Source organism: Malania oleifera, chromosome 7, assembly GCF_029873635.1.
Source record: "Malania oleifera isolate guangnan ecotype guangnan chromosome 7, ASM2987363v1, whole genome shotgun sequence".
NCBI classification, from domain to species: Eukaryota; Viridiplantae; Streptophyta; class Magnoliopsida; order Santalales; family Ximeniaceae; genus Malania; species Malania oleifera.
In genome coordinates this window covers 52,921,516-53,053,967 of record NC_080423.1, presented here as the reverse complement: position 1 = coordinate 53,053,967, position 132,452 = coordinate 52,921,516, and the positions used below count along the sequence as shown (strand labels likewise).

At 35.6% G+C, this 132,452-nt stretch overlaps 1 protein-coding gene across 4 annotated transcripts; it reads left to right on the top strand.

Moving 5' to 3' along the window:
- The first annotated feature begins 52,296 nt into the window (after nt 1-52,296).
- On the top strand, nt 52,297-118,820 carry LOC131159513 (uncharacterized). Of its 4 annotated transcripts, none has more exons than XM_058114488.1 (6): nt 52,297-52,551; nt 64,527-64,751; nt 64,830-65,006; nt 65,104-65,328; nt 65,443-65,571; nt 118,418-118,820. In XM_058114488.1, exons 1-6 carry the CDS (start codon nt 52,468-52,470, stop codon nt 118,643-118,645), a joined length of 1,068 nt encoding a protein of 355 aa, XP_057970471.1. In that variant the 5' UTR covers nt 52,297-52,467; the 3' UTR covers nt 118,646-118,820. The 4 variants fall into 4 exon arrangements, with proteins under 4 accessions (XP_057970471.1, XP_057970474.1, XP_057970473.1 ...); XM_058114491.1 differs by having other exon boundaries at nt 52,321-52,551; nt 64,532-64,751; XM_058114490.1 differs by lacking the exon at nt 52,297-52,551 and adding an exon at nt 52,560-52,724 and having other exon boundaries at nt 64,532-64,751.
- Nucleotides 118,821-132,452: the final 13,632 nt, after the last annotated feature.

Genomic DNA, 132,452 nt, shown 5'->3' with positions numbered 1-132,452 from the left:
AAATTGAAAGACAAGTTCATATATACAGGGCTTGATTCAAATTTATATAAACAGGGCTGCACACAAGTTGAAAAAGTTGAGAATTTTCATTAAGTTGCAAAGTATATCTTGATTGAATGTTTTATGATTGATTGGCTTGGTTAATTGGTTTGATTGAATGTTTGTGTGGTTTTGGATTGAATAAAAAGAATTGCATTGTTGTGCATTATTAACAAAAGGTTAAGTTTTCAAATCTTAAAACCTAATTCACCCCCCTTTTGGGACTACACCTTTGTTTTCAATTATGTATAATCATAGCTCTGTATATAAAACTGTATAAGCTGTGTTTCATAATTTCGTAGGCTATATAATCATGCTTGTGTAAAATTGTATAACATATTCTATAATATTCCAATATTTCTCATGCCACACAATTCAATAAAACTCTATACATATGTTATGTAAAATTGTATAATTTTCATGCTCTAATCAAATACTATAATATATTGATAAAATGTCTAATAATACTAGCATAACATGTATTACCCTTACCTAGCTATCTAACTCTAAATACTACTCATAAATTCACACATGCGGCGTTCATAATTTTCAACTCCCTGAAACAACACCCATATAATTCTCAGTCACACAACTGAATTTACCAGAATAATTATTATATTCATATTTTCCCTAACTCCACATATTCAGCTTTCCTAAACTATAATTACCTGAGCTCCTAGATATATACCAGCTGGGGTCCTCAACCCATATCTCCAGGGTCCCAAAAACACCCTAATCCTGAAAACACAATACCCCAGTTTTACTCCACAAAACACTAGTATATTCCCATACAACACAAAATCTAAACTCAGATAAGTTTGGTAATAATGAAAATGCCCAAATAATCAACTTACCATAATTTTGGGATGGTGCCTAAGTTGGCCTATCAAACAATCAACTCTAATAGACTTGAAGAGAATCTTCCCAAGAGTAGCGTGGTGGCTTCCGATCGTCTAACCGACGAAGAACAGAGCCGAAATCATAGAGAGAAGCGGAGAGGGACGGGTTTTAGAGAGAGAATGGGTTTTCTACATGAATTTCTTGCAAAAAATTGAGTTAGACCTTTTTATAAAATTCAAATTCGTTGATAAGACATGTCACCTCGTCGATGAGCTCATAAAGGGAGTTCGTCGACGAACTTCAGGCTCTGCTAAACCCCCTCTCGGTAAGTTCTCGTCGACGAGACATGTGTCCATGTCGATGAGCCCAAGAAGTATGCTCGTGAACGAGCGCCCTGCATTCGTCAATGAGACCCTGTGAATCCCTTTTTAAATTTCCTTTTCTTCTCTTTTCTTTTATTATTTAATTACTATAATTCCTTGGGTTACTACAGGTACCTAGATAAAAAGCCTAGTTCACAAACTAAGGACTCCAAAGATATTAGGATTAGTCATTCCCTTTTTAGAAATTAAGAAAGTTAAATCTATACAAAAATGAAAAGGGATGCCTCCATAACCTACAAGATTCAAGATAGCCAATTCAAATATAAGAAGAAAATTTCTCCTTGTTCAATATATGGAAAGCTATTTAATCCAATTTAATACAAGGATATTGAACTAGTTGAAATGGAAAATCTTAAAGAAGAATTTATGAGCTTATTGACGACTATAACATTGAAACAAATGAATACAAAAATGGTATTGTTCACCACAAATCAAGAAAGCCTGGATTGTACAAGGCTTGTCTTCAAAATCAAGGAAGTCATTTGCTTCAAAAGATAAATCAAACGAGAGAGATTGAGTTGCAAAATTGAAATAACTTGCTAAACATGAGCACATTATGATATTGATGATATTGATATGATATTGGTATTATTCTTGATATTGGTATCCATGAGCACTTACATGAGATTAATTGATATTTGAGCATGGCATGATAAATTTAAAAACATGATTGGTAATCTTGACACCTTCATGGATACATAGTTTCTCCTTCAAAAATGAAATTATAACTTTATTCAACATGAAATACATTTCATTTATAGGGAGTTAGATTTGTTAAGCTGTGAAATCATGATTTATGGAGATTTTGAAAATTCTGATATATAATCATTTGTATTTTTTCATGCTATTTTGGGACTTACTTGATATATACTTTTGTTTATGGTTGCTCTTTGCCTTAGCATTTATATATTTTTATTGATATCTTACTCTTTTTGATTGATGTCAAAAGGGGGAGAAGTTTTGGGCAAAAATTGAGCATGATAATTGATCTTGAATTATGACACAATGTGATATTAAGCTAATCTTGATATAAGAGAATGATATTGAAATTGATTGTAAATTCTGATATGCTTATTGAAATTGATCTTGATATTGCAAATATTATTAAGTTTATGCTTATTGTAAGGAGGAACCTTTTTAAGGCTTACTCATTTTTGCTCCTTGTTTGTCATCATCAAAAAAGGGAAAATTGTTGGCCTTATAAGGCTTAAAATCTTGTTTTGATGATAATAAATAACAAGAACTTAACATATTTGGTTAAATGATGATATTTCAAGACTCAAGTATGTGAATACAAGGTCAAGTGCACACAAGGATTATTGAAAGCTTATACTCCAAAGAAAGAAGATGTCATAAAGCTTATACTATTAAAGCATGGATTCAAAGATGATTTGATGAAGTTTAAAGTGAATTGAAGTTGGAAGTCAAGATAGACTCAAGAGATGGAAAAACATGAAGACTTAAGTGCTTAGAATGTATAAGTCTTAAGAAGTCTCATGTAAGTACTTCAAAAGATTTCAATATGGATACATGAAGCTCTTAGATTAATTTTTTGAACCTAGATACCTTTTAAAATACTTGTAAAATATTTTTATTAGGTCAAAAGTTATTTCAAAAAGGTTAAAATCATTTTTGGAATCAAAAAGCACCAAAACAGGATTTTCCAAATTATGTTCCTTTTTCAATATCCACATTGATGTGCAATGTTCTCTATTAACGGATTTTTATCCTAAAAAATGATCAACATAAAAGTTGTAGGATTTTGTATTGTATTTCTATTGATACCAAGAACGTCTAATTTGGAATTATATATAAAAAGTTATGACCAAAATATTGAAAGATGATTAGAGCTATCAAGCAACTGACCATATCTGTTCAGACGACTGAATAGTGGACAGAATCTTCCAGGTGACTGACTCTTGTCAACCCAATCGATTGGCACCTTGATACCTTTGAATTTTCAGTGTTTTTAATGACCCAGGTGACTGACTCTTTGTACCCAATCGACTGACTCTTTGAAATTCAAATTTTTAAGTAACGGGAAGTTTCCAAAATTGAGTTTTTGAATTCTAAACGTTATGAAAACTTAGGAAACACTCCAAGTCACTTGGGAAATACGAAATACACTTTCTAAAATCTATAAATACCCCCCAAGACAAAGGATTCAATACACCAAGAATTAAAATCAGTAATCAAGCCTTATTGCTTACAATCTTGAAAAAGCTTTCTTGCTCACATACTTGCTGAAATTTCTATTGAGCCTTGCTGAGAATTTCTCATTGATCTTTGTGCACAAATTCTAAATCTTCCAATCTAAGAAAGAACCCGGTGATATTTATCTTGAGCTTCATCATTTTATATTATTATTTGATTGAAGTATATTGTTTTCAATTGTACTAATATGCTCTTAAAGAGAGTGTCTTTGTACACCAAATTTGTTTCTTATTTTGTAGACGGTTCAGGATTATTGAATCATTGTACCAAGCATGGGGTATTGCTTGGAGAGGGGGCTCCACCCTAGTTGAAGAAGGGATTGTAAATGGCTGCTCCTGCCCGTCAAAGGAGTGGTATAGTGGAATCCTTGGGTGTGTTTGCCTAAGGCGAGGACGTAGGTGGGTATAGCCGAACCTCATAAAACTTGCAAGCATCTCACTCTCTTCCCTAGTCTTTAATTTTATACATATATAAATTGTATGGATATTTATTTAAGTGTTGGAAATTAATTTGTTATTGAGATTGTGGAAACTTTAATTAAAGGGAGTACGTTGATTGATCTTTTGCGGGAACCTTAAAGGGAGTACATTGATTAATCGTTTGCAAAAATATTGATTAAAGGAAGTGCATTGATTGATCAATACCAAAGCTCATTAACAAATTAATTGGTTGCATATTTCATGTTACATATTAAACATCAATATTTGAGTTTTGGAAGCTTGGTTGAATTTTCTATTACGTTTCATATTGAAGAAATCAAGCCTTCCTTGTTTGTAAAGGTTATTCATCAATTATATATTTAAGCTCAAATCTAAATCTGAATATTGGAAGCATTGTTGAAATTGTTGTATGGTTTCATATTGTGAAAGCTTATATTGATTAATTAGATTGAGTTGTTAGATGTGCTAAGGAACTTGCAAAGTATTCAAATTAGTATTCTCATTCATAAAGATTCAATCTTGAATTAATTATCCGCTGTATTTGTGATTGTATAATTGTTGAATCCAAAAAGGGTTAAGAAAGAATTAATTAAAGAGGGTATAAAGAAATTTTTAATCCCAATTCACCCCCTCTTGGGAGTACACCTTCCTTTTAAACCCTAATTTTACAAACCCTGAGGCACTTGGACACTGTTCTCTCCTCTCCCAAAGGCTCTTCTTCCATGTCTTCATGTTCTCTCACTCCATTTGAGCCACAAAACCTCCATTAAAACTTCATAATTTGCTTATTTCTCTTGATTTTAAGAAGTTTTAACCGTACATTTTCCCAAAATCATGCCACGAACAAAGCAATACCTCAAGGAAAGACAACTTTGAAGCTATCCAACAATGGCTTGTCTCTTATGCAGTAAGGAGAATATTTAGAGAGCACATCAGATCCACAGATCCTATCCTCGGTAAGGTCTTGGACGTTTCTTTCATTTGCCAACATCCTACAAATGTTTAATGTCTTAAGATGGGAGAGATTCATTACATATCAACCTAAAGGCGTTTATCCTAATTTAGTTAGGTTATTTTTATGCCAATATGGAAAAGGGTGAACACATGTATACGACCACTATCATGGATAAGGCTTTTGCACTTACTCCACAAACAATGGCCACTAGACTTAGGATCCAAGCTGGTGATTTAGAATGTCCACACCTCGGACAATCTTGGATCATGGCACAGGACTTCACCCTTGAAGAGTTCTTACCCTTACTAATGAGTGAAGAACCTATCTATTTTGGTCACCCTCCATTGTATTGGCAACTTAACATTGAATTTTGAATTATACATATCCTCATTACCTATAGCTTTCTACCTAGGGTGGGGTCTCATGACCATTTATCCTATTTAGACTATTTTGTAATGTGGTGTTTGTATAAAGGGAAGCGTCTGGGTTTGCCAAGCCTAATCCTAAGGTGGATGATCTCAAAAGAAGAAGCACAGTGAGTAATTCTTCCTTATGGAGGAATTCTAAACCTAATCTTTGATCATTTTGGAGTTACCCCATCTACGTTGTTCATCAAATGCACACAATATAAAAATTTTTCGTCTACTACGGTTAAAGTAATGGGATATAAGAAGTATCGGGACCATGGGTAGCTACCTAAGGCTAGTAGAGGTCCTAGAGGCGATGTTGGACTTCAAGCTGATGAGCTACCAGATCAGGCTCCACCTTAGGATGTACCACCTGCACCAGCAGTACCTAATACTGATGCTCCTTCCTAGTCTCTCAATTATCATCAACATATGGACTATCAACTGAGTGAGTTTCATGGTGATATGAATATGAAGTATGACGCACTCCAGCCCAATTTGACTTCGTTTGATCAGTGGCTCGCACGCATTAAAATTCATATAGGTGGTTCTTCCACTTGGAAAGGGAAGGCTCCCATGGAGGCAAGCTCAGGAGATGATGATGATGATGATGATGATGATGATGATGATGAGGAGGAGGAGGAGGAGGAGGAGGAGGAGGAGGAGGAGGGTACTTCTTCTGATGGTGGTGATAATTGATGAAGACTAGATGTTGTTCTTATTTTCATTAGCTACAAACAATTGGGTTGTAATATTTTGATACTTGATATTTTTGTTTGTGTTTAAACTTCTCATCATTTTTTTATCTTTCTAGCTACTTTCTCCTATTTTTTTTTTATTTTGGATATTTGAGAATTGCAAGTTGAATATTGGACCTCGTATTTGTAAACTGAATGTTGATTATTGGTCCTATGAGGATTTGCATGTTAATTTTCTAATTTATTCCTTTTTGTTGATGTCAAAAGGGGGGGAAGTTCTAGCAAAGCAAAGCAAAGCAAAATGAAAATGAAAGGGATATGAGTTTTTTATGTTTTATGTTGAATAATGAAATTTTTTATTCATGCTGAATATTTTGAGAAATTTTGAAATTTTGTATTCATGCTGAATATTTTGACTTTTGAAATAAGTATGCTGAATATTCTGAATTTTGAAATGAGTTTATGCTATATGAGTTATGTTGAATATACTGAATGAGTTATGATGAAGATACTGAACATTGATGCATGTATGTTGAATTGTTGTTATACATGTTCATGCGTTAATGCGGAATGTCGATATATCTTATGAATGTACTGAACATTAAATGTTATTTAAGGAACTATTACATTCAGGGGCAGTAATGCATGTTAGCTTCATATATGTCATATTGAAATTCTGACATGAGCTTTGTAAGTGTTAATATTCATGTAATGACTTGTTAAGGGGAATCTTATTGAGGGGCGAGGCCTTATCAAGGCTACCTTATTTTGCTTCTTACTTGTCATCATTAAAAAGGGGGAGATTGTTGGCCTAACAAGGCTTAATCTCATTTTGATGATAATAAATTAAGGTTACTAATTGTGTTTTCAAGTTAAGTTTCAGGAATCAAGTGTTTTACAAAGTACAATGATTCTACTTGAAAATATTGAATGAAGCTTAAAATTAAAGCCACAAGTCATGAGGAATATTAAGCGTATTGAAGAGTTGATGAAAGCTCGGACAATTATTGAAGCTATACGACATGAAGACTTAGGAATTTATTTGTATTTATCTTTTTAAAGTGTCATGTAAGTACTTCTAATTTCAATATTGTGTTTGAAGCTCTTAGAATTTATTCTGAACTTTGAGACCTAATTCAGAATATGAAAAATGTTTTTTTAAGGTACAAAATATTTTTCAAAGTTAATCTAAACAAGTTTTGGATCAAAATGAGAAAAACACTACGTTGCATAATGGTCAGGCGATTGAGGATTAACACTCAGGCGACTAATATGCTATTGCTAGTATTAATAAGAAAATAGAACAGGGTCAAGTGACTGAACTCTCAGGGTCAAGCGACTGAACTGCTATGGCCTATTCTGGAACACTGTTTTGAGTTAGTTTAGGTGACTGACCTCATGGTTCATGCGACTAATGTCTATGTTTTAAACTTGTTAACAACACTGATTTCTTTCTAAATTCGAATGATTTGGTTTCCAAACTTGGGGGAAATGGTAAGAATACTTCCTACTTTATATAAGGATGATTTTTACGCAATTAGGGCAATCCAATACTCATATATACAATTCAAATCTTTGCTATTCTATTGATACAATCTAAAAAACTGCTGTGAGTTTTTGCTAAAAGCCCTAGACAAAATTATGATTTTGGTTTTCTCAATTCTTCATCCTACAATCAAAATACCTTAGAAACCTTTGTGAGCTTCAATTCTATATTCATTTCTTGAAGTATATAGTGCTCTAACTTGTACAATTTCTGCTCTACTAAGAGTGTTCATCTTGTACAAACAACTTGTATTGTTGTGTTTTGCAATTTGACGGTTCAGGGTTTTGAATCATTGCCTAGCGAGAGGGTGTTCTCATTAGAGAGGGGTGTCCACCTATTGAATGGAGTGGGTAAATAAAATCCTCACTACACATTGCTTGAGGCAAGGATGTAGGCGGTAAGCCGAACCTTGTAAAAAATATTGTGTCTGCTCTTATTTCCCTATCTATTTAAATTATGCACTTTATAATTTGTGTGTATGTTTTGAATTTGTTGGGAAAATTCACTAAATGCTGAGATATTGATTGAGTTTGCATCAAGTAATTAAATTGGTTTGTTGGTAATTTGTATGGTTTATGTTATTGACTGAAAATTCAGACAAGTACTGATACTTGGATTCAGTTGTGGTTTGCTGAGGTAAAGTTATTGTAGTTGGTTAATTGTTCAAAACATAAGTAGCTAACTTACCTGATTTATATTACTGAATTTTTGTCTTAAAATACACAGTTTATTGCTAGAATTCAGGATTGACTGTTGAAATTGTTGAGGGTAAAATTCATATCGTATTTTTCAGTTTCATATATATCTAGTATTGTTGATTGGTATAGTACTATCGCTGATTAGTTGATTGGGATTGGGACTGTGGTTGATAAATTTTAAAAGGTTAAAATAATTCAGATTCCGCTAAATTAGTTTTAAAATACCCCATTTACCCCCTTCTTGCGATTACATCGTTATTTTCAAGTCAAGATAACTTGGAAAAGACCTCTCGAATGAATGAGATAATCAGAACAACTTGGAAGTGATTATTTGGATTTTGGAGGCGTAATGCCCTAGTATTTGAAAAATATTTCTGGAAAGAACCACTTGGGCCTAAGGATCAATGCCCCAGTATTTGAAAATATTTTCGCAAGGAATACTCGAACCTAAGGATCGATGGCTCAGTACTTTGAAAAACGTTCTTGCAATAAAAAATTGGATATGAGGACCAATGCCTCATGTCTCAAAGTAGAACTTTGACCATTTGAATTTAGAGAATAAGGGCTTGACTAGGCAAGGATGAAAATGAATATGCAAAGCCTATGTAATAAGACAAGTATGTCATGAATGAATGGGTGGATGATATGATGATATGTATGATGTTGCTACTTATAATGATAGAATATGGGGATATATATGCATGTTGTACAATGATATGTATGCACACATTTTTTTTATGCAATACATAAAATACATGATGATGTATGAACTTTATTTCTCCAACATGTCTGTAATCAACAATCCAAACTTTGATCTTAGCCATATTTTCAAATTCTAAGATGATATGAATGCCCCTGAGTTTTGTTCTTCTGGAACTCAGCATGACATCTACCCCAATTAATTTAGTTGTGAATGCTCATGTCCATCTTTCATTTTCTCAACAAGGTCCTTCTTTGGATTGCATTTTTAATGTTTTAAAATTAATTTAAAATTTAAATGAATAAATATGCAATCTGATAACTCAATCTCATTAAGGATATGAATGGAATGCTCAAACTTGCTTGTTTTTACTTGATTTTCTATGCTTGTTTAACAAGAAACAACCTTACCAACGCTTTGACGCTGATGTAACGTTGTTGTTAGTTTGGAGAATAACATCAATGGGCAAATATTCTTTTGTTTTTCTTTTTTTTTTTAAATCAACCTCCTTTGGCAATAAACATAACATTCTTCATTGCATCACCACTCAAAGATACCTTCTTGCTTTGTATTCCATGACTTATTTCAAACTTTCTGTCTTGAGTTATAACTAGTGTTTCATTAAGTAGTCTGATAAATATTCCAATCTCATGGTGGACTTTAAGACACGGGATGAAATGTAGGCTAATGATTTAGGTTTCAACAAGAATAAATAAACTAAAGCTCAAAAAACCCTTCCCCAAATGATATTTTCTGCCCCAGTTATTGCAAAATTTTTTGCAAAATATTGACCGAACTTGTCATTTGAACAAGTTGCCTACGTACCTTTTCAAGGTCAAGTCATTAGGTAGTTCAGACTTAACATTGAGTCTTACAATTCATTTGAAACAACAATATGCACCGATCTGGTTAGAACTTTTCATTTGGACTGTAATGTAGGCTAGGGGTATAGGTTAAAGTAGAAAATGGTTAATAAGGCTCAAAATTGTCAATTTCATCAAGGGTGACATTGGTCAAAGATCACTTATAAAGTATGCCCCTTTTTTTTTTCATTCTACTTTTTTTCTTTGTTTCTTTTTTCTTTTTACTGCATCTTTTGCTTTTCCTTCTATGAAGGAATCTTAGCTCCCTTTTTTATCTAGACTCCATTTGAAACTAAATTTTTGAAACTGCCCTAGTGTGGGGTGTGATCCTTTGACAGTTTATTCAAGAATTGAATTTTTCAAGCTCAAAATGGCTAGCAAGGGATATTTTTTTTTTTAATTTTCTTTTAGGTAGTAGAAAAACAGTCTGCCATTCTTTTGGTAGTGATCATTGCCTCAAATGACTTGTAAAATACTAGGAGACTCAAACCCAAGTTAAATTTTTGGTGAGTTGACTTTTAATAAAAAGTTGGTTTAACATTCAGACTCAAATGGGTTAACAAAGGGTAAATCAATGTTTGGTTCTTTTTTGGGAATACTAGTTGACCAAAGATGGTCACCCCTCATTTGATCGGAATACAATCATTATACTTCTAAGACACCAATCATAATTTAGATAACAAAGACAAAAGGCTTTGTTCATCGATTTCATCTAGAAAATGTATAGCAAACCTTGATAAGTCATTTCTGTCTACTTCTCCTAAAAACTCTTTATTATTTTGAAATCTATTCCCCACAAAGCTCCTTATAGATTAACAACATCTTCCTTCAAACTATTTCATCTTTCAAGGACACATTGTTGAAGTGGGGTCCTTACTAAGCTCTAATTTTGAGGCTTTTCCTTCATTTTTTTTATTTTTGGCCCCATTGAATAGATCCCTAAAACCAATTACTAGCTCCAAGTGCTTTGTACTAGTAAATCCATTTCTTGTATCACTACACAAAATGAAAGCAAAAATTGAAAAAATTTGGCATAACGTGATGTAATGAAACTAAAATGCATTTTTATTTCATTCAAATTCAAAACAATTTAAACAAAAAGAAATTATGGAGCTATTCCTATTATTATTGATTCCATCACTCTGAGGTACTCAAGCACATGACCAATTTCCTACCATCATTTCTGTATCATGTTTGTTGACCTTATAGGTCACACCCTGGTTTTGATAATGACAAATACAATTGTATTTAATAAATATCTAGTTCATGTGCAGGTTCATGTTAGCATATCTTCAGTGGCACGTGAAAAGCTTAAAGACTTGAAGACAATTTCATACTCTTAATTGTAATAGTTTTTAAATGAAATTTGTCTGTAATAAGGGTTTTCGGTTTGTAATAAGCTCACACACATCACATGCATGATTTAATTTGCAAGCTCAAACCAAACCATAGAAAGACCTTAGGGTGAACCATCGGTCGACCTAAGGTCGACCGACACCGGAGTTTTTCGGTGTTTCCAAATTGGACCCAAGTGACCTTAGGACACTCACTTTTGCACTTGTATGTAATAGGCACTTGAATAGGGTTTGAATGTTGTAAGAAGGGACCGAAATGCACATTTGGTGCACTTTCGGTCGACCGGCCAACTCAGTTCAATTTGGCCCGGTCGATCGAAACCGGTCCGGGTCAACTATTTGACCCAGGCCCGGTCAATCGAGCCCTTATAGGTCATTTGACCTTGGTCGACCGAACCACCTGGGAGTCAACTTTTTGACCTCCCGGTCGACCGACCATATTTGTACTACATCTACCTGGTTGACTGAGGGGTATTGGGAGAATTCCCAATAACTTGGTCGACCGAGTCCTGTAGTTCAAAAAGGCCCTGGTCGATCGAACCTCGGTGTTTTTGAAAATCGCCTTTGCCGGTCGACCGACCACTCAGTTCAAAATGCCCCCGGTCGACCGAGCTACTTGAGTCCCGGTCGACCGAGACACTTTTGGTCGACCGGACCTCTCAGGTTGCTCCTATTTTTACCGCGGTTAATAATTTTTTAAATAGGGTTAAATTATCTTAAGTGTCATTAATCTTTTCCAAAAATCCCTAATAAGTCCCCAACGGTCAAAATTTTTAGTATGTCTATATATACTCCTTCATTTGGTGATTTAAGTACGGATTAGCAAAAAGATTAACAAAATTTCTCTCAAGCCAAAATACTCATTTTTGCCTCTTATTACTCACACTTCTTTTGAAACCTACTCAAGCTTACACTCTTCATTCATCTAAATCATTTGTAAGTGTATTGAGTACTTTTACTTAAAGGTTAGCTCTCCTTATTGTTGCAATATTTGAATCGATTTTTGAGAGCATAACCTAAGTTTTCTTAGGAGGCTTTGCTAATAAGCCTGCCCTAAGAAAGACTTGTTGTGACATCCCAAGTATTGCATTCTCGTTGCAATATCTTAGGAAGTTCGTTTTTGTTTGGAGATTGCAAAAATACTTTCAAACATTACCAAATATCTTGTGGTGCTCATATTGATATACTTGTGAAAAGATATTCGTGTGTGTGATATATCAATCTTTGTGGTATTATTTATACAAGTATATATATATATATATATATATCATTTGCCGAAAACAAAGATTATCCTTTTTGCAATCCAAGCATATACGCATTCTATTGATTGGTAATATTGAGGCTTGTTTGATATTCTGTGTGAACACTCTTGACTGAATATGTTGAAGTACACAGATTATTATTGACACTCTCACGTACTTGCTACACAGATAGAAAACATTGTTGAGAGTTGACATATTTAGACCACACAGAGCTTACATTATTAAATCATCTGTGGTGTTTGTGTTTGTGCGCACTTGTGGTACAAATTTGCTTTACGTGAAAGCACTCTTGTATTGTACCTTTGATTGTATATCTGAGAGATTCCAGGCGTGGCCTGAGGGGGCGGTAATCCAGCCTGGTAAGGATTGGTGTAAAGGTTGAGGTCAGCCCTGTGGTAATTTGACCTGGTTTGTATAGGTGCCGATCCACCCGTTTAAGTGAGCAAGGTATTGTGATAATCCTTGTGCTGGTTAGCCAAGGCGGGGACGTAGGCAGTTGGCCGAACCTCGATAACATATCTCTGTGTCATCCTCTCTTTACTGCTTTCTAGTGCTTATATGATTGTTTAAACTGCCTTATTTAATTTCAGGTATATTTACATTAATTGCATTAGATTGACCCTAGGCTTGTGAACATACTGTTGTTAGAAAGGAATACCTAGGAGGTAAAATTTAAAAATACCAATTCACCCCCCCTCTTGGGATCACGGTAAAGCTAACAATTGGTATCAGAGCCACGTAGCATAGACTAATTGTTATTTTGCACAAAGATCACACATGGCTCATAGCTCCGTGACCCCTTTCCCTAAGGGACCATCTTCCACACGACCTCCCGTTTTCAGCGGTGTTAATTACACCTTCTGGAAACAGAGGATGCGCATCTACCTTCAGAATACTGATTGGAAGGTGTGGAGGATTGTCTCTAAGGGAAACTATGTCCCTATGAGAATTGAGGGTGCAGCTAGGGTTCCTAAGACTGAGGATGAATATGATGATGATGATATGAAAGCTGTTAGTCTTAATGCCACTGCTATGAATATTTTATATTGTAGTCTTAATGTAAATGAATTTAACAGGATTATGGCATGTTCAACTGCAAAAGAAATATGGGATAAGTTAGAGGTCACATATGAGGGTACTAGAGATGTGAAAGACAGAAGGATAGATATGTTGACCAGTGAGTATGAGGCCTTTAGGATGAATGTAGGTGAGTCCATTCAGAGCATGTACACTAGATTCACACACATCATAAACTCACTGCATGCATTAGGAAAGACCTATCCCACGTATGAGATGATCAGGAAAATCCTTAAAGGCTTACCTCCTGTTTGGGAAGCTAAGGCTACGGCCATTGCTGAGGGTAGAGACCTTAAGGCCATGAGCTTAGATGAACTGATAGGTTCCTTGATCACTTATGAACTGTCCACAAATGAAAGACTTAATGAGCATAACAGGGCTAAGAAGGTGACTGCACTAAAAGCATCAAATGACACATCTAGTGAAGATAGTGAGTCTGACACTGATGAGGAAATGGCAATGCTAACCAAAAGATTTAGTAGATTTTTCAGGAAGAACAGGAAGCCGTTCAAAAAATATAGAGACTCCACTAATGAGAAGGGAGAGTTCAGCAAAAGAAAGGAAAAATCAAATGCTCCTACATGCTACAACTGCAACAAAGTGGGGCACATCAAACCCGACTACCCACTACTGAAAACCAGATGCCCCTGAATCATCTGGACTTCTTTTTCCTTCTTTTTGTCAGCCCACTTTTTGGTCGGTCCAGAGTCTGAATTCATGTCTTTTGCTTTGCCTGTTTTGATAGCATTTTCTATCCTTTCTCCATTGGATACCATGTCCATGAAGCTTTGAGGGGGTGGTGCCTAGAAGATGTCCAAAGTAAGGGTCCTTTAGAGTGTTTATGAACAAGGAGATTGCCTCTCTGTCTTTGACTCGAGGATGTACTTGAATTGTGGCCTCCCTCCATTTGTAGGCATATTCCTTGAAAGTCTTAGTGGCCTTTTTCTCCATATTCTATAAAGTCGTCCGATCAGGTGCCATCTACATGATGTAACGGTACTGGGCCATGATTTTTTGGGCCAGGAATGTCTGGGACAAGTCCTTCTAGGTGTGGACGCTGGCTCTATCCATTTGAATATACCACCTGACTGCTACCCCCAGTTAGGTTGTCTTGAAAGCAGTGTATTAAGAGTTTGTCCTCGTCAAAATAAGCCGCCATATTTTGGCAATATAGGTAGAGATGAGTTAACGGGCATTTGGTCTCTTCAAATATTTCAAACTCTGGCACCTTAAATTTGGGTGGCAAAGTCACCCTTGGAACTAGATAGAGATCAACGACATCGACTGACCCAAACAAAGTAGTTCTTTCTGTGGCTCATAGGCGTTCTTATATCACATCACACCTCTGCTCTGTTTTTTTTTTGGGAAGTAAGCCCCAGATCAGAGAACATTACTGGGGGTGTCCCTCCGATAGAGAACCTCTGAGCTGGTATAATAGGTATAAATGGAAGGGTACTAGGCCCTGAGCTATCTGGCATGCAAAGGGGTGGGGCCGTAGCTTGCCCATGAAATGGAGTGAATCCTGGGGGTGTGAATGGGGTCTAACTCTGTTTCTGAATCTGGGATCTAGGCAGCCTTTCCCTTGTGGCAGTCATTAACAATTTCATCAGCTTGCTCATCTAGGTCTGATGTCTTTAACATTGTTGCCCATTTCCTCTTGGCCTTGTTCCAAGACCATGACACGATTCTCCATATGTTCACTCATTTCCATGTCCTTTCTTCGAGTATTATAAGGATGCAGAGAGATTGTCTTGTTCTGCTCAATGTTGGAACCCCGGATTTTAATTTTACCACCTTGGCACACTGGTTTTACAGAAAATTGGAATATGATTAATGACTCATTGGAGATGACTATGCATGCATGGCCATGCGTGAAACTATGCATGAAATACATGAATGCAATGCAACCTAAACAACCACTTTGCCAAAATTATGGGAAAAGCTTCATCAACTAATGAAAGACTTTGAAATTAAACCAACTCTTGATATACCACCCTTTCAATTTAACAACTTGCATAGACATTGGCCTTATCTGACGAGCATTCAATTCCTCCCTCAATCATTCCTTTCTTTGTAGCCACACTCCCCTTTTTTGTTTTAGCCACAAATCTATCTCTTTCCCTTTCTCTAGTAATGATCCATGTACCGAAGATCCTGCGAAGGATCAGGTTATGGTTTGGGTTTTGGTAATTGTTCAGTGCGAGTTTGTAGGCTTTGATGTGCACTTGGGCCTCAAGTGTTTTTTTTTTTTTTTTAAGAATATGGGCAAGCTATTAAAAAAAATCCATGGGCTCCAAGCTATTTTCTAAAAAAATGGGCTTTGGGTTGTTTTGAAATTATTGGCTTGGATTTTTAGGTAATAGAGTTGAAGCCCACTTTTTGGAATCTGGTTTAGGCTTTTGCAAATTAGGCCTAGTCTAGTTGTTTAAGAAATGGAGCTTGGGCCTTAGTCTGTTTAAAAATGGGGCCCAAGTATTTTTCTTTTTTCTTTGAAAAAGAAAGTGGGATTTGGGTTGCGGTTTGTTTAAAAGGGATTAGGCCAACCCTATTTTATAAAATGGTGGGCCGTGGTTTATTTAAAAGGGCTTGGACCGGCCCATTTTTTTTAAAAATGATTAGGTTGAGTGCTTTATTTTTGAAAGAAGGGGTCATGGACTCACTGTTGGGATTTTGGGCTTAATATGGGTTCAGGTCTTAGTCAATTTAGGCAGTGTCCAATCCTACCATTTTTCATTGTTTTCTTTTAAGCAAAACCCTAATTGTGCTTTCCTTCCTACAGCAAAACAATCCCCCTATCCTTGTGATTTGGCTAATTCTCTTTTTAATGGTGATTATGGCCGAATATATGAGGATACACCCCAATCTTTCAATATTTCTCAATTAATTGAATTATTTTCTTTCAAATTTTGTTTCCTTGTGCAAGATTGATCTATCTTCCCTTTTTTGGGTGCAGGGTATCTTGGGAGATAAATTTTGAATCTTTCACGAAATGATTAGGCTTTGCCAGAATCTTGGAAAAGTAATATGTATGTCTAATATGGATGCAACATGTGAGATATGATACCAAACATTTTAAATAAATATATACACAAGATTAGATCAAAGTGGGAAGGATGAGGCTCATATCCCAACCCTAGGTAGGTTTGTCACTTACAGGGTTTTTTCAAGGCTCCATCCTAAGGGAGGGAGTCATGTAGGCAAGTACATAATCCCTATAATTAATAGGCTCCTAGCATGTCCCCTATCCTCACCCAACGGACTTGGACAAAGTTCAAACTAAGTAGAGTAGTTTGCACGCGCCCCAAAGACCTTGTCTCATAAGGCCTAACGGTTATGTGCTCCTTTCTATTCCTAAAGGGTGAAGACCAGGTAGAAGGCTTGTGAAAGTGTGTGTGAATTTATATACTCAACCTATTCCCACCAACCCCACACGTTATACACATGCTATTTCAAATAGATATGAAAGTAAATATTCACAATTAATCAAATATTCAAGCATATATATAAATATTCACCACAATATTCATAAAATAAATATACAGTTAAACATATATAATCAAATATTCACAAGTATATACACAATATTCACAAAATAAGATGGCGTAATTAAAAGACTTATTCAATTCATAGTTGGGATAATTTCTAATTAATTAATGGTCCGACTCTCTAAAGTCCCCAACAGAGTCGCCAAATTGTCGCGACGTCCTGAAAGCAAGGTGCCTCGGTGAGGCAAGGGTAATAAAAATAAGTGTTATTTTCTGGAAAAATTTGGAGTTTGGAGTCACCACTAACCTATTTTTCTTGGTGCAGTTAGATACCTGATTACTACTCAATTAAGAATAGTATCGGTCTACGTATACCAGGATTAGGATTGGGAGTTCGGTTATGCAAGGGGAAGGTGCTAGCACCCCCTTTGCAGCCGTTCTACGAACGGTGCCTAATTAACTAAAAAATTATCCCCAATAATAATACACATACCTATATAACACACACCCTAATAATAATAACAATAATAATAATAATAATAATAATAATAATAATACCCATACCAATATAATACATACCATAATAAAAATATAAATACATATACCTATATAACACATACCATAATAATCATATAAATACACATACCATAATAATTCATACCATAATAATAATATAAATACACATACCTATATAACACATGCCATAATAACATGTAATAATCAAAACCCTAATATCATGCAATAATCAAAACCCTAAAAATACCATGCAACAATCAAAACTCCAAAAGTAACATGCAATAATCAAAACCTTAAAAATAATATGCAATAATCTAAACCCTAAAAATACTATGCAATAATCAAAACCCTTAAATATATATAAACAATAAGGAATAATCAAAACCCTAAAATATATGAACAATAATAACATGAAATAAACAAAACCCTAAAAATATATAAATAATAATAATATGAAATAATCAAAGCCCTAAACAATAGTAACATGAAATAATCTAAACCCTAAAAATAATATAAACAATAATTAAAAAAATAATCTAAACCCTAAAAATAATATAAACAATAATAACATGAAAATAAATCAAAACCTAAAAACATGATAACATCACATGAATATAATAGCAATGACAATATAAAATAGTTGTAACGCCCCGAACCCCTAAATCCGGGTCCATGCGTTATACCTGATAAAATCCCTGATTATCCATAATCAACATATACGCAGCAGAAAATATAACCATAATCTCCATATAACATAATACCAGAGTTTACTAATTCTAACTACCAACCATAATAAATTAATCATCCACCAGTATTCAAATATATACATGTCTCCAAAACATTATCCATTAATACCAGTATGTTTCACAACCATCCACATCTTATAAAACTTAAAACATAAATTATAAAACATAAAATATACATATCAAAGTTAACATTAAAATATACCCTTTTTTCTTATATCTTCCGAAAATATTATAAAATCTCGAGCTCTCAAAGCTCGATCCGGAGAAATCCTGAAAAAAAAAAATGAATTCATATTCGGGTGAGACACATCTCAGTAAGGGAAGAAATAATATATTAAACTCAGCGTGTGGCCATCATGAGATTATACATATCATTTAATAATATTTTCAAATCATTAACATAATACTGAAAGTCATTTTCTGATCCTAAACAAACACATGCAAATGTTTAACCCACGAGATTACCCGAGAATAGGGGTGATTAGCCTCCCATACAAGTAGCACCCCTCTATTCTAATACATTTAGCAACCCGAAGGTCACAATTTAAGTATACCAGGGCACTCACCTTACTCAGTAAGCCCTCAAATATGAAATTGATCTCATACTCACACAGTTCATACAAAAGTTTATTGGCGAAGGCCCTAAGGATAGGGAAATCTACCTGCCCATACAAGTAGGTTCCCTCTGCCCTAATACGTTATGCGACTACTGCCACATCTGTAGCTACTAGTGCACTCGCCTTACTCAGCAAGCCCTCAGGTGAAAGGTACACCTCGCCCAATCATAACATGTTCTATGTATATACATACTTCTAATATCATAATACATCATTCTTTTCTGTCATTATACATTCATGCACATTCATTCATGTTCATAACTTAACTTTGCATTTCGTTTCACTTTAAGTGACTCTTTCCCATTTACATCATTTACCTTTGTCATTTCATTTCATTGTCATTTCATTGCATAACATTTCATTTCATTACTTCGTACTACAACTGGTCTTTATCCATCATCAGTTAGTCTACGTAAGAAATGTGTTAGATCTGCTAACACAGCTCCTTTTAGCTGTCATTAGTTAGTCTACATAGAAGTGTGCTAGATCTGCTAATATGGCTGTCTTTCAGCTGTCTTACATTTACATGGTTGCATTTAACATACACAGGCAACATTGTCCATATCATATTTTATTTTAATTGCTTTACTTACTTAGCCTGCATCTCATACATTTAGCATATATTTGCACAGATTCTCATGCCACACAATTTAGTAATAAAATTCATACACTGCCTGTAAAGTAAGCCAACCAACATTTAATGTTTATATACTGAAAATACCTTTCATTTCTTACTTAATTATTTTGAAAATATTTCCCACTTTCATCAGTTCATTTTTGCATATACATATCTAATAAACAGTCCTAAACTCGAAAGAAATATAATTTAAACAGTTGGCATTTTACCCATACCGAAACATATACACGTACATATAACACAATTTATTTTTTCATTAAATTCATAAAAATTCTAATTTAATATATATTTTTCCCCTTACTTGATTTCTTGAACTACACCAACATGGACTCTTGAAAAATACTTGCGGCGCTCACCTGGATCCTGAATCAAAAATTCCTAACTCTAATAAATTATTCCTGAATAAAATATTATTTAAATATTTCCTAGGGCCATAATTCCTAAATAAATATATATACCCTTAAATTTAACCAAATTGCCAAATTTCCCAAATCCCACTCTCTCTTTGGAGTAGGGCCTAGAAAACTCCAATAAAAAAATTACCTACGTCAAAATGACAACAACGACGATTAGGACTCGGTGGTGGTGTCTGATCGTCGATTTCACAGCAAATTTAACTAGAAATTAAGAAATTAGGGAAAATATACCTTTCCCTAGGAATAGGGTCTAAGTCGTTCCCACAACAAATCTACCCCAGTAGAAATGTTGGTGGCGGAGTTACGAATCCAACGACACCTTTCGTTTCCCAATCAGTTGAATATTTGTCGAGAAACGAGGGAAGAGAGAGAAGCGGAGATGGAGAGGCGTCGGAAAGCCTGAGAGAGTTGTAGAGAGATTGAGAGAGAGACGTGAGAAGATGATCTTCTTTTTTTTTTACTTAACTTAACTTTTATATATATAACTTATACTTTAACTTTTATATATATATATATATATATATATATGTATTAAGCTTACATATATATATATATATATATATATATATATATATCTTTATTCCATTTTTTTCTTTACTATTTTTTTTATTTATTTAATTTAATTTAATAATATTTAATTAATTAATAATAACTTTTTTTTTCATACTATTTCTTTTTGCTTGTTTATTTAATACATTAATTGAATAATGTTTAATTAATTGATTGATTAATAATTTTAATTAATTAATAATTTTTTTTTCGGGTTATTACAATAGTAAACAATAGTATCACCTAAATATGAACATGAATTAAACAAATAATCAACCATAATAAATAAATAAATAAATATATACATATATATATATATATATATGATAACAATATAAAACAATAAACCATAATAAATATAAATATATATACATGATAATAAAAACAATATGAAATAATAAATCACAATATTACCTAAATATACACATGCTCATGATAACAAATAAAAAACCATAATAAATATAAATATATACATGATAACAATATAAACTAATAAACCATGATAAATACAAATATATACATGTTAATAAAAACAATATGAAATAATAAATCATAACATACCTAAATATATACATGGTAAAAATAACAATGAACAATAATATTACACAAATATATATATAATAATAATAATAATAATAATAATAATAATAATAATAATAATAATCATCATCATCATCATAATCATAATCGTAATAATAATAATAATAATAATAATAATAATAAGCAACAATAACACATAAATATAAACATGATAATAATAACCTAACAAAAACAAATATAACAATCATATATAAAAAATAAAAATAAAAAATCTCACCTTTAGAGGAGTTGGAGAGGGTTGTTGTGTGTGTGTATTGTGTGTGTAAAAGAGCGTACTAGTGAGGGATGGTGGCTGCTTAGCCGTGGGGCTGGGCTGGGCTGTACTGGTGAGGGATGGTGGCTATCTGGTTGTGAGACTACAAGATGGGTATGTTTGTGGCAGCTGTTTTGCCCTCCCAACCGTGCTTTGGCTACTACCCAGTAGCTGTGGGTGAGCTATGGTAAGGCTGTGGAGCTGGGTTGTGTGCAGGAGGTGTGTTGGAGGAGAGTGATGCTGTGTGTGGAGTGCCTCCTTGTGTTCTCCTTCCCAGTCGTGAGTTTTCTGCTGTGCCCCTTCTTGTTGTGCAGTTGTGTGTCTCCTCTCTCCCCTTCTTGTGTGCTTGTATTTTTATAGGCCCAAAACCCTAAATGAAAACCCTAAAAATCTTTGAGTGTGCCGCCCCTCCCCTCTTGTGTTTGCATGGGCTTTAATTTGCAATGGCCCATGCATTCCTCTAATTGCTCAATTTCATCTTCCAAAAGAGAAGCCCTAAAAAAAAAAATGGACTTATTTTCTAGAAACGGAAGGACCTGGACTTAATTTAATAAAAACAACCCAATTAAAAAAAGAATAAACGGGACTCAATTTTAAAATATAAAGGACCCAATTTTAAAAATTATGGGACTCAATTTTAAAAATTATGGGAGTAAAAAAAAAATGGGACTCAATTTAAAAAAATAAGGGACTTATTTTAAAATAAAAGGGACTCAAATTTTAAATAAAAATGACTCAATTTTAAAATTAAAGGAACTCAATTTTAAAGACTCAGGACTCAATTGGATTTTTCAGAAAGGATCCTTTAATTCTCGGGATATGTTGACTTTTTGGGTCCTATCGCGTTTTTTATAATGACAAATACAAGGTATTTAATGTTTGTCGAGTTTGTATGCAAGATCTATTAGCAAAATCATATGGTGGTACATGATGACTCAAAGGAAAAATGAAGATCCAAAGTGTTTTAATTTTTGTAATTTATATTCAATCCATCTAGTCTATATTAATTATCTATCGGTTTGTAATAATTAATGCATGTCATGAATGGTAGGAACTATAAGCTCAAGACCATAGATGGACCTTAGGGATCATCTTTCGGTCGACTGATGCCGAATTTTTAGGACTAATTAAAAAGTTCAAAGATCATAGACTAACTTTAGGTCCCAAATTATCACATGAAAAGTCCCCCATAATCTTAGAATTAATTATCATATGAATAGGGGTGACTTTATAAGAAGAATAAGACTTAGTTGCAAAAAGTTGGTGTGCTCGGTCGATCGAACCCCAACAAACAGAGCACTTCGGTCGACCAAACCTCCCCAGGGTCAATGGTTTGACCAGTTGGTCGATCGTCCTAAAAATGAGCGTCAACGCCTTGGTCGACTGAATTGGCACGTGGGAAATCTCAACGCCTTGGTCGACCGAACTCTCAGTTGTAAAATGGCCTGGTCGACCGAACCTCGGAGGCTCTGAAATCACCTCAAGTTTGGTCGACCATCTCCTCAGTTCAAATACACCCTGGTCGACCGAATTGAGCAACCCAGTTAACCGAACCATAAAAATGGTCGACCAACCCTCTCCGGTTGCTTGAATTTTACCGAGGTTAAAATGAGGTTATTTTTTATTAACCATACTTAATATTTTCTAAAATTCATTTATGTCCCCCAACGATTATTTTTTTAGTGTGTCTATATATGGGTTCATTTGCAAAGATTAAGCTAAGATTAGGGAGTTTGATTAAGAAATTTTTCTCTGAACTTTTGAGAGTCCTTTCTTCATACACAACCCATATACTCTTCCATTGATCATTCCTTTGAAAAATAATCTTGAGTGAGAGTATCCTACATCATCCTACATAGCTCACCACAAATCTTGGTAGCTTGTGAGTCTTAGAAAGGGCAACCCTTTTTTTTTAAAAGAAAAATAGAAATTAGATAATGCAATGTTTGAAATGATCAATTTTGGTACTTGGATTTAGATTTGCTTGAATTGAAAAAATCTCAATGCAATTTTATACAATTTTTTGTCATAGTCCATAAAATCAAAATCTATAATCGAATTTCTTACTCTCAAATATTATGAAATCTAGATAACAATAAAGATGTTTTTCAACTTTTTTTTTATTTTATATAAAGCTAGATAATTGAAAAGTGATGTAGCATTTTTTGTAATTATTTTTGAAATACTAAAAATAAAAAATAAAACTATTTCCATACGCACATAATATCAAAACCTTTTTATTATTGTTTATTTTTTATACAAATATTGTAAAATTAAAAAAATTAACTAACTTTTTGTAATTCTTTGGAAAGCTAAGTTGGAAAATGAAAATTTCGTTTACAACTGAAAGGACCCTTAACAATTTCATCAATTAATAAAAAAACATAAAAATCATATATAATGTAATTTTAAATAAAAAGTCCAAAATATAATTAAATATCAGTAAAACTGGAATGAAAAATTCCCATATTTTATGCCTAAAACCTAGGGATTGGAATCAAGTGAACAAGACTAGATTGTAAGAATTTTTAGTAATAAGTGATTTTCATTAGAAATGACAAAATGGGTCAATGTAGAATAGGTGCCTCGTGCGTTTAAATTGAGTTTAATGGTGATCTATTCATAATCAAACCAACCCACACACAATTGTTTACTTGATAGGTTAAATGAGTTTGGGTCTTGTAACCATCAAGTTATTCGTTTAACATACATTACACTTGACTCATGTCTACTATTCAAATCTAGTCCATATTTATTCATATAAATCATGATTCTTATATATGATCCATAAATATCATAGACCATAGCCCCTACCTTACTTTCATCTGTGTTTAGATTTTCATTCATATTTTTTGTATTGTTTTTTGTCCCACATTGGTAGAAAAGTTCTTTAAACTTTTTTTTGTTTGTCCCACATTGGTGAGTAGTGTTTTTTGGACTTGAAGTTGAAGTTATGTAAAGAGCTCAACTCTCCATTTGTAAAACACACCTCAAAATTGTACTTTGTCAAGAAGTAGTGGATTGATCGTTAGCACCCGAGGACATAGGTAATTTTGTACCAAACCTCGTTAAATTCTTATCTTCTTTTTTTTTTACTATCTTTTATTTTTAATTTCTGCATTACTTTATTTTTTTATATATTCAATAACATTAGTTGTAGTATTGGTCTTTGACACAAGTAGGGTGCCTGACACAACAATTGGTATCAGAGCTAGGTTGAATAGCGTCGATACGGAGGTATTCCTCTATTAGGATCCTTGATTCCACATTTGATGACTAAGAAAGAACTTGTCCAAGTGAGTGCTCAGAGACCACTACGACTCAGTCGCTCCCTAGAGGTCGGCTTGGTCAAAGTGAAATTTCATAGGATAAAACTGAGTAGACACAGTTGGTACATGCTATTTATCCTAGGTCTTTTGCTTTGTTGGTTGCTAATGAATATTTAGAAGATGGCAGAAATTGCAATAGAAGAAACTTTGTCCACACGAACTCCAAGCCCAATGGCTTCGACATCATCGTTAAATACAATCACTAATGCTCGGTTTGAGGTGGAGAAATTTGATGGTACCAATAATTTTGGTATGTGGCAATGTGAGGTGATGGGCATCCTGTATCAGCAAGAATTAGATATTGCTTTGGATGATAAACCAATGGATATGGGTGATAGAGATTGGGAAAGGATCAATCATTAGGCATGTGGTACAATTCATCTGTGTCTCACTAAAAATTAGAAATATTGTGTTATGAGGGAGACATCTGCAAAAAAATTATGAAAGACATTGGAAGATACATTTATGACCAAGAGTCTAGAAAATGGGCTCTATTTGAAAAAGAAATTGTTTCGCTTCCAGTATCAACCAGGTATTTCAATTAATGACAACATAAATGCTTTCAATAAAATGTTGGTCGATTTGTTAAATTTGGATGAAAAGGTGAAAGATGAGGATAAAGTCATATTGTTACTAAATTCTCTCCTTGATGATTATGAACATCTGACCACCACTTTATTATATGGGAAGGATAAATTTACTTTTTATGTTGTTTGTATTGCATTGATTAGTTTGAATGCAGAAAGAAGGATCAGAGGGTCCAAAAGAAAACATCAGGAACACTAATAATAAGGGGATGTTCTCAGAATCATAAGCCTAGAAGGAGGAGTAAATCTCATGGGAGACTAGCTAAAGATGAATGCGCCTTTTGTTATGAGAAAGAGCATTGGAAGCCCTAAATTACAGCAAAAGAATAAGGGCAAAACACATTCTAATGCCAATATAGCCAATGATGATGGAAGTAAGTCAGATTTTTCTCTTGTCGGAACATCTTTGTCACATTATTTCGGTGAGTGGATTTTGGATTCTGGTTGTTCCTATCACATGTGTCCCAATAGGGAATGGTTTTCTAATTTTGAAGAATTAGATAGTGGAGTTGTTTTTATGGGAAATGATAATACCAGTAAAACAACTGGAGTAGGATTAATACAGTTAAAATGTCAAGATGGAACTGTTAAAACCTTGACTAAAGTTAGGTATGTTCTAAGCCTAAAGAAAAATTTGATTTCATTGGGTGTCTTGGAATCTAAAGAGTTCACTATCACTTTAAAATATGGAACCTTAATGATTAAATCAGGTGCACTGGTGGTGATGAAAGAAATAAGGAAAAATAACTTGTATTATTTACAAGGTAGTACAATTATTGGCTCAGTAGCTATTGTTTCTGAGAAAAATGAAGGTTCAGATACAACCAAGTTATCGCATATGCGACTGGCACATGCAGGAGAAAAGTCTTTGCAACAATTAGCTAAGCAAGGTTTGTTGAAGGGTGCAAATGTGCGCAAACTTGAATTTTGTGAGCATTGCATTCTGGGAAAATAGACTAGAGTAAAATTTGGCACTAAAATCCACCAGACTGAAGGTATTTTAGACAATATCCATCAAATGTATGGGGGCCCACAAAAATGGCTTCATTGGATGGTATGCATTGTTTTGTCACTTTTGTTGATGATTTTTTCAGGAGAGTTTGGGTATATTCTATGAAACATAAAAATGAAGTGTGTGATATTTTCCTTCAGTGGAAAAAATTAATTAAAACTCAAACTGGCAGAAACATTAAACTGCTTATATCAGATAATGGTGGTGAATACATGAGTGACCCATTTATGAAGATATGTTAGGATGAAGGTATTGCTCGACACTTCAAAGTTAGAGATACACCATAGCAGAATGGGGTGGCGGAGCACATGAATCAGACTTTGTTGGAGAAAACTCGATGCATGTTGTCTAATGTTGGGTTAGACAAAAGGTTTTGGGCTGAGGCTATTAGATGTATGTGTCATCTCATCAATCATCTACCATCATCTATAATAGCGGGAAAAACACCCTATAAGGTATGGTCTGGAAAGTCTGCTAGTGATTATGATTCTTTACATGTATTTGACATTATGGTCTATTATCATGTTAAAGAATTTAAGTTGGATGCAAGAGCCAAGAAAACAATATTCTTGAGGATTAGTGCAGAAGTCAAAGGATACTGTCTTTGGTGTCTAAAGACGAAAAAAAATGATTTTAAGCAAGGATGTAACTTCTGATGAACTTGCGATGATGAAGAAAATAATACGCAAGGAGTCACCAATTGAAGAAAAGACCAGTGGTACTCAACAATAAGTGGAGGTTGAGACAATTTTTGGAAACCCAATGAGAAATGAGACTACACTATGTAACTCTCCAGTTACGGTGGGAAATAGTGTACAAGAAGAGGAGATTTCAATCCGAGAATCGTCATAGCAACAAAAATCAATTGTTTCTCAGAGGCCAAGACGAGAAATTTGAAAACCTGCTTAGTATACTAATATGATGGCCCATGCACTTCTAGTTGTAGATGATGGCGTTCCTTGCACTTTCAAAGAAACAATGAGGAACTCTGAATTAGAAAAGTGGAAAAGAGTGATGAATGAAGAAATGTAGTCTCTTCATCAGAATTAGACTTGGGAGCTAGCCCAGCAGCCCAAAGGTAAGAAAGCAATTGGTTGCAAAGGGGTTTATGTAAAGAAAGAAGGATTTCCAAATGCAAATAATGTTCGCTTCAAAGTTAGAGTGGTAGCTAAGGTGATGCGAAACCCCAAGAATGAAGGTCCAGAGACCCCAAATTAGATTTATCAAAACCCCAAACCCAAAATAAGATTCGACATGGTAGTGGATCCTTGACCTGTTGCTTGACGTGAAGCACAAATCAAGATATTCAAATTAATGGATGAACGCCACAAAGGTAGCACCTTTGATAAGTTCGGTAAAAGTTCATTGAAGAACTTGAAGAGAAATAAACCTCCCTTGGAATTGTATTCAGCCAAAATATTCTTTTTTCAATACAACAAAGAGTTGGGTACTTTTAGAAAATAAAAGAAACCCATGACATTACCCCAGCCAATAAAAATAGGCTATGGCATCAATCTAGCCAATAAAATAGTCCCACATAACCTTAAGCATGTCATGTCATTTAATGAAACATGTGCAAGTCACATGTCATGCTCTTAGCCCATACTTTAATTAAAACAATAAAAATTCCCCAAAACAACCCATATTGGCTTAAGGTTCCAGTTTCACATATCTTTAGACAATTTACCATCTTACGCTCTTCAAGAAAGTCCTTTTCTTTAGTGTCCATGGCCCCCATTGACTCTTACTTAAGAAACTTCTCAATTAGTCCTTGCGTAGCCTCCTTGACCTTTTTGGCTCTAGCTCTTGTGATGGGTCCGCTTGGCATGTGCAAATCATCATGTGCAATCGTAGCTTGTTGGTTAATATCATTCCCCCTCTCCTCAAAAGGATTCGTCCTCAAATCATCACCTACATCAAAAGGAGATAAATCAGAAACGTTGAAAGTTGCATTGACCTTATACTCACCTGGTAGATCCAACTTGTATGCATTGTCGTTGATCTTTTCGAGCACTTGAAAAGGTCCATCACCCCTTGGTGTAGCTTTATTTTCCTTTTAGTAGGAAACCTCTCTTTTCTCATATGCACCCATACCCAATCTCCCGGTTCAAAAGTAATGAACTTGCACCCCTTATTGGCTTGAGATCAATATTGTCGATTCTTCTTTTCAATGTAATGTCATTCTTGTTCATGGATCCTTTTCACCAAGTTAGCCTTGTGTCATCCGTCTAAGCTAGCTATCTCACTCACAAGTAATAGCATCAAATCCAATGGAGTCAAAGGATTAAAACCATAAACAATTTCAAATGGAGAAAAATTAGTAAAAGCATGCACAATTCTATTATAAGCAAACTCAACAAGTGGTATGCATTCTTTCCATGATTTTAATAAAGTAGCTAAAGTCTAATTAACTACTTCGGCTTGATCATCGGTTTGAGGATGACAAGTAGTAGAAAACAATAGCTTAGTTCCTAACATGAAATCCATTGAAATTTCTACCCAAGGTTCACTAGGTACAAGCAAAGGAGTATAGCTTGTTTACATAAAATGCATCTAGATCACACTCTCTCTACATCTCTACGCATATGTGTCCAAACAAAGTATTCATGCAAAATATCTAAAATATTTTGTACCCCAAAATGTCCCATCAAACCCTCGCTATGTGACTCTCGCACAAGCAATTCTCTTAAGGAGCAGTTAGGCACATAAAGTTTATTCTCCCTAAACAAATATACATCATGCCTATAGAATTTAAGAAAGACAACTTTATCACATGCCTCATACACACTAACAAAATCAGAATCTTTAGCATATAAATCCTTTATGTACTCAAAACCCAATAGCTTAGTGCTAAGTGTAGTAATTAAGGCATACCTGCGAGAAAGCGCATCAACCACGACATTCTCTTTCCCCTTATTGTACTGAATGACATGTGGGAAGGTTTTGATGAACTCTACCCATTAGGCATGACAACAATTTAGCTTATCTTGCCCCTTCAAATGCTTTAATGATTCATGATTAGAGTGGATCACGAATTCTTTAGGCCATAAGTAGTGTTGCCACGTCTCCAATGCCCTCACCAAGGCATACAGTTCTTTATGATACGTGGAGTAGTTCAGTGCTGCCCCATTGAGCTTTTCACAAAAATATGCAATGGGACGCTTATCCTGCATCAAAACAGCTCCAATACCAATCCTGGAGGCATCACATTCAATCTCAAAAGTTTTAGTGAAATCAGGTAAAAGCAACAATGGAGCAGAACATAACCTATCTTTAAGCATTTTAAAGGCATGTTCTTGTGCATTACCCCATTTAAACCCCACGTTCTTTTTTATCACTTCAGTTAAAGGTGCAACAATGGTGCTAAAATATCTTACAAACCGCCTATAAAAACTAGCCAACCCAAGAAAACTACATACATTAGTTACAAATTTAGGTGTTGGCCAATCTTTTATTGCTTCCACCTTTTCCTCATCCACTTCTATGCCTTTAGCACTCACCATATAACCCAAAGAAAAATAACATTTTCCATGCAAAAATTACACTTCTTAAGTTCGCAAACAATTTTTCTTTCCTAAGAACATCTAGTACACTTTTCAAATGATCCAAGTGATCATCAAGATTCTTGTTGTACACTAGGATATCCTCAAAGTAGACAACAAAAAATCTGCCTATAAATGCATGCAACACATGATTCATTAAGGGCATGAAAGTACTAGGTGCATTGGTGAGACCAAATGGCATAACTATCCATTCATACAAACTATACTTTATCTTAAATGCAGTTTTCCATTCATCACCCGGTTTCATTCTTATTTGATGGTAGCCACCTTTTAAATCTATTTTAGAAAAAAAAAAAAAAAAAAAGCAAGATTCATACAGTTCATCTAACATGTCATCTAGTCTAAGGATAGGATGGCGAAACTTTACAGTGATTTTATTGATGGCTCTACAATCCATGCGCACATCCTCCATGATCCATCTTTCTTCAGTGCAATAGCACAGGTACCGCACACGAACTCATGCTCTCCTTCTCATGCCCCTTGGCTAACAACTCCTCAACTTGTCTTTTGTTGACTCTACCAGTCCAATCCGGTTTTGATAATGACAAATCACTTGGTAATTGATCTCTGCATTGAGATTGCGAAAATGAACTATATTAAGCATGCATAGAAGGATAACAAGTCATGGAAGCCATAAAGAGTAAAGCATACATATCCGGTCAAGATCCATGGAACTCAAAGAGTACAAGAATGAAGATGCAAGCAACAACTTCAAGAATTTCATAGGAATGGGTACTTAGAACTTATGTATTTACATTTTCATATGATTTAATTTGAGGCTCAACATATACCCTAAAATGACTTTAGGACTCATGCATTTCATGAACATCATTAGGGGACATTCATGGACTTAAAAATATTTTAAAACTCCAGAAAATACTTTTATAAAGAGCCATGAAAGAGAGCAAAGCAGAATTTTAAATTAGAAAAGAAAAAATTCAAGAAACGACCACTTCAGTAGTCTGAACTCAACCTCAGTCGTCTGAAGCATTTCTTTAGAAGCCTGAAGATTAAGTTCAGTCTCCTGAAGAATTAAGGGTGAAAAACAGAACCTAGCAAAAGCACTTCAGTCGCCTGAACTCACCATCCCACGCACTTGAACTCGTCACTTCAGGAGCCTGAACCCCACTTCAGTCGCCTGAACTTGTGGAAAAACTTAAAAATCTAATTTTTAATAAGAGAACTTGCGAGATATTTCTTGATCCAATGGTTGAGATCTATTATAAGGGTAAAGCACCTATATATACATCATCTAAACCCTAGTGCAAAATCTAATATCAACAAGAACAAGAACAACGATAAGACTTAACCACAAGAAGAAGAAAATCAAAGCTTGGCAATACGATTGAGCATACTAGCACAGCTTGGGAGATCACACTACTGAGGTTGTGATTGGGATTTCAAATCTTACGCTACACATCTCAGCTAAACCTACTTTAATCCTCAAAAGGTTTTCTTGTGATTGTTATACAAGCTTATTTGATATTGAGGTTTGGTAAATCATACTTCTTGTTAAGAGTTAGTTGCATAGAGTTCTTCATATATAAACTGATCTACTTGTTGATATTCTTTTTTAAAGAGCTTGTCATTGCAAAATCTATTTTCGAATATTTGATAAGAGGTTGATCTTGTGTGTGCATATAGTAAATCATTTTTGAGAAAATTAACACTTGAGAAGCGTTTTAGTTATTGAATGAATACTTTTGGTTCAAGTGAATTTTCATTCAAAGAGTTAACATTTTTAATATAACAAATTTACTTATTTGAATATCCTAAGTGTTCATAATGATATATTATTGAGAGATATTTTTTGAAATATATTACATTGGGTTTTTTTGTCTTTGGAATACATATCGTATATATATTTGCATATTACCAAGATCAGTGTGTGATTGAATATTTGAAAGAAAGTTGTTGATTTTGATTGGTTTAATATTCAAGGCAAAGTTTTTTGAATAAATTCACATAAGAGATATTTGTGCATTTTCGTAAAGTGAACTAGAACCCTAATATTCTCCAAAGCGTTTAAATATATCATTACTTGGGAGTTTTGATGAAAAGGGAATTTGTGTGTTGAAGCATATCATTCATAAAACGATTGTATCGTTTCATTCATATTGAGCTTAAAGTTTGATCATATGATCATGTATTAGGAATTTAAATTGTACTCACTAGCTTTGTTGGAAGCAACTTTGAGTGTTTTACAGATTTCATTGTATTCACGATTTGGGTTGTGAACCAAGTTTGAGGAGAGAGTTGTATCTCTTGTAAGCAGCGGATTAGGAGGAAGTTGTACCCCTTGTAAGCAGCGGATTATAAGGGAAGCTCCATCCCAATTTAAGGAGTAGGGATTATAGTGGAATCCTTGAGTAGGTTGCTCAAGGCGAGGACGTAGGCCGGGTTGGCTGAACCTCGTAAAAACTGTGTTTGCATTTTCTCTTCCCTTATCTTTTTAATTTCCGCAACGCACTTCATTGCTTACATTGCATGTATGGTTGTTGAATAATCTCACACGAACTTAATAAGTAATTGGTTAAATTTAGACATAGGGACTAAGTGGTGAATCCCCCCTCTTGGGATTACACCTAAATCAACATTTGGTATTAGAGCGGATTTACTTGGACTTAAAAGTTCATTTGTAAAAAGATCACACGTCACACATCGGTGTTACTCCATTCGGTGAGGGACACTTATCCACTGGACCACCAATTTTCTGTGGTGTAAATTACTTTTATTGGAAACGTAGGATAAGCATATACCTGTTGAGCGTAGATTGGAAGGTATGGAAAATAGTGACTAAGGGAAATCATATTCCCGTGAAAGTAATTGATAAGGTTAATGTACCAAAATCTAAAGATGAGTATATAGAGGAAGACTAGAAATCAGTGCAAATAAATGCTACTGCAATGAACTTGTTTTTCTGTGCATTAGATGTAAATGAATTTAATAGGGTAATGACATGTAACTCTGCTAAAGAAATTTGGGAAAAATTAGAAGTTACATATGAAGGCACTAAGGAAGTAAAATATAATAGGATAGACATGTTCACTAGTGAATATGAAGCATTTAAAATGACTGCTGATGAATCTATACAATCCATGTACACTAGATTCACACTCATCATTAATTCTTTAAGTGCACTTGGAAAAACTTACCCTACTTATGAGTTGATCAAGAAAATACTCAAGGGACTACCTCTAATGTGGGAAGTGAAAGCTACAACAATAGAAAAAGGGAGAAATCTCAAGGAGATGTCTATTGACGAACTCATTGGATTGCTCATCACCTATGAGCTTATAATAAATGAGAGGAAAAACAAACAGAATAAGGCAAAGAACCACAGCATTTAAGGCATCATCAAGCTACTCAAGTGAAGGAAGTGATTCCGATACAGATGATGACATGGCCTTGCTAACTAAGAAGTTCGGGAAGTTCTTGAAAAAGAATAAGAAGCTCAACAGAAAATTCCGAAACTCAAAGTCTGAAAGAGGAGAGTCAAGCATGAAGAAAAAGAAGGAAGATCCACCAACATGCTACAACTGTAGAGAGGTTGGAGACATCAAGCCTGAGTGTCCTAAACTAGTGAAAGCCTTAAAGAAAAAGAAAAAGGCGCTAAAAATCGGTTGGGATACACATAGCACAAGCTGTTCAAAATCAAAATCCAGTGATGATGAAATTTCCAATCTGTGTCTAATGGCACATGATGACCTTAAGGTACAATCATCATTTTCATCATCTTCTTATTATTCTATTGATTCTGAAAATGAGAACGACATGCCTTCATATGATGAACTGAAACAAGAATACTTGTACTCTATTAAAATGCTTGAGAAGAAAACTAAGAAAATCTCTGATTTGAAAAGTAAAGTCAAAGAACTTCCAAGTTTAGTTTAACGTCAAAATGAATCTCATGCATCTCTCATGAAAGTCAAGGATTTGAAAATGAAGGAGTTAGAAAAGGATTTGAAAGATAAATCTGAAATTATTTGTAAATTTACTGAAGGAAAAAATAATTTTGAAAAACTCCTAGTAATTCAAAGAAATTCCCTAGAAAATGAAGGTCTTGGTTTTAATGGGAAAGAAAATCTAAAACAAAGACATCTGCACATGAGATATTTTGTAAGAGAGTCAAAATCATATGTTCCAACTAAGGATTATCATAAAAATATCACATGTTTTAAATGTAAAAGGTTGGGTCATATAAAATTCGACTGCCCTTTCAAAAATAAAGATGTCAAAATTAAGAAAGTATGGAAGGTCAAAGGAGAATCTAGCACAACCCCCCCCCCCCCCGGACCCAAGAAAATCTAGGTACCAAAGCTAGTTGTCTGATTGTGTCTTGCAGATATGCTTAAGATCATCATCCTTAAAAGACAGATGGTACATGGATAGCCAATGTTCATGTCACATGACCGGAGATAAAGCGAAGTTCACATCCATCACACCCAAGGATGAAGGATTTGTCACTTTTGAAGATAATGCTAAGGGAAGGATCACAGGTGTAGGTAAAGTTGGTAATGATTCATTAATTATAGATGATGTTTTATTGGTTGATGGTTTAAATCACAACTTGTTGAGTATAATTCAATTGTGTGATAAAGGTTATAAAGTGTCGTTTGAACATGACAAATGCATAGTTGAACACAAAATTGATAATAAGATACTATTCACAACTGAGCATCATGAAAACATATGTACCACAAGTTTTGATAACTTAACCTCACAGAGTGTGACATGCTTCTCTGCTATGAATGAAATTAGTTGAATTTGGTATAGGAGACTAGGACACGCAAACATGGACTTAATATCTAAACTAGTTAAGGGAGACTTAGTTAAGGGACTTCCTAAGACAAAATTCATCAAAGATAAAATATATGAGGCTTGTCAACTAGGAAAACAAGCAAGAACAAGTTTTAAGAAGATGAAAGAAATCTCCACTACTAGGCCACTCCAAATGCTACACTTAGACCTATTTGGTACAAAACCAATTCAGAGTTTAGGAGGAAAATCATACGCATTTGTTATAGTTGTTGATTTCACAAGATATACATGGGTATTATTCTTAGGTCACAAAGATGAAGCGTGTGAATAATTCATAAACCTATGCAAGAAAATCCAAAATGAAAAGGGATATACTATCACTAAAATTCAAAGTGATAGGGGTAGAGAATTTAAAAATCAAGGCATGGAAGACTACTGTAATTCGTTAGGAATTGATCATAATTTTTCGGCCCCTAGAACACCACAACAGAATGGTATAGTTGAAAGGAAGAATAGGTCTATACAAGAAATGGCCAGAACTATGCTTAACGAATATAAACTACCTAAGTACTTATGGGCTGAGGCAGTGAATACCACCTGTTATGTTCTAAATAAAGTCTTGATTAGACCATCTCTAAATAAGACCCCTTATGAGTTATGGAATGGCCATAGACCAAGCATATCATATTTTCATGTCTTTGGCTGTAAATGTTTTGTGCTTAAAGACAATGAACATCTAGGAAAATTTGATATGAAATCAAGTGAAGGTATCTTCCTAGGGTATGCCTTAGATAATAAAGCCTATAGAGTTTATAACAGACGAACATGAATAGTCATTGAATCTATTTATGTAGTGTTCGATGAGTCAAATTCCTTCTCCAAAAGAACTGATGAAGATGAAATTGAGATAAACAAAGAACTTGACAAACTATCCATTGAGAATGATTCAGAAAAGAAAAATGAAATTGAGGAACCATCCACTAAAACTGATCAAATTGAAAATGAGGTTAATGAACCACCTAGAGAATGGAAGTACATAAAGAATCATCCCATTGATCAAATAATAGGTGAACCATTACATTGAGTAGCCACACGATCCTCACTTAGAAATATGATGAGCCATTTTGCCTTTCTATCTTAAGAAGAACCTAAGAATGTGAGTGAAGCAATTGAGAATGAATCATGGGTGTTGTCCATGCAAGAAGAGTTAAACCACTTTAAGAGAAACAAAGTATGGACATTAGTTCCTAGACTTGAGGAGAAGTCAATCATTGGTACAAAATGGATATATAAGAACAAGAAAGATGAACATGGAACAATTGTTAGAAATAAAGCTAGACTAGTACCTCAGGGATATAACCAGGAAGAAGGAATTGATTTTGAAGAAACCTTTGCACCTGTAGCTAGAATAGAAGTCATTCGAATGCTTTTAGCCTATGCATCTTTTAAGGATTTCAAATTATATCAAATGGATGTCAAAAGCGCATTTTTAAATGGATACATAAATGAAGAAGTATATGTAGAACAACCCCTAGGTTTTGAAAACCATAAGAATCTAGATCACGTATATAGATTGACAAAAGCCTTGTATGGTTTAAAGCAAGCTCCTAGAGCGTGGTATGAAAGGCTAAGCGGTTTTCTATTAGAAAATGGATTTATCAGAGAAAAGATAGATACAACTTTGTTCTTAAAGTCTAAGAAAGATGACATTCTCCTAGTCCAAGTATATGTAGATGATATCATATTTGGAGCTACAAATAAAGAATTGTGTAATGAATTTTCTAGTACTATGCAAAATGAATTTGAAATGAGCATGATGGGTGAACTAAATTTCTTCCTAGGACTGTAGATCAAACAAGCGAAACATGGAATATTCATAAATCAATCGAAATACATTAGAGATTTGCTCAAAAAGTTTAATATGGAAGATGGAAAAATACTAAGTACACCTATGAGTGCTTCATTGAAATTAGACAAAGATGAACAAGGTATACCAGTAGATGTCAAACTTTATCATGGAATGATAGGTAGCTTATTATATTTGATTGCCAGTGGACCTGATATAATGTTTAGCATATGTTTGTGCACAAGATTTCAGGCTGCACCAAAAGAGTCACATTTGCTAGCTGTTAAATGAATACTTAGATACCTAATAGGAACCGTGGAAATTGGATTATGGTATCCTAAGTACACATCTTTTGAGATTATCACCTATTCGGATGCTGATTTTTCTAGTAGCAAAGTGGATAGGAAGAGCACGAGTGGTACATGTCATTTTTTAGGACATTCGTTAGTTTCTTGGTTTTCCAAGAAGTAGAATTCAGTAGCTCTTTCCACAGTTGAGGCTAAATACATAGCGTTAGGTAGCTGTTGTGCTCAAATGCTATACATGAAGCAACAATTGATGGATTTTGGATTAAGTTATGAAACAATCCCTATAAGATGCGATAATACAAGTGCAATAAGCATCTCAAAGAATCCCATATTACATTCACAAACTAAGCATATAGAAATACGACATCATTTTCTTCGTGATCATGTGCGAAAAGGGGATGTGACATTTGAGTTTGTATACACGGATGAACAATGGGTAGACATATTCATGAAGCCACTTGCGAAGGATAGGTTTATCCAAATTAGGCGTGAATTAGGTCTGATGCATAGTTGAGAGGTTGTCTAGAATTATATTAGATGACATAATTCAAGGGGAGCAACACTACTTAATTTTCTCAATTTTGCTCGTTTGTTCCCACTCAGTATCATATTAGTAAACATTTGGTATCAACACCTAGTATCACATTTTTAAGATGTAAACTTTTGGTATCACATTAAATAACATTTGATATCCTCACATTAATCAATTTGAAATTTGGCACACTGTGTATGTTCACAATGCAAATTTACATTCCACAACACATATTTATGCATTAACAAGGGGGATGGTTGATGTTAAAAAGTGGGAGAAGTAATTTTTTTCTTTAGTCAAATATGATGGTTAAACAAGTTTAAAACTTTAAGATTTCAAATGGGAGAAGAACATAAGGTTATGTCCACTCATGTCTTTATATTATGCACCTTTTTGTTGATGTCAAAAGGGAAGAAATATCAGAAGCAAAAATTGTTGGCAAATCTAATTGTGTAATAATATCAGGAGCAAAAATTGTTGGCAAAACTAATTGTGCAAAAGAGGGAGAAGTATAATAGCAAAAAAAAATTGTTTGAAAAATGAGGAGCAAAATTTGTTGGCAAAGAGAAGAATAAGGCTAAACTACTTGTGTATGAACATGAGAATATTTCATTTGGAATTAGGCCAAACAATATGTGTATAAACATGAGCATATTTCACTTATTAAATATTTGATGCATAAATTGAGGGGGAGTCGTGTGAGAAGTAACCCATTTTTATTCTATATTTTTGCTCGTGTATTCGTCATCATCAAAAAGGAGGAGATTGTTGATTCTACGAGTCCAATCCGGTTTTGATAATGACAAATCACTTGGTATTTGATCTGTGCATTGAGATTATGAGCAGGAACTATATTAAGCATGCACGAAAGGATAACAAGTCATGGAAGCCATAAAGAGTAAAGCATACATATCTGGTCAAGATCCATGGAACTCAAAGAGTACAAGAATAAAGATGCAAGCAACAAGTTCAAGAACGTTATGGGAATGAGTACTTAGAACTTATGTATTTGCATTTTCATATGATTTAATTTTAGGCTCAATATATACCCTAGAATGATTTTAGGACTCATGCATTTCATGAACATCATTAGGAGACATTCATAGACTTAGAAATATTTTTGAAACTTCAGAAAATACTTTTATAAAAGAGTCAAGAAAGAGAGCAAAGCAGAATTTTAAATTAGAAAAGAAAAAATTCAGGAAATGGCCACTTGAGTAGCCTGAACTCAACCTTAGTCGCCTGAAGAATTTCTTCAGAAGCCTAAAGATTAAGTTCAGTCGCCTAATGAATTAAGGATGGAAAATAGAACCTGGCCGAAGCACTTCAGTCACCTGAACTCGCCACTTCGAGAGCCTGAACCCTACTTCAGTCGCCTGAGCCTATATCCAAGTTAAGTTTCTCGAAGCTCTAAGGAGCTTCAGTCGCTTGGGCCTTAACCTCAGTCGCCTGAACTTGTGGAAAAACTTAAAAATCTAATTTTTAATAAGAGAACTTGCGAGATATTTCTTGATCCAATGGTTGAGATCTATTATAAGGGTAAAGCACCTATATATACATCATCTAAACCCTAGTGCAAAATCTAATATCAACAAGAACAAGAACAATGATAAGACTTAACCACAAGAAGAAGAAAATCAAAGCTTGGCAATACGATTGAGCATACTAGCACAGCTTGGGAGATCACCCTACTGAGGTTGTGATTGGGATTTCAAATCTTACGCTACACATCTCAGCTAAACCTACTTTAATCCTCAAAAGGTTTTCTTGTGATTGTTATACAAGCTTATTTGATATTGAGGTTTGGTAAATCATACTTCTTGTTAAGAGTTAGTTGCATAGAGTTCTTTATATATAAACTGATCTACTTGTTGATATTCTTTTTTAAAGAGCTTGTCATTGCAAAATCTATTTTCGAATATTTGATAAGAGGTTGATCTTGTGTGTGCATATAGTAAATCATTTTTGAGAAGATTACCACTTGAGAAGAGCTTTAGTTATTGATTAAATACTTTTGGTTCAAGTGAGTTTTCATTCAAAGAGTTGATATTTTTAATATAACAAATCTACTTATTTGAATATCCTTAGTGTTCATAACGATATATTATTGAGGGATATTTTTTGAAATATATTACATTGGGTTTTTGATCTTTGGAATTCATATCGTATATATATTTGCATATTACCAAGATCATTGTGTGATTGAATATTTGAAAGAAAGTTGTTGATTTTGATTGATTTAATATTCAAGACACGAGTTTTTTGAATAAATTCACATAAGAGATATTTGTGCATTTTCGCAAAGTGAACTAGAACCCTAATATTCTCCAAGGCGTTTAAATATATCATTACTTGGGAGTTTTGATGAAAAGGGAGTTTGTGTGTCGAAGCATATCATTCATAAAACGATTGTATCGTTTCATTCATGCTGAGCTTCAAGTTTGATCATATGATTATGTATTAGGAATTTGAATTGTACTCATTAGCTTTATTGGAAGCAACTTTGAGTGTTTTACAGATTTCATTGTATTCACAATTCGGGTTGTGAACCGAGTTTGAGGAGAGAGTTGTATCTCTTATAAGAAACGGATTAGGAAGAAGTTGTACCTCTTGTAAGTAGCGGATTGTAAGGGAAGCTCCATCCCAATTTAAGGAGCAGAGATTATAGTGGAATCCTTGAGTGGGTTGCTCAAGGCGAGGACATAGGCCGGGTTGGCTGAACCTCGTAAAAACTGTATTTGCATTCTCTCTTCCCATATCTTTTTAATTTTCGCAATGCACTTCATTACTTACATTGCATGTATGGTTGTTGAATAATCTCACACGAACTTGATAAGTAATTGATTAAATTTAGACATAGGGACTAAGTAGTGAATAAGTTTCAATTTTTTAAAAAAAATACCCAATTCACCCCTCCTCTTGGGATTACACCTAAATCAATATCTTTGAAATTCCTTAGTCTCCTCAAGGATGCTCTTATAGGTTAGACGGTTGGGAATCATAGCCCCAGGGATGAACTCAATCTGATGCTCAATTCCTCTAATCGATGGCAAACCATTGAGCACATCTACAAGAAAGACATTCTCGTATTCCTGCAGCAAAGAAACAATAGCACTAGGCAAGGAAGAGGTGAGTTCGTTAGTGCTCAAATATGCCTCCTTGTACATGAGTACAACTAGAGGTCTTTGTGCATAAAAAGCTTTCTTGCACTTTTTTTCTTTTTCATATAAGCTCACTTTTTCCTCTCTCACTGTTTTTCCCTCATTTTTACCACTCTTTTTTTTTTTTTTTCTAATTTCAGCTCCTCTTTTGTCCTCATTTTCTCTCCTTTCTTTTTTTACAATCCTCTCTGCCTCTCCTTTTGTTTTATTCTCAACCTCTCTTATGTTTTTTTCATCATTTGCTCTTTTCAATCTCACTTGATCTTCATACACTTGCTTAGGAGTCAATGGTACAAGGGTCACACTCCTCCCATCTTTTATAAAGGAATACCTATTCTAGAAACCATCATGAGTGACATGTCGATCATATTGCCACAGTCTGCCCAATAAGATGTGACTAGCATGTATAGGAACCACATTGCATAGAATCTCATCAGAATATTTTCCAATTGAAAATACAATCAGCACTTTCTTATTCACCCTAACCTCCCCACACTCATTCAACCATTGAAGTTTCTAAGGCCTAGGATGTTTTATGCATTGCAACCCAAACTTCTCTACTAATGTGGTACTAGCTATGTTAGTGCAGCTCCCTCCATTGATGATCATGTTACACCCCTTATCATGGATGTAACATCGAGTATGAAATATATTCTCACACTACTCCTCATTTTCATCTTTCATCACATGCATGTTTAAAGCTCTCCTAGTTACTAATGCCTCACCATGGACAGCATATTCAACATCACTAGACTCTTCTAGTGAAGGCATTGGCTCATGATCACTCTCTTCATCATCAGTCTCAATAGTACCATCACCTCTCATAATCATTGCTCTTTTATTTAGGCATTGTGATGCAATATGGCCAGTCTCCAAACACCTAAAACATTTGGTATTGCTGTACCTACTACGTTGAGAAGAAGTTGTATCCTTTTCATGGTTATCCACTTTGTCTTTGCCTTTCTCATTCTCTTCCTTGGATTTGGAAACAACCCTTTCTTCTTTTGATTTCCCCCAATTCATTTTCATATGGAATGGGAAGCCGAAGTTGTTGTAGCGTGCTTGTTTCCACCTTTGTGTTTGAGTTGCCTCTCCACTTACATTGCCATATGCACCATGTCCTCTAACTCCACATAGTGCTGCAGCTCCACTATGTTAGTAATTTCCTAGTTCAACCCACATAAAAATTGTGCCATTGTAGTTTCTCTATCTTCCTCAATATTTGCCCGAATCATAGCCATCTCCATGTCCTTGTGGTAGTCCTCCACACTTTTTGGTACCTTGCGTAAGGCTTTGAAGTCATTGGTGTAAGTCTTGGTAGTAGTGGTTTGGTAGAAATCACTTCCTCATCACCACCTTCATTTTAGCCCGCATCTCAATAGGTCTTTTCATGTTTCTACGCCTACTAAGAAGAATTTGATCCCACTATACCAATGCATAGTCAATGAACTCCACAGCTACCAATTTCACCTTCTTTTCTTCGGAGTAGTTATGACACTCAAAAATGAGCTCAACCTTCCTCTCCCATTCAAGGTATACATCCAGGTTATTTTTCCCTTGAAAAGGAGGGATCTTCATTTTGATGTTTCTATTGATGTTATCTCGACCCCTTGGCTCCCACCGAGATTGCCGCTCTTTCCTAGCACCTCGATAAACAAATCTGCCCATACCATCATGTTCATCATTACTTACATCATTGATACCTGTATCATGTTTAAATTCAGCAATCGGAGGAGTATGTGGCCTTCACCGCCTTTCATTGGATTGCTCTCTTCTCAGTCCATCAATTGCAGCGTCTTGTCTATCCAATTTATCTCTGAACTTCCCAAAAACCATATTAAGTCTTTCAAACTGTCGTTGAATGACTTGCAAGGTGAAGAATGAGTCTTGTGGAGGGTTCTCATTCTTGCTTCCCTTGTTGGAAGTTTCAGAACCAATCATATTTCTACTCATGATTTCAAACCTACAAAAAGGATATTAGAGAGAAAAAAAATTCTTCACTCACTCCCTATTAACTTTGGTGTAATCCCAAGAGGGGGGTTGAGTTAGATATTTTAAAATTTCTTCCTAGGTCAACTATCCAACAGCAGTATTTCACAAACCTAGGGGCAATCTAAGCATTTAATGAAATAAGAAGATAAGAATGTTTCAAATGAATTTAAAACAAGCAAGCACGATCTAAATAGAAGATAAAGTAAATATGACACCATGTGTGTTATCGATGTTCGACAACTGTGCCTACGTCCCCGCCTCAACTCACGAGCTAGAGGATTCCACTAAGGCTCACTTAACGGGTGGAGCGGCACCAGATATAATACCCCTTACTTACGGGGCAAGGAGAACCCCAGGTTAGATTACCAGGGCTGACCCTAACCTTTACACCCATCCTTACGGGCTAGATCAACACCCCCTCGGGCCACGCCTGGAATACAACAGATAAGCAATACAAATTTCTTGTACAATATGCGTGCTTCTCCAATAAGCAGATATGCACCAATACAATCAATATAACCAATTGTACTTCAAAATGATATGGATGTATAAGCTCAATGAAGTTTGAATATGACAACACTCAAGATAATTTCAATATATCTAGCAATATGTGAGAGTGTGTTATGAATAAATCTTTGAGTTAAGATATGAATGTATGTATTAATCACAAGTTGCAAACTCAGAAGATCTTAGGAACATAAGCAAATATCTCAAAGATAGTTTATCAAATAAGTGTAAGAGATATTTGGTACTATCTTGTTGAAATATATATTTCACAATGGCACAAAACAACAAGCCCTTGAATCTTGCAACCAAGATGCAAGACACACAAGCTCTAGAGAGTTTTCCTCAAAGAAGATTTATGATTTAAATCACCAAGGAAAACTCAAGCTTACTCTCAATAAAAAAATATCAATCAAACAATTTGAGAGTGTAAGCTAATATGAACAACCTCTAAAATATTCTTACCAAAAGAATTTTAGCAAGAAGAACAAGTAAGAATAGTATTTTTGGCTTGTAAGAGGTGAAAAGAGTATTTGGAGTTTTAGAGAATCTTTGCTAATTATATTTTCTAATCTCATGTTAATCCTTCAAAATGAAGTGGTATATATAGACATACACAAAATTATAACCGTTGGGGACATCAAGGGTATTTTGAAAATTATTTAATGATGTTTAATTAAAATAACCATGTTTTACACGCGGTAAAAATATTCAACCCAAGAGGTTTCGGTCGACTATATTTTGAGTTTGGTTGACTATATTTGGGAGTTCAGTCGACTATGTCAAATTTGAACTATAAGTTCAGTCAACTATATTTGGGCGATTTTGAACCTCTTCGTGGTTTCGGTCGACAATATTTAGATTCGATCAGCTACTCATTAAGTTCGGTCGACCCAATCTAAAATGACCTATGAGTTCGGTCGACTAAGTAGTTGGCGGTCAAACACGTGCCAGTTTGGTCAACTGTGGAAGATACGTTCATAATACATTCGGTCGATTGATCCTTGGTCAAACTGTTGACCGCTGAATGGTTCGGTCGACTGAGCTGAATATAACCAGTAGGGTTCAGTCAACTGAGTGACTTTCAATTATTATTTTAGGTCCCGATTCTTATTAGAATTCACCCCTATTACTCATAGTATAACTTTTAAGTGAAAGGAGATTTTTTTATGAAGTGTTTATGGGGACCTAAAGTCAGTCTATGGTCTTGAGAGTTAACCCCAAAAATCTGACGTCGGTCGAATCCCTAAGGTCAATTTATGGTCTTGAGCTTATGCAACCTATCATGCATGTAATGCAATTATTACAACCCATAATATTACAAACCAACAAATATAAATTGCAAATACAAATTGAAACTTGTAATCTTCATTCCCTTTGCTTTTCCAAAAGTCATCAAGTTGTGTGATCATTAAACTCTCTTATGGCATCAACAATATCTTGTCATGGCGTGCTAAGAATAGTCTTGTATAAACACTCAAGGCACTGATAAGATACAAAGTCATTTGTCATTATCAAAATGGGAAATGACCTATAAGGTCAACACTCCCTTACATGTTTACCCTCAAACAATGATACTTAACACTCATGTTTTGACACAATTTTTTTTTTGGCTTTTTCCCTCTAATACGCTCACACACTCGTGTCTCTTACAACTCACGATTTCTCTTTTAGTTCTTTAATGAACTAATCCCAAACAAACCAATAGTTAAACTGTAACGACCTGCTTAATTAATTGATTTTTTTTCCATAATAGCAATTAACATACTCTGATACCATCGTGTTAACCTAAGCAATGAGAAGCAGAATCATATAAACATAACCTAAACCATTACATTCAATACCAAAGTTCTGAAATGTTTTGCAATATATACAACATAACTGTATCCCCAAAAATGCCCTCAACTAGCTAGGGCTACACAAAATCATTCCCAAAAATGATACCCACTCTCTGATGGGGCACTACAGACGCCCTCTATTTGCGAGCCTGATCTACTCACCTACCCGGATCACCTGAAAAATATTTCAACACTGGGATGAGCCAATGCTTGGTAAGAGAAAATATGCTATTACTAGTGTGTGGCAAATGAGCTACTATATATATCATGAAATTTGTTTCATATAAACATGAATAACAGAGTACAAAAGTACAGTACAAATAATAAAGCACACCACCCATTTTCCTATTGCTTAACATATCAGTATTATGGTTATAATTCAAAATACTTCTAGTGTATATAGTAGGAACCCTGATTCTATAAATCAATACGTAAGTAATAGTAACTAAAAATGTTCCCTGTAGCTATCTGTGTCATGACATGCCCCTCATGACGAGGTTGTGCGGCCCGTAGGCTGGATTTACCCTGGCTGGCCAACCAAGAATAAATCACTGAACTCCGTCAGTTGACCTGGCCTCCTCAACCCATATCTGGATGGGGCGCCTAACCTCTTCTAGGGCCTTGGTGGTCGACCGTACCACGTATATCTGAATAGGTGGTTGCACTCATAAAGTAACATAGTATCTATAGCAACAATACCGTGCTCTGTAGCTGCAAGTCCAACAGGGCCTGATATTGTATAATATATTTCTATATACATGTCTATCTAATTTACCATGATTCTGAAGTACTGAAATAACCATGATACTGCATAACGTACTGAAATCTGAATAATCATAACATGGAATTGCATATTCATAATACTAGAATTCGTGTTATCATGGTACTGAAATTCATAAGATCATGGTACTGAAATATCGTAAAATCATGGTATTGAAATTCGTATAATCATGGTACTGAAATATCATAAAATCATGGTACTGGAATCCATAAAATCATGATACTGGAGTTCGTATAATCATAATACTGAAACTCGTAAAATCATGAAACTAAATTCATAAACATATCCCCATACCATATACATAATCACATGCCACACCATACTAAAATACATAATTTTTGTAAATACATAAACTGCATAATATTCAGAAATATCCTAGCATAGCATATTTCCCTTACTTTATCTCTGAAAAGCCCCTACTGTACTCTAGCCTGATACTCACAGGACCTCCTACAAAACACCCTGAAACCAATATTTGCCAGAACTAAACATCAGTATTTTCCTGTCTATAACATTTTCTCTAACTGCCACAAGGCCAAAAGGAGACTAAAAGGTCTTACCCTGAATTTGGGATGATTTCCAACTCTGATTTCCCGACGATCTGCTCCAGTAGATGCGTAGAGAACTCCGCTAGGAGCGTCGTGGTAGCTTCGGATCATTGATCCGGCGACTGGTGGGGCTGGAAATGAAGAGAGAAGGGAGAGAGAGTCGTAGGAGAGAGAGAGCGGCGAGAGAAAATGAGAAAAAACCCGTCTTTCCACTATTTATACAGCCAGGTTCGTCGACGAGTTCTTCATTAAATTTGTCGACGAAGCCCTGTGTTCGTCGACAAAATTTAGGCTATCCCACACTCCCTCTCGGTACTTTCTTATCGACGAAACCCTATGTTCATCGATGAAATTCTGAAGACCTTCGTTGACGAGACCCTGTGTTCGTCGACGAAGTCTACGGCCTCCTTCTGTTTCTGTTTCTATTTTCTCTCCCTCTTATTATTAAAAACGCTATTATTCTTTGGGTCACTACATAAACCAAACGTAGCAATTGAATCAATGAATTAGAAACAAGATATCAGTGAAAATAACAATAGAACAACTAAATCAGAACACAAAACAACGAAGGAAAGACAAAAAGAAGTCAAGAAAACAATAATGACTCAAACAAAATAAGAATAAATTCAATGGAACAAAATAACCAACTCGACCAAGGATATATTCAAACACAAATCAGAATAATAAATCAAATAAATTTTAGAATGGATTAAGATAAAGCCAAAGGAGAATCCAAGTTAAGTGCGGCCACAAATTGCACAAACCTTTAAGCTGCTACCTCCTCATTTTTTTTTTTTTGAATGCAAAATTTTGTCTTTTCTCTTCTTTTTTTTTTTTTTTTTTGAATGCACAAAATGGATTTTTTTTGTGTGTGTGTGTGTGTGTGCTCTAATCCGCGTTGCTGTGTTTCTTGCAATTTCTAGCCACAAAAGATTCAATCTTGATGGTGGATGATATTAAAGAAGAAATGGAAAATTTTGGAAATAAGAAAACAAGATAGGCAGATCAGATGATAGAAGAATATGAAATAAGGATAAATGATTATAAGATAAAAGAATTTTCGAAAGCAAACAAGAAAAATAAGATATATAGAACCTTATTTAAACCAAAGTTCTTATGCCAAATGATACGGAACCCCAAGAATGAATGTCCGGAGACCCCAAATCAGATTTATCAAAACCCCAAACCCAAAATAAGATTCGACATGGTAGTGGATCCTTGACCTATTGCTTGTTGTGAAGCACAAACTAAGAATGTCAAATTAATGGATGAATGCCACAAAGGTAGCACCTTTGATAAGTTCGGTGAAAGTTCATTGAAGAACTTGAAGAGAAATAAACCTCACTTGGAATTAAAATATTTTTTTTTCAATACAACAAAGAGTTGGCTACTTATAGAAAATAAAAGAAACCCATGACATCAGTCTAACCAATAAAAATAGGCTATGATATCAATCTGACCAATAAAATAGCCCCACACAACCTTAAGCATACCATGTCATTTAATGAAACATGTACAAGTCACATGTAATGCTTAATTGACATAATTGGCTCACTATTTAGCCTATACTTTAATTAAAACAATAAAATTTCACCAAAACAGCCCATATTGGCTTAAGATTCCAGCTTCACACGTCCTTAGACAATTTTCCTAATCTTAGGCTCTTCAAGAAAGTCCTTTTCTTTGGTATCCATGACCCTCATTGACTCTTGCTCAAGCAACTTCGCAATTAGTCCTTACGTAGCCTCCTTGACCTTCTTGGCTGTAGCTCTTGTGATGGGTCTGCTTGGCATGTGCAGATCATCCTGTGCAATTGAAGCTTGTTGGTTCATATCATACGCACAGAAGGAAGGCATTGGTTATAATGAGGTATTTTCTCCAATTGTTAAACATTTTTTCATTCGAATTTTGTTGGCTTTGGTAGCACAATTTGATCTTGAATTAGTTCAACTTAATGTAAAAACTGCATTTTCACATGGCGATTTGGAAGAGAAAATCTATATGACTCAACTAGATGAATTTCAGGTTGCTGGAAAAAAAAATTGGGTATGTAAACTGAGTAAATCGTTGTATATTTTAAAAAAATCTCCAAGACAATGGTACAAATGATTTCATCTGTTTCTGATGGGTCATAAGTACATCAAAAATAAACATAATCATTGTGTTTATTTTCGCAGACTACAAAATGAATCTTTTATATATTTACTCTTGTATGTTGATGATATATTGATAGCTTCAAAGAACAGAGAAAAAATCAACAAGTTGAAAAGTCAGTTAAATCAAAAGTTTGAGATGAAAGATCTTGGTGAAGCAAAGAAGATATTTGGCATGGAGATTCGTAGATACAAAATAAGAGGAAGAGTTAGTTCGTCTCAAAAACAGTATTTGAAGAAGGTAATACGCAGTTTTGGCATGTCTAAGCAATCAAAACCAGTAAGCACTCCTCTTGCTCTTCATTTTAAATTTAGTACAACTTTATCTTCTAAATAATACGAGGAACGTAAGTATATGTCACAGGTTCCTTATGGTAGTGTTGTTGGTAGTTTGATGTATGCAATGGTTTGTACTAGACGTGATATTTCACAAGCTGTTAGTATGGTGAGCAGGTATATGCATGATTTGGGTAAATGACATTGGCAAGTTGTGAAATGGATTTTGAGATATATTATGAATATGATTGATGTTGGTATAGTATTTGAGAAAAATAATCCTATTGATCAATGGGTTGTTGGATATATGGATTCTGATTTTGCGGGTGATCTCGATAAACGTCGATCAACTACTGGATATGTTTTACATTTGCTAATGGTCCAGTGAGTTGGAGGTCTATCTTACAGTCTACCATTGCCTTGTCTACAACAAAAGTAGAGTACATGACAACTTTAGAGGATATTAAGGAAGCTATTTGGTTACAGGGTTTACTTGAAAATTTGGGAGTTGTTCAGAAGTACATTGTTGTGTTCCATGATAGCCAGAGTGCTATTCATTTAGTAAAGAACCAAGTCTACCATGCACGAATGAAGCATATTGATGTTTAGTTTCATTTTATGCGGGATATTATTGATGGGGGCAAGATACTTCTTCAAAAGATTACTACAGTTGAAAATCTCGCAGATATGTTGACTAAGATTGTGACAACAATCAAGTTTAAACATTGTTTGGACTTGATCAATATCCTGCAAGTCAGAATATTTTTGGAAGGTGCTGATGATGTGGAACTCTTGAGAATGTTGATGGCTGAAAAATTTGTTGAATTTATCGTCAAGGTGAAGATTTGTTGTTTTTTGTCCCACATTGGTAGAAAATTTGTTTTGAACTTTTTTGTTTGTTTGTACCACATTGGTGAGAAGTGTTTTTTGGACTTGAGGTTGAATCTATATAAATAGCTCAACTCTTCATTTGTAAAACACACCTCAAATTTATATTTTGTCAAGAAGTAGTTGATTGATCGTCGACACCCGAGGACGTAAGTAATTCTGTATCGAATCTCGTTAAATTCTTGTCTTGTTTTTTTTACTGTCTTTTATTATTAATTTCTATATGACTTTAGTTTTTTATATAGTCAATAGCATTAGTTGTAGTATTGGTGTTTGACACAAGTGGGGTGCTTAGCACAACATTTTGAAATATAACTTTTTTATCAATTGAAAGGGCCCTTAATAATTTCCTTAATTAACAAAAACATGAAAGTTAGATATAAGATAATATTAAATAAAACATGCTAAAATATAATTAAATATTAATAAAACTATAATGAAAAAATCCCCATATTTTATGCCCCTAGCCTTAGGGATTGGAATCAAGTAGACATGATTGGATTATAAGGATTTTTAGTAATAAAAGATTTTTGTTAGGAATGACAAAACCGGTCAATGCATAACAGGTATCCCCATGCGTTTAAATTGAATTTAGGATTGAGGTATGGTGATCCACTTATAATCAAGCCAACCAACATATAATTGTACTTGATAGGTTAAATAGATTTGGGTCTTGCAATCATCAAATTATTCTTTTAACATACATTACATTTGGCACATGTCCAATGCCCAAATCTTGTTCAAATTCATTCATATGAATCATGATTCTTGCATGTATGACCTATAATCATAGGTCATAATCCTCACTCCACATTAGTCTATGTTTAAATTTTCATTCATATTTGTTGAAATATAAAGAGAAAATATTAAATAATCAATATTAGTGGTCTTTAAAATGTTTAACTCATATTTGTTCAAATATCAAAAAGAAAAATAATAAATAAGTATTTTTAAATAAATTTTAGTCGTAGTTGTTGAAAGACTAAATAAAAACAAATTAAATAAGTTTATTATATATTTATTAACAAGCATTTATTTATAACTATTTAATTTGGATTTATATTTTAGTCACTTGTTTATAAGTAGGCCAATCCAAACCCAATTTGTTTAAATTTCATCTGTCATCAGCTCAACCCAAATTGGACGTGTTGTCTTGTTTTGCCATAGGAAATTATAGAGTGAGGCTCGTTATATCATGGATTCACATGCCTCAACCACTTTCTTCTTGCCAGATGGGCCCATGATGGTCATAGCCCGTAAACGATAACATCGCTTTTTATCGTGCGCCCATAGGCTTGAGGGTTTGGTTTTGCACGAAAGTCAATTCTTAACTCACTAAGAGGGAACTATGAGACTTGTTAGGTCCTCAAGATATGGTGTCACCAAGGAAGGTGCGTCTGTCTAATTAGAGTTTTAGTTATCCAAAAAAAAAAATTCATATTTTATAAGTCTTTTAGAATTAATTGATCTATAAAATGTCTTTATGTTTTTTCTTAGGCTTATGAGAAGAACTTTATTTTTAAAATCTTATAGATTATAGGAAAAACTCATTTATAACCCACGGAAAAACTCATTTATAACCCACCCCTTGAGTTTTCTGAATATGGCATCCCACCCCTAAATTTTTGAAAAACTAAAAAAATCTCCGAGATTTCATTTCATCGATAGAATGGACCTTTCATTGGTCAATTGTTAAGTGTATTTGAGCAAAAAAAATTTACTTTTAATAAAATAATATTCTTTTACCCTTTTATTCAATTATATAAGGAAATGATATCAATTCAATAAATTAAATTGAGAAAATTGGTCAATGAAATATAATTTCTTGAAAACGAAATAAGTAAATTCGAAACGCAACTGGTTCTCGAGTTTATTAGCTCAAACAATTTGCATACAATTTGTTAGATCATTATGATATGAATCCTTACCGAATATGGATGAGTGGTATAACATTAAATGATAAATTAAGAAATGAACATATTCAGGGTAAGTTAGGTGTAACTCCTATAGAAGATAATAAGATAAGGGAGGGACGATTCAGATGGTGTGGACACTTGCAATGTAGGCCACATAGTGTTCCTATGAGAAAAAGTGAGTTAGTTACTGTGGGAGGCAGTAGAAAAAATAAAGGTAGACCTAAAATAACTTGAGAGGAGATAATGAGTAAATATTTAATATTTTTGAATTTATAAAAAAAAATGGTCCATAATCGCATAAATTGGCAGAAAAATATTCATATAACTGACCCCACCTAGTGGGACTAAGGTTTGATTTGTTATTGTTGTTGTTGTATTTAGATTATAACTCCATTATTAATTTAAAATTTTAAAATATATGAAAAATTAAAAATTACTAATAAATCATATGTTTTTTAAATGCAATTTTCTTACAAATTAAATGAATAAATAAATTATAAAAAAATATAGTATAGCTTAATATTTTCAAATTTAAGTAACTTATTAAACATAATATTAAAAAAAAATGTAAACCAAAACTTTAAAATTTACACTTGATAAATTAAAATTATATATCAAACATGGGTCAAATGGGCAATACATGCCAATCATATTATAAATAATTTGAACTGGTCAATTTAACTAGAAACCGAATAAAAATATGAAAGAACTAGCAGTTTTGCCAACTTGGACAAACCCATTCAAACTAGGGTCAATCCATTGATATATATTTGAATTATTTTTTTGTCCATTTATTATTTATATTAAATACGAAGGGATTAATGCTTAAATTTATAATTTTAATTTAAATAACATGAAGTTTGAATTTTTAATTTTTTTCTAATATTATGTTTGATAAGTTTTTACAATTGAAAATTAATAAATTATATTTTATTTTTTTAAAAATTTGATTAGTGATGTAATTTATATGAAAATTATATATAATAAAAATTTTGGAACATTATAATTATTTTTTACAACCTTCTTCCAAATTTCAAGGTCAGGGTCAACGTGATGCTTTCGGATCACGGGACAGTAGGTAGAACAATTAGGAACTTTGATTAAGGTAGGTTCTGCGACAATAACATCTCATCGAGTCGGAATTCTGAAAGCGAAAATGGAAAGAAATTCTGCTAGATGGTCTCCATCCTGAAACCCCACTTACTATTTGCCTCAAGGAAGGGTACTGTCTTCTTCACTTGTCTGCAATTCTCCCTTCAGGTACACAATTTTCTGATCCTTTACTCCTATTATCCTGATTTCCTCTTTCTCCTTTCGACCTGTTATTCTCTCTCTCTCTCTCTCTCTCTCACACACACACACACACACACACACACACACACACACGCAGGGACGCACGCACGCACGCGCGCAGAAAGGGAACTGGCTTCTAGGTTCTTTTTTGTTGTTGTTATCTTGACTGGATTTACTGTGGCTGATCATCTATCTGATTTGCTTTTAATTGGGTTCCTTTCTGATAAAATTCTTTGTAATTTATGGCGTAACCTTCCTTAGTGTTGCTCACCGTGAGCAAATGAGGAAACAGTGACGCCTGTATTATTCTGTGTTTGATGTTCCGTTTGTTTGGACAGAAAACTTGTGAATTTCCATTTCTTTCTGAGTCTCTGTCGGTTTAAAAGTCTTCATGTGTCTCAATGGTGCGACCCCCTGTTTAGAACTTGTAAAACATTAGCCGTTTGTTTGGACAGGAAACATTTCCTCTAAAATTTTGTGTGTTTTCCATTTCTCCCTCTCTCTCACTCTCTCCGTTAAAAAGTCTTCACGCATCGCAATGGCGTGACTCCCATATAGAACTTAGATAACATTGAGGAAAATAAAATATGAAACCATCTTCTTTTTTTCATATTTAGATGTCAAAAAAAAAAAAAAAACATAAAATTTGAACAAAAAAAAAAAATAATAATAATTTGACACATCATTAACATTTGATTTTTCATAATTTTTAATCATATTATAATAAATTTTCATTTTTAACCGTATATGATATAGAAAAAATATAATGAAAAATAAATTTCCTTCTTATTTTCCTTTCTTCTTTCTTTTCCCCAAACAAAATGATGCAAGTGGACCCTTGGGGTTCAGGGGAAAGTTGTTGTGGCTCGTCACTATCTTCAAGGGAAATATTTTTTGCTGTAAATTTCACAAGCTTCCCTGTTTCTGACAATTCTCTTGCTGCCCTCCTAATTTCAATTTTACATTTGTAATCGTTGCAACCATGGTTTCCCCTTAATACCCTTTTAGAGCTTCTCTCTCTCACACACACAAGTATACTCTTGAATCATGTAATCTGGCACTCATTCAAAAATTAAAACAATTTTATAGCATTGTAAGCCTTGATTTTAGTACTTTTTATATTTAGTAACTATACATATATTGTGATAACACTACTTTATATTTCTTTTTTATTAATATATTTTGTATTTTTATGTTATAGATGACGTATTAAAGGGTGCATTCGGGGGCATGAATTTCAATCCTTGGATTTGGATTTAGATGGATTTGGAAAAATTTCAATACAATTTTGTATTATATCAAATTCAAATCCACACAAATCCTAATCCAAGGCCTCTCACAAACATAGGGAAGTAAATTCTTCAAAATATACGTAGATTATAGGAGAAACTTTCTTTACTAATATTTGCTTCATTGAGTCATTCCATTTATCTAACTTATTTCAACATATATAAAAGTAAACTTATCATTTTAAAGAGTTTCAACTTATGCTATCATCAAGTCCAGACCTCTTTATTGATGGTCAACACATGTAAGGGAATTAAGATTAACTGATATTAAACTTCAAGGAAGTGAGCACATTTTCAAAAGCCACAAGGAAAGTGCAGGCATAAGAATCATAGTGTTTGTTACAATTTAATTTTTTAACCCTTTAAAATTGTCTTTCTATGGAATAGTGTTATTTTTTTCCAGTGGAAATATTTTGGTCATTGAAATTAAGTTTGATAGAAATTTTTTTGGTCCATGAAGGAACTAATTTTCTCTTGCCATAACTTGGTTGGCAGGAACTATCGAGGTGATTTCTGCATTGTTTTATGTAACTGTATTGAGTTGTTGCAAACTAATCTGTGGTTAGTACTATGCTTTTGCTCATAGTTCCATAAAATGCAAACACTCTAGTGAACCACAAATTGGTACAAACGTTTTGAAATGTGGTACCTTTTTGTTTTCGAAGCTAAATCTAACAATCTAAAGTTTAAATTCACTATTTCTATGTAAGATATTTTTTATTAGTTAAGAGTGGAGAACTATCACACTGTAATTCTATTTTCAGTCATTAATAATTTTTTGACAAAAGAGATTTTTTTCTAGATTTATAAACACCTCAACATTGTTTCCAAGATATACAAGTGCCATTACATAGTTCACCCTAATATATCTATACAAATATACCTCTAACATTCCACATTTTAGAGCATTTACCATATCAAGGTCCAATTCCCATTTCATGATCTGGAACATTCCAAATTCTAGGGAACATTCTGCCAGAAGCCATTTTATCGGAATAGAACAACTGCTGGAGCCGTGGAAGGTTGGGCTAGGTGGGCAATACTAATGCATGCATAAATGGCATAAGCACAAATAAAAATGATAATTTACCTGCTAGACGAATGGTATTGCTGTGGATTATACTGGATTCCAAGTTTTCCTTTGGAGGCAAGATAACTCTCTATGTGGTTTCCTCAACAGTGACCGTGGATCACTAAGTTGAACCACCAAAGCTGAAGCTTCTGATGCTGCTATTCATTCAACTTGAGGTAGAAAATATTGGTCATTTTCTTACCCATCTGCCTCTGTCAGTTATCCCTAGACATTTCTGACTATAAATCCTAGTCTTCGAACCTCTATATTTTTATCCAAAGAACTATCGATTATTTTCTTGACCATTTCTGAAGGAGGAGTGCTCCATCTTTCATTCTCAACTCTCATCTTGGCACAGTGATGGATATATGACTCATTTTTTGGTCTGGCAATTTATGATTTCATTTTAAATGTTAACTAGCTAATAGTTCTTGATCTTTTGAGCTGCATTTGAGTAATGTTAAGTTTTTTGGCTGGATTTTTCAATTTTTTTTTTCAAAATTTGATTTACATGTTAGCTTGACTGATACAAGGATTTTGCTGCTAATGTTGATTTATGGATGAAGGTTTTTGTTATGAAATAAGATTTTCTGTGCATGTCACTGCCAGTGAAATTTCTAGGTGTGAGAAACGATAGATTGTGTGGAATTTTATTTTTGAGTTTGGTTGGACTATGAGGGAAGGATTGCTTGACAGCATTCACTTTGTTCTAGTTGAGTTGTAATGTTTGCAAAAATTTGTGTGATTGTATGGATTGATTATTCTGTCCTGAGAGTTGCAAAAACTGTAATTGGAAAAATTCAAAATATGGAAGTTATATTTGATAAGCCACAGTCCTTTTGGGAGAATGACTTGCTATATTCTTTTTCCTTTGAGGCAGAATAGGACACTTTTTTTTTTTAATCACTTGCATGCAGTGATTTTCAGAATGTGATATTCAAGACTTTAAGTCCCTGGTTTGAATTATTTTTAATGGTTGACCAGAAAAAAAGATCTTTAAATTGGAGCTAAAGCTCAATATTCTGAGAGTTTTTTATGCATACTATGGTTCATTTTTAGGCAAAGAAAGTGAATTAAACCAAAGAACACAAAAATGATAGAGCTAGTGCAATTTAATTGACAACCAATAGGTGTTATAGCAATTTCAATGCAACAATTTTAAAAACTATGTCGATTCGAAGAACAACAATAGCAGCAGCTACAACAATTAGACCTTTATCCCAACAAATGGGAACTATTTGGGCTTGGGTAGATGGACCTTTTTCTTTTTATTTGTGTTCATACTATCCCTTCTATCAAATTGAATTTCATTTCTTTTTCTAGTTCCCTCAATCCATTCTCTTTTTGGTGTTCTTCTTGTTGTACCAATGTCCTCTAGATACATCAGATTACTCTTGTGCATCTGATGGTCTACTTGCTACGCATTTCCAAATAATTTTAACTGATTTTCTCTCTTCTTATCTTCTCTAGTACTACCCCCATCTCTCCCATATGGTAAATTTGCTATTTTATCTTTCCTCAGATTGCTACTAATTCACCTTAATGTTTTCATTTCAGCTGTGTCATTCTTTGAACATTTTTTTTTTTTTCCATTTTCTAACATTCTGATCCATAGAGCAAAGCTGGTCTCACTGCCATCTTGTGAGATTCTACTCTCAACTTTATGAGCACTCTACAATTAGATGATGATAATGCTCCATGTAGGGGTGAGCATAATTCGGGGAAAACCGAATTAGCCGACCGAAATTGGTCGGTTCGGTTCGGTTAAAAATTCGGTTCGGTCGGTTCGGTTATGCTTTCCAATATTTCGGTTAATCGGGTTTCGGTTTGGTTAATGGAGAATATTAATTCGGTTAACCGATTAACCGATTTACGAATTAATTAAATTTTAAATATAAATTAATAAATTAAAATCTCACACTCTCACAGTCTCACTGCTCTCAGTCTCAGAAGTTAGAACTCGTAAGGCCCTCACTGCCTTTCTCTCGCTCACCCGAGCTCGGTCCTCTGCACCACTAGGCACCATCTTCACGCGATGCCTTCGTCTGTGTCCATCGCCATCGCCGGCCATCATCACCAACACAGTCACTGCTCTCTAAAGTTGGAAGCCATCGCCGTCGCCTTTCTCTCGCTCACCCTAGCTCGGTCCTCTGCACCACCAGGCACCATCTTCACGCGATGCCTTTGTCTGTGTCCATCGCCATCGCTGTCGCCGGCCATCATCACCAACACAGTCACTGCTCTCTGAAGTCGGAAGCCCTCACTGAGTCATTGCCTCTCTCTCGCTCACTTGAGCTCACTGCTCCGCACCACCATCTTCACGTGATGCCATCGCCTGCACCCATTGCCATCGCCACTGGCCAGCCATCGTCACCAGCACACAAGCTCCCTTTCATTCTCATTTTTCTTCTCTCGTGCACAGACCAGCTCTCCGAGAACCACCCCCGACTCCTCATCGGTGTCAAGCTCACCCGAGCTCAATAGTCATCTGAATACTCCTTCCTGACTTCCTCCTTCCCTTGTTCTGGATACACCTTCCCGATTACCCCTTCCCTCATTTCTCGGTTAAATTAGGTTAACCGAATTACCCGAAAAATAAATTCGGTCGAGTTCAGTTCGGTGAGGCCCAATGGTTCGGTTAATACTATTCTTTAACCGAAATTTTCGGTTAATTCGCTAATTAACCGAATTTGGCCGAACCGACCGTTTGCTCACCCCTAGCTCCATGGATACTACTGTATTTTAGATTCGTGCTTTTATACAATATAGCAAACTATTGTTCCTTAGTAATGAAAATGATCATTTTTTGGCACCATTTGACCACTAACATCAACCACTCCATCTTTTCATGGCTTGTCTTTACTAAACATACATTCCATGTATTGGTCTTTCTCCTACATATCCTAAAACATTTTGATAAGACCCTGGGGTTTTATTGTGGAGAAATTGGGGAAATTTAAAGAATGGAAAATATTAAAAGAAATGGGGTTTGATCACTTTGAGGGGATCTGCCTCCAAATTAGCCAAAGACTATGAATTATGTTATTGCTTCGTTGTTTGCTTCAATGCCAAAAGCCCCGTAGGGGGTAGAGAAACTAACTCCTTTTAGGACTATAAAATATCCCCACGAATCCTGACTAATTTGGGAATTCTAACAAACATTAAATAATCCTATCAATAAATAGAATCCTAATTGATTTAGAACTCATATTAATTAGAAATTCCAATTGATTTGGGAATACTAACTAGCAAACATTAAATAATTTTAACATTAAATAGAATCCTAATTGATTTGGGAATCACGTTAATTAAAAATCTCAATTGATTTGGGAATTCAAACATTCCCGCCTCCTTCAAATTAGCCTTGTCCTTAAAGTTAAGCAGAAATATACTCCGAGAATCTCTACACTTTGTAGCTGCATGCACAATGGCTAGCATCTCTTTGTCAGTCATGCCAATGTGGGATGGAGAAAAAGCTTTATTGGAAAAAGCAATGGGGCGTTTGTCTTGCATTAAAACTACACCAATGTCAACTCCTGATGTATCAGACTCAATGATGAACACCTCCTTGTAATCTAGCAAGGCAAGAACTGGTGTGGTGGTCATTGTGTGCTTAAGCTTGACAAAGGCTTGTTCAGCTTCCTTACTCCATTTGAATGCATCCTTTTTCAGTAGAGCAGTCAGTGAAGCACTAATCGTTCCATTATCCTTGACAAACTTATGGCGGTAACCAGTCAACCCCAAAAATTCTCGTAGTATTTTTATTGTTTGCGGAATGGACTAGTTTGTCATCACTTGTATTTTAGAAGGGTCAACTGAAACACCTTCTTGGGAAACAATATGCCCAAGGTATTCCACATGCGCTCAAGCAAGACTGCATTTAGATTTCTTGACAAACAGATGATGCTCACGAAGAGTGGTGAGTACAGTTCGCAAATGACCTAAATGATTTGGCAATAGAGGAATGCGGTGATGATGTGTTTGCTGAGTTCGCAATTCATGTGGCTCCTCAAATAGGTCAGAAATTCTCAAATAATAGAGTCTAGCCCTTCATCCTGCCCATATTGATGTTGTAACTCCTTTGGTGCTCAGAGTTGTACCAGAAAGCCACATTGCTCCTTTTTTAGGAGCTTCTCCATATGATGGCTTGAAATTGTAATGACATTACCACAACGTTTGCCTTTAAGAGTCGCTCTCTGGCCATTTTCGGTAAATTTCGTAACCAATTAAGAGAAATTCCAAGCTATATCACCTAAAGTCTTCAACCATTCAATACCCAAAACCACTTCATATTTTTCTAGCGGCAGCAAAAAGAAATCAACATACATACAACCTATGATTTTTCATAGTAAGTTTAACCTTCGGACACTTGCTTTGACATGTTAAGGTCCTTCCATCTGCAACCCTCACATCAAACTTTTCACATTGCTCCACGGGATAGGCTAGTCGTTTAGAAATTTTAGTGTCTATGAAATTATTAGTGCTACCCTTATCAATTAAGATAGTAACATGTTGGTGTTTTAGGAAACCACTAATTTTCATAGTTTGAGGATTAGCATAACCAACTAAAGCATGAACTAAAGAAGTGATAGATTTATCATTATCTTCAGATTTCATACCTTCCTCATTTGAATAAGGGGGTTGTCCTCAAACTTTTTGGACCCTCCACTGGTTCAATCATAAGAGTTGTCCTGTTTTTTTGCAACCATGCCCTCTTGTCATTTTTCATCACAATGCTAGCATAGTCCTTTTGTCATTCGCTCTTTAAGTTCCTCCCGATTCAATCATTTAGTAGGGGGATTGTGAGGAGCAGATGGTGTGATAATGCTGCTGTCATTCTGCTTGCTAATGGTCTTGTTAGAAAACATCGTACTTCTCCCAACTTTTCTTCTTCTAACCATGCAAAGGAAATTGCAGTAGTCATAATTTGTGGCCAACGCACTTTGTCCTCATGCCAAATGTCAGGTAGAATACCTTCAATAAAAGTACCAACGAGTTGGCTTTCATTCCAATCTTTAGTTGAATTTGATAGCTGCTTAAATCGTGTTTGATACTCCAAGACAATGCTACTTTGGCGTATTTTAGCAAGCTCTTCATTGATATTCCCATATCCAGTGGGCCCAAATTGGATAAGTAATCCAGAACAAATTCTGCCCATGTAGGCACTCCATAACAAACTTCAAAACAATCATACCATTGAATAGCTTTGCCATCCAGACTAATTGAAGCAATCACAACTTAGATATTTTTGGAATGCAGTGAAAGCGAATGTATTTTCAGCCCTAGAAACACAACGGGTAGGGTCATCATTGTCCCATTGAGGAAATTCCACCTTTATATGGGAAGGACCATGATCACGCTCTAATTGGTAACCTCCTTCATGCATGTACGACTACTCCCTACAATTAGCTAATGTAGAGACATCATCTTCTCTCTCTGTATTGGGAGATGTACTGAGTAGTTTAGAGAGCAATGCTTGGATCTCTTCAATTGAGACTTAAACATATTGCTAAGTTCATTCTTTAGCCCATCTTCCATTTGAGACTCTGCTGAATTTTCTGAAGCCATTGTGTATGATTGAAGATCAAGAATTCCAACATATTTGTTGGCGAGTTAACAGCATCCACAAGAACGCATGCTCTAATACCAAATGATAAGTCCCTGGGGTTTTATCATGGAGAAATTGGGGAAATCTAAAGAATGGAAAGTAATAAGGGAAATAGGGTTTGATCACTTCAAGGGAACTGCCTCCAAATTAGCCAAAAACTATGAATTATGTCATTGCTTCATTGCTTGCTTCAATGCTAAAAGCCTGTAGGGGCCACATATATATAGGGTAAAGAAACTGACTCCTATTAGGACTGTAAGATATGCCCCTCAAATCTTAACTGATTTGGGAATCCTAACAAACATTAAATAATCCTAACATTAAATAGAATCTTAATTGATTTAGGACTCATATTAATTAGAGGTCTTAATTGATTTGGGAATCCTAACTAACAAACATTAAATAATCCTAACATTAAATTGAATCCTAATTGATTTGGGAATCATATTAATTAGAAATCCCAATTGATTTGGGAATCCTAAACACCTTTAAATTTCTGGGTTCTCTTCAAAGTTTAACACCAAATTGACCCCAACCCTAAGCTCATCAATAAGTATCGTAGCATGTGCAAATAATAGACAAAATTGGATGTCATCTTGGATATACCAGTTAGTTCAGTGGTTATAATGCAAAATGATAGTTATTTAAATGTTGACCATCATACAAATTTATTTGGCATAGGAAATTCACCGTCTCCTCATTGATTGTCACACTTGTTACAACTCTATTAGCCATGTTTTTGACTACAATATAACAGCTGGAAAGCTGTCCATTTGTTGCTGGGTCGAATGAATAGCTTCCATGTGTTGGTCTGCCAAAACATAAGACCAACTTGATTTTCTAATACCCTTGTTTTGTGTTTTAGTCTTCGTTCATTTACTCCACTCGAGTTTCATAACTTGACTAATAAGTTTGTTTTTGCAATAAGTTAATACAACTTTGAGTATCACTTTTTGTTTCTTTGTGCAGGTACTAAGATACTTGTACTCCCATCATTAGGCATTTCTTATGTTGTAAAATTTTGATAAATAGTTTTGTATCACCCTATCAAATATCTCATAAATATTTCCAAATCACAATGGGGATGCTATATAGTCTTTCATATTTCCAGTTTATATCTTCCTTGTTTTTTAACTCCAAAGGCACCTATTTGTTGATAATATACAACAACAACAACAACAAGTCTTATGTCCCACTAGGTGGAGTCGGCTATATAAATCCTTTTCTTCCAATTCACCCAATTGAGAGCATTTTCCTCTGAGCTTAATAGCCATTAAATCCTTCCTCACTGCCTCATTCCAGGTTATCTATTTTAATACCAGAAACAATAACTCACTCCTCACACGAGCGTTACTAGGTTTGTGTTTCAAATGTCCAAAAAATATGAGCCACCCCTCCCTTATCTTGTCTTCGACCAATGCTATGCTAGTTTATTGCATTTATGTTCGTTTATTAATTTATCATTTAATTTTATACCACTCATCCACCTTAACATTTTCATTATCTCAACTTTTACTTTTTGAAATGTTGTTTCTTCTTTGCCTAAGATTCTGATCCGTAAAGCATGGTTGGCTTTATAGCTGTATTATAGAACATTACTTTTAATTTTTAAGGGACGATCACACAGCATGCTTGACGTACTCCTCCATTTTACCTAACTTGCTTTAACTCTATGTATTACATCTTTTTCAGTTTCCACTTCTGCGTGCATTATAGATCCATGATATCAAAATCTACTAGTGCTATTAATTTCTTAATTGTCAAGTTTAATCTTCTCTTCAATATTCCTTCTTATGTTACTGAAATTACATTTTATATATTCTGTCTTATTCTTACTTATTTTAAAACTATTAGACTTTAAAGCAGTTTTCTAAAGTTCTAACTTAGATTCCACTTCACGCCTACTTGCATTAATCAAGACAATATCATTTGCAAAGGTATCAGGGGCTTTCGAGACTGTTATGGGGAGATACCTCAAAGGTATGCTGATTCACAACCGTAATGGCTGTTATGGTTTGTTATGGTACCATAATGGCCGTTACGGAATGTTATGGGCCGTTATAGAGTGTTACGAGTTGTTACAGTGCCAGACTGGCTGTGACTAACAAAGGCAGAGTTTTTAGTCCTTTTTTTTAGAAACACAATTTTTAGTAGCTGATTTTTTTATATAAAAAAGAAAATCATTTTTTGGGTTTATTTTCCTTGACATTTAGTATGCATTTTTTCAATAAATACCATTAAAATAAACCCAATTTTTTCTTATTAAATTACATATGTTTGCATTATAAGTTCTTTCAATTTTATTATTTATTTTTTCTGTTTTTCTTACGCCTAGTTTGGAGACTAAACTGTTCTATTGTATGCATTTTTGTTTTTGTTTAACATATAAACATTCTATATTTTAATTTTTGGATAACAAAAATTCCAATAAAGACTAAAGGAGTACAAAAGATGGCATCCTATATTTTTAAATTTATTTGTTAATTTGAATTTTACTTATAATCATTAAACTAGTGAAAAGTAGCAAATGTGTGCTTCTTTTTGCCAATGGCAAGTAAAACAACCATGGTGACATCCAATACTTGTAGTATATGTTACATTTATATTGATTAAAATTTACCAAAAATCATTTAAAGCATTAGTATATAGGATTCTAGGATCAGAACATGTGAATCTATATGTTTTGAGGAAGTTGCTAATGCAAAAAATGAATTCACGGAAGTGGTGACCGTTACCTGCTATGTAACGTCTGTGACGGTCGCCACTATTACACCGAAACTGTTACCATTACGCAGATTGTCATCATTATTTAAAGCCATTCTACGTACTCCTTTCTTTTCTAAAACCCACCAAAGAACTTCATTAGGTACTTTATCACAAGCTTTCTCTACGTTAATAAAAACCATATGCATGCCTCTCTTCTTATTTGTAAACTTTTCCATTAATCTTCTTAAAAGATAAATAACTTCTGTTGTCAATCTCCCAAGCATAAAACCAAATTGAGTCTTTGAAACCCTCATTTCTAGTCTTTTCTTTGTTCAATTACCCTTTTTCATAGTTTCATTGTATGACTTATAAACTTAATTCTGCGATAGTTATTACTATTTTGAATGTCGCATTTGTTTTCGTATAAAGGTGTTAACATGCTTTTCCTCCATTTCTCTAGCTTTTTCATGGTTTTTATAGTAGTGTTGAATAGATTAGTTAACCATATAATTCCTTTATCCTTTAAACATTTCCAAACTTCAATTGGTATGTTATCCGGTCCTATAAATTTCCCACTTTTCATCTATTTTTAAAGCCATATTAACTTCAAGGACTCTAATTTTGCGAATAAATCTTCTATTTTTAGTCTTTTCCTCATTTGTCACTTCCAAACTTTGGCTTTCAGTTTTGTTTTCATCAAACAACTTATTAAGTATCTCCGCCACCTCTCTTTTATGTCTTCTTCTTTGATTAAGACATTATTGTTCTTATCCTTTATACATTTTACATTACCTAAATCTTTGCATTTTCTTTTTTCTAGCTCTAGCGAGTTTATAAATGTCTCTTTCTCCTTTTTTAGATTTAATTTTTCATATGGTTTTCATTGAACAAGTTATGAAAGTGATTTTCCATCTTTCGTTGATCTTATCATCTTATTTTAGTGTAACCCTTTCATCGTCATTTAAGTGCATTGTATATTACCTAGTCCTCTACTCTTTTTCTCTTTGTTCCATGTGCATGTTTTATGCAGTATGGTGCATGTGTCTGGTGTTTGCTTTGGTTTGTATGCCTATTTTTGGTAGGTTTTACCCTCAGTTATGTATGCATGTAAAATTTGGGACTTCATTGACTTAATCACTTTTCCATCATCTTGTGTTTGTGTCATGTGTTTTTTTATTCCAATAATAAAATGGCATGCCCTTGAGGTAAATTACTTATAACCACAATCCTGAGGTTGTACTAACTTCTTTAGTAATTCAATCTTCAGCACAGTCTTCAAATGGCTCGATCTGCACTGGAAGAGACATCAGAAATTGGTGCTTTCAGAAGAAGCTCTTCGACATTTCGTAATTATATTTCTCGAGACCCAAATTCTCCTTTTCCAGTGGAATCTGGAAGATATCATTTGTATATATCATATGCTTGTCCTTGGGCATCCAGATGTCTTGCATACTTGAAGATCAAAGGGCTTGAGAAGTCCATCAGTTTCACGGTAGCTTACACAATCAATTCTTTTACATTGATTCAAGTTATGGTTGCATTTACACTGGTGTATTCATCCGCTGCTTAGGTAGTCAAACCCATATGGGAAAGAACAAAGGAAAGTGATGAGCATATGGGTTGGGTCTTTCCAGCTTCGGATACAGAGGAGCCAGGAGCTCAACCGGACCATTTGAATGGAGCAAAAAGTGTGAGAGAACTTTATGAGATTGCAAGTGCGAGCTACTGCGGAAAATGCACAGTTCCTGTAAATATTCACTTTCATTGTTCTTCTTCTATGCTCTTAAGAATTTACTATATTTTAATCCTTCAAATGGTGTTTATGGTTTTGTGCTTTATGATAGGTTCTATGGGATAAGAAACTGAAAACAATTGTGAATAATGAGAGTTCAGAGATAATCCGTATGCTCGGTTCCAAATTCAATGATCTAGCAGAGAATCCAGCTTTAGACCTTTACCCTCCACACTTGCAATCCCAAATTGATGATGTCAATGAATGGATCTATCATGGAATCAATAACGGAGTTTATAAATGCGGATTTGCTAGGAAGCAAGGGCCTTATGATGAGGTAATCATATCTTATGCTACTGCAGCAACTGTTGTAATTCATCTTCATTCTTTAAATGGTTGTTCTATGAATATGATAGCTGAAAAGTGGTTGGTGATCTTTGTGTTTCTGCAGGCTGTGATAAAGCTGTATGAAGCTTTGGACAAATGTGAGGAGATACTCAGCAAGCAGCGATATATATGTGGGAGTAGCCTGACTGAAGCAGATATTCGGTTGTTTGTCACTCTCATAAGATTTGATGAGGTATGAACAAATTTCTTAGAATTTGGATACCTCTTGGACACAAAATATATGTACCAATGCCTATTTGATAATCTATGCCATTTATAGTCATGTTTATCAGCTCAAGACACTTGAGTTGTCAAAGATCTGTTGTATAGCAGTTAGATTAAGTTTCTATGCAAGTTCAAGAACAGTATTCTTTATACTGAAAAGTAGCTAGGTTTTTAAACTTCGTCTAGATTTCCTCCTCTCTCTTTCATGGGGCAACTGCTGCGTGTCATAGTTTTCTTGGTTTAAAACAAAAAGCATAATAAACTATGCATTGTATTTATTTGATTACCACTATACCTAAAAGCTTAAGGTGTTAGGTTGTGGGCCAACAATGTATATCAGGCCTTAACATTCCCCCATACATCCAGCCTAACAACACAGGAGAGAAAAACAAATGATAAACACCACCCTTTATAGGGAGTAAGATAATTTGTAACAAACAAACAATAAAAGTAGGCAACTAGACTAGAATCCAGGACCTCCTAGAAACCATGGCATTGATACCATGTTAGATTACCACTTTACCTTAAAGCTTAAGCTATTAGGTTGTGGGCCAACAATGTATATTAGAACTTAGTATTCTTAAGAATTAAAAGTGATCGTACAAGTGATAGATGCAATTTATTTGTTTGTTTGTTTTCCTTTATTTTTTATTTTTTATTTTTATTTTTATTTTTAGGAAATGCCATTGTCAAGGGTAAAAAATTAATGTTCTTTTAATAACTTGTGTTGTCAATACTTCCATTGGAAGTATCTAGCACACTAACAAAAATCAAGTGCAGAAGGGACACAATCACTGAGAGTTCAACATGAGCCTAGCTTACATCCGTGATACTTATACATAATAGTCACATAATCACACTCACAAATCCAAATCTCTATACATGTGGTTTAATGTAGTGTTGGACACAATTTAATATCATTCTAGACCTTACTCAAGTAGGGCCTCCTAGATCTAACTCCACCAGGGTCAAGGCATACTCAACCTTTAGCGAATTCCGCCTTCTTCCTTAATCTATCTTGTACTTAGATTAACTGTTCTTGCTCTCTTAGCTTGGGAATAAGAAACCAATTGTGTCTTGTCCTCCAACTCATTCCTTTTCACACATAATGATTTGGTTGCCTTGGCCTTAAATTAGGAAGCAAATCATCGAAGAAATCATAGTTTCAAACCCAAGAAAAACCGATTGACAAAACTTGCGTAAAACAGTTTGCTGACAAGGTGGTTAATGAGTCCTCCTAAGGTAGTTGACTACCAAACTTAGAAACAACAACAACAACAAGAAGCCTTTAGTCCCACTTGATGGGGTCAGCTATATGAATCTTTTTCTTGCCAATTCACCTGATTGAGAGCATTTTCCTCTATTAGATTAAGTGCTATTGAATCCTTCATCACAACCTCATTCCAAGTTATTTTAGGCCCACTCTTACTCCTTTTCATGTCAAAAACAATAACTCACTCACTCCTCCTTACAGGTGCTATACTAAGTCTTTATTTCAAATGTACAAGCCATATAAGCCACCCCTCCCTTATCTTATCTTAGACCGGTGTTATGCCTAAATTCTTGCATATATGCTCGTTTCTTATTTTAACTTTTAATGTTACCACACTCATCTACCTTAACATTTGAATTTTAGCGACTTTTACTTTTTGTACATGTTTCTTAGTTGCGCAACATTTTGAACCATAAAGCATAGCCGGCCTTATAGCTGTCCTATAAAACTGTCCTTTTAATTTTAAGGGTATTTTATGGTCACACACTACGCCTGATGCTCTCCTCCATTTTACCCAACTTGTTTTAATTCTCTTTATTACATCTTCTTCAATTTCTCCTTCTGCTTGCATAATAGATCCAAGATATCGAAATCTATTAGTGCTACTAATTTCTTGATTATCAAGTTTAATTTTATCTACACTACTATTCCTTACATTACTGTAATTACATTTCATATAGTATGTCTTATTCGTGCTTATCCTAAAACTTTTGGACTTTAATGAGGTTCTCCAAAATTCTAACTTAGATTTTGCTCTGCTATCATCATCAATCAACACAATATTATCTGCAAACAACATACACCAAGGGGTCTCATTTTGCATATTCTTAGTAAGTTCATCAATCACTAAAGTAAAAAGGATAAGGACTCAAAATAGAACCTTGATGTATTCCTATTGTGATGGGAAAATCTCCAGATTCCCCTCCTACAGTCCTAATGCTAGTCACTACTCTGTCGTACATATGCTTAATGACCTCAGTATATCTACTGCATATCCCCCTCTTTTCTAAGACCCACCAAAGAACTTCCCTAGGTACTTTATCATATGCTTTCTCTAGGTCAATAAAAACTATATGCAAGTCCCTCTTCATTTTCCTAATCTTTTCCATTAAACTTCTTAAAAGATAAATAGCTTTTGTTTTTGAGCTCCTAAGTATAAAACCAAATTGATTTTTGAAATCCTTGTTTCTAGTCTTATTCTTTGTTCAATTACCCTTTCCTATAATTTCATTGTGTGACTCATAATCTTAATTCTGCGATAGTTACTACAGTTTTGAATATCGCCTTTGTTTTTGTATAAAGGTATCAACGTGCTTTTCATCCATTCTTCCGGCATGTTCTTGGTTTTTATATTAATGAATAGATTATTTGACCAAATATTTCCTTTATATCCTAAACATTTCCATGCTTCAATTGGCATTTTATTTGGTCATATAGATTTTCCACTTTTCATTTTTTTTAACGCTAACTTAACTTCGAGAACTCGAATTTTGTGAAAAAATCTCATATTTTTAGTCTTCTCCTCATTTGTCAATTCCAAGTTCAATCTTTCATTTTGGTTTTCATTAAACAACTTATCAAAGTATCTTCACCACCCTTCTTTTATGTCTTCTTCTCCAGTTAAGACATTATCATTCTTGTCCTATATACATTTTACATCATCTAAATCTTTGCATTTTCTTTCTCTACCTCTAGCAAGTTTATAAATGTCTTTTGCTCCTTATGTATCTAGTCAAGTATATAAAATATCATAAGCTCTATGTTTAGCTTCCTTAATAGTCTTGTTTGCATTTTTTCTTACCTCTTTATGTTTTTCAAAATTTTCTATATTTATACAATTTGGCTATATTTTATTCCAATTTCTTTTTGTCTTAATGGCTATTTGGACTTTTTGATCCCACCACCAAATTTCTTTACTACCCAAGTATCTTCCTTTTGATTCACCTAAAAAATCTTTTGCTATCTTTACGGTAGAGTTAGCCATTTTATTCCAAACAGTATTTGCATCTACCTTTACCCCTTATTGTCCAATCACTCTTTTGATCGTTTTGTCTCTGAATTTTACTATATTATCTCCCTTCAGGCTTCACCACCTAGTCCTCTTGTGTTGATTTATGTTAACTTTTTCTCATCAATTTTTTTAGTATGTATATCTTGTCAACGGAACAGCAAACAACAAAAGCCTTGCTGTCCACACTTCTTTCAGCCTTGCTGTCCACACTTCTTTCCTTATTTCAGCCAACATTTATTTCCTTATTTCTCCATTCGTTATTCTGTACAGTTAGCATATTTTTTTGACAGATTATAGTTTACATGTATAGGGCTAGAATCATGTTGGAACTTATTTTCTTTCCATGTGTTGCATTCTTGTAAAGTCTATATATAATATACAGAACTAAAGGCCAAACCATTCGGCCATTCACACAATACTTTGACATGGTATCAGAGCCAGCCAACTGCTAATTTTTTTTCCCCTTGAATTTTGTTTGTCTTCTCAGTTTCGGAGGTGTCTCTCGGTTTTGTGGTTGTCGTGGGTCTATTCTCTTTTGGAATTTTTTGGTTCTCTGTTTTTCGGTATTTCTGTGACTGAGTGGCTGCCGAAACAGCTTTCTGTTGCTGTTCCAGTGCTTCTCTCTCCTTGCGATTCTTGGCACAACGGGTTTCTTGGTTCGTGATTTATTTTTAGTGTAGGAAGGTCGATCGGAACAGCTTTCTGTTGCTGTTTCTGGTGCTTCTCCGTCCTTGTGATTCTCCGCACAGCAGGGTTCTTGGTTCATGATTTATTTTTTAGTGCAGGCAGGTTGATCTTGGTTTTCTTTGTACCTGCGTTGATTTATTTTTTGGGCTTCTCAATTTCCTAGTAGTATTTTTCTTTCGGCACAGTCTGCTTTTTTTTTTTTAGCTTCTCGATTTTCTCCTTTATTTAACATGGACTCTGCACCTGTGTGTGCCAAATTTATGGTCAACAATTATTCTACGTGGGTTTTTCAATTTGAAGTTTTCCTTAAGGGAAAAGATCTTTGGGGCCATATTGATGGCACAGATTGTGCACCCAATCCTAATAAATCCAAGGATTCAGCGGCTTGTCCTTTATGGGCTGTGCTTGATGCTTGGATTATGTCTTGGCTTCTTGACTCGTTGGAGCCACATGTTGTCCCCAACTTGTGGCCTTATCGCACCGCTCAATCCATGTGGACTTACTTAAAAACAGTATATCATCAAGATAATGCTGCCTGTCGTTTTTAGTTAGAGCATGCGATTGCCATGTTTCAACATGACAATCGTTCCATCCTAGACTATTATTCAACATTTCTGACTCTTTGGACTGAATATTCTGATCTGGTTACTGCGGATGTTCCTGTTGCCTCTCTTTCCATTATTCAACATCTTCATGAGACTAGTCGTCATGATCAGTTTCTTATGAAACTGTGGCCCGAGTATGAATCTATTCGCTTTCTCTGCTGAATCGCTCTCCTGTTCCTTCTCTTAATGTTTGTTTTGGTGAGTTACTTCGTGAAGAACAACAACTTAGTACTCAAGTTACTCTGGCACAATCTCATGGTAGTTCAGGGTCCGTCCCTGTGGTTTATTTTGCTCAACGACGAGGACCGCCTGCGCATTTTAGCACCTTGCAGTGTTTTTGCTGCAAAGACTTTGGGCATATCGCTGCTAATTGTTCCAAGAAATACTGCTCTTATTGCAAGAAGGGTCACATTATCAAAGGCTGTCGTATCCGCTCTCGAAATCGTCAAGCCCAGGCATTTTAGACTTCTATTATTGTACCCCCCATGGTGACTTTTGCGGCCCTTGACTCTTCTTCAGGTGACTCTTTTGTTCCTGATCTGAAATGGTGCAACAGATGCTAATTTCGCCATTATTAGCAATGGGGCTCCAAGGTAACAATTCTACTAAACTCTGGTACGTGGACTCGGGTGCCTCTAATCACATGACGAATCCCACTACTCTATGTCATGTTCGGCCCTACGCTGGTCAATCTGCTATTCAGACTACCAATGGCAATTCTTTGCCAATAGCTGCTGTCAGAGATGCCTCTTCTAAGTTCACTGATGTGTTTCTTGCTCCTCAGCTTTCCACGAATCTTATTTCTGTTGGTCAATTGGTTGACAACAATTGTGCTGTTAATTTTTCTGGTGATGGTTGTGTTGTGTAGGACTAGGTAACAGGGGAGCCAATCGCGAAGGGATTTAAAGTGGGGCACTTGTTTCCACTACTTTTTCCTGTTTCAACACTTTCTCCAGTTTCTTCTATTAAGTCTTTTGCTTGTAAATACTGTTTCAAATCTTAGCATGGTGTGGCATTGTCGTTTAGGCCATCCCAATGCTCAAATTTTTTGTCATGTATTGAACTTTGGTTTACTTGATAATAAAGAACGTTCTTTATCTCTTGAGTATGCTTCTTGAAAACTAGGTAAAAGCAAACTCTTCCCTTCCCTTTGTATGCTAGTAGAGCTTCTCAGTCCTTTGATCTTATCCATTGTGATGTTTGGGGACCTTCCTCGGTTAGTTCTCATGACAAATTTAAATGCTATGTGTTTTTCATTGATGATCATAGCATATTTACTTGGGTCTACTTTCTTCGCTCTAAATTTGAGGTTTTTCGTACTTTCACTGAGTTTTTAGCGTATGTTGACAATCAATTTTCTGCTTCTATTAAGACATTACGCCCAGATTCCGGTGGTGAATATTTGTCTACTGAGTTTCAGGCATTTTTAGCTTCTAAAAGTATTATTCATCAACGTTCATGTCCGGCTACTTCCCAACATAATGGAGTAGCCGAATGCAAGAATCGTCATCTCCTAGATGTGGTACGTACTCTTTTGCTGGAATCCTCAGTTCCATCCATATTTAGGGTTGAGGCTATGAAAACTGCTACTTACTTGATTAATTGTTTACCTTCTCGAGTCCTACTCATGGAGTCTCCCTATTTTTGCTTATTTGCCAAGCAACCTAGTTACGATAACCTCCGTACCTTTGGTTGTGTATGTTTTGTTCATTTACGCCCTCATGAGCGACATAAATTATTTGCTCAATCTGTTCGATGTGCATTCTTGGGATATAATGTGTGTCAAAAGGGATTTTTTTGCTATTACATTACATCGTACACGCATTTCTAGGAATGTTATTTTCTTTGAAAATCATTTCTTTCCTGTGTCCTCTATGCCCTCCTCTTCTACTGTGATTTTCCCCTCCTTTGAGATGCAATTTTCAGATCCTCATCTAGTCAGTTCTCGTTTTAAACCTGGTAGTGTATATGCGACACTCCTGCCCACAGTCTCTTCCGATGGCTCATCCGATATCTGATCCTACCATGCTCCAGATTCAATCAGTTGCAGCACCTCCAGAGCCTTTGGTACGTTGCTCTCCTCGAGTGTCTGTACCCCCTGGATAGGTATGGGTTTTCCTCTTCCAGTTTTGGCAATTCTGTTTCAGCTTTTACTGCTACATTGTCCAATTTAGATATTCCCACATCCTACTCACACGCTGCCAAACATGATTGTTGGCGACAAGCTATGTAGGAAGAAATTGCTGCTCTAGAGGCCAATCACATTTGGGACATTGAGCCTTGTCCTCCCACCATTGTTCCTTTGGGTTGCAAATGGGTTTACTCAGCCAAGGTCTGATTTGATGGAAGTTTGGATTGTTACAAAGCTCGCCTTGTTGCACTTGGGAATAATTAGGAATATGGTGTCAATTATGAAGAAACCTTTGCTCCTGTGGCTAAGATGACTACTGTTCGTACGATTCTGGCAATTGCTGCTTCCATTGATTGGCCACTACATCAGATGGATGTCAAGAATGCTTTTCTTCATAGAGATCTTAAAGAGTGTATTTATATGAAGCCATCCCTAGGCTTGTTTCCCTTTTCGACTTCACATGTGTGTAAGCTTCGTCGCTCTTTTTATGGTCTCAAATAAGCTCCGAGGGCCTGGTTTGATAAATTCCGCGCCACTTTGTTACAATTTTCATTCAAGCAGAGCAAGTATGACACTTCATTGTTTCTTTGGAAATCAGACATGGGTATTGTTGTTCTTTTGGTTTATGTTGATGATATTGTGATCACTGGTTCCGATTCTGCTTTACTTGCTTAGCTCAAGATTTATCTCTCAGAGTCCTTTCATATGAAAGATCTTGGGTCTCTCACTATTTCTTGGTCTTGAGGTGCATCATAGTCCCTTTGGTATTTCACTCAATCAACATAAGTATGCTAGTGACTTGGTGGCTACAGCTGGCCTTCAGGAGGGTACTTTTGCTAATACTTCCATGGAATTAAATGTCAAGCTTCGCAAAGAGGAGGGTGACTTACTTGCTGATCCCAGTGGAAGTTGGTGGGTAGCCTTGTTTATCTTACCATTTACTTGACTAGACATTTCTTTTGTTGTATAGCAAGTCAACCAGTTTCTTTAGACTCCTCATCATCTTCATTTGGCCGCTGTCCGTAGGATCATAAGCTATGTTCAGGGCACTTCTGGCTGTGGTAGTCAAACTTCCACCTGGGATAATTTTATGATCCTTACAAGATAGACGATCTCCTTTCCTCGTTAAGAACAAATCTATTTGACTTTTATTAAGCCCATTCTTGAAAGTTATTAAGTGTTCTTCTCTTTTTATACAACAAGTATTCAATATAACCAAATCATATGACATAGAAAAATCTAAAATTGTAACACCAACCTCATTTTTATCTCCATATCCATGCTCCATGTATCCTCTCATTGCCTATATTATCCTTTTCAACATGTCCATTTAAATCAGCTCCTAACATTGTCTTTTAAGATTTCTTGCTACTCCTATTTGGGGAGCATATGCACTAATGACAGTTATTATCTCCAGGCCTAGAGCTATCCTGATTTTAATGATCCTATCCCCTATTCTTTTAACATCTATTACATTACCATTCCGGTCTTTGTCTACAGTAATTCCCAACTTATTTTTATGTTTCTCTTTTCAAGTGTACCAGTGTTCAAATCTTGATGTTTCAATTTCTCTAGCTTTTTCCCTTACCCATCTCGTCTCTTGAAGGCAGATTAAGTTAAATTTCCTTCTAAACATTATTTCAACTATTTCCGTACTTTCGCCCATAAAGGTCCCTATATTCCAAGTTGCTAATCTAATTCTAGTTTCTTGTGCTAACTTCTTAGCCCTTTCCCTTTTACACTGGCCTAGTCTATTCCCTTGACCTAGGTGAATTTGGTAAGAATTCATGATATAAAGATCTAACAAAGTTTTATGCTAGTTGTTAGCTACCTAACACAACCCTGCTTCCTTATTTGAGCTTGGGATTGGCTGTGTATACAAATAAATTGTGTTACATAGGCGAAGTACAAGTTTGAGTTTTTTATTTTTATTTTTATTTTTTATTTTTAAATGCAGACTTATTTCAGTAGACAATTTTATAAATCACACCCTACAACTAGTAGAAACCACACAAACAACACAATGCATTTAAAAATCTAAAGCATACAATTTTGGTATGAATCCAAGGTAGATTAAAATAAAAAAACCTGTGCAATAGTTCTTCTTGAAAATTTTGTGTACTCTTAAGATTTGCAAATGGAAACTGAAAAATGCATATAGTAAGCCTACAAATCGTAGTAATAATAATAAAATAAATAAATAATATTTATTTAAAAATAGCATATAGAAGAGAAGATCTCACCTGTGGCCAAAATTAAAAGGCAATGACAATTGACTGAAAATACTACAGTACAGTAAATACCCTTTGGCGTTGAAAATTTGATGCGATGGCCAAAATGGCTAGGTTGTATTCTAGCCTCTAGGCAAAGTTGGGTGCCCCAATATAAAGGGCAATAACAGCGGACTGAAAATACTATAGTAAGTATCCTTTGATGTTGAAAATTTATTGCTGATTAATGAAAATCAATTGAAGGATATGGAAAGCAGCAAGGGATTGCAATAATTCTTCAATTTAAATTGAAGATTTGTGATGGAGTTTATTAGTCAACAATGTTGACGTAACCTGTCATGCAGCTCACGCCACCTCATATTGTCATTGTCATAGCTTCTGTAAACGAAAGATTAATGAACAGCTTATTTGATGACTGACCTGGGAATTATTGATGTTTATTTTATCCCAAATCTCACTAAAAAGTAGGTCTGTGAAGAGCGTGATCTAGAATGACGAATCTGTTGGTACCTGAAGGTTCTTTTTCCAGCACGATTTGAGTGAAAATACATGATCTTGCAGATTTTCAGAAGCTCAAGAAATCAATTTTGCAAAGAAGAAGAACAAAGGAAATGGCTACAATAAGAGGAATTCGAGATGTCAAGGGGGCTCAAAATGATTGAGAAATTGTAATTATAGACAATGCCTTAGCAATTTAGGAGTATTTGATCGAACAAATATCTCACCGTTGGCCAACAATCTCTGCAACTAAAAACCAAAGAAAGCACTCAAGCTCCAAGAATGCAACCGGATCCTGCACAGATGCTGGGATATGGACACTGGGGCCAGAGAAATGTTTGGAGAGAGTGAGGTCTTCGGAAGACCTGGAGAGGTGGAACTAGACTCCAAAGATTCAATTTCTTGGCTAGGAATGATCCTTGCAATTTTCTTGTATCTTATTTGTGTCTGAAGGTGGAGGAAATGAGGCGCCAAGGATTCAATTTCTTGGCTAGGAACAATCCCTGCAATTTTCTTGTATCTTATCCGTATCTAAAGGTTGAGGAAAGACGAACCTTCAAGCCTTTTAGAGAGAAAAAGTCTTCGAGGTTTCGACCTTTTGGCAGCAGAAGAGGCTTCAAATGTCGATGAAGGCTGAGATGTTCGGCGACTGGAAGTCGGAAGAAAGGTTCGAAGGCTAAGACATTCAACGAATGGAGGTTGGGAGAGAAGTTCGATGGTCTATTGCCAAATCTGACTGGAAAACCGATACACACCACTGGAAAACCCAAATTTCCAATTCTGGAACCACAAGCCAATTAAGCTGAGATGCAAATGCGAGAAGGGGTATTGAGTTTCTGCAAGCAACATTTGAAAAAATTAAATTACAGACAATGAAGAGATAAGATGAGATGGACTTGAGTTCAGGGAAGCATAGTGGATGAGGAATGGGCTTTGATCTTGGTGATGAAAGGTTAGGTCAGAGCCTGAGTTGTTGCCTTAAAAGTTTTGACGTCAACTGCCAAACGTAGAAGCTTCCATCAATTGAAAACCAGGTTCGCTGGCTTGCTCTACTTCACCTTCTTTTATTCAAATGTCAGCTCGACCATGACATTTCATACACTGTAGAAATCCCGAGTGTCTTGGAGTGATTTAAGGGATATTTATGTAAATTGTCTATTATTGAGAGAGATTATTTTAGGAGATTGTTTCCATCTTTAGCATACCCGATTGTATTATAAGTATAATGTATCGACTTGTACAAATTATTCATTCTAGAAATACAGAAGACCGATTCTGATTTCATGGTATCAAAGCTAGGGTTTCTATAATCCTAGTTAACGATGGTAGAAGGAGCCGTCAATAGTAGAGGGTCGAGCTCATCTGAAGCTCTCGATGGCGAGACTGAAGCCACCTCCACCTTGAATTCGAATGGGCTAGACAACTCGTCCTTCCCACTCTTGGTGGAGAGACTGAACGGAAAGAATTTCAGTGAATGGGCTCAGTTAATCAAACTTGTGATTGACGGCAAAGGAAAGTTAGGCTACCTTATCAGCGAGAAGAAGAAGCCCGCCTCAACCGACGCTGCAGCTCTGTAGAAGTGGAAGTCCAAGAACTCCATGGTGATTGCGTGGCTGGTGAACTCTATGAAACCTTCAATCGGCAAGACCTATTTGTTTCTACCGTCGGCAAAGGACGTCTAGGATGCTATTCGAGAGACATACTCAGACATTGAAAGCTGCTCTCAAATCTTTGAGATCAAAACTCAGCTATGGCAGTTGCGGCAAGGAGAAAGAGAAGTCACAAACTACTATATGGAGATGACGAATCTGTGGCAAGAACTCAACCTGAGCATTGAGGAAGAATGGGAATGTCCTGGAGACAGTGCCCAATACAAGAAAAGACTCGAGAATGAATGGGTCTTCGAATTTTTGGCCGGACTCAACCGAGACTTGGACGAGGTGCGAGGGAGGATTCTCGGCCGACGTCCTCTGCCTTCAACTTGGGAAGTTTTTTCAGAGTGAGGCGAGAGGAGAATTGACGCAAAGTGATGTTGAAGGAGCCGATTTTGATCGAAAACAATGGGCCCGAAATGTCTGCCCTCATTTCAAGAGGAACTCCTGCTGGGACAAGCCAAAAAATCGCAGAAAGGAAGACCCTGGCATAAGCACTGACGCAAGCCGGGTCACTCAAAAGATATTTGCTGGGAAGTACATGGGAAGCCTGCAGATTGGAAGTCGAGACAGAATCCCAAAAATCCTGGCTACCAAGCTTCTATTGATAACCCAGCCGAGAAACCACAAGGTGAGAAAAATAATAATTCCACTTCAAGTGGCGCATTCAATCCAGAAAAGTTGAGCAACTCTATAAAATGTTCTCTACCATTCAAGCATCGGGCCAATCTTCCACACGTATTCCTTCTGGTTCTTTAGCCCACTGAGGTAATTTTTTGACAGCCTTAAATACCATCTCTCATTACAAATCACCATGGATAATTGATTCTGATGCCTCTGATCATATGACCGATTCCTATCATCTCTTCTCATTCTATTCACCTTGTTCTGGCAATTTGAAAGTTAAAATTGCAGATGGATCACTCTCATCTGTTGCAGGAAAAGGGAGTATTCGAATCGTTGACTCTATAACTCTAGAATCTGTCCTACATGTCCTTGGGTTGTCTTGCAATTTGTTATCCATTAGCCAGTTGACAAAAGATTCCAAATGCTCTACTAAATTCGTTTCCTCTCACTGTGTTTTCCAGGACCTATCATCGGGGAAGACGATTGGCAGTGCTAAGGAGTGTAAGGGACTACTACTACTTTAAGGATGCAAATATGAGTGAACAATGTCAAACTGCTATTTGTGATTCTGCATCTGTTTCTAGGGATAGTGAAATTTTGTTATGGCATTCTAGGATGGGTCATCCAAATTTTCAATACTTAAGACGTTTATTTCCTTCCATTTGTTAAAATAAGACGTCTTTTAATTTTCAGTGTGAGATTTGTGAACTTGAGAAACACCAACGTAATTCCTTTCCAAAATCCACACACAAACCATCCAGACCTTTTACTATGATTTACAGTGATTTATGGGGGCCCTCACGCTCTCTTAATCTCTCTCACATGAAATGGTTTGTTACTTTTATTGATGATCAGACTCGTATTTGTTGGGTTTACCCGTTGAAAGATAAAACTGAAGTCCGTTCTATTTTTTTCAATTTCCACTCCATGATTCAAACACAATTCCAAACTCACATTCAAATCTTGCGTTCTAATAATGGTACAAAATATTTTAATAATATCTTGAGAAATTATCTTCAAGAAAATAGAATCATCCATCAAAGTTTTTGTGTGGATACCCCTCAACAAAATGGGGTTTCCGAACGCAAAAATAGGCATATTCTTGAAGTAGCTCGGGCATTGATGTTCACTACAAATATGAAAAAATATTTTTGGGGCGATGCCATTTTAACAGCTACATCTCATTAAAAGAATGCCTAGTCAAGTTCTTTCTTTTGCCACTCTCCAAAAATTCCAAGAATGTTTTCCCAGCTCTTGGCTCAACTCCAATCTCTCCTTAAAGATTTTTGGGTGTACTACATTTGTACATGTTCATGCTTACAATAGGGATAAATTGGAACCTCGCGCCATTAAGTGCGTTTTTATTGGTTACTCTCCTACTCAGAAAGGCTACAAATGTTATGATTTTGTCACAAAAAAATTGTTTGTTAGCTTTGATGTCACGTTCTTTGAAACCACTCCTTACTTCCAAAAGCTCTCTCTTCAGTGGGAGCATTGGAGTTAAGATCGGTTCTTTGATTTCTCTATTGATGAATCTGTGCCATACACTGAGTCTATCAACACGACTGTCATTACACCATTCCCTGATCAGTCATGTACAAAAGACCACTTAAACTCAGGGGGTGATGCAGAAAAACAAAATAACAAGGAGATACTTGTTTACTTAAGGAAGCCAAAATCAAAGAACAGGGAGAATCTCATACCTGAGGCGCCAAGAGAGTTGGAACTAGTGATAGCTTTGAGCAACCATGAGTCCACGCACAATCCCGATCAGGTAATAGATCCAAATGGCCATGAGCTTCCTTCTGATAAGTTTGCACCTGATGACATCAATTTACCCATTACTCTAAAAAAAAAAAAACTAGGTCATGTACTTTCCATCCCATTTCAAAATTCATGTCTTATAAAGCTTTGTCTACAGGGTGTCGTGCTTTTGCCTCTAACCTTGACAAGATAAAAATTCCAAAGAATATCTAGGAATTCTTGGAGATTCTTGAATGGAGGGAAGCCGTCATGGAGGAAATGCGGGCCCTGGAAAAGAATGGAACTTGGGATGTTTTGAATTTTGCCGAGAGGGAAGAAGCCAGTAGGTTGCAAATGGGTCTTCACGATGAAATATAGAGCTAATGATACAGTTGAATGGTATAAAGCCCATCTTGTTGCAAAAGGGTTTACACAGACCTATGACATTGACTACACGGTGACATTTGCACCTGTGGCGAAATTGAATACAGTTTGGGTTCTCCTATCCTTGGCAGCCAACTTGGATTGGCCACTTCTGCAACTCGACATTAAGAATACATTTCTAAATGGCGAGTTAGAAGAAGAAGTCTACATGACGATACCACTAAGTTTCAATAAGAAAGGTGAAGAAAATAGAGTATGTAAACTCAAGAAGTCCCTGTATGGACTCAAGCAATCTCCTAGAGCATGGTTCTACAGATTTGCGAAGGTGATAAAGAATTAAGGATATCGACAAGGGAAATCAGATCACACTATGTTTTTTCAACAGTCTATAAGTGGGAAGAAAACAATTCTGATTGTGTATGTTGATGATATAATCATAATTGGAGATGATATAGTGGAGATGGAAAGATTGAAGAAAGTCCTAGCTGCTGAGTTTGAAGCTAAAGACCTGGGACAAATGCGGTACTTCTTGAGAATGGAAGTTGCTAGATTGAAAAAGGGTATTAGTGTCTCTCAGCGAAAGTATATCCTTGATCTCCTAACCGAAACTGGCATGCTTGGATGCAAACCTAGTGAAACCCTCATTGAAGCAGTAAATAGAGTTGAAGATTGCGGAGTATCGGTTGAAAAGGAGAGGTATCAGAGATTGGTTGGTAAACTAATCTATCTATCACATACCAGACCCGACATCGCATTTGTAGCAAGTGTGGTAAGCCAACACATGCATTCACCAAAGGAGACTCACCTAGAGGTTGTGTACAAGGTTCTCAGGTATCTCAAGGGTTCTCCGGGCAAAGGACTCTTCTTCAAGAAGTGTGAAAGCAAGGAAGTAGAAGTTTTCACAGATGCTGATTGGACAGGATCAGCGGAAGATAGAACGTCTACCACCGGATATTGCACCTTTGTATGGGGAAATTTGGTGACTTGGAGGAGTAAAAAACAGAATGTAGTGGCTCGAAGTAGTGCTGAAGCTGAGTTTAGGGCAGTTGCACAAGGGGTATGTGAAGGACTGTGGTTACGGAAACTTTTGGAAGAACTATAGATCATGGTGAAATTCCCCATCAAACTCTATTGTAATAACAAAGCAGCCATTAGTATCTCTCTCATTCCAGTTCAACATGACAAGACTAAGCATGTAGAAGTGGACCGACACTTTATCAAAGAAAAGGTTGAAGAAGGAACCATTTGTATGACTTATGTTCCTACCAAGGAACAATTAGCAGACATCTTTACCAAAGGGTTAGCCCGGCAGAGTTTTGATGATTTCATCTGCAAGTTGGATATGATCAATATCTATGATCCAACTTGAGGAGGAGTGTAGAAATCCCGAGTGTCTTGGAGTGATTTAGGGGATATTTATGTAGAGAATTGTTTATTATTGAGAGAGATTATTTTAGGAGATTGTTTCCATCTTTAGCATACCTAATTGTATTATAAGTATAATGTATTGACTTGTACAAATTATTTATTCAAGAAATACAGAAAACCTATTCTGATTTCATACACATTCAGATGTCTTCCATCTTCCAAGTGTATTCCTGTTACTTCTTCAAACTCTTCTACAAATTCAAGCCATACCTCAGCAATTTACATGCATACTAGGGCTGAAACTGGGTTAGTTTGTTCAGGTTGAAGCGAAGATTGGAGATGAACGGGATATATTTAGCGCCAGAAAATCGGAAGCAGAACTGAACCAAATTTATTTTAGAATCAAATCTGAATGAAGCAAAATTAACTGGTTCTGTTTGTGTCAATACTTGTGTGAACTATATTTCTAAAGTCCACAAGTTGAGATCCCACATGCACACTTTACTATATATGCATGTTGATGCAGCATGCAAACAAGAAATATATTACTATTTTAATTTCTATTGTAACTTCATTTTTTTTATTTAAGGAATTTTTATTAAGATTCTAGGGTATTATTATGTAGGATCAAGATTGTAGGATTTTTCTTTTTAATTTTTTTGGAAAAGGGTAGGAATTTTATTAGCATGAAAGGGAGGGGTACAAGAAAGAACGCACATGACAAACGGGTCGACAAACTCTATGGGAAACATTTTCCGTGGAGTTTTTGTTTTCATCTATGAGAATAGAAACTCTATGCAAGCTTGGTATCAGTCCTTTTTTAAGGTAAGGAGGAGATGAATCCAATTTCTGCAGTCTAGTTTGAGAAGTGTCTATGCAGATTTATTGAAGTGAAGGTCCTTTGATATACTTCTTTGGAGATCTCACGGTTGAAAAAGAGGAGTCTAGAGTCTTCTAAGGAGAGAATGCAGAGATAGTATGCTTCAGATTGGATCTTACCCCAGGATTGCAGTTTGTCCAGAGTATTGAGCCTGTTCAGAATTGCTAGCAAGTTGATGAATGAATGTTTTGGGATGTTTGAGCTGAACCGATGCTGCTTGACCAGCTAACTTTAAGAAGTTCCAAGCAGATTTGAGAGAGAACTTACCGTTGGTAATGTGGGTCCATTTGATAATTCCCTTCTTATATAGGAATGGGGAGAAGTGAATGAGGGTTGCGAAACTGGTAACTCTACTTGAAGCTCTCTGCGGCTTTTTCCAGCTTCCATTGCTCTAATAGTTTTTATTTTTATTTTTAAAATTTTTTTAATTAATTTTTTTAACAAAAGAAGAAATTTCATTGATGAGAGAAGAATTTACACAAAGGAGAAAAAGACTTCTACCTTCAAAATTCTGGAATAATCCAGAAAAAATAAACTAATAAAAAAGAACTGGAAAAAGCCAAAATCAGAGCAAAAGATTCCTCCATTCTCTCTGAACCTTTGAAAAACTAACTCCTTAAAGCAACCTTAGCCAACACACCATAAAGAGGCCAGGTGATGAACCTTCTCCCACACCAGCTTCCAATTCAATTTTCTCCCTGAAAAAATCCGTGCATTACACATCAACCATAATTCTCACAGCACTGCAAAAATGCCACATTTCCAAAGTGCAGCCCCTTCCTTCATCCAAACTCCTCAAAACAAATAGACATCAATTCCTCCACCATGGGCAAACCCAAGATTCTCCCATCACACCAAATAATTTATTCCAGATTCTCCAAGTGTAATCACTATTTAAAAACAGATGAGGTGAGCTTCCATTGCTGATAGTGTCACTGACTTTCGGATTGAGAGGGAGGCCGAGGCCAGTAGAAAGGCTTTCAGTAAAGATTTCCAGGTTGAGGGGCACATTAGGGGGAGTGGGGGGTGGGATTTGATGGCCCAGATATATATGTTTTTTAGCTTGTAAGCATAGATTCATGAAATCCTCACGGAGTTTTTTCCTGATTATGATTAACCACATCATGTTGAGGACATTGGCGTTATGCCATTCTGCGATATTATAGATATCCAGAAAGGTTTGCAGACCTTTGTCCATTTGACCGTACAGCTGGTGGTTTTCCAGTCATCATCCTGCCAAAGGAAAGCTTTAAGATTTTTATTTAGCTCCTTAACAACTCAATTAGGAAGGCATAGAGTTGAACCCCAGTAGGGCTGAATATTGAGCAACACAGATGTTGGAGTCTCCCTACATAAGACACGAATTTATAAGTCCAATTGTTAATTCTGGCAGAAATTATTTTCGAGGAGAACCAGGCAATAAGCTTGTTAACTCTTTTGGTCACCAGAGGGAGACCCAGATATTTTAAAGGCAAGTGATTTCTTGAACTCCAAGGATTTGCAATGTTTCCCTCTTTTCCAAGTGATTAATGGCTGAAATAAAAATGTCAGATTTTTTGGGATTAATCTGAAGACCAGATAGTGCATGAAAGAAGGTAGGGGGATTTTTAATGGACATTACTGAGTTGGAGCTTAGGTGCAACGGTAAGGTTGTCGCTGTGTGACCTAGAGGTCATGGGTTCGAGGCGTGGAAACAGCCTCTTGCAAAAATGCAAGGTAAGGCTGCGTACTATAGACCCATTGTGATCCGCCCCTTCCTCGGACCCCGCATACGCTGGAGCTTTGTGCACTGGGCTTCCCTTTATTGCTGAGTTGGAGCTACCAAAAGAGAAGATAATGAGGTCATCTGCAAGCAGAGATTTGTGAGCCCAATCCCTTTGCATTTGCTGTGAAACCAGAAGTCTCCATTTGTTGCAGCCATGTTGAGAATTCTGGTAAGAACATCCATACAGATGACAAATAAGTAGGGTGAGATTGGGTTTTCTTGCCGGATCCCTTGCCTACCTTTGAAGAACCCTTCAGAAGAACCATTTAGACAGAGGGAAAAACTAGCAGTGGAGATGCATTCTTTGACCCAAGAGACGAAGATATCTGGGATACCCAGTGTGTGGAGAGTTGGGACAATAAAATCCCATTCAAGAGAGTCAAAAGCTTCCTGATGTCAATCTTTAAAGCAAATCTGGGAGCCCCAGTATCCAGATGGTGATTATAAATTGGATTCTGAGACAGGATATTTTCTTGAATGGCTCTGCCTTTTATAAAGACAGCCTGATTGTGGTTGATAAATGATGGAAGACAACTTCGAAGTCTGTTGGACAGAATCTTTGATATGATTTTATAGAGCAAGTTACAACAAGAGAGGCCTGAAGTCTGTAGGATTAAAAGGGTTCTTGACCTTTGGGATAAGTAATGAGAGTTTTGTTCATCTGCTTTAGGAGCTTGGAGTCAGAGAAGGAGCGGATAGCAGCTGAAAGGTTCCCACTGATAATGTTCCAACATGATTTATAGAACTTTGCATTGAAGCCATTGGGGCCAGGTGCTTTGTCATCATTGCAGATAGCAGCACGAATATGATAGTAGGATATTATTATCAAGGAAACTAATATTAGGTTATTTAGGTTTCTATAAATAGTTTCCTTATTTCCCTTCCGTTTTGAGACTATAAAAAGCCCCTACATATTAGTTTGTTTTCAGACATAAGTGGAAAATTAATCTTGTAAGATGTTAGTCTAGCTTCAAGTGGTATGAGGAAGATTCTGATCCAACACAGCTCTTGGTGTTTTTTAGAGTATTTGCAATTTTCATACAAATCATGGCTGTCAGTGTTTGACAGGGTTGTCTGTGACTCTTCATCTAAACTTGTAGGGTTCATGATTACAATAAAATTGCGTTGGGCAGCTCTGCTGCTTTTTCTTAAACTCAATCCATCTATTACAACCATAGCAGTTAATTATCGATTTTCAGATCAGTCAAGGATTTACACCATGTGAATTTCTTTGTGGGCCATTATCATTATTTCAAGGCTGACATAGCCTCTCTGTCACTATTCTAATGCCCCACCATGGGCCAAGTTCCCAAATCAGTTTCCAACAGCAAGTCTTCGTTATTGTCATCTCCACTTCCCAGAAAACTCATTATGGGAATCCTTTTGCTGCTGGAATCTGCCTTTCTCAGGAGCAACTGTTGCTGGATTGTAGCTCTTCATGGACTATGAGCTCGAGTTCTTTCCCTAATCTCACTGTGGCTTTTGTGCTCACTGCCATTTGACACACTTGAATGTCGTTCATCCTTGCCATTGCCATTGCAAACCTCTCTTGCCACCAGCAACTGGATCTGCTGAGGAAAGAACCTACCCATTTGTTTCAAGGCAATGTGACGTCCTCCTTTTACACGAAGAATATGATTTTAAGGGCAAGAAGTGACTCAGTTCAATTGGAATCAACAGTTCAGTCAATCGAACTGAACTGAACTCATCCTCTCAAATCTGACTGAACTGGTTCGATCGAACTGGACTGGAACAGGATCAAGCTGCCAGACAACATTTCTTTAAGAAAAATACAGAAAAAAATGGAGATTAAATTGGCATTGGAAAAGTTTGATTCTAGGATGAGCACACTTGATTCTGTGCTTTGCACTTTTATATCAATTCTTGATTGTAATTAATGTGAATTAGAGGAGAGGCCTTCCTCTTTGCCCGTTAAAGAAGCGGTAGTTATATAAATAGTTTAGATCTAGATTAGATGTTATGGACCCAAAAAGAATCGTGAAAAATTATGATGACAATGTTGGAATTACAATGAGCATCACCAAGACCCAAATATAATTTTGGAAAATTGACGATGCTTTGATTGGAAATAAAAGTAGAATGAAGAATAACATGTGCCGTTCACTGTGGGACTTGGTTGGAATTATAGGAAATTGTAATGAACCATATCAAAAGTTAAATGTATGATACACTAAGATTGAGAGAGCAATGGGGCTGATCATATGAATAAAAGGAGGCATCAAGCAAATTGAATTAATGATGGACCTTAAGAGCATAAAAAGAGTAATGGCATAGGCAGAACATCATGTTGGAAACTGTTTTATCTCAGTTCTTGCTTTTATATATTGGCACATATATGTGATGCAAGAACAATGTTCGACAATTTTAATTCTCCAATGTTTGAGTAGTGTTGCTATGGCCTGTAATGTTTCAATTTGGGCACATTAACCTTGATATTTCAATATTGTCGAACATTGGCCCCATAAAAAAGATCATGTAACACATGCAAGCTGATCCTGATTTTAGTTTGATGCCCTATGAGGGATTGGGCTGTGTTACAATGTTGAAAGTTGAAATGTTAGAAGTGCGGTTCATGGAATGGAGTTGAAAAGAATGGACTAATGCTTGGTTTATGATTACTACATTTGGGTAAAAAAAAAAATGAGAGTTGGAATCATAATTTTGATTATTTTCCAATGTTGATATTCTGTAATGGTGTCTGTTGTGGAATGACAAATAATAATGTGTTTGTTGTGGAATGACAAATAATGTGTTCAGTCCGTTTGTGTTTAGGGCCCGTAATAATTTCAATTTTTTTTTTCAGCTCGTTACAATTTGTGTTCAGCATGTTTTTGTTTAGGGCGCCGTTTGTGTTTAGGGTGCTCCTAGTGGTAGTCCCACAGGTAGCACAATAGGATTGAGGTAATTTCAATTTGTTCAATAGTCTTGCATCATGAATAACATGATAAAAAAGCTCATTAAAGGATCAAGCCCTAGGTTAAGCTCTACCAAAGAAGATGAAATTGAAAAGAAATTTAAAAATCCTGAAATCAAGAAAAGAGTTAACAATCAGCTTTCTATTTCAATATCAAATATGGAAAAACATCTTCAAAATTAGAATCTTCCCAATCTTAATATTAAAAGAAGATATCTTAAAGGATCCTTTGAGCCAAAAAGGAATATCTTATTAAAATAGTTGCAAAAACCCATTCTATAGGTAATCAGCACCGTAGAATCCATATTTTCTCAAATGAAGATCTTCTCTACTTACAAAGAAACTTTATTTTTTTTCGTATAGGAGCAGCTCAGGTAGGAATCAAGCCTTTGCATAGAAAAAGTCTTGACAGACCGGTTAGTGCTTGTCTTGGAGATGCAAGACATCACGATTTCGTGTCATCCATCTTACTAATAATCGAATCAAACTTGGCTTATGGACCAGTCCACTTTGATTGTTTCCGAGATTTTGAAGATAATTTAGTTATTTATTAATTTTGTATCAGTTTGGAATCTTGTTCTATTTCATAATTTTTTGTTTGGATATTTGGGACTAGAGATTTGTGTTTGGCTTGGTTTGAGACACAATCTACAACAAAGTCTGGGAAATACTCGAAGTAGATTGATTGGCCTCTATTCCAAGCTTCCAAAGATCTACATCTTATTCCTCAACTGCCATATATTCAAATTCAGTTGTAGACAATGCCACCAAGGGTTGTATCATGGACCTCCAACATATAGATCCTCCCACAAGGGTGAATACATAACCCATTGTAGACCTTTTGTCATCCATATCTCCTGCATAATCAGCATCAACAAACCCTATAATTGATGGACTTTTCTGTTGCTTGCCAAACATGATGCTATAATTAGATGTACCCTGTAAGTATCTGAAAATCCATTTGATGGCTTCCCAATGCCATCTACCCAGATTAGAGAGAAACTTACTCATCACACTTACTGCGTGTGCTAAGTCTGGTCTTATACACTCCATGACATACATTAAACTCCCCATGACACTAGCATAGGGGACCTTTGACATGTCCCGGATATCATCATCCGTACTTGGGCATTCAGCAGTAGATAATTTAAAGTGATTTGCTAGAGGTGTACATACCGGTTTAGCATCAGCCATGAACCTTTCCAACACTTTCTCCACATAACCACTCTAAGATAGCCACATCCTCCTTGCAATTCTATCTTGGCGAATCTCCATCCCAAGTATCTTCTTGGTTGGACCAAGATCCTTCATGTCAAACTCTTTATGCAGGATCTAGATCCTTTAACTAATTTACCTCAGTTAAATCTTTTGCAGCTATTAACATGTCATCGACATACATCAATAAGAAAATGAGAGAACCATCATAAAAAATCTGTCACATATATGCAGCAATCATACTCACATCTCCTGTAGCCTATCTGGATCATATATGAATCAAACCGTTTGTACCATTGCCTTGGAGATTGTTTCAGCCCGTAAAGAGACTTCTTTAACTTGCAAACTAGATGCTCTTGCCCGGGTTGACTGAATCCCTTTGGTTGTACCATGTAGATATGCTCCTCCAAGTCACCATGGAGAAATGCAGTCTTCACATCCATTTGTTCCAAATGTAGATTATAATGAACCACTAACCCCAACACTAACCTGATGGAAGCGTGTTGCCACTAATCGTGCCTTGAATTTCTCTCATTCCTTTTCTGAAATTGCTTTCTTCTTGGTATATACCCATTTGCAGCCTATCGCCCTCTTCCCATTTGGAAGCTCCACCAACTCCTAAGTTTGATTCTTATGCAGCGACTCCATTTCCTCAATCATAGCATCCATCCACCTACTTTTTTCGTGACCGTGCACTGTCTTTTGAAAAGTAGTTGGATCATTGCAACTGGTAATGAAAGCAGAAGATACCAACTCTTCAAACCCATACCTTGGCGGTGGTCTAATAGTGCGTCTGGATCTCCGTATAGGAACATTGTCGACTTGCTGGTTTCCCAAGTTAGAACTCCCTACAACTGAGGGATCAAAATCATTATCATTGCCCTGAGTTTCTAACTCCACTTGCATGGCATGCTCGTCTTTGCTCTAGTTTTCTAGCTGTTTCTCTTCATCAAATTCTTGAGTATGCTTCACTATAGCTTTCTCATTGAAAATTACATCTCTACTGATCACCACCTTGTTTGTCATTGGATTCCACAGTTTGAACCCCTTCACACCCTTTGGATACCCCAAAAAGATGCAGTGTCTAGACTTTGCGTCAAGTTTCGATTTCTTCTCACTAGACACATGAACATAAGCTTGACAACCGAATACCTTCAATTTGGAATAGTCTATCGCATTTCCCATCCAAACCTCGTTTGCCACTCTCTCCTTTAGTGATGCGCTTGGTGATCGGTTTACCAAGAAACAAACCATACTAACTGCCTCGGCCCAGAAGTTCTTTGGTAGTCCCGCATTAAGTTTGAGACACCGAGCTCTTTCAGCTAGAGTTTGGTTCATCCTTTCAGCCACACCATTTTGCTGAGGTGTCCGGCGAACAGTGGAATGTCTCTTAATGTTCAGCTGTTCACAAAACTCCATGAACCTAGAATCAGCGTACTCGGTCCCATTGTCTGACTTGAGGCATTTGATTCTCCTCCCAGTTTGGTTTTCCACTTCAGCTTTCCACAACTTAAAACCTGGCAAATGTGTCGGACTTGTGCCGCATGAAGTATACCCAAATTTTCTGTGAGTAGTCATCAACAAAACTTACAAAATAAACATGTCTTCCCTGTGACGCTACTCTAATAGGCCCCCAAATATCAAAATGTATGTAATCAAGAATACCTTTCATCTTGTGAATGGTTGATTTAAATTGCGCCCTATTTTGCCTCCCAAGAACACAAAACTTACAAAAATTCAGCTTACATGTTTTCATACATTTCAAGAGTTTCCTCTTGTGAAGTTCTTTCATACCATGTTCACCTATATGCCCAAGCCGCATATGCCACAAAACGGTTTCATCAAATTTAGAATCTATGGCTGCCGCTCCACCTACAACAGTAGTTCCTTGCAATGCATAAATGTTTCCATCTAAATTTTGTCCTTTCATCACCGTTAGATTACCTTTGCACACCTTCATAATCCCACTTTCGGACTTGTAATTGAATCCATTACAATCCAAAGTGCAAAGTGAAATGAGACTCTTCCATAGGTCCGGTATGTGTCTTACATTGCTCAAGGTTCTTACAGCACCATCAAACATTTTGATTCTTATATCTCCTATGCCAATGATTTTACATGATACATCATTGCCCATAAGAACTGAATCTGAATTTACCAACCTGTAAGTGCTGAACCACTCATTATTTGGAGTCATGTGGCAAGAACATGCCGAGTCTAGGATCCACAAGTCCGTGAAGCGATCCAACCTCGACGAAACTGAAAGTATGTCACCATCACTGCAATTTGAATTTCTTTCTTGAACTACATTTGCTGATTTTGAAGTCCCTTCTTGATTTTCAGCGTTCCCATTCTTCCAATCCAGATACTCCGATTTAATGTGCCCCTTTTTACCGCACTTATAACACCGGATATCCTTTTTCTTCTTGGATTGAGTTTGGGATTTTTGACTCGATTCATTTTTGAATTTTCCTCTCCCATGATCGTGGTTACCTTTCACCACAATTCCTTCTTCTTGTGAATTTTCATCGCAAATTTTCATTCTTTGATGAAACCCCAACAACGCACTTGTCACTTCTTCCATATTCGGGGTCTCTTTTCCTCATGTAAGAGTGGTAACCAGGTTCTCATATGTGTGAGTCACTGGCAAGGAATCCTTATCGAATTTCACTTCAACCCGCATTAAATTACTCATGATTTGAATAAATGCGTTGATGTGTTGGTTCAAGTTTGAACCCTCCACCATCTTAAGCCAATAAAGCCTTTGCTGAAGAAAAAGTTTGTTCGTAAGGGATTTGGACATGTATCGGCTTTCAAGCTTTTGCCAAATAGCCGTAGGAGAATCTTCCTCCATGACGATAAAGCACTTCATCGGCCAAACACAATCTTATTGTAGCAACAACCTTTGCCTGTAATTCCTTCCAATTAGCCTCATCCATACCTTCCAGTTGAACACCATACAAGGCCTTCACCATCCCTTGTTGCACAAGCAAATCTTTCACTCTTCTCTACCAAAAACCGAAGTTTCCAGTTCCATCAAATTTGACATCAAATTTCGCAGATGAAGTGCCCAATGCCATAACAACAATGCTCTGGTACCAATTGTTGTGAATAAACTCGAATTTGCACAGCGGAAATCAAACGCAACAATCAATGAAGAACAAATATGGAACACACACACGCAGTATATATGAAAGCAAGAACAACAATGTAAGGAATTACGTGGTTCAGCAATGCCTACATCTACGAGAGCAATTAGCAAAGTTCTTCACTATCTTGGTGTCAAGAGACACTTACAAAGATTCTTACAATCTTCTTCTCATGAAAATACATCCAGACCAGTGTATAAATAAAGTTCTTTTGGAGGTTTCCCCCCAAATGCTAACCAACTTTACGTTCACAATTCAAATTTCAAAATTAGCCTTGTTGCTCAAAATGAAACTGTTGACGGTTTGAGATACTGAGAAAAAACTATGTAAGTAACATTCAGACAGCCGTCGACGATTGCTTTGACGGAAAAATACCGAGAGCAGAAAATCTGGAATTCAGCTAAACCATTGATGGTATAGAGAAACCGTCGACGGTTTCCCCCAGAATGCTGATTCTAACTATGTTTTTCTCTTTGTGTATGTTGCCTACTCGAGCATATGAGCCACCAAACACAACAGGATCGATATAAAGTAGATATAAAATCAAGAAAGTCCTATAAGGTGAAATATATGTTTGAAAATTATAATTATACAAAGAAAATATTACAAAGTTTGATAATATACTTACAGAAAGTCCTATAAAGTTTGCTTTCTTACTAGAGTTCTCTCCAAACTCTTTCAAAACAAGTGCTTTGGAAGATTATCCTTACAAAATACCTTTATTTATAGAAAGCAGAGCATTTGGATTTGAGTCAGTTTAAAGTTTGGGGAAATTTGAATACTGTGATGAAGCCAAATGGACGTTCCAGATTGAAAGAAATCTTTAAAGTTTTATGATAAGACTTTTTGATGAAGACGTGTGGATGGTTCATAATGAAAGGAATCTTTAAAGTTTTGTTGACAAGACTGACAAGACTGACAAGAGTTTGCCATGCTCGAAAGCAGATGCTGGAGGACAAAACCATGTGCTGAAAGTTGACAGTTCAAAATTGTCTAAAGGCATCATAATCATCTTCTAGGTCCGTGAGGACAAGTGTTTCTCTATGTTTGTGGTCCAACTCTGAATCAAGACTAGATGCTGCTGCATGAAGGATTGCTCTATAATCTTTCTTTGAAGATGCTTCTGCAACTAAAGGTTGAATCTTACTTTTAGCATTTGAGGAAGTTTGAAGCTTCTGGGAAGATGTTGAAGAAGGCTTCTTCTCAGAGTTCTCAAGAAATTTTTTGACTCCTGTTGGATAAAGTCTATCAAGATCAGACATATTAGTCTACAATTTAACTTTAAATTGTCTTGCCAAGGATGGAGCAAACTCATAAGATTTAACTTGAACAGAATCCCAAGAAATAATCCAATTAACCTTGAATCTGACAAAGAATCTGTATTCTGCTTCTTTGCCATTAAGCTTGATCATAGCTTTAAAAGTTTCAAAGCCTTCAAAGACTATTGAGGGAAATATCTGCGAATTGCCTCCAAGAATAGATCCCACCATTGATAATAGTTTTTTGGAAGTTTGTTTTGAAATGAAAAACTAGGAATGGCTAAAATTTCTTAGATAAAATGCATTAAATAGGTTGCCTTATAATCAAGATAATTGTATCCAGCTGGTTCAAAGTTTTCTTAAAAGATTTCCTTTGTATACAAAGATTGATTCCAATGTGGGAGAAAAGAACTTCTAAAATTTCCACAGTATTTGAAGGCAATGTTCTCCTGGTGGTGGTCCCATAGGTAGCACAATGGGATTGAGGTAATTTCAATTTGTTCAACAGTCACTTTTCGAGAGATAAACCTTCCACATCCATTGAAAGAACTTGGAGCAGAAAAACATGTCTCCGCTTTTGATATAACTCCATCTAAACACAATCTTACCCCAAAAATAGAACATATTTGTCTATGATAGAAGGTGGTTTATGAGAAGGGTCTCCCTCCCACCCACCTTGGGGGTTTTTTTGGTTGGATGTGATCCAATTTTATTTCACATCGGGAAAGTTGACTTGCTATAGTATGTAAGATTTGAATTGTAAAATTGTTTTGTTGTTGAAGGTTTTTAAGATCTCTAATAGTTACTCTTTCATTTGTAGATTAGTTGGTCCAATTGTTTTAAATGGTGAAGCCATTATTTCAATTTCTTAAACTATAAGCTTGTATTCTTCTAAAGGTGGATGAACAGAGGAGGTAACTTTTGAGTAAGAAAATTTCCAAGTTTTAAAATATTGACATATGACATTTAAAGACATATTCTCTTCTAGATATCTTATCTGATATCAGGCAAATAAGGCAATATGTGTCTTGTTATTAATCATATAATCATACCATAAAGATTGTAGGGGAATCTAACTCTTCTTGTGCATGTGAAGGCAATAATATTTGTTGTTCTTTGTTGTTGAAATCTCCTAAAAAGTTTGTTTGTAAGAATTCTTCATTAATTTCAAAATTCCCTTCAAAACTTTCGAGTATGGATAAGACATAAATGATGTTTCAGATTTCTTGCCCAGTTTGAAAAGAGTCTGTAAACCTTTATTTGAAAGAATTAAAAAAATCTACTAGCATGGTCTCATGAACATACAAGCATTATTCGGAAAATTAAGAGTGATCTCAGAGTTTTGCCTTGTCTTAGTATTCCTCATCTTGATGCATTCATGATGGTTGAGACAAATGCTTCAGACTTAGCATACGACAGCATTCTTAAACAGCGATTTAATGAAAAAGAACCTTTTGGTCAGGTATCATTTAGGTTGTTGGTTTGGCCCTCAACTAAAATTTTCAACCATTAAAAAAGAAATTTTATAGCAACCCCAGTAGAAAGAGAAATTTATTTTTGGACTACTAAACTTTTTGCAAAAAAGGTTAGAGAAATAATTAAGGCAAAATTTGGAGGAAGTATTGCTAATGCTAGTCTTACATTTGGAGAACTTCTCAGGTTTTAGATGATGAAAATATAGAAACCTTCGAACCAATTATACGTCTTATCCAAACTTGAATGTTTTGAAGGGAATTTTGAACTAAATGAAGAATTTTTATAAACAAATTTGTTAGGAGATTTTAACAATGAAGAATGACAAATATTATTGTCTTCACGCACACAAGAAGAGTTAGATTGCCTACACTCTTTATGGTATGATTACATGATTAATAACAAGACAAATATTGCCTTCTTTACCTGGTATTAGTTAAGATATCCAAAACAAGAGAGTAAGTCTTTAAATGTTATATCTCAAAACAATTGGACCAATTAATCTAGAAGACATAGATAGAGTAACTATTAGAGATGTTAAAAATCTTCAACAACAAAACAATTTTACAAATCAAATCTTGCTTACTATCGCTAGTAAACTTTCCCGATGTGAAATAAAATTAGATGACATCCAATAAAAAAAACCTCGGGGGAAGGAGACCCTAATCATAAACCTCCTTCTACCACAGACAAAGATTGACCTTTGATAAAACTTACCCCTATCTAGGATAATCATTTACCTAAACTTAAACTTGTGTCACCCTTCACTAGAAGAAATTTTGAAAAAACTTGCCAATCTTAACATTTCAAAACCTCCAACCTCAAAGATTATAATCACATCCTCAAATTTAGAAGAATCTTTAGAAGTTACCTAACTTTATGGAGGTCACATGAAAAATTATTACCCTAGACTCAGTCCACTTGATCTTCAAATAAAAAAAAGGCACTTACAAGCTACATCTTCATACTTGAGAAAAGAGATTTGTGAATGGAATATAGATGGACAATCTGAGCATCAAATCTTAAATACCTTACAAGAAAAGGTTAATGGCAACCACAGCACATAGGGCCCAAAGAAATAATGAGCGTCAAGTTGTTGACACTCTAACCATAGGCTTTACGGGACAACTTCAAGGGTGGTGGGATATCTATGTCATTGAAGAAGAAGAAAATTCATGTTAATTAAAGAAAAAATTGAAGATCAACCCTTTGAAGCTGTATCAACTCTTCTTTTTGCAATCTTAAAACATTCTGTAGGAGAACCTTTACAATACCAAGAGAGAGCTTGTGAAATTCTAACAAATTTAACTTGCCCAAAACTCTAGGACTTTAGGTGGTATAAAGATATATTTATATCCATTCTTTACCGAAGAGCTGATGCATACCAACCCTATTGGAAAGAGGAATTTATTTTTGGACTACCTAAACTTTTTTCAAAAAAAGTTAGAGAACGAATTAGGGCAAAATTTGGAGGAAGTATTCCCTATGCTAGTCTTACATTTGGAGAACTTATTAACTTTATTAATCAAGAAGCCTTGGCCATATGTACTGATCTTAAATTTAAAGCCAAAATGAAATCCGAGCTCAAACAAAGTAGAAAAGAGCTAGGATCATTTTGTGCACAATATGGATATGAGAAAATCCAAGCCCCATCTTCAAGAGAAAAAGTTGAAAAATTCAAAAGAAAAGCTTATAAATCAAAACTACCATCACAATCTTTTGTTAATAAAAGAAAAGAAAATTAAAAGAAAGAACCCTTACAAAGCCTCTAAACAACAATCTACCCCAATCATGTGCTATAAATGTGGAAAGCAAGGAAATTTTAAATCCCAATGTAGGCTTAGACATAAAATCAATAATCTTGGAATAGAAGAAGAACTTTGTGAAAAAATCTTTAACCTTGTGAATGAAGAAGGCCATAGTGAAGATAGTCCTAGCGAATCATCTTCCATTGAATCAGATTTTGAAATTGATTTAATCAATGGGGATTTTGAGTCTTCTGAAGAAAATTGTGAGTGTTTAGGACATTGTATTTGCAATTTCAAAACAATAAATGTTATCTCTAAATATAAAAGAATCTTGATAGATCTTATTGAAGAAACAAATGATACAAGACTTAAAAGAAAATATCTTGAGAAAATATAGAACAAGGAGAAGAAGAACCTAAACCATTCTTCTGTAACTTAAAAGAAATAATTGAGAATGATAATAAAGTTACCATACCTATCTCAATTAATGATATTCAAATTGAAATGAAAGAAATTAAAAAACAAATTTAAAAACTACAAAAATAAAAATAAAAAATCGAGATCTTCAAAAAGAAAACAAAGAAATTAAAACTGAATTACTAGCCTTGATAACACATTTTGAAAACTCTAGGGATCAAAAAGAAATCTTAAAAGAGATCTGAAGATGAAAAATGCCTTTCAAATTTTTTATTTTTATTCAAAAATAAATGGTATGTTCGAATTAAACTTTGTATTGAATCAAACTTTGTTCTACAAAGTATAACTTTGGTTGACTCGAGAGCAAACTTAAACTATCCAAGAAGGGCTTATACCAACTCAATTTTTTGAAAAAACAAGTGAATAGTTGTACTCGGCAAATCAAACTAGGATTAATATTAAATACAAAATGCCCAAGGCACAAATTTGTAATATTGATTTTTGCCTAGAAACTTCTTTTATTCTTGTAAAAAACTTAAACCTAGAAGTAATCTTGGGAACTCCCTTTTTAACATTAATCTAACCTTTTATTGCTGATTTTGAAGGAATAAAGACAAAAATTAACCCTTTTATTGTTGATTTTGAAGGAATAAAGACAAAAATTAATGGCAAAAAAGTATGTTTTGACTTAATTCATCTTGTCAAGAAAAAAGAACTTAATAAAATCAATATTATTGAAAATAAGAAGACATATCACTATCACTAAAATTGAAGAATTTAGAACCCATCTTGAGGACGAAGCTTGCTTTGACCTTCCTAATGCCTTATGGAATAAAAAAAAGCATGTTGTCAAGCTTCCTTATGAAAAAGACTTTGGTGAAAGAAATATTCTAACAAAAGCAAGACTTGCTCACACGAAGCAAGAATTGTTAGAGTATTACAAGAAAGAAATCGAATCTTTATTAGGTAAGAACCTTATTAGAAAATCTAAATCACCATGGAGTTGCTCAGCCTTTTTTGTTAACAAAGCCTCGGAGATCGAAAAAGGTGCTCTTGACTTGTCATTAACTATAAACCTTTAAACATGGTACTAAAATGGATTAGATATCCTATTCCTAATAAAAATGATCTTTTGGGAAGACTTTCATTTTACAATAATCTTTTCAAATTTTGACATGAATTCTGGATTTTGGCAAATCCAAATTGCTAAAGAAGACAGATATAAAACTGCTTTTAATGTCCCCTTTGGACAATATGAACAGAATGTCATGCCATTTGGTCTAAAAAATGTCCCATCTGAATTTCAAAATATAATGAATGAAATATTTACCCCCTATACAACTTTTTCACTAGTCTATATTGATGATGTATTAATCTTCCCAAAATCATTAGAGCAACACTTTAAACACCTTAGAACTTTTCTTTATATAACAAAGAAAAATGGATTAGTCTTATCTGCCCAAAAAATAATTTTTTCCAAACAAAGATCAGATTTCTTGGACATGAAAGATCCTAAGGAAAGATTAGATCGATCCAAAGGACCTTATACTTTGCTGATAAATTTCCTGGCGAAATCAAGGCTAAAAATCAACTTCAAAGATTGTAAATCTTTATTTCAAAAAATTAAAAATAATCCACCAGCATGGTCTCATGAACATACAAGCATTATTTGGAAAATTAAGAGTGAGGTCAGAGTTTTGCCTTGTCTTAGTATTCCTTATCCTAATGCAATCATAATAGTTGAGACAGATTCTTCAGACTTAGGATATGGTGGCATTCTTAAACAAAGATTTAGTGAAAAAGAGCCTTTAGTCCGGTATCATTCTGGTTGTTGGTTTGGCCCTCAACTAAATTATTCAACCATTAAAATTTTTTTTTTTATCTATAGTCTTATGTATATAAAAGTTTCAAGATGATCTTTTCAATAAAATGTTTTTACTCCGAATTGATTGTAAAGTTGCCAAAGATGTTTTGCAAAAGGATATTAAAAACCTTGTCTCTAAGAAAATCTTTGCCAGATGACAAGTGATACTTTCAAGCTTTGATTTTGAAATAGAATTTATTAAAGGATAATCAAATGTCTTCCAGATTTTCTTACAACAGATATCTTGCAGGACAGGCACCCTGATCTAGTCCAAAAATGAGTGATTTTAGAGTTGGGTTAAAAGGAGGAGGGACCAAAGTTCAATCTTCAAGGATTGAAACTATAAAGAAACAAGCTTAAGGCAAACAAAAGACTTCAGGTGACTATGCAATCACTAGTCCCCATCCTCTCCACCTTCATTTCTTTCATACCAAAACAAACTTATCTTCAAAGATCCTTCTACTCCAAATAACAAACCATCGTCTTCTAAATATTCCATTGTTTCCAGCCCTTAAAGAAAGACCCCTATATACCTAAAGAACTTGTCTTAGCCATAGCCATCATTGAGCTCGAATTTATCAATAACAATCCTACTAAAGTTGCCAAGAATTTATTTCCTCCCGGATTCCACTTCTTTCCTCCAACCCTTGATAAAACCCAAACTTTTTATGAATTTATTCTTGTGGATACAAAATCTATAATTTTAAGAAATCATCTTGATAAGTATGATGAAACAAAGATTGCCTTCAATACTGTGGAAATTTTTAGAAGTTCTTCATCCCACAAATTGGAATCAATTTTAGTATACAAAAAAATTTTTTAAGAAAAACTTCAAACCAGCTGGATACAATTATCTTGATTGTAAGACAGCCTGGTTTAGTGCATTTTATCTAAGAAACGATACCCATTCTTGGATTTTCCATTTCAAAACAAACTTCCAGAAAATTGTTCCAATTTGGTTCCATCAATGGAGAATCTATTTTGGAGACAATTTGCACATCTTTCCCTCAGTAGTCTTTGAAGGCTTTGAAACTTTTAAAGTTATGATCAAGCTTAATGGCAAAGAAGCAGAATATAGATTCTTTGTCAAATTCAAGGTTTCCTGGATTGTTTCTTGGGACTATGTTCAAGTAAAATCTTATGAGTTTGCTCCATCCTTGGCAAGACAATTTAAAGTTAAATGGTGGACTAATATGTTTGATCTTGAGAGACTTTATCTAGTAGGGGTCACAAAATTTCTTGAGAACTCTGAGAAGAAGCCTTCTTCAGCATCTTCCCCAGAAGCTTCAAACCTTGTCAATGCTAAAAGTAAGATTCAAGCTTTACTTGTAGGAGTGTCTTCCAAGAAAGACTATAGAGCAATCGTTCATGCAGCAACATCGAGTCTTGATTCAGAGTTAGACCACGAAGATAGAGAACAAACACCTATTCTCACAGACCATGATGATGATTACGACGCCTTTGGACCATTTGGAATTGTTAGCTTTTAGCACATGGTTTTGCCCTCCAGCATTTTCTTTCATTGCATAGCAAACTCTTATCAGTCTTATCAGCAAAACTTTAAAGATTCCTTTCAATCTAAACCGTCCACACGTCTTCATCAGAAAATCTCATCGTAAAACTTTAAAGATTTCTTTCAATCTGGACTGTCCACACGTTTTCATCAAGGTATCCAAATTTCCCCAAACTTTAAACAACCTCAAATTTGAATGCTTTGCTTTCTATAAATAAAGGTATTTTGTATCTAAGGATCATCTTTCAAAGCACTTGTTTTGTGCGGGAGAGAGTTTGGAGAGAACTCTTGTAAGAAAGCAAAAGAAGTGTGATATTTCATTTCCTGTAAATAATCAAAATTTGTAATATTTTCTTTGTATAATTATATTTAAATAAAACTTTGTATTTCAAACATATATTTCACTTTATCAGACTTTCTTGATTTTATATATATTTTATATCGATCCTATGTTAATTTTGTATCAGAGCCAATTCTTGTTGTCTTGATCTTTTAATTTGCACGTTTTAGCATATTGCCACATTGCATCATTTATTGTTCTATATTGCGCCATTATCTTGATCACTATTTGTGTGGGCATCCTGCATTGGTCATCCATTAAGTCCGTTGGTTAGCTCGTTTGTGTTTAGGGCTGTTCCCTTTGGTGGTCTTACAGGGAGTATAGTAGGATTGAGTTAATTTCAATTTGTTCAATAGTTTTGCATCATGAGTAACATGATTAAAATGCCCGTTAAAGGATCAAGCTCTAGGTTAAGCTCTACCAAAGAAGAAGATGAAATTGAAAAGAAGGTTGGGGTTGTGTGGACATAAAGCATTACTCCAATCCCACCGAAGGTTGGTACTAATATCTTTCCATGGTTATAGTTTTGGAACCAAGGTTGTAGAATTTTCACTATTAGCTTGAAAGAGAAGTGTTCTTCCTTTTGGTGAATAGGCAAGGCTATTAATGTTTAGGGTTGTGTTCATAGCTTTGTAAAAGACTGGAAAAATGACTACTATCAGTTTGGAATCTTGATCCATTTCATAACTTTTGTTTGAATATCTAGGACTAAAGATTTGTTTTTGGCTTGGTCTATGACACAATCTACAACAATGTCTTGGAAATAGTCAAAGTAGACTGGTCCATAAGCTAAGTTTGATTCGATTGTTCCTAAGATGGATGACTCGAAATCGTGATGCCTTGCATGTCTAACACAAGCTCTAACCGGTTGGTCAAGACCTCTATGCAAAGGCTTGATTCCTACCTGAATTGCTCCTATATGAAAATAGTTAAAGTTTCTTTGTAAGTAGAGAAGATCTTCATTTGAGAAAAGATGCGTTCTACAGTGTTGATTACTTAAAGAATGAATTTTTTCAACTACTTTAATAAGATATTTATTTTTTGGGTCAAAAGATCCTTTAAGATATATTCTTTTAATATTAAGATTGGGAAGATTCCAGCTTTGAAGACATTTTTCCATATTTGATATTGAAATAGAAATTTGATTGTAAACTCTTTTCTTGATTTCAAGATTTTCAAGTTTCTTTTCAATTTCATCTTCTTCTTTGGTAGAGCTTAACCTAGAGCTTGATCCTTTAATGAGTTTTTTAATCATGTTACTCATGATGCAAGGCTATTAAACAAATTGAAATTCAATCCTACTGTGCTGCTTGGGGGACTACCACTGGGACCACCCTAAACGCAAACAGGCTGACCAACGGAGTCAACGAACTTAATGGCTAACCAACGCAGGACACCCTCACAAATAGTGGTCAAGATAATGGCAATATTGAACAATAAATGATGTAACACAAGCAATATGTTAAAATGTGCTGATTAAAAGGTCAACAACAAGAACTGGCTATGAATTAACACATCATCGCCTTCTAAATCTTCCATTGTTTCCAACCCTTAGAGGAAAGATCCTTACATACCTAAAGAACCTATCTTAGCCACAACTGTCGTTGAGCCTGAATTTGTAAATAACAATCCTACAGAAGTTGCCAAGGATTTAAATCTGCCTAGATTCCACTTCTTTCCACCTACTCTTGATAAAACCCAAACTTTTTATGAATTTATTCTTGTGGATACAAACTCTACAATTTTAAGAAATAATCTTGATAAATATAATGAAAAAAAGATTGCCTTTTACTCTTATGGAAATTTTTAAAGTGCTTTCTCCCACAAATTGGAATTAGTCTTTGTATACAGAAAAATATTTCAAGAAAAATTTTAAACTAGCTGGATACAATTATCTTGATTATAAGGCAGCTTGGTTTAGGGCATTTTATCTAAGAAACTTTAGCTATTCCTGGTTTTTCCATTTCAAAAAAAATAAATTCTAGGAGACTATTCCAATGTACTACTTGTAGTACATGGTTTTAAATAACGGCCGTTGCGTAGCGTAACGGCCGATACGTAACGGAAATCAGAGGGCCCGAAACCGATACGGGCAGATAATGCGGTTCGGAAAAAATTCACGGCCGTAACGGCCGTTACGGAGGCGTAACGGCACGTAACAGCCGATACTCCAACGTTACATGTCTTAATGTCCGTTACGGACCATTACATGGCCGATAGGTAGCATATTCGCTGAAGGGCAGCAGGCAGTAGCGCTGCTTTCCCCCTCTCCCCAGTCCCCACACCCATCTGCCATTCAAAGGGTAAAAAGGAAAGTTACAAACTGACCTTGAAAATTTGTTGGCCTTTGGCAATAAGAAGGCTTCGAAGCCTGAGAGTGAGCACACCGAGGCTACCGAGCAGATCTACTCAAAATTGCAGACTTGCAGTTCCAGGCTTCCAGTTCTAGCAACTTGGCGAGTCACCGGCGATGGCGAAAGGTCTGCAGCAGCTCCGCCAGTCGTCGCAGTTGGCACCTTCCTCCGCCAGTCGTCGCAGTCGCCACCAGCCAGCCTCTCGATTTCAGCTTCGGAGGCTCGGAGCTTGGAGTCATCGCTGGCTCGCTGCTTTGTGCTTCGCTCCTCCGAGTTCCCTCGAATCCCTCCCCTCTCTCGGTCTGACTCGACTACAGGCCTCAGCGTATGAGACACTCTAACACCCACAACACTTTTCATTATGTTTTTTTTGTTTTTTAAATTATATTTTGTTGTACCACAGCCCTTTTCATTCTTTTCATTCTGTTTATTTTTTTAAATTATATTTTGTTGTAAAATACGTTTGTTAAATTGAATTAAAAAAAAAGTAATTTAATAGAGTAAAAAATTAGAAATCATTAATAATTATGTAAAATAAAATTTTCTTAATTTATAAATATTTTAATTGTATTATATTTTTTGAAAGATAATTATGAAAATTAATTCCATGACATAGCAAGCAATTATTAATATTATATAATTAATATTTTTTAAGGTTAGTAAATAATTAATATTTAACAATAATAATTGAAGCCTTTTTTATAATAATATTTGAATATCAATAATCCACTACTGCATTCACCATCTAAACAAAGCATTAAAATAATGTATGTACACAAGACATCCATGTGATGGCATTTTATATTATCTAGGCTTAATTGAGCTCTATTTTTCACCATTCTTAAAGAATTCCAAGGAATACTCTGCACAATTATTATAATATTTAGTCTTAGGATTTGCCAAACTTATAGAAATAAAATTAATTCATGGCACCAATTGGCTAACATACTATTTATGTCAGCTGGATAAAGTGGTCATTTTGATAAAGAAGATATCATATTCACTCCCATCTATTGAAAAAATATTAAATAATATTCATATTATAAAAGAAAAAAAAATTAAATAACATCTGTCACCCATTTTATGTTAATTGTGTATCTACTTGCCATTTCTTGAGTAGGTTGACCCTGTTTATTAATATTTTTTAAGTTTTAAAACATTATTTTGACCTTAAATTTAAAATTAGGTAAAATAAATGTTTACATCTATTTTTTGTTTTTAGTTATCAAATAAAGTAAAAATTAATAACTTAATAAAAAAAAAATTAACCTAATAGTTAATACATTAATAAATTTGATTTTTACTAATTACTACTGGAATTTGTAGAAAAATTTAATTTTAATCTATATACTGAGAAAATGTTTAAAAAATTAAATAGTCAATTTGTAATGTATGGATCTCTATTTGTGATGCTATGATGTATATGAAAGTAGAGCAAAAATCTTTTTCACCTGTTAATTTCTTATAGTTATAAATGAAAATAAAATCAAGCTATAAAAAATAATGAAAATATCTTTTTAAAGATAAAGGAATATATTTTTTTTGTAATAAAATATCTAATATTTTATAATTTTGTTTATTTAAATATAAAAATAATAAACATTACTTATTATTTTTAATCAAATATTATACTTATTTTTACGTAATAAGTATTTAAAATTAGGACTATTTAGTACTTATTATTTAATATTTACTAAATTACTAATTATATTATTCCTGTCATTGTAGGAAGGTTGTAACTTTGTATTTTCTTTATATTTTGTGTAGAGATCATCAAATTAAGTCTATCAATATGTCACGTGATAGAGGAAATGAAAACTTACCTAGTGAAGATATTGGATGGCATTTTGGTACTGCGGTATACGGTAATAGACATGTTATTATGTGTAAGTTATGTGGGAAGATAATCAAAGGGGGCATTACACGCTTGAAACAACACTTGGCACATAAAAAGGGTCAAGTAGCTGGATGCTCAAATGTGACCATACAAGTAAGAGAACAAATGATGAAACATCTACAACAGTATGCTGAGAAGAAAAGAGATAAACAAAAAAGGCAAGAAGAAGCAGAAGCCCAAATTAGAGGAGATTTTGAGAATTTGAGCGATGAAGAAGACTTGGAAGAAGAAAGTATGAGATTTGCTCGACAAGAAAGCATGCGATCACAACAACAATGGGAAGAGAGACAAAGATTTCGAGCAAGAACAACTGGAAGGGGTAATATTTATGAAGAGGGAGGTGGCTCTGGCAGTGGTGCTACCAGTGGTTTCAATAGAGCAGGAGCTCGATCTTATAGTGGTCGAGAAGCTGGAGGTAGTGGACGACAATGGATCAATCCTGATGCCCCTGAAGCTAGACTAAAGGCAATGGATCCTATTTTAGAAAGAAGCAAGAGTGCGAAACAACCAAAACTCAACACTAAGTTACTGAAAGGTTTAAGAAGTAAATTAGGAAAAGCGGTTGGAAAATTCCTAATTTATAATCGGATTCCAGCGAATGTAGCTGACTCTCCATTTATGCAGCCTATGCTTGATATTGCTGCAGAGGTTGGAAAGGGGGTGAAGGGTCCATCACCCTATGAGATATCTGAAATTTATTTGGAGCAAGAGTATCAAGAAATGAAAAATTATATAGCTTCTTTTGCTGGAATTTGGAAGGAAAGATGTGTAACACTTATGTGTGATGGTTGGTCAGGACCAACTAGAAAACACATTATAAACTTTTTAGTTTATTGCGATAGAGGCACCGTGTTTCATAAATCAGTTGATGCCTCTGATGTGCCAAGCAGAACAGCTGAATATTATTTCAGGTAATTTTCTAATTTTAATTGTATATGCAAATAGTATTATGGACTTGCATGTTTTTAATTAAATAGTAGTAATTATTGAATCTATAATTTCATTTCAGATTAATGGATGAGGTGGTTGAAGAAATTGGAGAGGAGAATGTTGTCCAAGTAGTGACTGATAATGAAGCTGCAATGAAGGCAGGAGGAAAATTATTAATGCAGAAGAGGCCCAATCTCTATTGGACAGCATGTGCAGCTCATTGCATAGACCTTATTCTTGAAGATATTGGTAAGAAAAGTAACATGAAGAAGGTCTTAGAAGATGCAAGAACAATAACCTCATTTCTTTACAACCACGCATGGACAGTGAATTTCATGAAGAAATTCACAAATAATAGAGAGTTACTTCGCCCTGCCATCACTCGATTTGCCACAAATTTCATTGCTTTGGAGACTATTGTCAGGCATAAACAAGCACTAAGGGAAATGTTTACATCTGATGCTTGGAAAAACTCAAGGTTTGGAATGGCAAAATCAGGTCCAGCATATGATTCAAAGAAAATTATCTTAGGCAAAGAGTTTTGGCAAAAGGCCTCTGATATAATTAAAGTGCAAGAACCCTTGGTGAAAGTTCTTAAATTGGTTGATGGTGATGAAAAACCAACCATGGGCTTCATATACGAGGCAATTGATAGGGCGAAGTTGGCCATTCAAAAAGATTTCCGATTTTACAAAGACTATTGGAAAATTATTGACAACCGGTGGAGTTTTCAGTTGCACCAAGATTTGCACGCTGCTGGTAAGTGTAAATCAAATACAATTTCTTATTATTTTAACTTTTAAATTATGCATAGTTGCATTAGAAAACTATTGATTAATATGTTTCTAAATTTAATTGTAGGGTATTTTTTGAACCCACAATTTCTTTATGGTGCCCCACCCTCTCCTGAAGTTGTTAGAGAAGTCATGGATGGAGTTAAAAAAGTGATAATCAAGTTGGTACCCGATATAGATACTCAAATTCGGGCTATTAATCAAGTAAGTATTGGTTCCATTAAATTGAATAATGAATTGTTCTAGTATTCTGTAATACTTTCAAGAATAATTATTAATACATCTAATTAATTAATTATATTTCACAATCATCATTTTTTAGTTGTTGCTATATCGAGATAGGCAGGAGACTTTTGGAACCCCGTTGGCTCAAAGGGCAGTGAAACAAACAAATCCTGGTAAATATGGCTATATAGCTAAATAATGGAGAATTACTCTATTTTCTCTGTGTTCAAATTTGACTTTTGAAATACGCTATACTAACATAAAACTCTTTTTAATTATTCATGCAGCTGAATGGTGGATTCATTATGGCTTGTGTGCTCCTGAGCTCCAAAGAATAGCAATTAGAGTTCTTAGCCAGACCACATCAGCTTCGAACTGTGAGCGTAATTGGAGCACCTTTAGCCTCATCCATACGAAAACAAGAAATAGATTAAAGTACATGAGATTACAAAAACTTGTTTTCGTACATTACAACATGAGGTTAAAGTTAAGACGTACAATGAGAAGAAGCCAACGAGAAATTGAAGAGGGTTTCAATCCTATCAATTTGGACTACATTTTCGAAGAAGATGATCCTTTAAGTCAATGGTTAGAGGAGAGAGAGACACCACTACTCGACGGTCAGGACAATTCAAATTGGTTAAATGAAGAGATTGGTGGTACTACAGAAGGAGGTGATCAACCACCAATAAACGCGCATGATCATTCAGGTTCAAGCCCTGAACGTACACAAAGTGATGACAATCTTGGTTTGAGCCCACCAAGTGATGATGATGGTAATAGTGGTGCTGGAGCTGGGGTTGGGGGGGGGGTGGCAGTGGTGGTGGTGGAGGCGGCGGTGTAGAATATAATTATGGATATGACACAGGGACATCATTTGGAAGGGATATATATCCTTCTGATCCTTATGGACTACATGACATACCTGAAAATTATGACTTGGGTATTCCTCCAGGGAACCAATCTTCACAACCCAGGAGAAGGAGGAGTGCTCGTGGTGACCCTAGCGATTCTACTGAAGATTCATATGGTGTGGTTCATAGTTTTGGCGACTTTGGTTTAGATGGTTCATCATCACAATCATATGGATCTCATCTATCATATCCACATTATGCATCTCGTGACTCACATTTTTTATCCCAGTGGATCAGGAATCTCAGGATCTAATGAGTCTTCTTCTACACACTACCCAGAGCCAGCCCCTGCCCCAACTTATAGACATTATTCAGGAGAATTTTCATCACCAGTACATTTTCAAGAGCAACAACAAAATGATGCAAACTTGGGTTCATTCAACTATGTATTTCCATAAGGATGGGGAGATAATTTCCCTTCCCAATCTCAAGATACAGATGCAAATTATGAAGACCCTCCACGTCATTCTTTTTGGTGGTGACATGTGTTATATTATAAATTTGTAATATTGTATTCATGTATTTTCAACTATTTATTGATATTTGATATTAATCACTTTTTAAATTCATGTATTTGTAATGTGTATATTGAGTATTAAGTCTATTGAGTATTGATTCATTTTTAGTAACGTTATGACTTAAATTAATTGATTCTTACATTTCTACATCTTTTTACTCATTAAAGTAATGTAAACTATAAAAAAATATGCTTTTTTTTGTAAACAGCGCACTAAAATTAATATAAAAATCATAATGCCTATTAAAAAACATTTGTAGGTTGAATGAAAGCCTTCAAAATTCATTAAAAATCATGTATTAATGGATTTCATGCTTATTTTTTAATTTTCGCATGGTTGTGAATGCGTGAAAAAAATTCACGACCGTTACGCCCGCTTCCCGTTACGTAACACCCGCATCTCCCGCGACCCGCGACACCCGCGACCATTTCGCGACGTTACCCGCGACCGCGATTACGAACCATGTGTAGTAGTAGTAGTAGTAGTTAAAGGTATTATGGTATTCCCAACCTGGTAGCAGAGCATGGTCCAACCTAAACCCTCTCACACTAAACATTTTCGGGAAACACCCTTCAGTTGATGCCCTTCTCAGAACCACCTCAACCCTTATTATTTCACAAAATCAACCTTATGCCAAAAACAGAACCCTCCGACACCTAAACCCTATCACACTTAATCATCGCTTGGATGTCCCTTCAGTCACAACCCTTCTCAGAACCACCTCAACCCTTATTATTTCACAAAATCAATCCTATGCCAAAAACAAAACCCTTTGAAACCTAGCCCTATAAAATCTCATTGCTAGAAAGCTCCCCGCACATTGCCACATACCGGCGCGCATGAGATAGATTCTGGCCATGTTTTTATGAGTTTAATCTCTCCACATTTTTTCTGAGTTTTTCCTCCACCATGTTCTAATTCCTTCCCTAGACCACATTAACAAGCAGTTGGGCATGCTTTTTTCTTAAAGATCCAACCTTTTTTGACCATGCACTTATGGTAATCCGTTAGTTGTTGTTCGGTGTTCGAAAAGGCTTTTTGTGAGTTTTTTGGAGCAGTGGCAGTGTTCATAAGTTGTTTTGTGAGGCTGTGGCAGTGTTATATCAGTTTATAGGTGGTTCACCTCGTCCATGGCTGTTTCGGTGCTTCACATCATTTGTGGTTGTCCTGATTATTTTTGATTGTTCTTCTTGTTTGACATTGGTGTGGCTGCTGGTTTGTGAGTGTTGGGGTGGAGTCTATGAATCCCAAAAACATGTTGCCTTCATCACTGCCACAGCTAACAACTCAAAAGTTGGATGGAAAGAATTATGTTCAATGGTCTAAGGTTGTTTAGGTTTATTTAGTAGGATTAGAAGAATCTGACCATTTGCTCCAATTTGACCCTTTTGATGAGGAGAAAAGAAGTGTGGATTCAGGAAATGCTTTGATTGTTTCCCTCTTGTGGAATTCGATGGTGCCCCAGATTGCACAGATGTGCATGCATTTAGATACATGCACTATGCAAGGAGATTTGGGATTATGCCAAGCTTCTATACTCTAGTAACATTACGCGTATGTATGATTTATACCAGGAGTACTTTCAGTTACAACAAGGAGACATGAGCATTGCAGATTATTTTGGAGAGATGAAATGTATTCATAAGGAGCTTAACATCGTGCAACCTATAACATCCGATATTTGTGACATGCAGAAGTAGAGGGAGCAGATGATAGTTTTTTGGTTAGCAAGCTTGAAATCCGAGTTTGAGGCAGTTTGGTCCCAGATGCTTAGTAGTGCAGAGTTGTCATAATATTCTGATGTTTATTCTCGTATCCTTTGTGCTTCCTTTAGCACACGTTCTCTTGCTCTTGCTTCTAGCTCTAAGAGGACAGCATTTGCCACACATAATGATTCTAGTTCTCTACCAAACAGCCGCAATAGTTATCGAGGTGATTCGAGTGGTTGTGTGGTAAAGATGGACAAGGTAGAGGCACTCCTCGCAAGTGCACTTATTGTGGATGAGGTAATCATATTATTGAGTAGTTTTGGGATCTCCATGGTGGACCTTCATGTGTTGCCAATGCAGCCACCACCGACTCCACAACTTTGGGGCCAAGTGGGGGAAAACATTCTATATCTATGTTAGAGGAAGAGTATTCCAAGTTCTAGCAGTATCAAACATTACAACAAGCTTCTCTTCCCATTGCATCTCTTGCCCAAACAGGTAATCCCACAGCATGCCTATCATCCAGCACTTCTCATTCTTGTCCTTGGGTTATAGATTTCACTACCATTGATCATATCACAAGTATATACCTAATTTCTTCTCTACTATTCAATCCCGCAAATTTACCTTGTGTTACTTTTGCTGATGGGTCCACCACATCGTTAAGGGAATCGGGACTGTAAAAACCATTTCTTCTATTTCTCTTCCTTTGGTTTTGTATATTCCCAAGTTTCCTTTCAATCTTATGTCTGTTAGCAAGATAACTAAATCCATGAATTGTTTAGTAACTTTCTTCCCTGATTTGGTGGTTATTCAGGATTTGAAGATAAGGAAGATAACTGGCAGAGGGAATGAAGCTAGTGGACTTTATCACTTTGAGCTGCTCTCTCCTTCTATCGCCTGCATTGTTGTTGCCACACCTCTCAAAATTCATTGTCGCCTTGGTCATCCTTCATTGGAAAAGTTGAACGTCTAGTTCTTGATTTGAGTTTTGTGTCTAGTCTTGTGAATCTTGTCAATTGGGAAAGCATCACCATGTCCCTTTTGCTTCCCAAGTCAATAAGTGGGCTGCTAGCACTTTCATGTTAGTCCATTTTGCTGTTTGGGGTCTTAGTAGAATTGTGTCCAAGTTGAGTTCCAATTCTTCGTAACCTTTGTGGATGATTATTCAAGGATGACTTGGCTATATTTAATAAAAGACCGTTTTGAGTTATTTTATGTATTTTGTGCCTTTTTTTTTTGAAATAAAGACTCAATTTGGTTTTCCAATTTGAATATTTAAGAGTGATAATGCTAAAGAGTATTTCAGTACTCAATTCACTACTTATATGACTTAGTTTGGAATTGTTCATCAATCATCCTATGCCCACGCTCCTAAACAAAATGGGGTTGCATAGAGGAAAAATAGACATGCCCTTGAAATTACTCCCACCTTACTATATCAAATGCATGTCCCTAAAGTGTTTTGGAGTGATGTTGTACTTACTGTTTGCTGTCTTATTAATAGGATGTCATCCTTTGTTCTTAGTGGTAAAATTCTCTACTCCATTCTATTTCCTAATTCATCTATATTCTCTTTACCTCCTCGTATATTCGGGTGTGTATCCTTTGTTTATCAACTAACTCCTAGGGTGGATAAGTTGGATCCTCATGCTATAAAATGTGTCTTTTTGGATACTCATATACTTAAAAGGGATATTGTTGTTATAGTCCTACGCTGCATTGCTTATTTGTTTTTGCAAATGTTACCTTCTTTGAGTCTACACCTTACTACACTGGGTCCTTGAGTGCTTTTGATCTTCATGAGTCTTTTCCTCTGCCTAATCGTCTAGATTCTAGTTTGCAGTCCTTACTCAATCAATCACCTGTGTCTCCATGTAGTTTTGAGTCCTTCTCATCGTCTCGATTGTCCAAATTTGCAGGTGTTCATGATGGAGAATCTAAGGAAGAGAGTTCCCTTTAGCTTCTACTGCCAGGCCTCTTATTTGATGATCATATTTCCCATGATGTTGATCCTCCCATAATTGTTTGGAAAGGTAAATGCACATGTACACAACATCCCATTTCCATCTATGTGTGCTATGACTTCTTATCCCCATCCTATTATTGTTTTGCTACTACTTTATCAACTATTGCCCTCCCTAAATTTTTTTTGGAAGCCTTAACCCACTCTGGGTGGAGGAATGCCATGGTTGAAGAGATGATTGCTTTACGGATAATGATACTTGGGACTTGGTATCTTTTCCTCCCGACAAGACTGTGGTTGGTTGTTGTTGGGTATTCACTATGAAAGTCAACCTTGATGATTCTATGGCTCATCTGAAGGCACGTTCTATTGTTAAGAGGAATACTCAAGTTTATGGTTTGGATTATTCTGATACTTTGTCTTCGATTGCCAAACTTACGCCAGTATGTCTGTTCTTCTCCTTGGCTACCACCTGTCACTAGTCTTTGTATCAGTTAGATGTAAAGAATGCCTTATTGCATGGTGATTTTGAGAAAGAGGTCTATATGGAGCAACCACCTAGGTTTGTTGCTCAGAGGGAGTCGAGCTTAGTGTGTTAGCTCAAGAAGGCACTATATAGTTTAAAATAGTCTCCCAGAGCATGATTTGGTGGATTCAGCGCTATAGTACTTGGTCTTCGACGGTGTGTAGTTGATTACTCTGTGTTTTATCATCATACTTATTGGGTAGGATCCTTCTTATTATGTATGGGATGATATTGCTATTACGGATGGTGATGATAAAAGGATCTAGTGTCCTAAACACTTTCTACAGACTATGTTTCCAACCAAAGATTTGGGATTGTTGAAATACTTCTTGGGTATATAAGTACCTAGATCTTGTATGTGAACTGTTTTGTCACATGGGAAGTGCAGTAATTTGCATCTTGAGATATCTCAAAGGTGCACGTGAGAGAGGGTCTTTTATATTAAGATTAGGGTCACACTTATATTCAAGGATATACAGATGCAGATTGGGCCGGGTCGCCTTCTAACTGAATATCCACAACTAGATACTGTATCTTGGTTGGTGGTAATTTGGTTTCTTGAAAGAGTAAGACACGAACTGTGGTGGCCAAGTCAAGTGTTGAATTAGAGTATAGAGCTATGACTTATACTACTTGTGAACTTGTTTTGTTGAAGAACATGTTGGAAGAATTGGGTTTTCTACATTCTCAGTCTATGGAGTTGATGTGTGATCATCAAGTTGCTCTTCATATTGCCTCTAACCTAGTCTTTCTTGAGCGAACGAAACACATTAAAGTTGATTGTCATTCTATTCGGGAGAAACTTGTGCAAAAGCTCATTACTACCACTTATGTGAAGATATGCAACTTGTTGATTTGTTTACCGGCGCCGGGGGGGGGGGGGGGGGGGGGGGTTTTCAAATGTTAAATTTATTTGTAACAAGATAGGAGCATATGATATTTATGCTCTAGCTTGAGCGGGAATGTTAAAGTTTATTTAGTTTTTTAGTATTATTATTGTGTTAGTATGTTAATTGGTGAGAGTTAGTAAGGGTATTATGGTCATTAGAATGTATTTGATTTGTATTATAAATAGAGGAAGAGGCCTATCTTGAAGTTAGGTCATCCATTTAATCAAAATCTCAACAACGACGACAAAAAGAACAAGAACAATATATATATATATATATATAAATGATGATTATGATGATGATGATGTTGATATTGATAAGTCAATATTATGATGATGATGTTGATATTGATAAGTCAATATTATGATGATGATGATGATAATGATAAGTCAATATTATGATGATGATTTAATGATAACAAAAAAAAAAAAAAAAAGAAAGAAAAAAACACAAGGTTATCTTCAACCTTGAGATGTGCGCACCACCTTCACTACACACCTAGTCACACACACACCACTTGCACACTCATACACAATAGTTGCAAAGAGAGGCACTTGTCCACACAATGAATACACACACCACTCACACGAGTGCGGCAACAGGGAATTTTGCTGTGTTTTGGAGGAGGATGATGCCATTTCTGACATTGTTGAGGACATAGTAGTCAGAGGTGCGAGGCGAGCCGAGGCGCAAAGGGTCTTTGAAGCCGAGGCGCGAGGCGAAGGCGCTTCGTGAGGTGCACAATTATTAAAATGGTGTAAAATATCTATTTGGGGTAATTTATATATGAACATATGAAGATCTAGTGATATTAGAATTTAAAATGCCAAAACATTCAATAACAAAATTGGAAATTTAATAAAATTGCCAAGACGAAGCCCAAAAGCATCAACAATTCAACATAGTTCAACATCAAAAGAAAAGAGTACAATAAAAGATTTCAAAATATAAAATCTAAAAATCCTCCTCAATCATCACTCATCACTCATCACTCATCATCAACTAAGTCGGCGAAGATATCATCTTCCTCTTCATCATCAGAATTGTTTTCTCCAACATCTTTTTCCTCTTCGGTCTCCTCTGCACTATCCACTTAGATTTCATCCTCATTTACAAGTTCCAACATTGTGGTCCGACCCCTAGCACTGGTTGCACTACTAGATGAAGCCCTTCCTCTTCCTCTAGACGATGATGGCATATTTGTACTTATTCTTGATCTAGTGTGATGCGGGGGGTTATTTAGTCCAGCAGCTCTAGCAACAGAATCCCAACTCAAATTATCATCTTCAAACACAAGTTCATCATCCTCATCAGAATCACCATCCATCCTACCAATCAACCACTCATTACTATCATCAATGTCCTTTAGGAGGATGGGATCAATGGTGTCACATTTGTCGTATTGACGCCTCAGAGTTCGATTATATTTCACAAATACCAAATCATTCAAGCGTTGCTAGGAAAGCCTATTTTTCCTTTTGCTATGAAGCTGCAAAAAGTTTAAAGTAATATGGTTAATAATGATTCTAAAAAGCAGTAGATTGGTAGTTCTTGTTCTTTAATAATTAATCCATGATATACTAATGACTTACATGTTGGAATATGCTCCAATTTCTTTCGCAGCCGGTAGCACTACATGTGAGGCTAAGAATTTTCACAGCAAACTTTTGCAAGTTTGGAGTTGATCCATATGCCATCCACCATTGCGCTATTATAAAATAAATTTTAAATGAATACCTATTAGGTAAATAGCAAAAATAATTTTCAAAAATAAAGAGGTAGTACAAATGTCACTTTACGTGGTGCTTTTGTCTTCCTTTGTCTCACTGCCAAACTAATTCCAAAGACGCCACTAGCGGCATTGTATTTTTCCAACTCATTTGAAACTTTATCTTGCATTTCAATAGTTGGCAGTAACCTTGCAATACATTTGTACAAACCCGTCATAATTTCTTCATCTTGCAAAATGTTGGGGTTTGAATAAAAAATTCTAGATTCAAATAGTGTGCAGCTGCATGCAATGGTTGATGGAGTTGGCATCCCCACCTCGTATCAATAATTTCAAATGCCTCCTTGAATTTATCCTCTCTCTCACCAAAAGCCTTAGCTATGGCTTCCTTAGCCCTATCCATTGCTTCATAAAGATATCCCATTGCAGGCTTCTTTTCCCCATCAACCAAACGGAGTACACGAACAAGTGGACCTGTTAACTTAAGAGTATAGACGATGGTACTCCAAAAAGTATGCATCAAAACAATAGTAGCTGCTCTTTTGCCAGCCGCCTCCTTTGCCCATTTAGTAGTATTCCAATCTTCAGAAGTAAACATCTTCCTCAAGTTGTTCGTTTGAAGATGGATTGAACGAAGGGTGATGAAGGCAGTTGCAAATCTTGTAACTGCAGGTCTTAGTAACTCCTTTCCTCCAATGAACTGTCTCATCAAGTTGATAACGCCAACACTATTATAGATATAGCCATTCAAAAAAATTGTCCTTTTCAAAGTTGCATGAATTGAAGGCATCTTCCCAATATCCTCCAAAATTAAATCAATGCAATGAGCAACACACGGTGTCCAATATAAATGTGGCCTCTTTGCTTCCAACAATTTCCCTGTTCAAAAATCAAGGAATGAAGCCATTAAAATATTAAAATAAACAATATATACACTATAGAAAGTAGTTCTAAAAATAAGTTCTTACCTGCTGCAACATAGTTTGACGCATTGTCAGTTACCATTTGAATCACATTTGATTCTCCAATTTCCTCTACCATCTCATCAAGTAATCTATACATTCTATCTGCATTCTTGACAATATTAGAAGCATCAATAGACTTGATGAATACTGATCCCTTTGGAGAGTTCATTAAAAAGTTGATTATGTCCTTATTAGCAATCGAATCTCTCCAACCATCAGACATAATTGAGCAGCCATATTTTGTCCATTCCTCCTTATGGACCTTCAACAACTCTTTCATTTGACTAACTTCCTCCTTTAGGTAAGGAACTCTCACTTCATGATAGCTAAGTGACTTTATTCTAGGACTATATTGTCCAATCAATTCAAGTGCCATTGGAAAGCTGCTCAAACGTACAATATTAAATGGTATCCCAGCATCATACATCCACCTAGCAAAATCTCCCATTGCCTTTTTTCTTAGTTCTTTCGTGCACGCTTCATTTATTGATGTTTGCTTCATCTTCCCTTCTTTCCTAGCTTGAACCGCTTTCTTTGGATCGGGAGTAAAAAACAAGTCTATAGGCCCCTTCTGTTTTGGTTTCTTCAAGTTGGATTGGTATGATCTTTTACTTCCATCACTAGTAAGCACTCTCTTTCCACGAATGTCAATTTCTTGAACTTCATCTTCTTCATCTTCACCGTAATGATCTATATCATCAAAGTTGAGCAATAACTCATTTTCCTCCTTTTCCATATCTTTCTTCAACATATGCTCTTTAATTTCCTCGCGTACATGAGCAGGGCACTTAGAGCATTCTTTCACATTTTGAAATCCTCCGACAATGTGTTGTTTTGCCCGAAATATTCCCCCCTTGTGACTTTACCACAAAAATTGCAAGTCAAATTATTTCTATTTTTTTGATCCTCCGAATGTGCATACTTCCATGCGGGATCTTTCTTTGCCGAGGCCTCACATCCAGAACTAGAATCCATTTAAGATTTTAGACTTGGTATCCCGTATCGTAACTGAAAAAAAATGCATCATATATTTAAAATTTAAGACTTACATAATGCATTTCCAAACAAATTAAAAAACAGTAGCTAAATTTCAATAAAAAGAATAAATATTATGTATTAGTTATAATTTATAAACTCACATTAATTAAACTAAATATTATAAATTAAAAAACAGTAGCTAAATTTCTGTAAAAAAAATAAATATTATGTATTAGTTATAATTTATAAGCTTACATTAATTAACCAAATATTTAATTTATAAGCTTACATATAAAGAAGAAGAAGAAAAAGAGCAGGCAGCAGTAGCAGCACGCAGCAAGCATGCAGCAGGAAGAAGAAGAAGAGAAGCAGCAGGCAGCAGGACGCAAGCAGCAGGAGAAGAAGAAGAAGAAGAAGAAGAAGAAGAAGACTTACAAAGGTTCGAAGGCTTAAAGACGATCACCAGCTGGTTCGAAATGTTGAAGGCGACGTGACGAACTCACGTTGTGCTCGAAGGCAATCAGACGAACTCACGACTGCTTCGAAGGCAGGCAGACGAACTCGCGAGGGCTCCGGCTGGTTCGAAACGAAGTCGCGCAGGTCGTGCTTCTTCAAAATGTCGAAGATGAACTCACGATCCTGGTCGAAGCTTGAAGACGAAGTCGCGAAGGCTTCCGGCTAGTTCAAAGGCTCGCAAACGAACTCACGAAGGGCTTCGAAGGGTCAAAAGGGGCTAGGGCTCTGTTCGTTTGAGTTGAATGAGGGATATGAGTCTGGCTTGGGTTATTTCTCTCCTTTAAATGGCTTAAAAATACACAAGGCGCGCCTCACTGCGCCTCGCACTTCACTGCGCCTCGTCTCGCCTAGGGTCGCCTCTTGCAGGTCACCTCGCCCCACCTGGTATGAGGTGGCAGCCTCATCGCCTCACTGCGCCTTGCGCCTAGAGGCGCGCTTTTAACTACTATGGTTAAGCAGGGGTAAAGGGAAGGGAAGGGAAGTTGGTTATGGAGAGTATGGTCTTCCGATGTAATTTTCAAGAGCTTCAATGGTGGGATTTCCATTGAATCAGGTGGGAGGAGGATGGAGGAGAACGCACGAGAGGGAAGAGAAGAGGAGGTGGGTCTCACTTGATCTGGGGGGTGCTCTGTCTGAGTGTTGGTGGGCATGGGCCGTATGGCAGCAAGAAGGCAAGAGAAACAGAGGGAGATTGCTGCATGACATTGGTAATGGTTCAGCAGCTTTGTGTGTTTTTCTGGGTATTTGTTATGTGGGAGAGTTATAATTGTCTTTGGAAAGAAGAAGTTAGGAATGGAATTGTAATTTGTATTGGTTAGAGGTATAGTTGTCAAATCAAGATTCAAATCATGAATGGTAATTCTAGTTTTGGGAATCAAGAATTGAGAATCAAATCGTAAGATTTGTGACTAATTTCCAAATCATTTTTAAATTGCCTGCATATAGATACAAACAAGCAGAAAAATGATAAAATACATTCAAATTTTGACAATGAAAAAAATCATATTTTATGTGTATGCTTTCCCTAAACAAACGAAAAGGGATGATGACTAAATGAGTTTGAGAAACATTAGTTAAAAAAGAAACAGAATTTATGCTATTTAAGGGGAGGAATCAAGAAAAAATAGTAAATAATTGAACTTGGTGTTTATCGATAAAAAAAAAGAAAAAGAATCATACATATTCTTTCTCGAATCAAAGAGAAAAAAATTAAATTTATAAATGATAATAATTAACAAACAGCTAGAAAAGCCTACTTCTGCATCTTAACAACCAAACAAAAACATGAGTACACCTTAACCGATGAGTGTTTTGTAAAGTTAATTGTGCAACCCAAAGAATGGTTTTGTCAAGGCAACACAAGACCTAAAGTTCTATTTTCTTATTTTTTTAGCACAAATCTGATGTAGACAAGGAGTGGAAGGTAATTCTGTAAAAATAAAAGCAATAGAAGAAAATGATGCTTTTTGGATTTTAAACTAGTTGGGTCTCGATGTGATAGGTCTGGAATTGTGTGAATGGATGGGTTCGGGTTGATTCATTAGATTCAAGAGGTGAGTAAATAGATTTGCAACGATTCGGTTGTTTTTGGATTCACTAGTAAGATTTGAATAGAATTGGTGTAAAATTATACGAATCATATGAATTGAATCATGAATTATAAGATTCTATCGACTATGGTTAGAGGAAGAATTATCATTTCATGAAATGGGAGAATCAACATCCATGTGTTCCACTTTAGTTTATGTAAAGCAAATGTCAGAATGGGAGTTGAGGTCTGAATTTCAGTTCCATTTTGGTCTTGATTATGCTTACCAAATGTGGTGTTAACTTGTCCAAATTGAGATGTTGGGGGCCTGTCTCAAAACATTAGGAGGGACTAAGTGTAATTTTTCCTAATTTTTTTTTAAAGAAAATATACGTGAGACAGACTTTGGTATTTTTGCAAATCCCACGGGGGGGTCCAACACGAGCAGAGATTATGGCCCAGGTAAAGAGGAATTATGAAACAGGATTTATGTAGCCATTCCTTAATTAGGACAGTTTTTTTTAGTTGAGCTGATCTAATGATTTCCCACCTGTTTTCCTCCATATTTTTCAAGTATCTTTAGTAATTGGACCTTTATTAACTGCAGGTTTATGCTGTTCACTTCAAGTGCAACAAGAAGTTGCTGCGTGAGTACCCAAATCTGTTCAATTACACCAAAGATGTTTTTCAAGTCCCTGGTATGAGCAGCACCATCAACATGGAACACATCAGGAAGCATTATTATGGAAGCCATCCTTCTATTAACCCTTTTGGGATCATCCCTCATGGTCCAAATATTGACTTTTCTTCTCCTCATGACAGAGACAGGTTTTAGCTCTGCAGGAATGTTGTATTCTCAAGTGCAAGGCTCAAAATGGACCTTTGACAGAAAGAAGAGTATATGTGTCTCGTGTAATAATGCTCTTCTGGTACCAATACTTAGTCATTTAAATATTTGCAAATGTGAGACACAAGAACTTTTAATAGCAATATATGGATGTTTTATTTCATTCGGTGTCATAAGATTATTTAGGATTGCTGCTAATGTGTAACATCTCATTCTCATGTTTATTTTTGCGTAGTAACCTTATCACATTCAATCATATTACACAATTAAAAAAAATATCAACGGCATCTATGATTTTGCAAACCAAAACAACTCACTATGGATTAATCTCTTACTGCAGTTGATTATTAGTTTGTATTGTTGTTAGATTGCTTCCATAGTGCCTCTCTAAAATCTAGGAGTAGGACCTTCACAATAGGCACAAAAACGTTTTCTAAAAGTGTATAAGCTCTTCTCATAATCAAGGCGTGTCTTTGTTCAATTTACAGCAATATTGTAAAAAGGATGAAATAGAGCAAAAATGGGTTTCACAAATATTGTTTCGTAAGGGTTTATTTATTCTCACTACAATTTATGTGCAGCAATTGGTTTGTTGTCGCGAGTTCAAGTGAACATTATACTAAATATTTTGTACAGAGAAGTTAGAGAAAAGATAGAAAAATTTAAAGAAATTTATTCATTTATTTATTATATTTAGTTATCAAATAAAGTGGGAAAGAAAATGAAAAAGTGTTAAAACAATTAACAAAAACTTGATCATTAACATTTAAAATTCTAAATTTTGTTCATATTTGAAAAGTATTTGATATAATAGAATATCAATAAGGGCTAATTTTATTTTGCACCTCCAAAGTTTAGGATCATTTTCAATATTTCTCCTTAAGTTTTAAATTAAGCAATGTCCAACTTAATTTATCTTGCGCCAAGTGAATTGCCCAGACTCCTTATAAATAGGGAGCCTCGACACAGACCTAAAGCGGAAGGAAGAAACAGAGATAAATTAGGAGAAGAGATTATAGGGAATTCAACAAGGAGAGAGAAGAGGAGCATTAGAAGAGTGGTGAAGAGAAATTAGCAGAGAAAAAATAGAGTAGTTCAGAAAATTAGAGAGCAGTATTAGAAACTTGGGGCAACTAAGGGACAGAAACAAAAGTAGAGTAGCATTTAGAGCACAAAACACATTTAGAATACAGAAGCAGAGTAGCAGTTAGAGCATAGAACACATTCAAAATATAGAAGCAGACAAGCCCAGATAGACACAGAAGCAGGAGAAGAAGACCGGAGGAGAAAAACGATTTGAGGTAAAGTAAAATGTCCATCTCTTTTAGAATTATATGCTAAAACAATGCACTGTGGATGTCAATCATGAATGCAGGTATTCACCCCCAAGCCTCAGGTTTTAACCCGAATCCAAACCCAAACTCGGGTTCAAATTCTTTGACCCAAACCAACTCCTTGGGCATCAACTAAACCTTGAACCAACCCCCTCTGAGTAAGAACCCAGCTCTGAATTTGAACCAAACCCAAACCTCATTCTAAACCAAACCCGAGCCTCAACCCCAACTGGACCCTCAGACTGAAGCCCAACTTCCTTTCTAAATCACCCGAGAGGCCCATTTATTTCAAACCCCCCCCCCCCCAAGGCCCCTTTAAAACACACCCGGGGCCAAACTCTTATTTTTTTTTTTAAGAACAAGTTCGTTTTTAAAATCAACATAGGCCTATTTTAAAACCCCCCAATATCCCATTTTAAAACACCCAAAGCCCCTTGCCCAAGTTTCAAAACCCTAGGCCCAATTTAAAATTTAAAACCCCGGGCCCAATTTAATTTTAAAACAACCCCCAAGCCCGTTTCTAAAACCTGAGGCCTAACATCCCATTTTTTAAAAACTCAACCCGATCCCATTTCGTTTTAAGACCTCTCGAGGTCCTAAAACCATTTTTACCCTATGCCCAAAACATTTTTAAACCGAAGCCCACACGTGTCCAAGCCCACTCAGGCTCACTCGAGTCTACACAACCCATTAGGTTGACTCGTGCGAGTCAACCCTAGTACAACTTGCTAGGTTGAGACGAGTTGACTTGTCTTCAACTTGAAACCTGAAACCTTGAACCTAAACCCTAACCCCAACAAAACAAAAACCTTAACTTGGAATCCTAAACAACCACTCTCAAAACCTAAACACAATAACACTTGAACCACAGAACATGCCATCTAGTACTCAAATAAAAAAAAATCAGAAGAACATCACATTCAAATCGCATACACACACACACACACACACAATCAAAACAAAAAGGAAGAAAAAAATTATACTCATCTGATAGGTTGAGGTTCAGCTCAAAGCAAAACCCTTTCACCTAAATCGATCAAACCCTTTTCTTTGGCTGTCAGATTGAGCCATCTTTCGAGCTCAGAAGGCCTCAGAGGCCTTCAAAGAGAGAACTAGGGCTTTGGTTCGAACAAACAAGAAAGCCCCAGAGAGAACTTGAGAGAGAGGGAATAGAGGCTTCTAGAGGGAATGTGAGATCTGGAAAGAAACTAGGGTTTTAGGAGATTCGTTTGTAGAGAGGTGAATAAGAAAAGAGAAGAAAGTGTAGAAATTTTTAGGGTTTCGAGGATTGCTGAGAGAGAACTAGGGATTGAGAAGAAGCTGCAGCGAGCACTCTAGGGTTTCAGAAGGCTTTCAAAAACCTCAGTCTTAGAGAGGAAGCAGAGAACCAAATGGAAGGGAGAGCTTAAGAACTATGAGCCTAAGGAGAGAGAGACAAAGATTTTTAGGGTTTTGGCTTGCAAGGTTGTTGAGAGGAAAGTTAGAGAGAGGGAAGCTAGGGTTCCTGCTCATTCAGTTGCAGAGAGCTTAAGAACTGAGAGTCAGAGAAGGGAGGGTTGTTGAGAAAAGAAAGAGAGATGAATGAGGGAAAGGGGCAAGCTTCAGATGGAGACTAGGGTTTTCGAGTCGCAGAGAAAGGGGAGAGGAGTGAGAGAAGAGAGTGAGTTTCAGGGGGTTTTCTGAGAAGAGGTGGAAGAAGATTAGGGTTTCCAAATTGAGTTTACAGAGAAGCGGAAAAGGGAGACATACTAGTATGTATATAATGTATATATTGAGGGGAAATTTTTAAATTATATCCCGCAAGAACACCAATGGTTTTCCATCATCAAAAAGGGGGAGATTGTTAGCCTTAGTGGCTACATTATCCCAAACGATTATGTTTTGATGATAACAACCCATTTGTGATTCCTAGTTTAACTAATCTTTGCACATCAAGTTTAGTACAGGAATAACATGACGATACTGGAGCAAGCACAAGATTAGGTGAACATTAATGAAGCATGATCAAAGTTTACTCAAAAAGTACCCAAGCACAACCAACTAAAACTTATGTAAAGTCACACACGTATAATGGGATGTGTTTAAGGTAGGAATATTTTGTAATTCTTGTAGTTATGATTCTAGCAAGAATATCTAGCAAGAGTTTGAGCAATTGCATATGCATACTAGTATGTAAGATATCAACAACAAGTTTTCAAAAGCATTTTCACACACAAGATATCTTATAATCAAATGAAGCGTTATAAGGACAAGTATTAATTGACATTAGTTTTAATATCTTTCATCAACACTTGTCCTAGATTGATTTAAGCAAACATAAAGAACCTAAGTATAAAAAATAGGGCAACTAGTTGACTGATTGGCCTGGTGCTTCAACTAATTAAAGCAATAGCTAAATATGTTTTTCTACCCAAGTAATTAGTCGATTTGCACGTCCTTCTTTAGATAAAATGTGGTTGATTTTAGGATTCACGATGCATGTCTCATAAAAATTATGAAATATAATCAAAATCATTTACTTGAACATATTATAAGCTAATTAATGAGCATGGATAAGAGTTGGATGAAGGCTCAAGGTAGGTTTCTGTCAGAATACGTAAAAGGGGTACATGATTTCATAGAGTTCGCACATCCTTTTGCTGACAAATCCAGTAGAATAAGTTGTCCTTGCAAGAAATGCCAAAACATAACATTTCGAGACATTGATTTGGTTGTAAAACTTTAATTAGACTATGGAACAGACGATAGCTACAAAAAATGGGTGTTTCATGGTGAAGATTACAAAATTATAAGGGATGATGATGAAGATGATGATGAGGGGGCCAATTTAGGAGGTGGTGATACACCTTCAGATAGGTTAATCGAAATGTTAGCTGACTTGTAAAGGGGGAATGCAGTGGACACGAAGGAAGGCAATGTGTCACATACTGGTATTGAATCTAGTTTAGTAGGTAGCATACCTTGCGATCCTAGTCAGTTAAATCAACTCGGTAAACCATTTGCTAATCTTGTGAGGGATGCACAAGTGCCACTTTATCCAACTTGTAAAAAGTTCTCAAAATTGGAGTTCTTGATAAAGTTGTTTCACTAAAGGAAAATGCATTATCAAACTTAGAGTGCATTCAACATGAATTTGAGGCTAATTAAGGTGGAACTGCCTGATGGTGAAACACTTCTAAAGCCTTTTTATGAGGCAAAGACATATATGCGAGATATAGGTCTCAGTTACACTCAATTACATGCATGTAGGTACGATTGCGCACTTTTTTTTTTTTGTGAATTTGAAAATACAAACAAGTTTCTAGAATGTGGTGAACCGAGGTATAAAACTAATCACAAGAAGGGTAAAAAGATCCCCAAAAAAATTTTACAATATTGTCCATTGATATTGGGACTTCAAAGACTATAGATGTCCAAAAAGTCTACTACAGATATGAAATGACATAAAGAGAAATGTCTTCAAGAGGAAAACACCCTTAGCCATCTAGAGGACTCGCAAGCTTGGGCCCAGTTTGACAAAATGTATCTGTAGTTTTCTAGTGATCCTCGCAACATTAGGCTTTGCCTTGCTTTAGATGGTTCCAATCCATTTAGTAACATGAACAACTCATATAGCATGTGGCTGGTTATGATAATGCCATACAATTTGCCACCATGGCAATGTATGAAAGAACCATTCATTTACATGTCTTTGATTATTCTTGGATTGAGGTCTCTTGGTAATGATATTGATGTTGTAGACCTTATAGGTCACACCCATTTTTGATAATGACAAATACTCTTGGTATTTGATGACTTTCGAGTTTGTGTGCAGGTATATACTTAGCAGATCAATTAATGGCACATGAAGGTTCAAAGTCTAAAGACCCTGAAGACTTCTTTCATATTGTTATTCCTTTTAATTCAATAAGGGTCTGTAATAGTAATTAGGAGAAACGGTATGTAATAATCTCTACATGTTATGTATGTAAGTTTTGTAAGCTTAAAATGACCATAGATTGACCATAGGGACCGAATGACTTTAGGGCACGCTTCGGTCGACCGACACCATGTTTTTGGGCATACTTGAAAAGACCCTAGGTTCCTATACATTGTGCACAAAGTCCCCATAATCACTTACATTATCAGGGGAAAGAATTGAAATTAAATTGGACAAAATAGGGAAAGTATGAGAGAGCTTGGGTGACCGAATCCTAGGTGAACAAATCACCTTGGGCGCCCGAACTATTGAGAAGTCAATGGTTTGACCATGCTTCAGGCGACCGAACATATTTTCAGCGTATCTCCCTCGGGCACCCGAACCTATGTCAGGTTCCTTTTCAACTACCCAGGCGCCCGAACGATCACATTCAAAATAAGGCTTGGGCGACCGAATTGGCTGGTTCGGTTAACCGAACCTAAGACCGGGCACCCGAACCTACGAACAAATGTTTCTAACTTTTGTTCGGGTTTTCGAACCTACACTCAGGCTATCGAACTAATTCAAAGGACATTTTTAACTGTGTCTGTTCAGGCGATCGAACCACGGTTTAGCCACTCGAACCTCGCCGGGTTAAAAATAATTTAACTGTGGTAAACTGAGTTAATTTGGGTTAATACTCTCTAAGCATTTTAGAACCTTTCTAATAATACCCACTAGGACCCAAACGGTTATATTTTTGACCTAGCATATAAATATGGGTTCATTTATGAGGATTAAAAAAGCATTAGCAAAAAATCATTATCCAAAAATCCTCTCTATTTCAAAATCCCACTTTACTCAAATACCTTCAAATACTCATTCCTTTGATAAATCTTGGTATTGTAAGAGCTTAGTAAGTGTGCTTGTAATTCCTAGATAGTGCTATATACTCCCACTTGCTTGTGTGATTGAGATATTGTTTTTGGGGAGTTTAGCTTAGATTTATCCCACAAATTTTTATATTATAAATCTTGTGTTGGGATAACCTAATAAGCTTAGGATATTTGCATCTTTGTTGCAAGTGTCCAATAGCTTGGTTTTTGTTGTGCAAATATTTTTCAAACGAGTAAAACATTTTCAAACTAGTATTGTGCGTATTTCATTGAGGAAAATATTTTTGAATTAGTTTGATTATCTAATTCATATATTTGGAATATTGATTTGCTGCTGAACTGTGCATTGCTTAGATTCCAAGATATTGCTTGTTTTGAACACTCTTGAGCATATCACTGTTTATACCATATTGAGTGTTGATAGTACAACTATTTACATCACTGAGCTTACATGACCTACATTGTTGATGTGTATGTGATTGATTAAGTATATTGCGCGTATTAGGATACATATCTACTTTACATGAAAGCACAATTACTGTACCAGTTACTTTGATAAAAATACTGTTGTATTTCCAAGCATGGCCTGAGGGGGTTTAATCTAGCCCGGAAGGATCAGGTTGGGGTTAGCCCAGTGAATTTGACCTAGGGCCTTCTCTGCCCCACAAGGAGAATGTGTAAAGGTTGAGGTCAGCCTTGTTCTAATTGACCTGGTTGTATTAGGTGCCGCTCCACCCTTTAAGTGAGCCATTAGTGGAATCCTCGACCTTGCGAGTTAGAGGCGGAGACGTAGGCACAATTGGCCAAAACCCAATAACATATCTTGTGTCTGTTTATATTTCTGCACTTTATATTTACCACACATGTATATTATTGTGTGAATGATGCGCATGATTTAAATTCCACATATTATACTTATCGGTGCATTTGGGTAGACTGACCCTAGGTTGTGAATATACTGTTGCTGAACTATTTGAACCTAGGGGAGAAGTTTTTAAATACCCAATTCACCCCCCTCTTGGGAATACACCAAAGCTAACAGATGTTTATCTGAGGTTTTTAATTGGAGTTGAAAGAACTATGTGAAAAAGGAGTGGATACATTTTATGTGGAAATTGTGACAATATTTCGGTTGCATTCTGCAGTTTTGTAGACAATTTATGATTTTTGTCCTTACGATAATCTATCGGGGTGGAGCACAAAAGGATATTTCGCATGCCCAGTGTGTAATAAGGATGCTGGGTCCTTATCCTTGAAGCATGGATAAAAGTTATGCTTTATGTGTCATCGTCGTTTTCTACCACCTGAACATTCTTGGAAGATTCCTTATAATAGAAGCTTTAATGGAAAATTTGAACGGAGATTGCCACCATATCGACTAAGTGGTAAAGAGATATTAAACCAGTTGAAATTGATAAAAATTGTGAAATTTGGGAAAGCACCGAGCAATAGAAAAAGGAAATGTACTGAGATTGAGCTAAATTTGACAAAGAGAAGCATCTTTTTTAAGTTGACATATTGAAAAGATCTTTCACTATGCCACAACTTGGATGTTATGCACATTGACAATAACATTTATGAGAATGTGATTGGGACATTATTGGATATAAATGGGAAGAAAAAGGACAATGCAAATGCTTGTTGGGATATGGAAAATATGGGAATATGACCCGTTGCACCTAATTCATTATGGGGACAAGCTTCTCATGCTATTAGCATGTTACACATCGTCAAATGATGAAAAAAAAAAAAATACTTTCTTTAAATGGTTGAAATAAGTGAAGTTCCCTTATGGATATGCATCTAACATATCTCGATGCCTAAGTATGAAGGAAGGTAAGCTGTTAAGAATGAGAACTCATGACTGTCATGTCCTTGTTCAAAGTGTTCTACTAGTTTTCCTTCATGGATACTTGACTGACAATGTTCGCTCAACGTTGGTTGAGTTGGGAATTTTTTTTTTCAATAGTTTTGCTAAAAAAATTGATCTTAAATGTACTTGAATGGATAAAGGACATTGTAATCATACTATGTAAGCTTTAGAAAATATTTCCACCAGCATTCTTTAATATTATGGTCCACCTAGCCATCCATTTACCAAGGGAGGTCCTAATTGCAGGACTAGTGCAATATCGTTGGATCTATCCAATTGAGAGGTAATTTTTATGATGCAATAATTTTCACATGATTTCATAGCTTTATTTGTAGACTTCACTAATACTATGTAAAATACACAGGTTCTTGTCCACTTTAAAGAACTATGTGTGCAATAAGCCACGACCGGAAGGCTCAATCATTGATCATACATTGATAATGAATGTCTTACATTTTGCTCAATATATCTACATGATATTGACACAAGGTTCACTCGCGATGAGCGAAATGCAGACATTAATAGTAATGATGAAGATGAAGAATCCATCAGCTCTATATTTTAAGAAAATGTTCGACCATTGGGTGGACGAGTATATAATTTCATTGATATGGAGGACTTAGTAAAGTGCATTTTTATGTCCTTAATAATTGTGATGAATTTGTTCCATAAATTGAATACGTGGTTTCTTAATCCATGCTTTGCACTGTATATGTGCATATATATGTACTTAATTGACATTAACATATACTATTATTGCATATAGTGAACATAAACTTGAACTTGATAGGGAAAATGAAAAGAATATTGAAGAAAGACATAAACAAGAATTTGTCAACTGGTTTGGGACACGTGTAAGTAAAAACTTTTCTTTGAATTTGAAGTAAAGTTTCAATAATGGTTAACTCATCTAAACTTCTTTTAACTAAATGAAAGCCATGTGTTACAATAAAGAACCAATGGCAAGTAAAGTGTTGGCTTAACTGGGCATTTCAATCTTATTTTGATGATAACAAAATGAAGGATGTTTTAACATATGTTGTTGAGGCGTTTTATTTCAAGTCTAAGTAAAAGGACACTCACAGTTAATCATGGAAGTAAGTTGAAGATCAATGTCAATCAAGTGAAAGCTTCTCAATATATTAAAGCAATGAACGAAAAATGAAGAGCTTAAAGGCCAAGTAGATCTTGAAGTCAAAAGTGAACCTTAAGAGGCTGCAAGACTTAGTGATTAAGGAGATCATGCTTAGAAGGATATTTGTAACTTCAAAGTCATTACTATTTATATATGTGAAGCTCCTTAAGATACAAAGACTTAGAGACTAGCACTTGGAAAAACTCTTGAAAATGTTTTTGAAAAGTTACAATTAAGTTTTTCATGTAAACTAGATTTTTAAAGAAATTAAAAATAGAAAATATTTGAAAAGGTGGTCTGCCCAGCCGACTAACTCGTTGAACTAAAAGTACCCAACCGATTGACAGTACCAGCCGACTGACCAGTTTTGAATGTGGTTTAGTCAGTCGACTGACCAGTTTTGAATGTGGTTTAGTCAGCTGACTAACTATTTTGAACGTGGTTCAGTCAACCGACTGACAATTTACCAGAATTAATTTTTGAAAGTTAGAATGGTGTCAGCTGCCTATCTAGCTGATTGACTAGTGTAAAAAATGACCCAGTCGAGTGGGTCAGCCGACTGACTCTGCGGGGAATTTCAAATTTCAAACTTGCGAGAAAATTTTCAAAATTGATTCTCTGAATTAATATTTTTTGAAAAGTTACCTAGATGATCTGTATTAAATGAGGAAACTTTTCTTCAAAAAGGTCTATAAATACCTCCCTTGTTCAATGAAAAAATACAAGCCTACAAGCCACACAAGCAAGCAAGCAATACACGATCTCTATGCAAACGCTCTCCTAAAGTTCTTTCTTGCTCCCATCTTTTTGCTGTGGGAAAACTCTATGAAATTTCCAGATTGAAAAAAAACAAGGGTTTGGTTTTGAGTTGCATCTAGAATCCTTTTAAGAACCATTAGTGACTTCTAAACCTTAAGTTTCACATTTTCTATTTAGTTTTGGTTTTGAAGTACGATTGGGAATTTAACTTGTACAACTTGCTCTGTGTTTTGAGAGTGTTTTTGTACGCAGATCCATTTCTTTCTACTTGATCTTTGACGGTTCAAGGCATTATTGAATCGTTAGACCAAACATAGGTTGTTGCTTGGGGAGGTTTCTCTTCCTAAAAAAGAGGGTGATTATTGTAAAGTTTTTGTTCCACCCAGAAGGAACAATGTAATAACTAGAGGAATTTTTCAGCATCTCATCGACGAACACAAGGGATTTGTCGACGAGGATATAAGAGGAGCTCGTCAACGAGGGCAGGTTTCATCGACGAGAAAATACCGAGAGAGGTTTCTGGGGTAGTCTGAAATCTGTTGACGAGGGTGGAAGTTCGTAGACGAAATTCCTTAAGGACTCGTCAACAAGATGACATGTCTCATCAACGAATACGGGGCTATAAATAGTGAAAACCCATATTTTTCAGTAGAAAACTGGCGCAAAAACTTCCTCTCTCTCTCTCTCTCTCTAAAACGTCTCCCACTCCTTCTCTCTTTGATTCCGGGTCCGTTGCTTACCAGATTGAAGATCTGAGGCCACCACGACGCTCCTGACGAAGTTCTCTACAAGTCTACTAGAGCTAATCGTTGGTGGAGTTAGTTTGGAATTCATCCCAAACTCAGGGTAATGTGTTTTATTTAGAATATGCTTTTCCTACAGTTATAGGAAATGTTGTATGCAAGAAAATACTAATGTTTCGTTCTAGGGGATGTCGTTTTCAGGGTGTTGAGTGGGGAACCCTGCGGGTGTAGGGCCAGAGTTCAGTGAAGGCTTTTCAGAAAATAGGTAAGGGAAACATGCTATGCTAGGAAATTTGAATATATTAATAGAAATTTTATAAACATGCATGTATACCAGTATTTATGTAGTTTTTACAGAATATGTGATTTTAAAGTATGTGTGGCTTGAGTAGATATTATTTGATATGAAGTTTTATACAATTTTTTAGTATGTCAAGTTGTATAGATATAGTTAGATATTTATAGATTTTATACAGACAGAATGTGTATACATATGCAGTTTTTATTCAAATGATTACACAAATATATATATATATATATATATATATATATATAACAGTATACAGATCTTTATTCATATCAGTATATGCAGTGTATATAGAAAGCTATGTTTTCCTAAATGCCATAACACTCAGAGTATACAGACAGATTATACAGATAGAAAGTACAGACAAATTATATAGTTATAACATCAAGATGCTACAGATATTACAGTATTTACTATATAGATTAATAGTGTTATGGTTATTTTTGAAACATGATGAAAACAGTAAAAAAGTATATATGTATATATATATATATAGTATCAGATCTACAAATATAGATACAGAGCATGGTACCGTTGCTAATACAGATAGAGTGCAACCACATATCTCAGATAGTGTGTGGGTACCATCAACTGTGCTCGAAGAGTATGCAGCTCACCAGTTGGCTGGGTTGAGGGGGCCAGTTTGATGAGGTAGCAGCCAGTCCCGTGCCTAGGAGAGTATGCAGTTTGGCACACTGAGGTGAAGTAGAGTATAATGACTTTCCTAGAGGCCTCACAACCTTGTCATGAGGGATCAAATCATGACATACAGAGTTCCAGGGATAAAAGCACAGTTATGTATATGTATACAGTTTTACATTATTTGATAAATATAGTATGATACTAGCAGTATGAAAAGTAGAAAAATTCAGATGATACAATTATGTTTTAAATTGTGAAAAATGTAAGATATGCTTTACAGACTTATTGTTGACCTTATTGGTCACGCCCGGTTTTGATTATGACAAATACTCATTGTATCTAATGAGCATTTGAGTTTTTGTGCAGGATTCAAGAATGATAAGATCAAGATGTGCACAAAACAAAAGAAGCCCGAAGACCAAAGTTTTATTTCATAATGTAATATATTAAATTGGTCTGTAATAGTAAGTAGGTATTTGGTTTGTAATAAGCTCACACACATCACACGTATGATTTACTACGTAAGCTCAAACCAAATCATAAATGAGAAAGAACCATAGAAAGACCTTAGGGTGCACCTTCGGTCGACCGACACCAGACTTTTTCAGTATTTCCAAATTGGACCCCAAGTGACCTTAGGACACACACATATTCACATACATTTGTTAGGCACTTGATTAGGACTTGTTTGGTTCAATACGGGACCGAAAAGCACACTTGGTGCACTTTTGGTCGACTGAAACCTATAGTTTAAAAGGCCCTAGTCGACTAAACTAGCCCTGGGTCAACAGTTTGACCAAGGCCCGGTCGACCGAGACCTTATAGTTCATTTGACCTCGGTCGACTGAACCACCAAGGAGTCAACATTTTGACCTCCCGGTCGACCGACCAATTTTGTACTCCAACTACCTGGTCGACCGAAGGGTCCTCGGGAGAATTCCCAGCGGTCTGGTCGACCGAGCCCTTCAGTTCAAAAAGGCCCGGTCGACCGAACCTCGGGAATTTGGAAATCGCCTTGCCTCGGTCGACCGACCACTCAGTTCAAAATACCCTTGGTCGACCGAGCCATTTGAGTCCTGGTTGACCGAACCATTTCTGGTCAACCGGACCTCTCGGGTTGCCCTGATTTTTTTACTGCAGTTAATATTTTTAAACAGGGTTAAAATGCCTTAAACGTCATTAAACTTTTCTAATAATACCCAAAAGGTCCCCAACGGCCATATTTCCTTCCATGGCTATATATATGTGTTCATTTGCAAAGATTAAGATAGATTAGCCACTTTGATTAGGGAAAATTCTTTGAAAAACCAAAACCCTATAATACTCATTTCCAAGCTCCATGCACTCAATCTTACCTTCCTGTATTACCTACATCATTTGTAAGTTGATTTTTGAGTGTTTATATTGATCGGTTTGCTCTCCTATCTTTGGATTGTTTGACTTATTTTTTGAGAGCTAAACCTCAAGTATTCTTAGGGGACTTTATTAATAAGTCTCTTCTAAGAAGACTTTTATAGAACTTCTGAGTATTGCATATTCATTGCAATGTCTTAAGAAGTTTGTATTTTGGTTGCAAAAACATTCTCAAATATCTACTGTGTTTTTATCTTGAAAATATTTGATGAGATATTTGCTTATGTGATAAAGTCTTTGTTGCAATACTCGTTAACTCATATATCCTTTGCTGAATACAAAGATTGAATATCTTTTTGCAAACCAAACTTATACATTGCTAGAACTTCATATACATATACATATTGAGAAAACTTATTGATTGAAATATATGAAGTTTGGAAAATATCTTTGTTTGAGCACTTAGATTGAATATGCTATGATACAAAGATCATTTAGGTTTGCACTCTCACGCACTCATTGCAACGATAGTAAATCTATTTGAGAGTTGACATCTTAGACCACATTGAGCTTACATATTATATCATATTGTGGTGTATGTGATATTGTGCGTATCTGGGTATACATCTGCTTTACTTGAAAGCTTATTCATTGTACCATTTGATTGTATTTCAAATACTGTTGTATTTCCAGGAACGGGCCTGAAGAGGGAGACTAGCCCTGGAATAGTCCCGGATTGGGTTAGAGTCGGTTAGGAAAGCTAGGTGCGTCGTCCTGTTAAGGCATGTAGGTTGAGGTCAGCCCCGCTAATTGACCTGGTTAAGGTTGAGGTCAGCCCTGTGTTAATTTGACCTG

Coding starts and splice junctions, on each gene's coding strand:
- LOC131159513 (XM_058114488.1), top strand. CDS start 52,468: ATGGTCTCCATCCTGAAACCCCACTTACTATTTGCCTCAAGGAAGGGT. Junction 64,752..64,829: donor AGAAGTCCATCAGTTTCACG/GTAGCTTACACA, acceptor TCCGCTGCTTAG/GTAGTCAAACCCATATGGGA. Junction 65,329..65,442: donor AGCAAGGGCCTTATGATGAG/GTAATCATATCT, acceptor GTGTTTCTGCAG/GCTGTGATAAAGCTGTATGA.